This window comes from Camellia sinensis, chromosome 13 (assembly GCF_055761805.1).
Source record: "Camellia sinensis isolate YWXY chromosome 13, ASM5576180v1, whole genome shotgun sequence".
Classification (NCBI taxonomy): domain Eukaryota; kingdom Viridiplantae; phylum Streptophyta; class Magnoliopsida; order Ericales; family Theaceae; genus Camellia; species Camellia sinensis.
The window spans coordinates 7,192,182-7,330,631 of NC_138973.1; the positions used below are offsets into that span (position 1 = coordinate 7,192,182).

The 138,450-nt window shown below is 34.2% G+C and overlaps 6 protein-coding genes, 2 long non-coding RNA genes, 1 other non-coding gene and 2 pseudogenes across 30 annotated transcripts; 7 read left to right on the forward strand and 4 right to left on the reverse strand.

The window, feature by feature from the left end:
- Positions 1–3,160: 3,160 nt before the first annotated feature.
- Positions 3,161–14,640, forward strand: LOC114277916 (eukaryotic translation initiation factor). Of its 3 annotated transcripts, XM_028219880.2 has the most exons (10): positions 3,402–3,508; positions 7,070–7,173; positions 7,636–7,707; positions 7,947–8,042; positions 8,236–8,445; positions 9,493–9,584; positions 12,229–12,316; positions 12,408–12,758; positions 12,847–13,089; positions 13,254–14,640. In XM_028219880.2, exons 2-10 carry the CDS (start codon positions 7,162–7,164, stop codon positions 14,295–14,297), a joined length of 2,208 nt encoding a protein of 735 aa, XP_028075681.2. In that variant the 5' UTR covers positions 3,402–3,508; positions 7,070–7,161; the 3' UTR covers positions 14,298–14,640. The 3 variants fall into 3 exon arrangements, with proteins under 3 accessions (XP_028075678.2, XP_028075679.2, XP_028075681.2); XM_028219877.2 differs by lacking the exon at positions 7,070–7,173 and having other exon boundaries at positions 3,161–3,508; XM_028219878.2 differs by lacking the exon at positions 7,070–7,173 and having other exon boundaries at positions 3,161–3,508; positions 8,242–8,445.
- LOC114277925 (small nucleolar RNA snoR103) lies at positions 4,548–4,651 on the forward strand. Its single transcript, XR_003634780.1, has one exon. It is a non-coding gene; the product is annotated as a small nucleolar RNA snoR103 (small nucleolar RNA).
- A 6,135-nt stretch (positions 14,641–20,775) lies between the features above and the next one.
- Positions 20,776–21,556, reverse strand: LOC114277907 (uncharacterized). Its single transcript, XR_003634774.2, has 2 exons — positions 21,186–21,556; positions 20,776–21,076 (listed from the first exon to the last, which is right to left on the reverse strand). It is a non-coding gene; the product is annotated as an uncharacterized LOC114277907 (long non-coding RNA).
- A 1,936-nt stretch (positions 21,557–23,492) lies between these two features.
- On the forward strand, positions 23,493–31,684 carry LOC145805914 (uncharacterized). 5 transcript variants are annotated; one of them, XR_014348203.1, is made up of 7 exons: positions 23,493–23,709; positions 25,370–25,521; positions 26,246–26,346; positions 26,474–26,513; positions 27,554–30,741; positions 30,941–31,008; positions 31,504–31,684. XR_014348203.1 is itself a non-coding variant. In XM_082901353.1 (5 exons), the coding sequence occupies exons 1-5, from the start codon at positions 23,616–23,618 to the stop codon at positions 30,665–30,667; spliced, it is 3,501 nt and encodes a 1,166-aa protein (XP_082757479.1). In that variant the 5' UTR covers positions 23,493–23,615; the 3' UTR covers positions 30,668–31,212. The 5 variants fall into 5 exon arrangements, 2 of the variants coding, with proteins under 2 accessions (XP_082757479.1, XP_082757480.1); XR_014348204.1 differs by lacking the exon at positions 30,941–31,008; XR_014348202.1 differs by lacking the exon at positions 31,504–31,684 and having other exon boundaries at positions 30,941–31,212.
- LOC145805915 (eukaryotic translation initiation factor-like) lies at positions 31,447–40,281 on the forward strand (annotated as a pseudogene). Its single transcript, XR_014348205.1, has 8 exons — positions 31,447–31,587; positions 31,786–31,882; positions 33,582–33,673; positions 34,635–34,722; positions 34,814–35,153; positions 35,242–35,414; positions 38,683–38,743; positions 38,897–40,281. The product of XR_014348205.1 is annotated as a eukaryotic translation initiation factor-like (transcript).
- A 6,127-nt stretch (positions 40,282–46,408) lies between these two features.
- On the reverse strand, positions 46,409–47,189 carry LOC145805916 (uncharacterized). Its single transcript, XR_014348206.1, has 2 exons — positions 46,819–47,189; positions 46,409–46,709 (listed from the first exon to the last, which is right to left on the reverse strand). It is a non-coding gene; the product is annotated as an uncharacterized LOC145805916 (long non-coding RNA).
- A 1,938-nt stretch (positions 47,190–49,127) lies between these two features.
- Positions 49,128–57,236, forward strand: LOC145805917 (uncharacterized). 9 transcript variants are annotated; one of them, XR_014348210.1, is made up of 7 exons: positions 49,128–49,343; positions 51,004–51,155; positions 51,880–51,980; positions 52,108–52,147; positions 53,188–56,375; positions 56,575–56,664; positions 57,138–57,236. XR_014348210.1 is itself a non-coding variant. In XM_082901355.1 (5 exons), the coding sequence occupies exons 1-5, from the start codon at positions 49,250–49,252 to the stop codon at positions 56,299–56,301; spliced, it is 3,501 nt and encodes a 1,166-aa protein (XP_082757481.1). In that variant the 5' UTR covers positions 49,128–49,249; the 3' UTR covers positions 56,302–56,859. The 9 variants fall into 9 exon arrangements, 2 of the variants coding, with proteins under 2 accessions (XP_082757481.1, XP_082757482.1); XR_014348211.1 differs by having other exon boundaries at positions 56,575–56,642; XR_014348208.1 differs by having other exon boundaries at positions 53,188–56,642.
- Positions 57,081–65,916, forward strand: LOC145805918 (eukaryotic translation initiation factor-like; annotated as a pseudogene). Its single transcript, XR_014348215.1, has 8 exons — positions 57,081–57,221; positions 57,420–57,516; positions 59,216–59,307; positions 60,269–60,356; positions 60,448–60,787; positions 60,876–61,048; positions 64,318–64,378; positions 64,532–65,916. The product of XR_014348215.1 is annotated as a eukaryotic translation initiation factor-like (transcript).
- Positions 65,917–71,861: 5,945 nt separating this feature from the next.
- LOC114304466 (putative protein phosphatase 2C 60) lies at positions 71,862–79,179 on the forward strand. 6 transcript variants are annotated; one of them, XM_082901360.1, is made up of 11 exons: positions 71,862–72,031; positions 73,012–73,134; positions 73,935–73,998; positions 74,903–75,011; positions 75,120–75,273; positions 75,882–76,007; positions 76,311–76,434; positions 76,635–76,711; positions 77,377–77,429; positions 77,980–78,034; positions 78,639–79,179. In XM_082901360.1, the coding sequence occupies exons 2-11, from the start codon at positions 73,018–73,020 to the stop codon at positions 78,900–78,902; spliced, it is 1,143 nt and encodes a 380-aa protein (XP_082757486.1). In that variant the 5' UTR covers positions 71,862–72,031; positions 73,012–73,017; the 3' UTR covers positions 78,903–79,179. The 6 variants fall into 6 exon arrangements, with proteins under 6 accessions (XP_082757486.1, XP_082757485.1, XP_028105420.1 ...); XM_082901359.1 differs by having other exon boundaries at positions 71,934–72,101; XM_028249619.2 differs by having other exon boundaries at positions 71,952–72,225.
- Positions 79,180–118,223: 39,044 nt separating this feature from the next.
- Positions 118,224–122,389, reverse strand: LOC114292570 (paired amphipathic helix protein Sin3-like 2). The gene is made up of 3 exons (XM_082901361.1): positions 122,187–122,389; positions 121,543–121,698; positions 118,224–118,544 (listed from the first exon to the last, which is right to left on the reverse strand). Exons 1-3 carry the CDS (start codon positions 122,258–122,260, stop codon positions 118,502–118,504), a joined length of 273 nt encoding a protein of 90 aa, XP_082757487.1. The 5' UTR covers positions 122,261–122,389; the 3' UTR covers positions 118,224–118,501.
- A 9,534-nt stretch (positions 122,390–131,923) lies between these two features.
- On the reverse strand, positions 131,924–134,109 carry LOC145805193 (plasma membrane ATPase 2-like). The gene is made up of 4 exons (XM_082900251.1): positions 133,540–134,109; positions 132,959–133,040; positions 132,658–132,818; positions 131,924–132,142 (listed from the first exon to the last, which is right to left on the reverse strand). Exons 1-4 carry the CDS (start codon positions 133,840–133,842, stop codon positions 131,924–131,926), a joined length of 765 nt encoding a protein of 254 aa, XP_082756377.1. The 5' UTR covers positions 133,843–134,109.
- Positions 134,110–138,450: the final 4,341 nt, after the last annotated feature.

The following is a 138,450-nucleotide window of genomic DNA, read 5'->3' on the forward strand; positions in this document are numbered from 1 at the left end:
TAAGCATGCGACAGAGTTTGAAATAAACCAAAGACTGAAAAAGGGGAAAATAATGGCTTACCAAAGAAGAATGACGCCGAATGAATATCGCCGAAGTCAGATGACGAGAGTGGTCGCAAACGAACGATGAAAAGTTCGCCGGAGGAGGTGATTGAAGTGGTTGCAGAAAGCTTAAAGAAACAGCAATGGAGGATGGGGATTTGTTAGAAAAAGAAAAACTTAAACGCAAAGGGAAAGGGAAAGGGAAAGCAAGAATGTAAAGTAAAGAGACGGAGAGAGAGTGAGATGTTTTGTTAAAACACGAAAAGACAGCAAAACCACAATGAATGTGCCTTGGACGACGTGTCTATCAGGCGGCGCGCGCAGAAGCGACGCGACCTAATAGCGCGTGTCAGGTACGAATTAATGAGAAAAGGATGTGTGGCGGAAACGGTTGATAAAACCGTGTGTGACAGCTTATGCGCAGATAAAACTCTTGGAGTTCTTGATTTAATGGAGCGAGAACCTTGGCTAGAGGAATGGTTCTGGTTAAGGAACTTGAAGAACTTGGTTCTTGGCCATTGATAAAGTGGACTGCAGAGTCTTGGTTATGTCAAGCCGACGTATGATGATCTTGGTCATGAAGGATGGAGTAGGTCTTAGCCAGCGTGCTATATGGACAAACAGTATAGGTTTCATCACCTCAGGATGTCGAGGTAATAGAACCTAAGGGGCAGTTGTGGGGACATTTTTTGTGAATGACAACACGTGGCCAAGTTGGCACTAGAGTGTCAGCCGAGGTGCCACGTGTCTTGGTCATATGCCTGAGGTGATCTCGGATAAGCCGAGGTTATCTGCAGAGATACCAGAATCTGAGACGAATGGATAAAGGACAAGAGTCCTAAAATAGGGGAGGACCTCAGTCTAGATAAAGATAAAGATCTTAAGGAGTTTATCTCTATCTAGCTGGGAGTCCAAGGTGAGCATTGAGCCGGAGTCCATTGAAGTTAGGCTTCTACAGGGATCAGGTTAGTGCTGGCTATAAAAGTAAGGCACCCTCGTGGGTTTAAGGTACGTTTTTTGTATTCTAACTAGTGAGTTAAGCACTATTTACTATCTTTGAGAGATAACTGAGTACTGACTTGATCGTCGGAGTACCCCGGGTGGACGAACCACCGTCGGAGTCTTTTCTTTCTGTGACAGGTTGTTTGGGCATAATCTGTTCTGCTTGTGCTCTCCAGCTAGGTATCTGTTTGGCAGTGTGGTCGGAAATCAATACCCACAATTTGTCATTATTTTTTAGTTGAACAAATAGGTGTGAGAAAGAGTGATTAATTTATGTATATGATATGAGAGAAGAAGAGATAAGATATAAAAAGTGATTGAAAACAATTTTGAAAAAATTGTAAAACATGGTTACATTTTCCAATCAAATTTTGATTTGAAAAACCTACAAAAAAAACTTGTTTGGTTTACAATTTTTGAAAAAATCATTTTCAAAATTTATCTCATTTTCTCCAACATCTTACGCATCAACCAATTGATTTTTCATTCCTCCATTTTGCTCTCACATCCTACATGTCAATAAATCATTTTTTCTCTCACATCTATTTATTCAATTAATAAATAAATAAATACAAAACATCTCAAAACTATTTTCAAAATATACAACAAAATAAGTTTTTAAAATTTGCAAACTCTTTTAAAAAATTATATTTCAAGATTGGTTCTCAAAACTAAACCAAACGGGATTAAATTTTGAATTTTGACCTCTTAAAACTAATTTAGAAATCCAAACCAAAGGAAGCCCATAACTTTGGCCTCATTTGGGAATTTGACTATTTTAATAGGTTGTTTTAATTTTTGGCTATTTTAGTAGGTTAAAATTTTTGTGTTTTTGAAGATAATTGAATTTTTTTATAATTAGATATGATATTTGTGAGAGAAAAAACGTAATGATTATAAATTTGATGTAACATTTAATCTTGCTGTTTTATATTTTTGTGAATTTTACTAAAAAAATAACCCAAAGCCCACTTGCTAAACAGGGCCTTTGTTTATCTCAAACTATGTTCTTGCACATTCTTGTGGGCAACTCATTGGTAGGGTCCCCCATCTATTGGGCATCTCTAACCACAAGCTGATGGGACCATTCTCATTGGGTCTAGCCCAACCGGGTCAAATTCACTTAAGGCCTAGGCTGAGATAACCATTGTATATGAACCTAGCCCAACTAAGTAGTTATTTTGAATGTGCTATATAAGTGTATTTTTTAATTTTTTGATTAAAAAAATAGAGAAAAAAATATGTGTTTGGGATAATTTTTTAAATTTTTATGAAAAGACGTGTAATAAAATATTATAATAAAATTAAAATGACAATTTTACCCTTTTGACTTTTTGACTTTTTAAATAGTTGAATTCAAAGGGTAAAATAATAATTTTACCCTAGTAGCTTTCCCTACAAGCTACCCTTGAATAATATAGATTTTTAACTTTTTTTAGTAATTTTTTAACTTTTTAACTTTTTTAATTTATCTCAAACAAAGCTGTCAATTGTGACCACATTATTATTTTTGTACATAAAACTTTATTATAAATTGAATAATTAACAAGAAAGTAAATATAATGAAAAATCTTAATCAACATGTTGTATAGGATGTGGTGTTTTGAAAAGTTAATAAAAAATTAATTTTTTGACTTTTTAACTTTTTTAGTAAAAAAATAGATTTTTGAATAAAAAAATTGACTTTTTTAACTAAAAAACATTAAAAAGTCAAAAAAAATTAACTTTTTTAGCAAATTCTCAAAGTGCCCCATGTTGACAAAATTGGAAGAAACCCAAGTGTTTTTTTTATCAAATTTTATTTTAAAAATAGTAGCTAATTTATTTGTTTTTACATAGGTACATTTGATGGAATGGATTCCACACTGACCTATGTTACTGTACCTCAATAAATCAAAAATTCAAAATTTAAATTGATAGACAGGGCAACCTTTTTATGTAACCTTTAAAAAAAAATCATAATAATTAATAAGTTAAAATATTACAATAAATTTATAATTAATTTACTTTTTCTTATTTAATTATAAAATAATCAATTCACCATTTTAAACATAAAATTTTCAATCTATTAAAATAATCAAAAATTAAAATATCCAACTAAAATATTAAATTCTCCGACAGCCAAAGCTCAATAGGCAGGGTTTCCCTCTCCTTTTGCACCTCTCGCTTCTGCGGAGATAGAGATAGAGAGAGAAACACTACTCTCTCTCATCCAAAAACCAGGATCCCAAATCTTATCCCCCTCTCCCTCTCTCTCTCTTCTTCTTCTTCTTCCTCCCAAAAATCTCTCAAAATTTTAATTGCAGTCGATCGGTTCTGAGTTATGCAGGCAGATCAAACGGTGATAAGCTTGAGACCAGGTGGCGGTGCTGGTACCCGAGGCAGCAGGTTCGCGCTCGGACTCAGTTTCACTTCTTCTGCATCCTCTGATTCCCTCCCTCTGCGCTCTCATGGCGGTTTCAAGGTCCCGAACCAAAACCCTATGCTTTCCCCCTTTTTTCTAGATCATTGGGGTTTTCAAAATTCAATTTTTTTGTTTTTGTGGGTTCAATTCCATATGGGTTTTTCACTGTCTTCTGTTTTGAATTATTTCAAAAAAATTTATATTGAAATGTAATTAACACGGATTTTTAATCTTTCATAATTTTTGTTGATTTTTTTGGGAAATGCTAGAGACAGTGGCCTAGGTTAAGGCTGGAAATTCTGTACAATGTATAAAAACATACAAAAGTGTATAAAAAATATGCAAAAAGTATTAAAAATTGTTACTTTAGTTGGCATTTGATTTTCTAGGTTGTAATCCATGTTGAATTTCACATGCTAATGCAAATTATGTATCTGGTTTTTATTTTTATGTACATCTATGTCTTTCTGTATGTATTTGAAACTTTGGTTGCATGTTTTTTATTTTGTTTTTTATGGCTTATTTATTCAATTAGATTGGCTGTGGATAGTTAGGGTAGCTAGATATCTATAAAATTATATGTAAAATTGCAAACTTGAACATTGAATTGATGCACGAAGGCTTCTTTTGATTTTCTCTGTCTAGTAATTTTAATTGGGGACTTTATGGATGCAAAATTGAGCATTATTATTTTTCTGTTTTGCAAAAATTGGACATAAAAAGAGATAACTTTAAGAGAGACTGCATTTGGTGTTTGATTTATTTTTTTGTTGTGTGAAATGTAACAAATTAACCAAAACAAGTAGCTACACAAATCAAACTGGGAAATAAGTTTATATGGATGGGGGGAAAATAACATGAATTGCTGCAAAATAGGCCCTTAGGTGTGTGGCTTTAAAGGGTAATTTCTCTCTCTCTCTCTCTCTCTCTATATATATATATATATATATTTATATATCTTGTTTCCAGGGTTACATTTAGAACACTTCCATGCATGTTTTGACTCCACCACACTTAATTAGATTTTGTCCGCCCTTGCATGCGTGCATGTATACAAATTGTATGAGAATTGAGATTGTCCTAATTCTTGGTGGGTCACTTAAAATATGTGCACTTGCTGTAAATATGGACAGAAACCAATATGTGGGCTTTAGGTGGGTATCTAGTGAGCATGGGATGCCCATAAAGAACCTACATACATTTAAAGTTTTGAATATTATTAGAAGGAGCTTTTAGAATAGGGATTTTTTTCCCTGTAGTGAAATGATAGAGAAACGGTTCATTGAGTCTGAAAATTTGGATGCATTCATGGGGTCACTTTCATGTAGTATGATTTTATTTAGATGTGTTTGTTGCCCCCATTAAGGTGGCTTTTTTGGTTAACAAATTTATTTATCAAAAAAATAGAAAAGTTAAAAGCCATATTTATATATACCAATACAACACAATGAAATCCATTAATGTTACAATGAATTACTTGGTGAATATACTGATCACTTGCTGAATATGCCGATTTATTGAAACTTTATTTTTATCATAAGGACAACAGTCATTTATTGCTAGAAAAAGTTGATAATAACAATGTTACTTTTAGAGGAGTACTCAAAATGTAGATAAATAAATAAAAGGAATAGTGTAGCTGAATATGGAAAGTGAACGACCTACTTTGGCTATGAGATCAGAGTCACCAAGTAAGTTATAAGTACTGTACCTTTTAATTTCTATATACTTACTGAATTGTTGCGTATCTGACGATTGCAACATGATACCGTTTGAGATTCAGAGCAAGGTTGTTAAAATCGGGATCCTAAGTAGGATCGGTGAGAGGGTTTGGTGGATCGGATCATAGGATCGGATCGAGGATCGTAAGATCCTACTTTCTTTAAAAAAAAAGGATAAAAATTAAAATTAAAATGATACATATTAAAAATAAGGTGAAAAAGTATAAAATCTACGATCCTTCTTGCGATCCTACCTACGATCCTACATGATCCCATGCGATCCTACACGATCCTACTTGCGATCCTGTTATAACATCGATCCTACAACGATCTGATCCTACGATCCGGATCGTGATTTTAACAACCATGATTCAGAGATAATAAGATATCAACACACAACATGTATCATGTTTATACAACTATGCCTCTAAGTTGTCATTGTTGATTTGAAGAAATTTTGAAGCGCTACCCTCAATATTTGCTTGTTAAGAATTTGAAAGCATTGGTTGAGGATAATTATAAATTAAGCTACTGCAACTTAACAAAAATTATATATCAATCCACTACTAAACCTAATCTTTTAATTTGATTAAAAGCGATTTATTGCTAATATAATGGAATCATTTGTTGAATACGCAAAACACTTGCAGATCTTGAAAATTGTTATGAAGGGGGGCCCAGCACCTATATGCATGTAATTCTGAATTAGCTATAAAATGACTTTTATCTTTTAGTGAAATTGTGATAATAAATGAAATATTTTAGAAAATCAATTAAATTTTAAAAGGTCTCTTTATTAAAAATTATATACTGTAAAATCTCTAACTGTTTCATTAAAACAAGTTTATAAACATAAAAGAATCATAGAAGCATGTACCAATCATAATAAACATCTACTTTATAGGATTAACCAATATATGGGTATTTATTGGTGCACTTAACCAATATATAATACCCGTATTACCCATATATGAATTAACCAATATATAATACCCGTATTACCATATATGAATTAACCAATATATATGTAATACACATATATTCAACTCAACAAAGCCTTTGTCCCGATTACTTGGCATTAGTTACATGGATTTTCTTCCTTCCATGTCACCTTGTTCCTTTTTTATTGCTATATAACATAAATACATATACTTCAATTGTTTTACTTGATCAATCAAATAAAATAAGTTTTATATATTTTGTGGGTTTAAAAAAGAAAAGAAAAGAAAAATATATCTATTTGAAATTGGATGGATTTCATTTGAATTTGGAGAAATTGTTTTATATTTTAGTCCCTCCGTCCTATTTTGTTAGTCCTTTTCATTTGGGATGTCCCAAAATGTTAGTCCTTTTTGAAAAGTCAAAGGAAAAAGTGTTAGTTTTCCAAAACTATCCCTCATAAAGTGGCCATAACTATTTTAAAAGCTGAAAACAAAAGGGCATTCCTAGAATAAATGCTTTAAAATTTGAATTCAAATGTAATAATTACGTGTCTCCTAAAAAATTAGAATTTCCAAAAGGGACTAACAAAATGGGGCGGAGGGAGTATGAGAAAAAGTGAGTTCCAAAATGTTAGGGTAGGGTGGGGGCATGGTCACCCCCATCTAAGTATGCTTTTTGATGGCAAAGGATCAAAACTTGCTTTCTATCATAAAGACATTTTTTCTTGAATTTGAATCTCTTCCTCTTTCTTCCCATTCTTGTGTTTTAAGAACTGAGCCCTAGGCCCCCAAATGCAACTTTCTTGGTATATAAAAGTTGAAAATATTAATGTAACATTTTAGAGTAGTACAAAAAAGAATCATAGAGGACAGGCGAATATGGCAAGTGAATTACTTACTTGGTTACATGATCAAAATTAATAACTGCATTAATCTCTCCTACCTTTTTTACCATGCAGTTTTTGTTTCAATTTGAAGATATAAGATATTGATTTACAACCTTGATCCTAATCTCGCAAATCTGCTTCTGGGATGTCTTCACAGATTTGGCATGCTAGCTTCAGTCAGTATTTCCTTGTTAAGCAGTTTTTCATTCTTTGTTTGCTTCTTTGACTTTCTAGTATTTTGTTACAAGTTCTACATTGTTCAAAGTTGTTTTTGTTCACGTGTTTTGTGTAGATTATGGATATTTTTGCTGTTTAAATAGTGGAAATTAAGTTATTATCCTTCGGTGTAGGCTTATGGGCTTCTGTAGGCATGCTTTCTGTTCGATTTATTTAATTTTCTGATGTTTTAAAGTATCATACATGATATGCAAACATCGTGATTTTTTCTTCTTCTTGTCCTTTACTTCTTTTGAGTTATGGAATTCATCGTGACAGGGTTTGAGTTATCATTTATGCCATCTTTTCTCCTTGTCTGTATTCCATTAGTTATTTTTTGTGCAATTTTGTAGTGCGTAGTAAAGCTATTCTGACAGAAAATAGTATGTTTGTTGACTATTTCTACTGTCATGCTGAAATAGACTGGGGACCTGCGATTTGGAGGTGGTGAGCGTGTGCAGTACACTCGAGACCAACTGTTGCAACTTAGGGAGGTACTTGTCATAATTGATACTCCTTTTACTCTATTATTACATCCTTAAGTTTGGTATATTGATAGTTTGAGGGAAAATATGGTAGGAGTTCTTTCTTGGTTATTTTTTAAGTTGTTGTAAGTGGGTGCTAGTTGCCAAGTTATTTGCTTAACATTCTTTAATGATGTCTGTTTCATTTGTTCACAATTTGTAGCGATTAACCTCTTTTGCTTTTCCTTGGCCTTCACCTTTTCTGTTAGGTTGGCGATGTTCCTGAGGATATATTACTAATTAAACAAGAAATTGAGGCTGAGTTTGCTGTTGGAGATCAAAGTTGGAGTCATGGAGATAGCATTGTAAGTTGATAACTTACCTCTTGACTTATGTAGTGTCGTACTACAAAAATGATCTGTTAGTGGTTATCAATATATTTTGCTTTCACTGGTTACAGTTGGTTGGGCATATGTCTTTATCATTTAAATACATTATCCTGACATATTTTGTGTTCATAATTCTTATGAAGTTGTAACATTTTCTTTCTAAATTTAGCTGCAGCCTCAATCCCAAAATCGGTATTCTGAGCCAGACAATCGTGACTGGCGCGGCAGAACTGCACAGTCACCTGCCCCTGGAGAGGAGAGATCCTGGGAAACACTTCAAGATGGTAAGGAATTTCCTGGTAGAACTCATGAAGCAAATCTCCGTCAAGATCAACTGAACTCCCAGTTTTCTAGGGATCAAATTTCTTCCAATCAGGGGGTAACGTTTTCTCATTATATTATTATGAGATTATGTGTATATTCATTCGTTTGATATGATATTGTGTGTATCTTTTATTTTTCTTATTTTCTTATTTTTCTCTTTTATTTTTTAGAGCTGCTTCTTAAGTTGTAGAATCTTAAGGAATGATTGACTTTTCATTTTGTTTGCTAGATTTAAAGAGATGATTGTTTAAAACATCAGGTTCTTGCTCTAATCACTAGGGCTGTTCACTGGTCAGATCGGTTCAGTTTTGCTGGCCATATGTCACCCAAACCAACAACTTTGGATTGAAGAAAATCTCAACTGATCTTGACTGAATGATGGTTCAAAACTGATCATTTCCGGTGATAAAAAACCAGTTGGGCTTCAGTTGGTCGAGTAACAAACCTCCATTCTCAACATCAACATAAAAGATCTCGACGTAGAGAAGTTTTTGGAGGAAGAAGATCAGAGGGGTTTTGGGGGAGAGAGGGAGAGGGAGAGGAAAAAGAGCTTTTAGGGAGAGACAAGACAGATCTGTTCTACCACCACCATCTCACAGCTACAGCGATGATCTCAGTGCCATCACCACGATCTTAATGCCACTGTAACGATCTACCATCGCCATGGTCTTGGCACCACAATCTCACAGCCACCATCTCACTGCCTCCAGTGGATTTGAGTGAGAGGATGATATACAGGGTGAGAGGACATTAGGGTGAAAGAGAGATGCAGAGAGGAGAGTTAATGTGAGGTGATAAGTCTTGGTCGATGTGTAAATAGATAGAAAGTGATTGATAAGTAAGAATGTGTGATACAACTGTCTTAAATGATAATGTGTGATCTCTCAAGCCAATGACAGCACGCCACATGGACAACTAACTCATATAACAAAATCCATTGGTCAATCGGGTTTATATGAGGGAAATAATTGGTTACTAGAAACCCAAACCGACACCTGAATCTTCTTTTTTGCACATTTGAAGTATGATCTTTTTATCTTAATGTAATGTGTGCTTGGTTTACATTTGGCATCATTGTAACATAGCATTGTATGTAAATCAGGTGGGGCCGGCTCTGATAAAGGCTGAAGTCCCATGGTCAGCACGGAGAGGGAATCTGTCTGACAAAGATCGTGTCTTAAAGACAGTGAAAGGGTAATTTATCAAGTCTGAATTCTTTGTTACTTGTTTCATGAAATTTGCATCACATGCTTTAGCAAAGAAACATTGTCATCTGCTTGCAAAAGCTATGCATGATCTTGAATGTGAAAAAAGCTTGTGGAACACTTCGCAAAATTGTAAAAAATGTAACTAAGGCTGTTTTTGTGTGGGAGATTTGGGGCCACTAAATATTTGTCAATCCCTAATTTTAAAGTCTTTTATTTGGGTAAGGGGTTCTGAAACGCTACTTGGAATTTTTGAGGAGGGATATGGGCCTCAAATAGATGGTTGAAATTCATTTGAAACAGGTTTTGAGGAATACCAGATGTATTAAATTCAGCTCTCTCCCTTTCTTTCTCTCTCTCATGTGCGGACAACTTGTAAGGAATTCCTTTACCTTTGTTATTTTCTGTAGAAATTTAATGTATAAAGAGAAATGATTGTATTATTGATTGTTGAATGTTGTTATTTTTTACAAATGGTGAGGGGCTCCTTATATAGGAGATGTAGTGGAGTAGGTGGTAGTAGGTGGTAGTGGTAGGTATGTAGTAGGTGGTAGTAGGTGGTGGTAGGTGTAGTAGGTGGAGTAGGTGATGGTAGGTTTTAACAGCCCCCCGCAAACTCAAGGGGGATAGGAACTAACCAACTTGAGTTTGGAGAGAGTAACAAAACAAGAAAATAATCTGAAAAATAAAAAATGGATAGGAGACATTGTATGGTCGTGTCAAACCGTTGTAGAAGACTGTATGGTTATGGCAGACCGATGTAGAAGACAGTTTATGGGGTCATGTCGGACCGTTGTAGCAGACAATGTTGTGACAGTTGTTGTGACAGTTTACGGAGTCTTGCTGGACCCTTGTAGAAACTAACCGGAATCAATGTCGGGACAGTTTACAGAGTCTTGTCGGACCCTTGAAAAATCTAACCGGAATCAAATGTCGGGACAGTTTACAGAGTCTTGTCGGACCCCTAAAAAGTCGCACCCTCAAAAGGTGTTGTGACGTTGTTGTGACAGTTTATGGAGTCTTGCTGGACCCTTGTAGAAACTAACCGGAATCAATGTCGGGACAGTTTACAGAGTCTTGTCGGACCCATGAAGAAGCTAACCGGAATCAATGTCGGGACAGTTTACAGAGTCTTGTCGGACCCCTAAAAAGTCGCATCCTCAAAAGGTGTGCCCAATTTTTCAAAAGGCGTGCCATCAAAAGGCGTGCCCAATCCATAAAAAGACGTGCCATCAAAAGACGTGCCATCAAAAGGCGCGCCCAAGTTGTCGGCGAGCACCGAGAGGCGCATGATGCGCGTGTCTGCCTCTTCATCATGGTCTTTATAAACCGAAGCGGAGGCTGAGACAAAAAACCTGCGAAAATCCTTTGAAAAACCTCTTCCGTTTCTGAGAAAGAGATTCTGGAACACTCTGTTGCCCAGAAAATGGCCTCGTCTTCCCGTTCAGCTACCCAGAATATGGCATTTTCGTCCCGTGGTCTGCTCACTCTCTTTCCCGACCTCAACGAGTCAACAAGAGAGATAACTGGTGCGGTGGCCAGTGAACCTCAACCAAGCGCCTCTGGTTTTGCTCCGTTGAACTTTCCGATGCGGTCGGTGGAGCAAAAAATGGCGGTGCAAACTGATATTGAGGCCAATCAGTATACTTTGAAGTCATGTGTGGAGACCATGACGGTGGTCACAAACCAATCGCACCGGCTGCAGAGTAGGACAAATGAGGTGCAACAGTTAAACGCCCAACTGACTCTGCTCCAACGTATGTATAAGGATGCGCGAGCAGAGATAAGTGTGCTAAAGGCGGAAAATAAGGAGCTGAAGCGGAAGGCCACCGTGATGTTCCGATTTGGAGGTCCGCCATACGCTGCAGTGGAGGAGCAGGGAGGTGTGAACGTGCTCGGCGGCGTGGGAAACACGGAGGCAGCACCGTCAAGGACTGTCCAGGACGGAGGCAAAAAGAAAAGACCGGCGGCAGAGTAGAGAAGAAAAATCTTGCCTGTGGATGTGGTTGTTTTTTGTTTTTGTGTTTTGTGTTTTGTGTGTTTTTTTTTTTTTTTTTTTTTTTTTGGTGTAAAATTGTGATCGGGGTTGATCCCCTGAATAAATGAAAATCACAGTTGCCCAATTGAGGGGTGGGGGTCTTTCCGTTAGGTTATTATTATTTTTTGGCAACCAATTCCTTGATAATTAGCATAGAGTTGACTGGAAAAGATACCACTATGTAACTGATCTCAAGTAAAATTTTTGGAGTCGATAATGTCCTAACAATTACGTTTATGCTTCCATTTTTATTAGTCAAGATGATCGTGAATGGTAAAGTATTGATGCTCCCCCTTTCTCCTTGTTTTGTTTTTGTTTCAATAAGCATGGATGCAGGACTACTTATATTTGAAGTGGATTATAAAATTGTGAAGACTATTATTTTAAATGAACATGGATACAAAAAACCAAGTTGTATGAATTTTGTTTTAAATAACAGCTTTTGCAAACCTGGTGATTTGGAATTATAGAGTTTGATCCCTTCATTATGAAAATCTCTACATTTTAAAATCTCCATCCAAAGTCAAGGTGGTTTATTTGGAGTATTTTTTAAATGGATGCTGGACTTTTAACAATTGTTCTTGTTTTTGTGCAGTATATTGAACAAATTGACCCCAGAGAAGTTTGATGTTCTCAAGGGCCAGTTGATTGATTCTGGGATAACAACGCCTGATATTTTGAAGGTTATCTCACAGATTTTAAAAGATTCTATCTTCAAAGTTTGTGGTGTTAAGTAGTTGTTAATAAAATGGAGGACTCTATTTTCAAGTGCAGGATGTTATCTCATTGATATTCGAGAAGGCTGTGCTGGAACCAACATTTTGTCCTATGTATGCTCTTCTTTGCTTTGATCTCAATGAGAAGCTTCCGCCTTTTCCATCTGATGAACTTGGTGGGAAGGAGATTACATTTAAGCGAATCCTCTTGAATAATTGCCAGGAGGCATTTGAAGGTGCTGACAACCTAAGGGCAGAAATTAGGCAGATGACTGCACCTGAGCAAGAAATGGAACGTAGGGATAAAGAAAGAATGGTTAAATTGAGAACTCTCGGTAACATCCGCCTTATTGGGGAGCTTCTGAAACAAAAGATGGTTCCTGAAAAAATTGTCCACCACATTGTTCAGGTTAGATTTTTTTTGGCCATCATCATTACTTATGGTATCTTATGATTAGATTTCTGAAGAGTTCTAATGCACTGATTGTCTGATATAGGAGCTTTTAGGACTTGATCCCAAAGATTGCCCTGATGAGGAAAATGTGGAGGCAATATGTCGGTTCTTTAATACTATTGGTAAGCAGCTGGATGAGAGCCCAAAATCTCGGCGAGTCAATGATATCTACTTCAACAGGCTGAAGGAGCTGACAAAAAACACCCAACTTGCACCACGGATGAGGTTCATGGTCCGCGATGTTCTTGATCTGCGGGTCAACAACTGGGTTCCTAGACGTGAAGAGGTTTAGTTCACAGATCCCAATTTCTTTGTCATGTTTGTTTGTTTGTTTTTTTTTTTTTTTTTTTTGGGGGGGGGGGGGGGTAGTGGTGGATTTGGGGTACTACATGGAATGCTATATTAGCCATCTTTTTTTCTAACCATCTTATATGATCTCTGTTTTGGCAGGTCAAAGCAAAGACTATCACTGAAATCCATTCAGAGGCAGAGAAGAACCTAGGGCTGCGTCCTGGAGCGACTGCAAACATGAGAAATAGTCGTAACGCCGGGGCAGTTGGGCCTACAGGGCCTGGAGGCTTTCCCATTAACCGACCTGGCTCTGGGGGTATGATGCCTGGCATGCCTGGGGCCCACAAGATGCCGGGGATGCCAGGGATTGATAGTGACAACTGGGAGATTCCTAGAAATCGATCAATGCCAAGGGGTGATGGATTCAGTCGTACTCAGTCTACTGGACGCCTTCAGCCACCTTCGATTGGCAAACCAACACTCTTCAATTCAAGATTGTTACCTCAGGGCAGTGGTGGTTTCATTACTGGTATGACCAGTGCTCTGTTGCAAGGAAATAGTGCACCACCAAGCCAGCCTTCCAGCTTTGCTTCAGTAGTTGAACCTATAACTCAAGCCCCTAAGCCTGTCACTCTGGCACCCTCGGCAAATCTTTCTCCTGAGAAGCCACTGGCTTCAGCTGCAAAATTGAATCATGCAGATCTTCAAAGAAAAACTGTTTCCCTTTTGGAGGAATATTTCAGCATTCAGCTTCTGGACGAAGCATTGCAGTGCGTGGAAGAACTGAAATCTCCATCATATCACCATGAGGTCGTTAAAGAAGCGATTGCTCTTGCATTGGAAAAGAGCCCTCCTTGTGTAGCACCAGTAATAAAGCTTCTGGGGTTCTTATTAAATAAAAAAGTTTTGACCACTAGAGATATTGGAACTGGGTGTCTTCTCTATGGCTCGAGTATGGATGATATTGGCATTGATTTGCCCAAAGCACCAAATGATTTTGGGGAGGTTATGGGAAAATTGGTATTGGCCGGGGGCTCAGACTTTAAGATGGTTGAGGAAGTTCTGAAGAAGGTGGAAGATGACAGGTTCCAAATAGCCATTTTTTATGCTGTTGTTAGGTGCATTAATTCTAGCCCTTCGGGGCAAGAAGTCTTGGCAATGCAAGGAACTGGTGTTGAGGCTTGTAAAAGTTTACTCTCTTGATTCGAACCAACTGTTTCCGAGTCATATTGGGGAGTTGTTTTTCAAGTGTTCTCATACAGTGGAATCCAGACAGTTGCCCTCATCACTTTTTCTCTACACTCGCCATATTTTCCCAAATTTTCATCAAGTTACAATTTGTGATCAGCTGACCTGATATCAACCCATGATCTGTTTTCTTTGAGTTTTTTTTTTTGGTAGTTTATTAAATGAAGTTCTAAAAAAAATGTCTTCAAGAGGTACAGGCTTTTACATGATCCAGTTGTTGCATTAAATTTTGAATTCAAATGTACCGTATAATATTGGATTTTGCTACTAGGCTAATATATGGTCCCAATTTTGATGATGTCTTACATTATTATGTCTTCTTGTTCTATTGATGGTCTACCATATCCTTCAGGGAAATCTAAAGGCAAAGGCACAACATGGTGTTGGGCCGCAGACCTTGGGACTTGCTGCTCTGTTTTGTCATGACTTGACCTTCAGAGTTGGACCAAGATAATGAAGAAGAAAGTGATGATGGGAATGTGAGAGAACCATAAAGATTGGCTTGTCTGCTGGTAACTTGATCATAGAAGTCATTTTATCGGTCGTGCACGAGGTAGGTTTGTCTGCTGTTAACTTTACTTAATCTCATGTTAATCATAGTAGTAGGTTTCCGTTGTTTGGATCACGTTACCTCACTCCACACTTACCTGTTCGGATTGCTTCACTGATTGCTGAAGTGAATTTGATGTGGCTTGTAGAATTGAAAGATGACTTCCATGAAAATTGTATGGTTCAATATTTTGACGAGGATGTATCATATCTTGAAATTCTGTGTTTTGATCCGGCCGAGGGTGCTTTGATTATAGGAGGGTATGAATTTTGAGAATAAAGGATATTTGGCATGTTTGAGCGTGGTTTCTTGCCCAAAGTAGGATTGGTCATGCATTCAGCATCTAGTTTTTTAAATGTATTTTGCCTGATTAGTGAAAATTCACACTATTTGTGCGGAGGTAGTTGTGAATGATGTATTTTATTTTGTCACATGCATGGCCAATAGCTATTATGCCTTGGATGTGTAAATTCTAAAGAGAATATGAAAAGAGGTTTATATAAATGTTCCCTCAAATATACCATTCAAAATATTGATGCAAACATTTTTTTTCTTTCTACTTGCTTTTTATTCAATTCAACTTGTTCAACTTGGTATGTAAGATTCTAAAGGTTTAGGTTTTTATCGGTTCAGGATTTTGTTATTCAACTGGTTCGGGAAGAAAATTAAATGACTGATTTTGAACTCAACCACTGCCAGATATCGACTGATTTTTAAACGGTCATTTAATTATAAAATTCTCTGCATAATATTTATATAGATGTGGAATCTATACCACAATATATAATTTGGTCTATGATAGCACCACGGGGTGCTCCCTCCTCATTTTCATGGGTTAGACTTTATGCTAGTGGGATCGTATTAAGATATTATTGTCCATTCATCGTATTAGGATATTATTGTCCATTCATCAGATCATTCATCAATCAATAAACTGTTAGGGTGTTAGCTGATCCTGATCTTACACCACTCAATAATTTCTATGTTCTCCCACCCCACTTGGTATGGTGTGCCTAATCATTTCATTACATTTAATCCTTTTTTTTTTTTAATTTCATTATATAAATTTAAGGGAAGAAAGAATTAAGAATAAATACAAACAAACCAGACTCTCCTTTTTGTAATTCATTGAAATAAGATAGGATGAAACAATTCTTCTTTAGGTTTTCTTATAGAATTATCATTTTTTTTAATAATTAATGAATAATGATTTTATAAGCAATATAATTTTTATTTTTTTAACTCAATCAAATGTAAAAATAAAATTTTTGATAAAATAATCATTTTATTCCGCTCAATTTTAATAACCAAAATTGTAAAACACACTAAAAGGGTACTAATCAATTGAAACACAATAAGGGAACTAACTATTCATTACGTTCCAAAATAATAATCACTTTGTTTGGTTCTGATTTTTAAAAAATAGTTTTTAGAAAATTTTATTTTTTTTATTTTTTGTATTTTAATGTTTTCAATGATTTTTTAAATATTTTAAGCAATATTTTTTTAATTTTTAGACACACCTAACATAAATATACTTAAAAAGTATAATATTTGTAAAAAAAAATTTAAAAAAACACACTAAATACCATAAAATACAAAAAAAAAAATGAAAATTCAATACATTTTTTTGTATTTTTATGTATTTATTAATTTTTTCACAAATATTTTAGTGAAAATTAGTCTAAGGTTCATTTCCAATTTTTAGTAATGAAAGATATTCATAATATTATTTTATGATGTCTAAAGTCCATCAACCCCACACCTATATATCACAGAGAAATTTGATTATCTCAAATCAAACTTCATTTATCTCTCTCTCTACTATGATACTGTTTAAACCCTAGCTCTCATCGATCTTCTTCTTCTCTCTCTACAAAAATGGCAAACAACGGTCAACCACTCGTTGAGATTGTAATTTTGAAAGGTATGATTTAATGTACTTTGAAAAAAGGGTCTGATCCACTCACTAATATGAATGCTTTTTATGATTTCATCAAGAAATAGTTGCACATTGATGTTAGCAAGACCCAATTATCTAGAAAAGTGGGGAGGTTAAAGAAGAGGTATGAGAACAATGCTAGCAAAAGTAAAATGGGCGAGGATCGGACTTTTCCGAAGGCTCATCAGCAAAAAGGGTATGAATTGTCAAAAAAGATATGGTTTGGTGGAGCTAATGTTGTAGGTGTTGATAGTGCAAAGGTTAACAAGAAAACAAGGAAGAATCAGAGTTAAAGAGCTATTACAGCTTCACCAGAGGTTGATAGTGGGAAGGAAGAAACAAAGATACAGGTTGAGCCAAGTGCAGGGGTGTCTCTCTAATTTAACTTGGTTTTCAATTTTTTCATCTGTGAATTGTATGTTTTTCTACAACCTATGTTTAGCTCATATTCACTATAATTTATGCGATTGAATGGGGATTGGTTCTTGTTCTGTTTTGTTTATGTGAAATTTTCCTCTCAGATTTGGTCATATTGAATCTGAATTATGTTTGTTTATGTCTAAACTTTTGCTAAGTTTGTTTTCTTGTCAAATTGTTCTTCTTTACTCATTTGGGAATTGTTCATTCCAAGGCATATTTTGGGAAGTGATTTTATTTTAGAATTTCTCGGATTCCTAGAATTTCTCTGGAGGAAGAAGATAAAGATAAAGACTTTAGGAATTTCTCTGGGAAGTTTATAATTTCTCTGGAGAGAAATTTCTCTGGGCTTCTCAGAATTTCTCTAGACAAAGAAGATGATGAAGACTTTAGGAATTTCTTCAAGAAGTCCAGAATTTCTCTGGACAAAGAAGATGATGAAGGCTTAAGTTAGAAATTTCTCTGAAAAGTCTAGAATTTCTCTGGAGAGTGAATTTCTTTGGAGAGTGGGAAGTCCAAAGAAATTTTCAGAAATTTTCTGAATCGAATTTTCTTTAGATTGATGCTAAGGGATCTTAGACATTATGAAAATATTAGATATCGTTTATGCTATAAACTCTTAATACCAAAAACCTTTAAAAAAAAAATTCAATATTTTACTATTTAGATACATCTAAATAAGATGCATTTAAAAAAGTAAAAAAAATTACTTAAAATTTTAAAAACATTCACTAGAAACAAAAAAAATAGGAAAAACAAAAAACTGGGGTTGTTTGGGGTGTCCTAAATAAGTGCACTTTTTGTCTTTTTAAACTAAAAAGTTGAGGGAAAAAATATGGATGCTTGAGTTAACATTTTGATTTTTATGAAAAAATGTGTATTAAAAAATTGTATAAATAAGTGTATAAGGAAAGTTATAGATGGAATAGCCCGTACAGTAGTACACGCGTGGGCAGCGCGGCAGAGGATATAGTGTAGGAGATTGATTCTCTCCTTTTCGGGTATAAATTAGACGGTGCTGTTTGGCCCATGGGGGCCCACCACGGGTCCCGTTTTACTAATCGGAACCGTTCAATGTGTAGAACTCGTCGAGTACTATATATTTGTAAAAAATTACGTTGATTGGATATCAATAACTATCTGATCGTGTGAGTTTTTTTGTCAATTGTTAACTATAACACCATCCATTTTTTATACAAAACTGATTTGATCATGTAGTTACCGATTTTCGATCAACGTGATTTTTAATGACATATAGTTCTGGACGAGTTGTACATATTCAGTGGTTCGGATTATCAAAACGGGGCCCGTGGTGGGCCCCTACGGGCCCAATATTTCCATCAAACTTAGTGATTTTATATATGTAATTCTTTTTTTTTTTCCCCTCACTACACGGGGTCAATTCAGCCCCGAAAATTGTGTAAATTTTGTTTGATAAAAATATTATGTATATTAATTTTTTAATATTTTTAATTTGTGAATAGTGATAACTTTTTTACTTTTTTTTGTAACTTTTTGGACTTTTTTGATACACCTCAAACCAGGCCTTAATTTTCAAAAAACTAATTAACTCTTTTGGTAGTACAATTATTGCACTTTAAAAAAAATTGATTTTTCAAAATTATCCTTTTAATAGTACATTCTTTGAGAAATATCAATTGTCAAAATTATATTTTTTGTAAGGTTAATGAATTTAAAAGAAAGGCAAAATAAAAAATTCGTATTATTTTAGTCCTTAATTTTGAAAAGGGACTAATATTTTAGAATAATAAAAAATAAAATATAAGACTATTTTGGGATAAAGTGAGTATAATAATTAGAATGAAGACAATGATAGACCCACTAATCGCATGATTAGAGTTAGGGATGACAATTTCAACCTGGCCTGACGGGGACCCGACCCCCCGTCCCCGATAAGAGTGGTTTTTCTCCGAAAAATACCCCCAACGGGCCGGGGATGGTATTTAAAAACAAATCCCCGGTGATATTCGGGCCGGGGACGGTGATATATATTTCATCCCCGACCCCGGCCCGGCCCCGGCCCCGCCCCGGTTATCCTCGATTTACATATTATATATATATATATATGTTTGGTTTGGTTACAGCTATAAGCTCCTCTCTTTGTCAAAGAGTCTTTGAATATTATATATATTATATATATATATATATATGTTTGAATATATATTATATATATATATGTTACAGCTGTAAAGAGTCTTTGAATATTATATATATGTTTATTGTTTAGGTCACCTAAATTAGGTGGTCTCTTACACTCTCTCTCTTCTCTTCTCTCACTCTCTCTTCTCTCCGCACAATACAAACGTAGTCGGCTGAGCTCCTCCAGGCCACAGACGCAGTCGGCTGAGCTTCTCTTACACTCTCTCACAGATCTCCTCTCTCTCTCACACGGATCTCCTTCTCTTACGCAGTCGGCTTTTGTGCTTTTGTTCTTCAGATCTCCTCTCTCTCATACGGAGCTCCTCCAAGCCACAGATGCTGCTTTTTGATGTTGAGATGTTAATTTTTTTTTTTTTTTTTTTTAATGTTGTTGATGTATTTGAGCCCTGATATTCTGTTGATGTTGTTTTTTTGGCCGGGGATTTTCGGGATCGGGGAAACCCGATCCCCGTTCGGGGGCGGGGGTGGGGGTGGTAGTTGGTTCCCGGTCGGGGATGGGGACGGGGACGGGGGGAAGCTCTGCCATCGGGAATCGGGGACGGGGAGGGTGATCCCCGGCCCCGCCCCGCCCCGTTGCCATTCCTAATTAGAGTGGGGGACAAAACACATTGAATGTCCAACAAACTCATTTAATTCTATAAAATTATAAATCTGAAATATGGGTCACACTCAATTTCATATTTAGAATAAAACAAACCATTACCTGTTTTTTAAGGGTAATGCTAGAGATACCAAATTTTCTACCAAATAAATGACCAAATGTCTCACATGGGTATGGGGTTCGTAATTTTGTGGGCCCCACACCCATGTGAGACATTTGGTCATTTATTTGGTAGAAAATTTGGGGCCTCTAGCATTTTTCTTATGTTATATAAATCAAAAACAAAAATCCACAAATTGCCGTACATGAACACTAACAAAATTTTCTTTTTTACATTTTTTTTTAATCTCCAATATTTACATTCTTACTACCCACAATTTATAGAGATTTGGCTGCAAGTCCCTAGCAATTGGGATAAAAAATAAATGATGCCTCAATTTGATTTTTATTTGTTGAAATGAGACTCATCACTTTAAAATTAATTTTTTGGAAGCTACTGAACTAGATGATAACTGGATGAATAAATCTGAATTCCAAAATTTTGGATAGAAAAAAAAAAAAAAAAATGTCCCCTGGCCATCAGAAATTTAGACAATTCTGCTCCCAAAATAAAATAAAATAAAATAAAATAAAATTTAGACAATGAAGGTTTTATGGCATCCTATACCATGGAAGACTTGTACCATAGTTAGAACTCAACAATGCAATAGTCAGATATTGATTTCTGACAGGAGAGAGAGACTAATGAAAAACAAGTATGAATTGCTGTTGTTTTTGCTTTCTATATAGCCAGAAATTACTACAAGAAACAGAGGGAGCCTTGAAATGTCGCCAGAAATAAATAAAGAAAAAGGAAATGTAATTTGAAAATTTAACCATTAGGTTGACAAAGGTCACCACATAAATAGCCATTACAACAAAAAGCTCATATACAAAAATTGAAGCTCAACTCCGTCAATGGGTCAGCTTCACTTCAATCCCTCACCAAGTCCCTGCGGCATTCCCAGGCTCTGGGCAAGATTACTCATCCTTTCTTTCATGGCCTGTCAACATCAGAAAGTGTAATCTTCAGGGACAGACAGATGGACTCTAATAGAGAGGAAAGGGAAAAAGAGAGAAATTTCACAGTTCACAAGATGAGATGATTTTCACCTGAACACTCTTCTGGTGCGCATCCTTGTATGCTTCAGTGACCAAAAGGGAGAGTTTCTGCATGAGAGAAAAAATTCCTATTACATCTACACATTTCACGTTGAACATGGTAGGAACACATCATAGGCACACACGTCCTGCCTCTAGACGCTCCCGATAAATGAAGTGATTTTTCATGTTAAATTAGTTAGTTCTTTCATTATTATTCACTATGCTTGGTTATCATTTTTCAAAAACACTTTTCAGAAAATTCTACTTTCTTATTTTTCGTATTTTTTTGTTTTTACTGAATTTTTTTAATATTTTGAGCAATTTTTTTAATTTTTAGACATACCTAACATAAATATACCTAAAAAGCAAAAAAAAAAAAACCTTTTAAAAATTCACTAAATACCAAAAATACAAAAAAAAAAAAAACAAGAATTCAATACATTTTTTTATATTTTTATGTATTTATTAATTTTTAAAAATATTTTTTCACAAATTTTTTACTTTTTAGATACATCTAAATAAGGTGCATCTAAAAAAGTAAAAAAAATGTTTAAAATTTTAAAAATATTCACTACAAACAAAAAAACACGAAAATCAAAAAACTCAGTTTTCAAAAAACTTAATTCAAAAAACTCAAAACCAAACACACTGATTATTATTTTTTATTTTTCAGTGTAATATTTATATTCATCAACAAATAAAATATATTTGACATATCTCCTCCCTCCCATGTTCATATCCTTATTTTTTAGAAATTGACATGTCACATGTCCGTGTCCACATTCTTGCTTCTTAAGTTAAAACTATTTCTCTATATGGATTTACTAGTCATACCCAGGAATTGTTGTTAAGTGGAGGGGTGCATCTAATTAGTATAGAGTTGTTGAACTCGGGACTCATAAACAATGAACTTAATATGTAATGAAGGCATTGCACCAATATAGTTGTGAAGAGGTGTGGATGTTCAAGTAATCTCTTTGAAAGTGTCATCATGAGCCATTATATATGAGATATAACTCTAGCCCTGCTAATGCGAAGCACAATAGTGAGGATTCGAGTAAGAATAGTTATCCACAATAAGCTATAATTTTTTTACCACATTTGATTTACTATGTGATTGTCACCATTGCATTAGTTGGTGGGTCCCACCACTCATATATGTTACAACGCAGTAGTGACAAATCACATGGTAACCCAAATATGGTAAGAAAATGTAACCTCTGGGTCTGAAGAAATTGACTTCAAAACCCCAATTGCTTCCTCAGAAGACATACCACCATTTGGCTTCCCACTTACTGCCATTAACCCACGTGAGCTTCTCATCACAAACCCACAAAGACCCACCATTTTTCTCCTATGTTTCTTCCAATTCACCATAGACCCATTGCACTTTGAGTGGTATTGTCTATTATTACCAGTTAGGGCAGTGTAATTGACATTACTACAGCAAATACTTGAGTTGCAAAGTACCAAAACAGCCATTGATGATATTATCAGAAAGAATTCAATTCGGGAAGAGCATAAATTAGAGGTATGTTGTGTTTTGCATGATGGGTATTCTTTGAATTGTCTATGAGAAAGGAAATTGCAGAGATATCAAGATAGGCGTTCACTTACCAAAGAAAATTGGATGATGGATTATCAGTTGAATGAGAACTTCGTTTGGCGTAGACAGAGTTGAGTTTTCGAATCTGTCACAGTGAGGAGTCGTGAGAGCGTTCGAAACTATCTCAACCATCATTCGTTCGGAACCATATCTTGTGTGCAGTCCAAATAATTTTTAAATGGACGATGCAATCTAAATAAAATATTTATATAAAATTATTTTAGAAATATTTCTATTTATAATTTTTTTTTTCTATTAAACTTTTTATTGGTGATAAGTCTATTTTTATAAAAGGACGAAACAAGTCTAAGAATTGATTTTTTTTTTTTTGGTGTGATAAGAACGTCATTAATGATTGTTTATATTTTTATTCCATTGTTGCCATAGTAATTAGAAGTAATAATAGTGGTGGTAATATAAACATATAAATAAATTAGATGGATAAATAAATTTTATAAGTAATGTAAACAAATAAAAAATGACGTGCGAAAATAAATGAGATATAATCAGATAAATAATATATACAAATATGACAAATAACAGAGATAGAGAGCGATAGACAGATAATGATTATTGATAATTTTCAATAAAAAAAAGTATTAATAAATATATACACAGGGGTTATTGAGAATTTCCAATAATAAAAAAATACAAATAAAAAAATTAAACAGAAACAAATAAAATAAAAACAAAAACAAAAACAAAAACAGAAATCTAATTATCGACTACCAAAATTGACGGTGGTATTATCCTCCCCCAACTCTGAAGTTCATCCACCAAGCTCCCCTCTCTCTCTCTCTCTCTCTCTCTCTCTCTAGTTTGTCTTCATATCAATGGCGGCGTCTACCAGTGCCCTAGCTCCACAATTTTCTAACCGCCACGGACTAGTTGAACCCAGAAACCCTAATTCCTCTTCGTTTTCATTCTGTAAGCTTTCTCTCTTTCATCCATGATCTTTGTTTTTGTACATATGTTTATTATACAATCTTTTTTTTTGGTTAAGATTGCTATTTGTAGTCTTCTTTTTCACACGCACACAAATAGTTTTGTTTGGGGTATTTTGATTTTAGGAATTAATTCCCACAGTTCTTATGTTTCTAGATATGTAAATAATATCAATCAATTTCGAAACTTTTTGCATCTGGAAATTGGGATTTGCAGATGAGGTCCTTTAATGGGTACATTACTACATTGTTGTTAAATATTATTGGAACTAAATTTGTTGGGTTTTATTTGGTAGAACCTTTATATGATTTGGGCTCCTTTACTATGTTTCTTTATAATGGATTTATTAGTGTAGTGGAATTGTATGTTGAGGTCTTTGTTTGTCTTGGTCTCTGGATGTAACAATGAGTTTCGTTTTTGAATGAATTTAGATGACACAGTTCTTGTTAGTATATTACTACGACTTAAAAAATAAAATAAAATAAAATTTGCCGTACCTCAGTAATCAGGTGTGTAACAAATTAGGCAGTGTTGGGTGTGAGGGTGGGTGTATAAAACCATTGTTGATCCCAGAGTAGAAATGCTTATTTGGAAGAGTTACGAATGAGGTACAATACATAAAGTCCCTCGAAAGCCCTCACATTGGTAAGGGCCAAAAGCAACCAACCAACCTAAGGTTTATTGCAATAGTAGTTTTATAGAAGGAATTTATACATTGTGGATTCTCTTTTAGCCAAATCATTGACCTTAGTTGCCTTATGTGTGCATGCGTGCAGATGCTGTGTGCCTTTGGGAGAGAGGGAGAGATGGAGATTGCAACTCACTTGTGAGATCCAAGATCTCATTCAAGAGATATGAGTATTTGAAGGGGTCATGTCGTTGTGTTGAGTTGTGATGTAAGATGAGAGCGGACCACACTCTCTTACAACCTTTCTTGCTGGTGTTTATATGCAGAAGATTAAGTTATTTTGACCAAAAGGCTGATTTTGAGAGTTTGTATGGGTGTAATTATGGGGCAAGTGGTTGGGGGTTCCAATGGACAAAGGAAGACAAAATTTTGGGGTACGATTCTAGGATTTTGAGTAGTATCCATGAATAACAGTAAGGTTGCCTTGGATGATTTTTATGTGGTATGGTTTGATGCAAAAGGAATTATAGTTTAGGCTTGTCGAGTAGGGCCTAGTGGTTACAGATTCTTGGTGGTGCCTTGGAGAAAAACAGTCCAGGGATGTCGCAGTATTATAGATTCTTCTATTGTTGTTAGATAGATAACAAATATCCCTCATGGCTGTCAAAATACTAGCATTTCATGTGCTAGTTCTGCCAGTTTTGGGTCTGTAGTTTTCTTAGAGTCATATGTCAACCAATGCAAAGCAGATTTCTTTGTTCAGAAAGGGGTTGAACTCTTGAGGAGCTATAAGTTGTTTTTTTTCATCTTTTTTAGCTTTGACTTCCTTAATATTTTATACCTACAAATTAATTATTCTTTTATTGTCCCATTTTTTCTAAGGTTTGGCAAGACTCAAGAGTGTTAAGCTCTTACACAAGCATTATGCAATTCAAACAGTATAAGATAATACTATTGCATGTTTTTAATATATGACGATATGAAATAACTTATATTCTGCTGTTGCTTTTTTAGGTAAATTGAATCCATATTCCAATCCAGTTGGTCCTCCTATTGCATCATGGCCTGGTAGTACGATTGGCAAGACCCGAAGATCTCTTCGTATACATGGTTTATTTGGAGGCAAAAAGGAAAATAATGACAATGGTGATGACGCGCCCTCAAAGGTTCTATAAATGATCTTTTAATTAAAATTTATGTATAGGTAAATATTTTGTGGGATATATAGGCCCACCTTGTTAATGCTGATGTAGCTGATGTAGCACAACCATCCTTTATTTTTACTCCTTTAAAAGAATCCGCCTTCTAGATGAATGCTTGATCAATGTACATGCAACTTTGCAAGCCAGCTAGGATAATCCCCATGTTAATGTTCACTTGGGGTCTTAAGGTTTTGTGCTTGATATCAGTTACCTAATGTGACATTTGTCTCAAGTATAGCAATTTTACAGCTTAACATATATAATGTGGTCCAAAAATATAATAATTTTAGTTCTGACTTAACTGGCTATGTTCTAAGTGCCTGAAATTGATATACAAAATTTCATTTCTGCAGTATTCTAAATACTGAAAATCTTTATTATTAGTAAGCATCTCAAAAGAACTTATGCTTTTATAAAAAAATATTTTTTTTATAAACTATATACTGCCTGTTCAGGGAGATGATTGGATAAATTTTTACTTAATCTGAGAGACATTGTTTTCAACTTAAGCATTTGTGGATATTGATAGTGATTTGTCACTTTTAACTTATTGTGTATCAAAGCCAATTTTATTCCTGATAAGTTTGGTCTTGGTGTGTACTGTTTGTGCTTCTCTCTTTTTATTTCTGTTTAATTGTCAAATATACTTGGTAAAGCTGATCTTATTTTCTGTTACTTGGGTGTGTAGGCTGGAATATTCGGTAACATGCACAATTTATATGAGACTGTAAAAAAAGCCCAGATGGTAGTCCAAGTTGAGGCAGTACGTGTGCAGAAAGAACTTGCTGCGTATGTGTTACTCAGCAGATCTATTTTTTCTTTATTCTACAATTCCCTTTTCACTATTATGATGTGTGCATGGATTTATTATGGTCATTTTCCATATTTATGCTTGCTATTATATTCTGTTTTGCAGAGCAGAGTTTGATGGCTATTGTGAAGGTGAGCTAATAAAGGTATGATTTGAGACAAAAAGGCTACTTTCTGAAACAACATTTTAGCTTAAAAAAAGGCCAAAAAACTGGATTGGTTAGATGCTTCTGTGACTTAGCTTAGCTTTCGAGCTTTTAGAAGCTGTGTCAAATGTGTAAGACTTCTTATCACAATGTGGAAACCAAGAATCAACGTCCACAGTTCCTGCGCCACCTTGCAATGGATTAGGAGGTGATTCATGGATTGTCCATCATGTTTACACATGCAATACCAATTGATGTGTGCATTTGTCTCCTTTTAATTAAGTTATCAATGATGGGAATCTTCCCATGCGAAGCACACCAAATGAAGAAGGCCTCTTTAGTGCGCCAAACCCCTCTCGACGGGAAAGAAGACTCACTGCTCCCCATAAGCGTAGCATAAAAGGACTTCACATTACCGAATCACCAACATCATCAATAGGGGATGAATAGAGCTACCAAGGAGATCCAACAACTCTTATCATCTCCAAATCATTAAGCTCTCTCCAAAGGCCAACATCACAAAATTTAAGCAGATTTATCAGCTTTATCTTTCTGATTTTTTTTTATTTATTTTCATGGCACAAGAAGCATTGGATACATTTAGCATAGCACGTAAAATTAGTCACGATATTCTGAATGGCATTGGAGTGATCTATTTGTTGTTTTTCTCCCTTAAATTTAATTTTAAAAACAGATGTGTTTCGCTTTTGTATTTGTTTATTTTTGGATTTAAAGAGCATCATTTTTTGCATATTATTCATCATGCATTTTGGACAGTGACTCCTCCCCGTCTTCATTGGTTGCCTTTCTTTTGCTTATTGGCTCGATTCTGGCTTGTGGTTATGTTTGTCCAAATTCTTTTTAAAAACAATATGCAACTAAATTATTATAGTAGGAGTTTGAGCTACCTCCATCGCAATAACGGAAGTCTTGTTCCTGTAGCTAATAATTGTTCTCAGGTTTTTCCTTGGTAGTAGTGCAGGCTTTGTTTTAATGTTCACGAAGGATTCAATTTGACATCTCTTTGGGCTTTTCTGTAGGTAACACTTTCTGGTAACCAGCAGCCTGTGCGCACTGAGATAACTGAGGCTGCAATGGAGTTGGGAGCTGAAGTAAGTGACCCAGAGGAAGCTTTTTCATTCTTTAAGTCTGTTGCTCAGCTTCCTAATGTTGTTCACACTACCGAAACCTGTAATTACATGCTTGAGCTCTTGATGGTTCATAGGAGGGTTGGTGATATGGCTGTTGTGTTTGATTTGATGCAAAAGCAAATTATCTATAGGAATTTGAATACTTATTTGATCATATTTAAGGCTCTTCGTGTAAAAGGAGGGATTCGGCAAGCCCCATTTGCACTCGAGCGGATGAGAAAAGAAGGGTTCGTTTTGAATGGGTATTCGTACAATGGTCTGATCCATTTGCTTCTTCAGTCTGGATGTTGTAAACAGGCTCTGGAGGTTTATAGAAGAGTCGTTTCAGAAGGGATTAAGCCTAGTCTCAAGACCTACTCTGCGCTTATGGTAGCATCTGGGAAGAGAAGGGATATTGAAACTGTCATGGGCTTACTTGAAGAGATGGAGAGTTTGGGGTTGAGGCCGAATGTGTACACTTTCACCATATGCATTAGGGTTCTTGGGAGGGCAGGAAAAATTGACGAGGCTTATGGTCTTCTGAAGAGAATGGATGACGAGGGCTGTGGACCTGATGTAATTACTTATACAGTTCTCATCGATGCTCTTTGTCATGCGGGGAAACTTGACAGGGCAAAAGAAGTGTTTCTAAAGATGAAATCCAGCAGCCATAAACCTGATCGAGTGACTTACATCACCTTGTTGGATAAGTTCAGTGACCGTGGAGATTTGGACACTGTAAGAGAATTTTGGAGCGAGATGGAAGCAAATGGTTATGTTCCAGATGTCGTTACTTTCACAATACTTGTTGATGCTTTATGCAAAGCAGGGAAGCTTGATGAAGCATTTGGTACCCTTGATAACATGAGAAAGATAGGGATCTTGCCAAATCTACATACTTATAATACATTAATAGGTGGACTTTTGAGAGTTGATGGATTGAATGAAGCGTTAGAACTTTTTGATGGTATGGAATCGTTTGGCGTGAAACCTACTGCTTACACGTATATCCTTTTCATTGACTACTACGGCAAGTCAGGTGAACCTGACAAAGCTATTGAAACTTTTGAGAAGATGAAACTCTGTGGAATTGTTCCTAATATTGTTGCTTGTAATGCATCTTTGTATAGTCTAGCGGAAATGGGTAGACTTGGGGAGGCAAAAGGTATATTCTATGGACTTAAAAAGAGTGGACTTGCTCCAGATTCTATAACCTACAACATGATGATGAAATGCTACAGTAAGGCAGGGAAAATAGATGAAGCCATCCAATTATTCTCTGAGATGATAGAAAAGGGATGTGATCCTGACGTGGTTAATATCAATTCTTTGATTGACACTCTTTACAAGGCTGATCGGGTAGATGAGGCATGGGCAATGTTTTGCAGAATGAAGGAGATGAAGCTTCCTCCTACTGTTGTGACCTTCAACACATTATTGGCTGGTTTAGGGAGAGAAGGGAAGGTTCAAGAGGCCATGGAATTATTTGAGAGCATAACTGCACAAGGGTGCTATCCAAACACAATTACCTTCAATACACTTCTCGATTGCCTTTGTAAGAATGATGAGATTGATATGGCCTTGAAGTTTCTCTTTGAGATGACAGCAAGAAATTGCTTTCCCGATGTTTTTACTTACAACACTGTCATTTACGGTTTAGTTAAAGAGAACAGGGTTAATGATGCATTCTTGTTCTTCCATCAGATGAGAAAGATGCTCTATCCTGATGATATAACTTTGTGCACCCTTCTACCAGGTGTTGTGAAGGACGGACGGATTGAGGATGCTTTTAAGATCGCAAAGAGCTTTATTCACCAGGTTAGGAATCAGACAGACATCTCTTTTTGGAGAGATTTAATTGAAGGAATTCTGTGTGATGCTGAAATTGATCAGTCCATTTCATTTGTTGAAATATTGATAGTTGATGAGCTTTGCAGAAATGACTCAGTATTGATTCCTCTAATTAAGGTTATGTGCAAGCGTAAGAAAGCCCTCGACGCTCACGAACTTTTTGTGAAGTTTACCAGCAGTTTTGGAATTCAACCTACACTAGAAGCATATTATGTTCTGATTGAGGGGTTTCTTGATGTTCATCTCACTGAAATGGCTTGGGGTCTTTTTAAGGAGATGAAAACTGTTGGTTGTGCTCCTGATGTTTTCACCTACAACTTGTTGCTTGATGATCTTGGGAAGTCTGGGAGGGTCGATGAAATTTTTGAACTCTATGAAGAGATGCTCAGCAGGGGATGTAAGCCTAACACCATAACTCACAATATAGTTATTGCTGGTCTTGTCAAGTCTAATAGAATAGAGAAAGCCATAGATTTGTACTATGATCTCATCAGCGGAGATTTCAATCCCACTCCTTGTACATATGGTCCTCTCATAGATGGTCTCTTAAAGCTGGGAAATTTGGATGAAGCGAAGAGTTTCTTTAATGAGATGGTGGATTATGGATGTAAACCGAACTGTGCTATCTACAATATTCTTATAAATGGATTTGGCAAAGGAGGGGATGTGGAAACTGCTTGTGAGTTGTTTAATAGAATGGTTAAAGAGGGAATAAGACCAGATCTGAAGTCCTACACCATTCTTGTAGATTTCCTCTGCGTGTTGGGGAAAGTGGATGATGCTGTGCACTACTTTAAGGAATTAAAGTCGACTGGCATTGATCCTGATTTAATTTCTTACAACCTTATGATTAATGGCCTTGGGAGATCAAGAAGAATAGAAGAAGCTCTCTCTCTTTTCAATGAGATGCAGAGTAGAGGGATTATTCCTAACCTTTATACCTACAATTCCTTGATTCTCAATCTTGGGATTGCTGGAATGATCGAGGAAGCTGGGAAAATGTATGAAGAACTCCTACTTAAGGGCCTTGAACCTAATGTTTTCACATATAATGCTCTCATTCGAGGATATAGCATGTCTGGGAATCCTGATCGTGCATATGCGGTCTATGAGAAGATGATAGCTGGGGGCTGCAGCCCCAACACTGGGACATTTGCACAGCTTCCTAATTAATTTTGAATTTTTTGGGGTTACTCCTCGGCTTTTCATTGTCCTAATTTCTGATGCCAGTACTCGAGGCACGCAAGGTATCAACCCTTTGGATTTCTTTCTGGCATATCCCCAATATTCATCACTGGCTTTTCTATTACCTTTTTGAATTTTAGATTTCTGACATTGTTTGTGTATTAATTTTAACTTGGCAACCTTTCACTTAATTTTGCTTACACTTGTTTTCTTTCCAAGAATGTTTGGCTTAATTGTACTTGATCATTTTGGTTGTGATAGTGTGGGCCTAGTCGTGCTTGCAATGTTGGTGGTGAGATTGCTACTACCATGCTTCAAAAGGTTCCAAGGTCTGTGGTCCGAATATTTGAGGTGCTTTTTAAGTTCTCCTGACTGTTGTCCACAAGGATTGTGAATAATCACATATTGTATATGTCCTTCAGGTTCTGTAGTGTAATGGAAAAATAGTATTAGTGTAAATGATATCTTGTCCCTTGTTCAATCCATATGGATAAATTTCAGTCAATGTGCAATAAAATTTCAATTTGGGAGAATTTGCTTATTGAATTTGAACCTTGTTCTCTACTGTCTGATGTCTATATCGCTCCATTATGTTCTTGCATAGACCATTATTTGTGGTCATGTACCATTGGTTTTGATCATATATAGGAATTTGTATAAAAAATTAGAAAATTGCAGACTGCAAAGCAAAAGTGAGATATTCTTTTGGCAGAAGCCTGGTATGAATACTCATAATCTTAGTTTAAATAGGCTGGAATTTTTGTCAGAATTGGCATTGTGGGATTGATAACTGGGGTTTTTGCTCATTTTCAAATGAATTGCAGTTTTTTTGAGGCGGAGGTGTAGATATCTATTGAAAATCCAATCTCCAAAACTTGAAGAAGATCTTGTTCAACCACAGAATTCAGGTATGACAAGAAAAATTCATGAAAAGAAAAGGAACTGTAGTGCTAATGTAGCTCCATTGGGAAGCCCATATTTAGTTTTGGTTTCAAATCCAGATACGGCAAGTATTTTTAATGAGAAAGAGAACTTAGGCTTTGTCAATATATGTTATTTTGCCTTAATGAGAATGTTATTTGTATTGATTACTCGTTATGTTACAGAGAGCTGAAGATGAGGAAGGAGAAGAAAGGTACAAATTGGTCGGGAGCAATTGAGAGTAGAGAAGAAGTCAAGAAGCTAGATTGGATGCCTTCGAAGGTTGAAATTTTATACATTTTATCTGTGAAGAAATATTCTTTTATTTTGGAGTGATTTGGAATGATCTAAATAAGTGCACTTTTTTACTTTTTATGAAATATGAGTTAGATATGGGTTGGGTTTAAAGTGATGTGTTAGAGAGGTGATGCGACTTAAATAAGATGATGTGACTTAAATAGAATAGTGATTTTTTGACTTTTTGACTTTTTTAGATTATGCCAAACAAGGCCTTTCTTGTGAAGGGCTTTTTGTTGGCATTGCAATAGTTCATTTTTTATCTTTTTATATAAACGTTCTTTTGTATGGAGAGAAATGTAATAGTACTTGCTCACTCAAATAAGAGGGATATAGCAGTATTATCAAGACAATTGAGAGAATGATGTAAGAGCTGGAGTTCACTCTTGGAGGCAAGTTGAAAATAATCATATTCATTGACAAATTTTCTTAGCACCCCTGATCTCACAAAATTAAAAATAAAATAAAATAAAGTCTAAAAATCCAGCTTCAATCTAACATGTGTAGTTAATTAACATAACTAAAAAAAAAAACAACTAATTTGAAAAAAGAAAAAAAAAAAAAACAAACTTGCAATAGTATAGGGTTTCCTTTTTGTATAATAAGAGAACAGGTGTTTCCTATTGAATCAGAGATTCTGCAAATGAGTCCATGGCTACATATTGCAACTTTGCAAGGCTCTCTCTGTATTGAATGAATACGACTCATATGTATATAGTATGACTGAATCTTTTTTCAATTTATTTTTTTAGAGCTGCTTCTTAAGTTGTAGAATCTTAAGGAATGATTGACTTTTCATTTTGTTTGCTAGATTTAAAGAGATAATTGTTTAAAACATCAGGTTCTTGCTCTAATCACTAGGGCTGTTCACTGGTCAGATCGGTTCAGTTTTGCTGGCCATATGTCACCCAAACCAACAACTTTGGATTGAAGAAAATCTCAACTGATCTTGACTGAATGATGGTTCAAAACTGATCATTTCCGGTGATAAAAAACCAGTTGGGCTTCAGTTGGTCGAGTAACAAACCTCCATTCTCAACATCAACATAAAAGATCTCGACGAAGAGAAGTTTTTGGAGGAAGAAGATCAGAGGGGTTTTGGGGGAGAGAGGGAGAGGGAAAGGAAAAAGAGCTTTTAGGGAGAGACAAGACAGATCTGTTCTACCACCACCATCTCACAACTACAGCGATGATCTCAGTGCCATCACCACGATCTTAATGCCACTGTAACGATCTACCATCGCCACGGTCTTGGCACCACAATCTCACAGCCACCATCTCACTGCCTCCAGTGGATTTGAGTGAGAGGATGATATACAGGGTGAGAGGACATTAGGGTGAAAGAGAGATGCAGAGAGGAGAGTTAATGTGAGGTGATAAGTCTTGGTCGATGTGTAAATAGATAGAAAGTGATTGATAAGTAAGAATGTGTGATACAACTGTCTTAAATGATAATGTGTGATCTCTTAAGCCAATGACAGCACGCCACATGGACAACTAATTCATATAACAAAATCCATTGGTCAATCGGGTTTATACGAGGGAAATAATTGGTTACTAGAAACCCAAACCGACACCTGAATCTTCTTTTTTGCACATTTGAAGTATGATCTTTTTATCTCAATGTAATGTGTGCTTGGCTTACATTTGGCATCATTGTAACATAACATTGTATGTAAATCAGGTGGGGCCGGCTCTGATAAAGGCTGAAGTCCCACGGTCAGCACAGAGAGGGAATCTGTTTGACAAAGATCGTGTCTTAAAGACAGTGAAAGGGTAATTTATCAAGTCTGAATTCTTTGTTACTTGTTTCATGAAATTTGCATCACATGTTTTAGCAAAGAAACATTGTCATCTGCTTGCAAAAGCTATGCATGATCTTGAATGTGAAAAAAGCTTGTGGAACACTTCACAAAATTGTAAAAAATGTAACTAAGGCTGTTTTTGTGTGGGAGATTTGGGGCCACTAAATATTTGTCAATCCCTAATTTTAAAGTCTTTTATTTGGGTAAGGGGTTCTGAAATGCTACTTGGAATTTTTGATGAGGGATATGGGCCTCAAATAGATGGTTGAAATTCATTTGAAACTGGTTTTGAGGAATACCAGATGTATTAAATCCAGCTCCCTCCCTTTCTTTCTCTCTCTCATGTGCGGACAACTTGTAAGGAATTCCTTTACCTTTGTTATTTTCTCCTACCTGGATAAATGAAAATCACAGTTGCCCAATTGAGGGGTGGGGGTCTTTCCGTTAGGTTATTATTAGTTTTTGGCAACCAATTCCTTGATAATTAGCATAGAGTTGACTGGAAAAGATACCACTATGTAACTGATCTCAAGTAAAATTTTTGGAGTCGATAATATCCTAACAATTACGTTTATGCTTCCATTTTTATTAGTCAAGATGATCGTGAATGGTAAAGTATTGATGCTCTCCCTTTCTCCTTGTTTTGTTTTTGTTTCAATAAGCATGGATGCAGGACTACTTATATTTGAAGTGGATTATAAAATTGTGAAGACTATTGTTTTAAATGAACATGGATACAAAAAACCAAGTTGTATGAATTTTGTTTTAAATAACAGCTTTTGCAAACCTGGTGATTTGGAATTATAGAGTTTGATCCCTTCATTATGAAAATCTCTACATTTTAAAATCTCCATCCAAAGTCAAGGTGGTTTATTTGGAGTATTTTTTAAATGGATGCTGGACGTTTAACAATTGTTCTTATTTTTGTGCAGTATATTGAACAAATTGACCCCAGAGAAGTTTGATGTTCTCAAGGGCCAGTTGATTGATTCTGGGATAACAACGCCTGATATTTTGAAGGTTATCTCACAGATTTTAAAAGATTCTATCTTCAAAGTTTGTGGTGTTAAGTAGTTGTTAATAAAATGGAGGACTCTATTTTCAAGTGCAGGATGTTATCTCATTGATATTCGAGAAGGCTGTGCTGGAACCAACATTTTGTCCTATGTATGCTCTTCTTTGCTTTGATCTCAATGAGAAGCTTGCGCCTTTTCCATCTGATGAACTTGGTGGGAAGGAGATTACATTTAAGCGAATCCTCTTGAATAATTGCCAGGAGGCATTTGAAGGTGCTGACAACCTGAGGGCAGATGACTGCACCTGAGCAAGAAATGGAACGTAGGGATAAAGAAAGAATGGTTAAATTGAGAACTCTCGATAACATCCGCCTTATTGGGGAGCTTCTGAAACAGAAGATGGTTCCTGAAAAAATTGTCCACCACATTGTTCAGGTTAGATTTTTTTTGGCCATCATCATTACTTATGGTATCTTATGATTAGATTTCTGAAGAGTTCTAATGCACTGATTGTCTGATATAGGAGCTTTTAGGACTTGATCCCAAAGATTGCCCTGATGAGGAAAATGTGGAGGCAATATGTCGGTTCTTTAATACTATTGGTAAGCAGCTGGATGAGAGCCCAAAATCTCGGCGAGTCAATGATATCTACTTCAACAGGCTGACAAAAAACACCCAACTTGCACCACGGATGAGGTTTGTTAAAATTCACCTACTACACACCTACCACTACCACCTACTACACACTCACCTACTCTCCACCTACTCCTCACCTACTCCTCACCTACTCACACTCACCCTCTTCTATATATAGGAATCATGAATCATTGTAATAGAAATCAATACATCAATCAATTAATAATACAATTCTCTCTATTTCTCTATACATCAAATTTTACATGGTATCAGAGCAAGTTTAGAACCTAGTATTTTCGCTTCCCCAGCGGGCGGCAACCTCACCTTAGCCGCCCGCCGGACCTCAACCTAATCCGCTAGAATTTTCTACACATACCTTGAAATTTCTTCGAGTCCACCACCTTCACGCCCAACTCCTTCGAGTCGCTGTCCTTGACTCACCCAGTCAACCCATCACCACCATTTTTCCTACCAGCAAACTTGCAGAAGAGAAAGCAAAGGAACTGGTGTGTTCATCCCACAGTCGTCGCATCCGAGAAGAAAGAACAGGCAAGGGCAAAACAGCTCATCCCACAACACGAAGTTCCAAAGGCACTCTGATAACTCCAGCGGTTCTCTCCGCCGGTTTACTCGTCCACCCCGGCTTGTCCTACGCCGAGTTTGCCCGAGCCGAAGTTGAGTTCGGCTTCGCATTCCCTCCTGACCTCAAAGCCGTACTCTCCGCAGGAGTTGAGTTTCCAGGGGATACACCTGGCCATATTAATGAGCTAGGTATGCAACCTGGTGAAATAAAGAGGGAACAAAATCAGCCACCTAGGCCTACAATGGGAGAGAACCAGCAACATCACAGGGTGTCTTCTGTTCCAGTGCCAGACACGAATATTGATGACAGTGGCATGATGGACAATAAAATAATTGATCTTAATATTCAAACAACCAGGAACAAGGAATGGATGTTCTAAGTGGGGCTAATCATGAATCTGCTGGTACAGCTTCCAGAGCCTTGCACATGCATTGTCTCTCTCTCTCTTCCTTTTAATTAAGTGTTTTATATTCCACCGCCTGCACATCCTCCCCCCAAAAAAGAAAAAATATTCTCTGTTTTCTTTCTCTATTTTATTTTATTCTTATTATTATTTAAAAAAAAAAAAAAAAACTCCAACCTATACTTTTCTTTTTTATTCTTTCCCCACAATCTTTTTTTTTAATCAACCCACTATCTCTCTCTCTGGTCCCGTTGTCCACTTTAATCAACCCCACTATCTTTTATTATTATAATATATTTCCCACACTTTTATCCTTCACTCACCCTATATCCACTGTTCATCAATATATATATACTGATTTTTCACAAAACTTTATTTTATTTTCTTTTTATTTTTTCTATCTTTCTTTTTCATCAATACTTCAATATTCTACAACACAGTTGGTGAGTATCATCTTTTTTCCATTCTCTTATTATTTTTTTTTTTATTCCAATACCCAAAAAAAAAAAAAAAAAAAAAAAAAAATCCATTCACCACCAACTCGTTTTCATTTCACAAACTTGTCAGTTCTTCATGTCGGGGCTCACCCCGATCACCATTTTATATTTCAAAAAAAAAAAAAAAAAAAACCAAAACAACAAAACCACATCCACAGGCGGGATTTTTCTTCTCTACTCTGCCGCCGGTCTTTTCTTCTTGCCTCCGTCCTGGGCGGCCCTTGACGGTGTTGCCTCCGTGTTTCCCACTCCATTGGGCACGATCACTCCACCCTGCTCCTCCACTACAGCATATGGCGGACCTCCAAATCGGAACATCACGGTGGCCTTCCGCTTCAGCTCCTTGTTTTCTGCCTTTAGCACACTTATCTCTGCTCGCACATCCTTATACATGCGTTGGAGCAGAGCCAGTTGGGCGTTTAGCTGCTGCACCTCATTTGTTCTACTTTGCAGCCGGTGCGACAAGTTTGTGACCGCAGTCATGGTTTCCACACATGACTTCAATGTATACTGATTGGCCTCAATATCCGTTTGCACTGCAATTTTTTGCTCCACCGACCGCATCGGAAAGTTCAACGGAGCAAAACCAGAGGTGTTTGGTTGAGGTTCACGGGCCACCGCACCTGTTATCTCTCTTGTTGACTCGTTGAGGTCGGGAAAGAGAGTGAGCAGACCACGGGAAGATGAGGCCATGTTCTGGATAGCTGAACGGGAAGAAGAGGCCATGTTTTTTGGGTTGCTGAGTGTTTCCGAGAAGGGTTGGATACAGAGTATTTACAGATTGTTTCAGAATAACCAGTTCAGAGGTTTCAGTCTGGTTTGGTTTCCTCCGCCTCCGCATTGGTTTATATTGACACTAACGACGCGGCCGACACGCCTCTCTGTCGCTCACGTGCCTCGCCGCGTCTCCGGCTCACCTTTTGATGGCTCGACGCTTTCTGTCGGGCACGACTTTTGATGAAGTGGGCGCGCCTTTTGAGGGCGCAACTTTTGATGGCACGCCTTTTTATGGATTGGGCACGCCTTTTGATGGCACGTTTTTTTATGGATTGGGCACGCCTTTTGATGGCACGCCTTTTGAAAGATTGGGCACACCTTTTGAGGGTGCGACTTTTCAAGGGTCCGACAAGACTCTGTAAACTGTCCCGACATTGATTCCGGTTAGCTCCTTCATGGGTCCGACAAAACTCTGTAAACTGTCCCGACATTGATTCCGGTTAGCTCCTTCATGGGTCCGACAAGACTCTGTAAACTGTCCCGACATTGATTCCGGTTAGCTCCTTCATGGGTCCGACAAGACTCTGTAAACTGTCCCGACATTGATTCCGGTTAGTTTCTACAAGGGTCCAGCAAGACTCTGTAAACTGTCACAACATTGTCTGCTACAACGGTCTGACATGACCCCATAAACTGTCTTCTACATCGGTCTGACACCGCCATCCAGTGTCCTCTACACCGTTATGACACCACCATACAGTGTCCTCTACAACGTTATGACACCACCATCCAGTGTCTTCACCAATGGTCTGACACGACCATACAGTGTCTCCTATCCTCTTTTATTTTTATGTATTTTCTTGTTTTGTTACTCTCTCCGAACTCAAGTTGGTTAGTTCCTATCCCCCTTGAGTTTGCGGGGGGCTGTTAAAATTCACCTACTACACACCTACCACTACCACCTACTACACACTCACCTACTCTCCACCTACTCCTCACCTACTCCTCACCTACTCACACTCACCCTCTTCTATATATAGGAATCATGAATCATTGTAATAGAAATCAATACATCAATCAATTAATAATACAATTCTCTCTATTTCTCTATACATCAAATTTTACAAGGTTCATGGTCCGCGATGTTCTTGATCTGCGGGTCAACAACTGGGTTCCTAGACGTGAAGAGGTTTAGTTCACAGATCCCAATTTCTTTGTCATGTTTCTTTTTTTCTTTTTCTTTTTTTTGGGGGGGGGGTAGTGGTGGATTTGGGGTACTACATGGAATGCTATATTAGCCATCTTTTTTTCTAACCATCTTATATGATCTCTGTTTTGGCAGGTCAAAGCAAAGACTATCACTGAAATCCATTCAGAGGCAGAGAAGAACCTAGGGCTGCATCCTGGAGCGACTGCAAACATGAGAAATAGTCGTAACGCCGGGGCAGTTGGGCCTACAGGGCCTGGAGGCTTTCCCATTAACCGACCTGGCTCTGGGGGTATGATGCCTGGCATGCCTGGGGCCCACAAGATGCCGGGGATGCCAGGGATTGATAGTGACAACTGGGAGATTCCTAGAAATCGATCGATGCCAAGGGGTGATGGATTCAGTCGTACTCAGTCTACTGGACGCCTTCACCCACCTTCGATTGGCAAACCAGCACTCTTCAATTCAAGATTGTTACCTCAGGGCAGTGGTGGTTTCATTACTGGTATGACCAGTGCTCTGTTGCAAGGAAATAGTGCACCACCAAGCCAGCCTTCCAGCTTTGCTTCAGTAGTTGAACCTATAACTCAAGCCCCTAAGCCTGTCACTCTGGCACCCTCGGCAAATCTTTCTCCTGAGAAGCCACTGGCTTCAGCTGCAAAATTGAATCATGCAGATCTTCAAAGAAAAACTGTTTCCCTTTTGGAGGAATATTTCAGCATTCAGCTTCTGGACGAAGCATTGCAGTGCGTGGAAGAACTGAAATCTCCATCATATCACCATGAGGTCGTTAAAGAAGCGATTGCTCTTGCATTGGAAAAGAGCCCTCCTTGTGTAGCACCAGTAATAAAGCTTCTAGAGTTCTTATTAAATAAAAAAAGTTTTGACCACTAGAGATATTGGAACTGGGTGTCTTCTCTATGGCTCGAGTATGGATGATATTGGCATTGATTTGCCCAAAGCACCAAATGATTTTGGGGAGGTTATGGGAAAATTGGTATTGGCTGGGGGCTCAGACTTTAAGATGGTTGAGGAAGTTCTGAAGAAGGTGGAAGATGACAGGTTCCAAATAGCCATTTTTGATGCTGTTGTTAGGTGCATTAATTCTAGCCCTTCGGGGCAAGAAGTCTTGGCAATGCAAGGAACTGGTGTTGAGGCTTGTAAAAGTTTACTCTCTTGATTCGAAATAACTGTTTCTGAGTCATATTGGGGAGCTGTTTTTCAAGTGTTCTCATACAGTGGAATCCAGACAGTTGCCCTCATCACTTTTTCTCTACACTCGCCATATTTTCATCAAGTTACAATTTGTGATCAGCTGACCTGATATCAACCCATGATCTGTTTTCTTTGAGTTTTTTTTTTTGGTAGTTTATTAAATGAAGTTCTAAAAAAAATGTCTTCAAGAGGTACAGGCTTTTACATGATCCAGTTGTTGCATTAAATTTTGAATTCAAATGTACCGTATAATATTGGATTTTGCTACTAGGCTAATATATGGTCCCAATTTTGATGATGTCTTACATTATCATGTCTTCTTGTTCTATTGATGGTTTACCATATCCTTCAGGGAAATCTAAAGGCAAAGGCACAACATGGTGTTGGGCCGCAGACTTGGGACTTGCTGCTCTGTTTTGTCATTACTTGACCTTCAGAGTTGGACCAAGATAATGAAGAAGAAAGTGATGATGGGAATGTGAGAGAACCATAAAGATTGGCTTGTCTGCTGGTAACTTAATCATAGAAGTCATCTTATCGGTCGTGCACGAGGTAGGTTTGTCTGCTGTTAACTTTACTTAATCTCATGTTAATCATAGTAGTAGGTTTCCGTTGTTTGGATCACTTTACCTCACTCCACACTTACCTGTTCAGATTGCTTCACTGATTGCTGAAGTGAATTTGATGTGGCTTGTAGAATTGAAAGATGACTTCCATGAAAATTGTATGGTTCAATATTTTGACGAGGATGTATCATATCTTGAAATTCTGTGTTTTGATCCGGCCGAGGGTGCTTTGATTATAGGAGGGTATGAATTTTGAGAATAAAGGATATTTGGCATGTTTGAGCGTGGTTTCTTGCCCAAAGTAGGATTGGTCATGCATTCAGCATCTAGTTTTTTAAATGTATTTTGCCTGATTAGTGAAAATTCACACTATTTGTGCGGAGGTAGTTGTGAATGATGTATTTTATTTTGTCACATGCATGGCCAATAGCTATTATGCCTTGGATGTGTAAATTCTAAAGAGAATATGAAAAGAGGTTTATATAAATGTTCCCTCAAATATACCATTCAAAATATTGATGCAAACATTTTTTTTCTTTCTACTTGCTTTTTATTCAATTCAACTTGTTCAACTTGGTATGTAAGATTCTAAAGGTTTAGGTTTTTATCGGTTCAGGATTTTGTTATTCAACTGGTTCGGGAAGAAAATTAAATGACTGATTTTGAACTCAACCACTGCCAGATATCGACTGATTTTTAAACGGTCATTTAATTATAAAATTCTCTGCATAATATTTATATAGATGTGGAATCTATACCACAATATATAATTTGGTCTATGATAGCACCACGGGGTGCTCCCTCCTCATTTTCATGGGTTAGACTTTATGCTAGTGGGATCGTATTAAGATATTATTGTCCATTCATCGTATTAGGATATTATTGTCCATTCATCAGATCATTCATCAATCAATAAACTGTTAGGGTGTTAGCTGATCCTGATCTTACACCACTCAATAATTTCTATGTTCTCCCACCCCACTTGGTATGGTGTGCCTAATCATTTCATTACATTTAATCCTTTTTTTTTTTTAATTTCATTATATAAATTTAAGGGAAGAAAGAATTAAGAATAAATACAAACAAACCAGACTCTCCTTTTTGTAATTCATTGAAATAAGATAGGATGAAACAATTCTTCTTTAGGTTTTCTTATAGAATTATCATTTTTTTTAATAATTAATGAATAATGATTTTATAAGCAATATAATTTTTATTTTTTTAACTCAATCAAATGTAAAAATAAAATTTTTGATAAAATAATCATTTTATTCCGCTCAATTTTAATAACCAAAATTGTAAAACACACTAAAAGGGTACTAATCAATTGAAACACAATAAGGGAACTAACTATTCATTACGTTCCAAAATAATAATCACTTTGTTTGGTTCTGATTTTTAAAAAATAGTTTTTAGAAAATTTTATTTTTTTTATTTTTTGTATTTTAATGTTTTCAATGATTTTTTAAATATTTTAAGCAATATTTTTTTAATTTTTAGACACACCTAACATAAATATACTTAAAAAGTATAATATTTGTAAAAAAAAATTTAAAAAAACACACTAAATACCATAAAATACAAAAAAAAAAAATGAAAATTCAATACATTTTTTTGTATTTTTATGTATTTATTAATTTTTTCACAAATATTTTAGTGAAAATTAGTCTAAGGTTCATTTCCAATTTTTAGTAATGAAAGATATTCATAATATTATTTTATGATGTCTAAAGTCCATCAACCCCACACCTATATATCACAGAGAAATTTGATTATCTCAAATCAAACTTCATTTATCTCTCTCTCTACTATGATACTGTTTAAACCCTAGCTCTCATCGATCTTCTTCTTCTCTCTCTACAAAAATGGCAAACAACGGTCAACCACTCGTTGAGATTGTAATTTTGAAAGGTATGATTTAATGTACTTTGAAAAAAGGGTCTGATCCACTCACTAATATGAATGCTTTTTATGATTTCATCAAGAAATAGTTGCACATTGATGTTAGCAAGACCCAATTATCTAGAAAAGTGGGGAGGTTAAAGAAGAGGTATGAGAACAATGCTAGCAAAAGTAAAATGGGCGAGGATCGGACTTTTCCGAAGGCTCATCAGCAAAAAGGGTATGAATTGTCAAAAAAGATATGGTTTGGTGGAGCTAATGTTGTAGGTGTTGATAGTGCAAAGGTTAACAAGAAAACAAGGAAGAATCAGAGTTAAAGAGCTATTACAGCTTCACCAGAGGTTGATAGTGGGAAGGAAGAAACAAAGATACAGGTTGAGCCAAGTGCAGGGGTGTCTCTCTAATTTAACTTGGTTTTCAATTTTTTCATCTGTGAATTGTATGTTTTTCTACAACCTATGTTTAGCTCATATTCACTATAATTTATGCGATTGAATGGGGATTGGTTCTTGTTCTGTTTTGTTTATATGAAATTTTCCTCTCAGATTTGGTCATATTGAATCTGAATTATGTTTGTTTATGTCTAAACTTTTGCTAAGTTTGTTTTCTTGTCAAATTGTTCTTCTTTACTCATTTGGGAATTGTTCATTCCAAGGCATATTTTGGGAAGTGATTTTATTTTAGAATTTCTCGGATTCCTAGAATTTCTCTGGAGGAAGAAGATAAAGATAAAGACTTTAGGAATTTCTCTGGGAAGTTTATAATTTCTCTGGAGAGAAATTTCTCTGGGCTTCTCAGAATTTCTCTAGACAAAGAAGATGATGAAGACTTTAGGAATTTCTTCAAGAAGTCCAGAATTTCTCTGGACAAAGAAGATGATGAAGGCTTAAGTTAGAAATTTCTCTGAAAAGTCTAGAATTTCTCTGGAGAGTGAATTTCTTTGGAGAGTGGGAAGTCCAAAGAAATTTTCAGAAATTTTCTGAATCGAATTTTCTTTAGATTGATGCTAAGGGATCTTAGACATTATGAAAATATTAGATATCGTTTATGCTATAAACTCTTAATACCAAAAACCTTTAAAAAAAAAATTCAATATTTTACTATTTAGATACATCTAAATAAGATGCATTTAAAAAAGTAAAAAAAATTACTTAAAATTTTAAAAACATTCACTAGAAACAAAAAAAATAGGAAAAACAAAAAACTGGGGTTGTTTGGGGTGTCCTAAATAAGTGCACTTTTTGTCTTTTTAAACTAAAAAGTTGAGGGAAAAAATATGGATGCTTGAGTTAACATTTTGATTTTTATGAAAAAATGTGTATTAAAAAATTGTATAAATAAGTGTATAAGGAAAGTTATAGATGGAATAGCCCGTACAGTAGTACACGCGTGGGCAGCGCGGCAGAGGATATAGTGTAGGAGATTGATTCTCTCCTTTTCGGGTATAAATTAGACGGTGCTGTTTGGCCCATGGGGGCCCACCACGGGTCCCGTTTTACTAATCGGAACCGTTCAATGTGTAGAACTCGTCGAGTACTATATATTTGTAAAAAATTACGTTGATTGGATATCAATAACTATCTGATCGTGTGAGTTTTTTTGTCAATTGTTAACTATAACACCATCCATTTTTTATACAAAACTGATTTGATCATGTAGTTACCGATTTTCGATCAACGTGATTTTTAATGACATATAGTTCTGGACGAGTTGTACATATTCAGTGGTTCGGATTATCAAAACGGGGCCCGTGGTGGGCCCCTACGGGCCCAATATTTCCATCAAACTTAGTGATTTTATATATGTAATTCTTTTTTTTTTTCCCCTCACTACACGGGGTCAATTCAGCCCCGAAAATTGTGTAAATTTTGTTTGATAAAAATATTATGTATATTAATTTTTTAATATTTTTAATTTGTGAATAGTGATAACTTTTTTACTTTTTTTTGTAACTTTTTGGACTTTTTTGATACACCTCAAACCAGGCCTTAATTTTCAAAAAACTAATTAACTCTTTTGGTAGTACAATTATTGCACTTTAAAAAAAATTGATTTTTCAAAATTATCCTTTTAATAGTACATTCTTTGAGAAATATCAATTGTCAAAATTATATTTTTTGTAAGGTTAATGAATTTAAAAGAAAGGCAAAATAAAAAATTCGTATTATTTTAGTCCTTAATTTTGAAAAGGGACTAATATTTTAGAATAATAAAAAATAAAATATAAGACTATTTTGGGATAAAGTGAGTATAATAATTAGAATGAAGACAATGATAGACCCACTAATCGCATGATTAGAGTTAGGGATGACAATTTCAACCTGGCCTGACGGGGACCCGACCCCCCGTCCCCGATAAGAGTGGTTTTTCTCCGAAAAATACCCCCAACGGGCCGGGGATGGTATTTAAAAACAAATCCCCGGTGATATTCGGGCCGGGGACGGTGATATATATTTCATCCCCGACCCCGGCCCGGCCCCGGCCCCGCCCCGGTTATCCCCGATTTACATATTATATATATATATATATGTTTGGTTTGGTTACAGCTATAAGCTCCTCTCTTTGTCAAAGAGTCTTTGAATATTATATATATTATATATATATATATATATGTTTGAATATATATTATATATATATATGTTACAGCTGTAAAGAGTCTTTGAATATTATATATATGTTTATTGTTTAGGTCACCTAAATTAGGTGGTCTCTTACACTCTCTCTCTTCTCTTCTCTCACTCTCTCTTCTCTCCGCACAATACAAACGTAGTCGGCTGAGCTCCTCCAGGCCACAGACGCAGTCGGCTGAGCTTCTCTTACACTCTCTCACAGATCTCCTCTCTCTCTCACACGGATCTCCTTCTCTTACGCAGTCGGCTTTTGTGCTTTTGTTCTTCAGATCTCCTCTCTCTCATACGGAGCTCCTCCAAGCCACAGATGCTGCTTTTTGATGTTGAGATGTTAATTTTTTTTTTTTTTTTTTTAATGTTGTTGATGTATTTGAGCCCTGATATTCTGTTGATGTTGTTTTTTTGGCCGGGGATTTTCGGGATCGGGGAAACCCGATCCCCGTTCGGGGGCGGGGGTGGGGGTGGTAGTTGGTTCCCGGTCGGGGATGGGGACGGGGACGGGGGGAAGCTCTGCCATCGGGAATCGGGGACGGGGAGGGTGATCCCCGGCCCCGCCCCGCCCCGTTGCCATTCCTAATTAGAGTGGGGGACAAAACACATTGAATGTCCAACAAACTCATTTAATTCTATAAAATTATAAATCTGAAATATGGGTCACACTCAATTTCATATTTAGAATAAAACAAACCATTACCTGTTTTTTAAGGGTAATGCTAGAGATACCAAATTTTCTACCAAATAAATGACCAAATGTCTCACATGGGTATGGGGTTCGTAATTTTGTGGGCCCCACACCCATGTGAGACATTTGGTCATTTATTTGGTAGAAAATTTGGGGCCTCTAGCATTTTTCTTATGTTATATAAATCAAAAACAAAAATCCACAAATTGCCGTACATGAACACTAACAAAATTTTCTTTTTTACATTTTTTTTTAATCTCCAATATTTACATTCTTACTACCCACAATTTATAGAGATTTGGCTGCAAGTCCCTAGCAATTGGGATAAAAAATAAATGATGCCTCAATTTGATTTTTATTTGTTGAAATGAGACTCATCACTTTAAAATTAATTTTTTGGAAGCTACTGAACTAGATGATAACTGGATGAATAAATCTGAATTCCAAAATTTTGGATAGAAAAAAAAAAAAAAAAATGTCCCCTGGCCATCAGAAATTTAGACAATTCTGCTCCCAAAATAAAATAAAATAAAATAAAATAAAATTTAGACAATGAAGGTTTTATGGCATCCTATACCATGGAAGACTTGTACCATAGTTAGAACTCAACAATGCAATAGTCAGATATTGATTTCTGACAGGAGAGAGAGACTAATGAAAAACAAGTATGAATTGCTGTTGTTTTTGCTTTCTATATAGCCAGAAATTACTACAAGAAACAGAGGGAGCCTTGAAATGTCGCCAGAAATAAATAAAGAAAAAGGAAATGTAATTTGAAAATTTAACCATTAGGTTGACAAAGGTCACCACATAAATAGCCATTACAACAAAAAGCTCATATACAAAAATTGAAGCTCAACTCCGTCAATGGGTCAGCTTCACTTCAATCCCTCACCAAGTCCCTGCGGCATTCCCAGGCTCTGGGCAAGATTACTCATCCTTTCTTTCATGGCCTGTCAACATCAGAAAGTGTAATCTTCAGGGACAGACAGATGGACTCTAATAGAGAGGAAAGGGAAAAAGAGAGAAATTTCACAGTTCACAAGATGAGATGATTTTCACCTGAACACTCTTCTGGTGCGCATCCTTGTATGCTTCAGTGACCAAAAGGGAGAGTTTCTGCATGAGAGAAAAAATTCCTATTACATCTACACATTTCACGTTGAACATGGTAGGAACACATCATAGGCACACACGTCCTGCCTCTAGACGCTCCCGATAAATGAAGTGATTTTTCATGTTAAATTAGTTAGTTCTTTCATTATTATTCACTATGCTTGGTTATCATTTTTCAAAAACACTTTTCAGAAAATTCTACTTTCTTATTTTTCGTATTTTTTTGTTTTTACTGAATTTTTTTAATATTTTGAGCAATTTTTTTAATTTTTAGACATACCTAACATAAATATACCTAAAAAGCAAAAAAAAAAAAACCTTTTAAAAATTCACTAAATACCAAAAATACAAAAAAAAAAAAAACAAGAATTCAATACATTTTTTTATATTTTTATGTATTTATTAATTTTTAAAAATATTTTTTCACAAATTTTTTACTTTTTAGATACATCTAAATAAGGTGCATCTAAAAAAGTAAAAAAAATGTTTAAAATTTTAAAAATATTCACTACAAACAAAAAAACACGAAAAATCAAAAAACTCAGTTTTCAAAAAACTTAATTCAAAAAACTCAAAACCAAACACACTGATTATTATTTTTTATTTTTCAGTGTAATATTTATATTCATCAACAAATAAAATATATTTGACATATCTCCTCCCTCCCATGTTCATATCCTTATTTTTTAGAAATTGACATGTCACATGTCCGTGTCCACATTCTTGCTTCTTAAGTTAAAACTATTTCTCTATATGGATTTACTAGTCATACCCAGGAATTGTTGTTAAGTGGAGGGGTGCATCTAATTAGTATAGAGTTGTTGAACTCGGGACTCATAAACAATGAACTTAATATGTAATGAAGGCATTGCACCAATATAGTTGTGAAGAGGTGTGGATGTTCAAGTAATCTCTTTGAAAGTGTCATCATGAGCCATTATATATGAGATATAACTCTAGCCCTGCTAATGCGAAGCACAATAGTGAGGATTCGAGTAAGAATAGTTATCCACAATAAGCTATAATTTTTTTACCACATTTGATTTACTATGTGATTGTCACCATTGCATTAGTTGGTGGGTCCCACCACTCATATATGTTACAACGCAGTAGTGACAAATCACATGGTAACCCAAATATGGTAAGAAAATGTAACCTCTGGGTCTGAAGAAATTGACTTCAAAACCCCAATTGCTTCCTCAGAAGACATACCACCATTTGGCTTCCCACTTACTGCCATTAACCCACGTGAGCTTCTCATCACAAACCCACAAAGACCCACCATTTTTCTCCTATGTTTCTTCCAATTCACCATAGACCCATTGCACTTTGAGTGGTATTGTCTATTATTACCAGTTAGGGCAGTGTAATTGACATTACTACAGCAAATACTTGAGTTGCAAAGTACCAAAACAGCCATTGATGATATTATCAGAAAGAATTCAATTCGGGAAGAGCATAAATTAGAGGTATGTTGTGTTTTGCATGATGGGTATTCTTTGAATTGTCTATGAGAAAGGAAATTGCAGAGATATCAAGATAGGCGTTCACTTACCAAAGAAAATTGGATGATGGATTATCAGTTGAATGAGAACTTCGTTTGGCGTAGACAGAGTTGAGTTTTCGAATCTGTCACAGTGAGGAGTCGTGAGAGCGTTCGAAACTATCTCAACCATCATTCGTTCGGAACCATATCTTGTGTGCAGTCCAAATAATTTTTAAATGGACGATGCAATCTAAATAAAATATTTATATAAAATTATTTTAGAAATATTTCTATTTATAATTTTTTTTTTCTATTAAACTTTTTATTGGTGATAAGTCTATTTTTATAAAAGGACGAAACAAGTCTAAGAATTGATTTTTTTTTTTTTGGTGTGATAAGAACGTCATTAATGATTGTTTATATTTTTATTCCATTGTTGCCATAGTAATTAGAAGTAATAATAGTGGTGGTAATATAAACATATAAATAAATTAGATGGATAAATAAATTTTATAAGTAATGTAAACAAATAAAAAATGACGTGCGAAAATAAATGAGATATAATCAGATAAATAATATATACAAATATGACAAATAACAGAGATAGAGAGCGATAGACAGATAATGATTATTGATAATTTTCAATAAAAAAAAGTATTAATAAATATATACACAGGGGTTATTGAGAATTTCCAATAATAAAAAAATACAAATAAAAAAATTAAACAGAAACAAATAAAATAAAAACAAAAACAAAAACAAAAACAGAAATCTAATTATCGACTACCAAAATTGACGGTGGTATTATCCTCCCCCAACTCTGAAGTTCATCCACCAAGCTCCCCTCTCTCTCTCTCTCTCTCTCTCTCTCTCTAGTTTGTCTTCATATCAATGGCGGCGTCTACCAGTGCCCTAGCTCCACAATTTTCTAACCGCCACGGACTAGTTGAACCCAGAAACCCTAATTCCTCTTCGTTTTCATTCTGTAAGCTTTCTCTCTTTCATCCATGATCTTTGTTTTTGTACATATGTTTATTATACAATCTTTTTTTTTGGTTAAGATTGCTATTTGTAGTCTTCTTTTTCACACGCACACAAATAGTTTTGTTTGGGGTATTTTGATTTTAGGAATTAATTCCCACAGTTCTTATGTTTCTAGATATGTAAATAATATCAATCAATTTCGAAACTTTTTGCATCTGGAAATTGGGATTTGCAGATGAGGTCCTTTAATGGGTACATTACTACATTGTTGTTAAATATTATTGGAACTAAATTTGTTGGGTTTTATTTGGTAGAACCTTTATATGATTTGGGCTCCTTTACTATGTTTCTTTATAATGGATTTATTAGTGTAGTGGAATTGTATGTTGAGGTCTTTGTTTGTCTTGGTCTCTGGATGTAACAATGAGTTTCGTTTTTGAATGAATTTAGATGACACAGTTCTTGTTAGTATATTACTACGACTTAAAAAATAAAATAAAATAAAATTTGCCGTACCTCAGTAATCAGGTGTGTAACAAATTAGGCAGTGTTGGGTGTGAGGGTGGGTGTATAAAACCATTGTTGATCCCAGAGTAGAAATGCTTATTTGGAAGAGTTACGAATGAGGTACAATACATAAAGTCCCTCGAAAGCCCTCACATTGGTAAGGGCCAAAAGCAACCAACCAACCTAAGGTTTATTGCAATAGTAGTTTTATAGAAGGAATTTATACATTGTGGATTCTCTTTTAGCCAAATCATTGACCTTAGTTGCCTTATGTGTGCATGCGTGCAGATGCTGTGTGCCTTTGGGAGAGAGGGAGAGATGGAGATTGCAACTCACTTGTGAGATCCAAGATCTCATTCAAGAGATATGAGTATTTGAAGGGGTCATGTCGTTGTGTTGAGTTGTGATGTAAGATGAGAGCGGACCACACTCTCTTACAACCTTTCTTGCTGGTGTTTATATGCAGAAGATTAAGTTATTTTGACCAAAAGGCTGATTTTGAGAGTTTGTATGGGTGTAATTATGGGGCAAGTGGTTGGGGGTTCCAATGGACAAAGGAAGACAAAATTTTGGGGTACGATTCTAGGATTTTGAGTAGTATCCATGAATAACAGTAAGGTTGCCTTGGATGATTTTTATGTGGTATGGTTTGATGCAAAAGGAATTATAGTTTAGGCTTGTCGAGTAGGGCCTAGTGGTTACAGATTCTTGGTGGTGCCTTGGAGAAAAACAGTCCAGGGATGTCGCAGTATTATAGATTCTTCTATTGTTGTTAGATAGATAACAAATATCCCTCATGGCTGTCAAAATACTAGCATTTCATGTGCTAGTTCTGCCAGTTTTGGGTCTGTAGTTTTCTTAGAGTCATATGTCAACCAATGCAAAGCAGATTTCTTTGTTCAGAAAGGGGTTGAACTCTTGAGGAGCTATAAGTTGTTTTTTTTCATCTTTTTTAGCTTTGACTTCCTTAATATTTTATACCTACAAATTAATTATTCTTTTATTGTCCCATTTTTTCTAAGGTTTGGCAAGACTCAAGAGTGTTAAGCTCTTACACAAGCATTATGCAATTCAAACAGTATAAGATAATACTATTGCATGTTTTTAATATATGACGATATGAAATAACTTATATTCTGCTGTTGCTTTTTTAGGTAAATTGAATCCATATTCCAATCCAGTTGGTCCTCCTATTGCATCATGGCCTGGTAGTACGATTGGCAAGACCCGAAGATCTCTTCGTATACATGGTTTATTTGGAGGCAAAAAGGAAAATAATGACAATGGTGATGACGCGCCCTCAAAGGTTCTATAAATGATCTTTTAATTAAAATTTATGTATAGGTAAATATTTTGTGGGATATATAGGCCCACCTTGTTAATGCTGATGTAGCTGATGTAGCACAACCATCCTTTATTTTTACTCCTTTAAAAGAATCCGCCTTCTAGATGAATGCTTGATCAATGTACATGCAACTTTGCAAGCCAGCTAGGATAATCCCCATGTTAATGTTCACTTGGGGTCTTAAGGTTTTGTGCTTGATATCAGTTACCTAATGTGACATTTGTCTCAAGTATAGCAATTTTACAGCTTAACATATATAATGTGGTCCAAAAATATAATAATTTTAGTTCTGACTTAACTGGCTATGTTCTAAGTGCCTGAAATTGATATACAAAATTTCATTTCTGCAGTATTCTAAATACTGAAAATCTTTATTATTAGTAAGCATCTCAAAAGAACTTATGCTTTTATAAAAAAATATTTTTTTTATAAACTATATACTGCCTGTTCAGGGAGATGATTGGATAAATTTTTACTTAATCTGAGAGACATTGTTTTCAACTTAAGCATTTGTGGATATTGATAGTGATTTGTCACTTTTAACTTATTGTGTATCAAAGCCAATTTTATTCCTGATAAGTTTGGTCTTGGTGTGTACTGTTTGTGCTTCTCTCTTTTTATTTCTGTTTAATTGTCAAATATACTTGGTAAAGCTGATCTTATTTTCTGTTACTTGGGTGTGTAGGCTGGAATATTCGGTAACATGCACAATTTATATGAGACTGTAAAAAAAGCCCAGATGGTAGTCCAAGTTGAGGCAGTACGTGTGCAGAAAGAACTTGCTGCGTATGTGTTACTCAGCAGATCTATTTTTTCTTTATTCTACAATTCCCTTTTCACTATTATGATGTGTGCATGGATTTATTATGGTCATTTTCCATATTTATGCTTGCTATTATATTCTGTTTTGCAGAGCAGAGTTTGATGGCTATTGTGAAGGTGAGCTAATAAAGGTATGATTTGAGACAAAAAGGCTACTTTCTGAAACAACATTTTAGCTTAAAAAAAGGCCAAAAAACTGGATTGGTTAGATGCTTCTGTGACTTAGCTTAGCTTTCGAGCTTTTAGAAGCTGTGTCAAATGTGTAAGACTTCTTATCACAATGTGGAAACCAAGAATCAACGTCCACAGTTCCTGCGCCACCTTGCAATGGATTAGGAGGTGATTCATGGATTGTCCATCATGTTTACACATGCAATACCAATTGATGTGTGCATTTGTCTCCTTTTAATTAAGTTATCAATGATGGGAATCTTCCCATGCGAAGCACACCAAATGAAGAAGGCCTCTTTAGTGCGCCAAACCCCTCTCGACGGGAAAGAAGACTCACTGCTCCCCATAAGCGTAGCATAAAAGGACTTCACATTACCGAATCACCAACATCATCAATAGGGGATGAATAGAGCTACCAAGGAGATCCAACAACTCTTATCATCTCCAAATCATTAAGCTCTCTCCAAAGGCCAACATCACAAAATTTAAGCAGATTTATCAGCTTTATCTTTCTGATTTTTTTTTATTTATTTTCATGGCACAAGAAGCATTGGATACATTTAGCATAGCACGTAAAATTAGTCACGATATTCTGAATGGCATTGGAGTGATCTATTTGTTGTTTTTCTCCCTTAAATTTAATTTTAAAAACAGATGTGTTTCGCTTTTGTATTTGTTTATTTTTGGATTTAAAGAGCATCATTTTTTGCATATTATTCATCATGCATTTTGGACAGTGACTCCTCCCCGTCTTCATTGGTTGCCTTTCTTTTGCTTATTGGCTCGATTCTGGCTTGTGGTTATGTTTGTCCAAATTCTTTTTAAAAACAATATGCAACTAAATTATTATAGTAGGAGTTTGAGCTACCTCCATCGCAATAACGGAAGTCTTGTTCCTGTAGCTAATAATTGTTCTCAGGTTTTTCCTTGGTAGTAGTGCAGGCTTTGTTTTAATGTTCACGAAGGATTCAATTTGACATCTCTTTGGGCTTTTCTGTAGGTAACACTTTCTGGTAACCAGCAGCCTGTGCGCACTGAGATAACTGAGGCTGCAATGGAGTTGGGAGCTGAAGTAAGTGACCCAGAGGAAGCTTTTTCATTCTTTAAGTCTGTTGCTCAGCTTCCTAATGTTGTTCACACTACCGAAACCTGTAATTACATGCTTGAGCTCTTGATGGTTCATAGGAGGGTTGGTGATATGGCTGTTGTGTTTGATTTGATGCAAAAGCAAATTATCTATAGGAATTTGAATACTTATTTGATCATATTTAAGGCTCTTCGTGTAAAAGGAGGGATTCGGCAAGCCCCATTTGCACTCGAGCGGATGAGAAAAGAAGGGTTCGTTTTGAATGGGTATTCGTACAATGGTCTGATCCATTTGCTTCTTCAGTCTGGATGTTGTAAACAGGCTCTGGAGGTTTATAGAAGAGTCGTTTCAGAAGGGATTAAGCCTAGTCTCAAGACCTACTCTGCGCTTATGGTAGCATCTGGGAAGAGAAGGGATATTGAAACTGTCATGGGCTTACTTGAAGAGATGGAGAGTTTGGGGTTGAGGCCGAATGTGTACACTTTCACCATATGCATTAGGGTTCTTGGGAGGGCAGGAAAAATTGACGAGGCTTATGGTCTTCTGAAGAGAATGGATGACGAGGGCTGTGGACCTGATGTAATTACTTATACAGTTCTCATCGATGCTCTTTGTCATGCGGGGAAACTTGACAGGGCAAAAGAAGTGTTTCTAAAGATGAAATCCAGCAGCCATAAACCTGATCGAGTGACTTACATCACCTTGTTGGATAAGTTCAGTGACCGTGGAGATTTGGACACTGTAAGAGAATTTTGGAGCGAGATGGAAGCAAATGGTTATGTTCCAGATGTCGTTACTTTCACAATACTTGTTGATGCTTTATGCAAAGCAGGGAAGCTTGATGAAGCATTTGGTACCCTTGATAACATGAGAAAGATAGGGATCTTGCCAAATCTACATACTTATAATACATTAATAGGTGGACTTTTGAGAGTTGATGGATTGAATGAAGCGTTAGAACTTTTTGATGGTATGGAATCGTTTGGCGTGAAACCTACTGCTTACACGTATATCCTTTTCATTGACTACTACGGCAAGTCAGGTGAACCTGACAAAGCTATTGAAACTTTTGAGAAGATGAAACTCTGTGGAATTGTTCCTAATATTGTTGCTTGTAATGCATCTTTGTATAGTCTAGCGGAAATGGGTAGACTTGGGGAGGCAAAAGGTATATTCTATGGACTTAAAAAGAGTGGACTTGCTCCAGATTCTATAACCTACAACATGATGATGAAATGCTACAGTAAGGCAGGGAAAATAGATGAAGCCATCCAATTATTCTCTGAGATGATAGAAAAGGGATGTGATCCTGACGTGGTTAATATCAATTCTTTGATTGACACTCTTTACAAGGCTGATCGGGTAGATGAGGCATGGGCAATGTTTTGCAGAATGAAGGAGATGAAGCTTCCTCCTACTGTTGTGACCTTCAACACATTATTGGCTGGTTTAGGGAGAGAAGGGAAGGTTCAAGAGGCCATGGAATTATTTGAGAGCATAACTGCACAAGGGTGCTATCCAAACACAATTACCTTCAATACACTTCTCGATTGCCTTTGTAAGAATGATGAGATTGATATGGCCTTGAAGTTTCTCTTTGAGATGACAGCAAGAAATTGCTTTCCCGATGTTTTTACTTACAACACTGTCATTTACGGTTTAGTTAAAGAGAACAGGGTTAATGATGCATTCTTGTTCTTCCATCAGATGAGAAAGATGCTCTATCCTGATGATATAACTTTGTGCACCCTTCTACCAGGTGTTGTGAAGGACGGACGGATTGAGGATGCTTTTAAGATCGCAAAGAGCTTTATTCACCAGGTTAGGAATCAGACAGACATCTCTTTTTGGAGAGATTTAATTGAAGGAATTCTGTGTGATGCTGAAATTGATCAGTCCATTTCATTTGTTGAAATATTGATAGTTGATGAGCTTTGCAGAAATGACTCAGTATTGATTCCTCTAATTAAGGTTATGTGCAAGCGTAAGAAAGCCCTCGACGCTCACGAACTTTTTGTGAAGTTTACCAGCAGTTTTGGAATTCAACCTACACTAGAAGCATATTATGTTCTGATTGAGGGGTTTCTTGATGTTCATCTCACTGAAATGGCTTGGGGTCTTTTTAAGGAGATGAAAACTGTTGGTTGTGCTCCTGATGTTTTCACCTACAACTTGTTGCTTGATGATCTTGGGAAGTCTGGGAGGGTCGATGAAATTTTTGAACTCTATGAAGAGATGCTCAGCAGGGGATGTAAGCCTAACACCATAACTCACAATATAGTTATTGCTGGTCTTGTCAAGTCTAATAGAATAGAGAAAGCCATAGATTTGTACTATGATCTCATCAGCGGAGATTTCAATCCCACTCCTTGTACATATGGTCCTCTCATAGATGGTCTCTTAAAGCTGGGAAATTTGGATGAAGCGAAGAGTTTCTTTAATGAGATGGTGGATTATGGATGTAAACCGAACTGTGCTATCTACAATATTCTTATAAATGGATTTGGCAAAGGAGGGGATGTGGAAACTGCTTGTGAGTTGTTTAATAGAATGGTTAAAGAGGGAATAAGACCAGATCTGAAGTCCTACACCATTCTTGTAGATTGCCTCTGCGTGTTGGGGAAAGTGGATGATGCTGTGCACTACTTTAAGGAATTAAAGTCGACTGGCATTGATCCTGATTTAATTTCTTACAACCTTATGATTAATGGCCTTGGGAGATCAAGAAGAATAGAAGAAGCTCTCTCTCTTTTCAATGAGATGCAGAGTAGAGGGATTATTCCTAACCTTTATACCTACAATTCCTTGATTCTCAATCTTGGGATTGCTGGAATGATCGAGGAAGCTGGGAAAATGTATGAAGAACTCCTACTTAAGGGCCTTGAACCTAATGTTTTCACATATAATGCTCTCATTCGAGGATATAGCATGTCTGGGAATCCTGATCGTGCATATGCGGTCTATGAGAAGATGATAGCTGGGGGCTGCAGCCCCAACACTGGGACATTTGCACAGCTTCCTAATTAATTTTGAATTTTTTGGGGTTACTCCTCGGCTTTTCATTGTCCTAATTTCTGATGCCAGTACTCGAGGCACGCAAGGTATCAACCCTTTGGATTTCTTTCTGGCATATCCCCAATATTCATCACTGGCTTTTCTATTACCTTTTTGAATTTTAGATTTCTGACATTGTTTGTGTATTAATTTTAACTTGGCAACCTTTCACTTAATTTTGCTTACACTTGTTTTCTTTCCAAGAATGTTTGGCTTAATTGTACTTGATCATTTTGGTTGTGATAGTGTGGGCCTAGTCGTGCTTGCAATGTTGGTGGTGAGATTGCTACTACCATGCTTCAAAAGGTTCCAAGGTCTGTGGTCCGAATATTTGAGGTGCTTTTTAAGTTCTCCTGACTGTTGTCCACAAGGATTGTGAATAATCACATATTGTATATGTCCTTCAGGTTCTGTAGTGTAATGGAAAAATAGTATTAGTGTAAATGATATCTTGTCCCTTGTTCAATCCATATGGATAAATTTCAGTCAATGTGCAATAAAATTTCAATTTGGGAGAATTTGCTTATTGAATTTGAACCTTGTTCTCTACTGTCTGATGTCTATATCGCTCCATTATGTTCTTGCATAGACCATTATTTGTGGTCATGTACCATTGGTTTTGATCATATATAGGAATTTGTATAAAAAATTAGAAAATTGCAGACTGCAAAGCAAAAGTGAGATATTCTTTTGGCAGAAGCCTGGTATGAATACTCATAATCTTAGTTTAAATAGGCTGGAATTTTTGTCAGAATTGGCATTGTGGGATTGATAACTGGGGTTTTTGCTCATTTTCAAATGAATTGCAGTTTTTTTGAGGCGGAGGTGTAGATATCTATTGAAAATCCAATCTCCAAAACTTGAAGAAGATCTTGTTCAACCACAGAATTCAGGTATGACAAGAAAAATTCATGAAAAGAAAAGGAACTGTAGTGCTAATGTAGCTCCATTGGGAAGCCCATATTTAGTTTTGGTTTCAAATCCAGATACGGCAAGTATTTTTAATGAGAAAGAGAACTTAGGCTTTGTCAATATATGTTATTTTGCCTTAATGAGAATGTTATTTGTATTGATTACTCGTTATGTTACAGAGAGCTGAAGATGAGGAAGGAGAAGAAAGGTACAAATTGGTCGGGAGCAATTGAGAGTAGAGAAGAAGTCAAGAAGCTAGATTGGATGCCTTCGAAGGTTGAAATTTTATACATTTTATCTGTGAAGAAATATTCTTTTATTTTGGAGTGATTTGGAATGATCTAAATAAGTGCACTTTTTTACTTTTTATGAAATATGAGTTAGATATGGGTTGGGTTTAAAGTGATGTGTTAGAGAGGTGATGCGACTTAAATAAGATGATGTGACTTAAATAGAATAGTGATTTTTTGACTTTTTGACTTTTTTAGATTATGCCAAACAAGGCCTTTCTTGTGAAGGGCTTTTTGTTGGCATTGCAATAGTTCATTTTTTATCTTTTTATATAAACGTTCTTTTGTATGGAGAGAAATGTAATAGTACTTGCTCACTCAAATAAGAGGGATATAGCAGTATTATCAAGACAATTGAGAGAATGATGTAAGAGCTGGAGTTCACTCTTGGAGGCAAGTTGAAAATAATCATATTCATTGACAAATTTTCTTAGCACCCCTGATCTCACAAAATTAAAAATAAAATAAAATAAAGTCTAAAAATCCAGCTTCAATCTAACATGTGTAGTTAATTAACATAACTAAAAAAAAAAACAACTAATTTGAAAAAAGAAAAAAAAAAAAAACAAACTTGCAATAGTATAGGGTTTCCTTTTTGTATAATAAGAGAACAGGTGTTTCCTATTGAATCAGAGATTCTGCAAATGAGTCCATGGCTACATATTGCAACTTTGCAAGGCTCTCTCTGTATTGAATGAATACGACTCATATGTATATAGTATGACTGAATCTTTTTTCAATTTATTTTTTTAGAGCTGCTTCTTAAGTTGTAGAATCTTAAGGAATGATTGACTTTTCATTTTGTTTGCTAGATTTAAAGAGATAATTGTTTAAAACATCAGGTTCTTGCTCTAATCACTAGGGCTGTTCACTGGTCAGATCGGTTCAGTTTTGCTGGCCATATGTCACCCAAACCAACAACTTTGGATTGAAGAAAATCTCAACTGATCTTGACTGAATGATGGTTCAAAACTGATCATTTCCGGTGATAAAAAACCAGTTGGGCTTCAGTTGGTCGAGTAACAAACCTCCATTCTCAACATCAACATAAAAGATCTCGACGAAGAGAAGTTTTTGGAGGAAGAAGATCAGAGGGGTTTTGGGGGAGAGAGGGAGAGGGAAAGGAAAAAGAGCTTTTAGGGAGAGACAAGACAGATCTGTTCTACCACCACCATCTCACAACTACAGCGATGATCTCAGTGCCATCACCACGATCTTAATGCCACTGTAACGATCTACCATCGCCACGGTCTTGGCACCACAATCTCACAGCCACCATCTCACTGCCTCCAGTGGATTTGAGTGAGAGGATGATATACAGGGTGAGAGGACATTAGGGTGAAAGAGAGATGCAGAGAGGAGAGTTAATGTGAGGTGATAAGTCTTGGTCGATGTGTAAATAGATAGAAAGTGATTGATAAGTAAGAATGTGTGATACAACTGTCTTAAATGATAATGTGTGATCTCTTAAGCCAATGACAGCACGCCACATGGACAACTAATTCATATAACAAAATCCATTGGTCAATCGGGTTTATACGAGGGAAATAATTGGTTACTAGAAACCCAAACCGACACCTGAATCTTCTTTTTTGCACATTTGAAGTATGATCTTTTTATCTCAATGTAATGTGTGCTTGGCTTACATTTGGCATCATTGTAACATAACATTGTATGTAAATCAGGTGGGGCCGGCTCTGATAAAGGCTGAAGTCCCACGGTCAGCACAGAGAGGGAATCTGTTTGACAAAGATCGTGTCTTAAAGACAGTGAAAGGGTAATTTATCAAGTCTGAATTCTTTGTTACTTGTTTCATGAAATTTGCATCACATGTTTTAGCAAAGAAACATTGTCATCTGCTTGCAAAAGCTATGCATGATCTTGAATGTGAAAAAAGCTTGTGGAACACTTCACAAAATTGTAAAAAATGTAACTAAGGCTGTTTTTGTGTGGGAGATTTGGGGCCACTAAATATTTGTCAATCCCTAATTTTAAAGTCTTTTATTTGGGTAAGGGGTTCTGAAATGCTACTTGGAATTTTTGATGAGGGATATGGGCCTCAAATAGATGGTTGAAATTCATTTGAAACTGGTTTTGAGGAATACCAGATGTATTAAATCCAGCTCCCTCCCTTTCTTTCTCTCTCTCATGTGCGGACAACTTGTAAGGAATTCCTTTACCTTTGTTATTTTCTCCTACCTGGATAAATGAAAATCACAGTTGCCCAATTGAGGGGTGGGGGTCTTTCCGTTAGGTTATTATTAGTTTTTGGCAACCAATTCCTTGATAATTAGCATAGAGTTGACTGGAAAAGATACCACTATGTAACTGATCTCAAGTAAAATTTTTGGAGTCGATAATATCCTAACAATTACGTTTATGCTTCCATTTTTATTAGTCAAGATGATCGTGAATGGTAAAGTATTGATGCTCTCCCTTTCTCCTTGTTTTGTTTTTGTTTCAATAAGCATGGATGCAGGACTACTTATATTTGAAGTGGATTATAAAATTGTGAAGACTATTGTTTTAAATGAACATGGATACAAAAAACCAAGTTGTATGAATTTTGTTTTAAATAACAGCTTTTGCAAACCTGGTGATTTGGAATTATAGAGTTTGATCCCTTCATTATGAAAATCTCTACATTTTAAAATCTCCATCCAAAGTCAAGGTGGTTTATTTGGAGTATTTTTTAAATGGATGCTGGACGTTTAACAATTGTTCTTATTTTTGTGCAGTATATTGAACAAATTGACCCCAGAGAAGTTTGATGTTCTCAAGGGCCAGTTGATTGATTCTGGGATAACAACGCCTGATATTTTGAAGGTTATCTCACAGATTTTAAAAGATTCTATCTTCAAAGTTTGTGGTGTTAAGTAGTTGTTAATAAAATGGAGGACTCTATTTTCAAGTGCAGGATGTTATCTCATTGATATTCGAGAAGGCTGTGCTGGAACCAACATTTTGTCCTATGTATGCTCTTCTTTGCTTTGATCTCAATGAGAAGCTTGCGCCTTTTCCATCTGATGAACTTGGTGGGAAGGAGATTACATTTAAGCGAATCCTCTTGAATAATTGCCAGGAGGCATTTGAAGGTGCTGACAACCTGAGGGCAGATGACTGCACCTGAGCAAGAAATGGAACGTAGGGATAAAGAAAGAATGGTTAAATTGAGAACTCTCGATAACATCCGCCTTATTGGGGAGCTTCTGAAACAGAAGATGGTTCCTGAAAAAATTGTCCACCACATTGTTCAGGTTAGATTTTTTTTGGCCATCATCATTACTTATGGTATCTTATGATTAGATTTCTGAAGAGTTCTAATGCACTGATTGTCTGATATAGGAGCTTTTAGGACTTGATCCCAAAGATTGCCCTGATGAGGAAAATGTGGAGGCAATATGTCGGTTCTTTAATACTATTGGTAAGCAGCTGGATGAGAGCCCAAAATCTCGGCGAGTCAATGATATCTACTTCAACAGGCTGACAAAAAACACCCAACTTGCACCACGGATGAGGTTTGTTAAAATTCACCTACTACACACCTACCACTACCACCTACTACACACTCACCTACTCTCCACCTACTCCTCACCTACTCCTCACCTACTCACACTCACCCTCTTCTATATATAGGAATCATGAATCATTGTAATAGAAATCAATACATCAATCAATTAATAATACAATTCTCTCTATTTCTCTATACATCAAATTTTACATGGTATCAGAGCAAGTTTAGAACCTAGTATTTTCGCTTCCCCAGCGGGCGGCAACCTCACCTTAGCCGCCCGCCGGACCTCAACCTAATCCGCTAGAATTTTCTACACATACCTTGAAATTTCTTCGAGTCCACCACCTTCACGCCCAACTCCTTCGAGTCGCTGTCCTTGACTCACCCAGTCAACCCATCACCACCATTTTTCCTACCAGCAAACTTGCAGAAGAGAAAGCAAAGGAACTGGTGTGTTCATCCCACAGTCGTCGCATCCGAGAAGAAAGAACAGGCAAGGGCAAAACAGCTCATCCCACAACACGAAGTTCCAAAGGCACTCTGATAACTCCAGCGGTTCTCTCCGCCGGTTTACTCGTCCACCCCGGCTTGTCCTACGCCGAGTTTGCCCGAGCCGAAGTTGAGTTCGGCTTCGCATTCCCTCCTGACCTCAAAGCCGTACTCTCCGCAGGAGTTGAGTTTCCAGGGGATACACCTGGCCATATTAATGAGCTAGGTATGCAACCTGGTGAAATAAAGAGGGAACAAAATCAGCCACCTAGGCCTACAATGGGAGAGAACCAGCAACATCACAGGGTGTCTTCTGTTCCAGTGCCAGACACGAATATTGATGACAGTGGCATGATGGACAATAAAATAATTGATCTTAATATTCAAACAACCAGGAACAAGGAATGGATGTTCTAAGTGGGGCTAATCATGAATCTGCTGGTACAGCTTCCAGAGCCTTGCACATGCATTGTCTCTCTCTCTCTTCCTTTTAATTAAGTGTTTTATATTCCACCGCCTGCACATCCTCCCCCCAAAAAAGAAAAAATATTCTCTGTTTTCTTTCTCTATTTTATTTTATTCTTATTATTATTTAAAAAAAAAAAAAAAAACTCCAACCTATACTTTTCTTTTTTATTCTTTCCCCACAATCTTTTTTTTTAATCAACCCACTATCTCTCTCTCTGGTCCCGTTGTCCACTTTAATCAACCCCACTATCTTTTATTATTATAATATATTTCCCACACTTTTATCCTTCACTCACCCTATATCCACTGTTCATCAATATATATATACTGATTTTTCACAAAACTTTATTTTATTTTCTTTTTATTTTTTCTATCTTTCTTTTTCATCAATACTTCAATATTCTACAACACAGTTGGTGAGTATCATCTTTTTTCCATTCTCTTATTATTTTTTTTTTTATTCCAATACCCAAAAAAAAAAAAAAAAAAAAAAAAAAAATCCATTCACCACCAACTCGTTTTCATTTCACAAACTTGTCAGTTCTTCATGTCGGGGCTCACCCCGATCACCATTTTATATTTCAAAAAAAAAAAAAAAAAAAACCAAAACAACAAAACCACATCCACAGGCGGGATTTTTCTTCTCTACTCTGCCGCCGGTCTTTTCTTCTTGCCTCCGTCCTGGGCGGCCCTTGACGGTGTTGCCTCCGTGTTTCCCACTCCATTGGGCACGATCACTCCACCCTGCTCCTCCACTACAGCATATGGCGGACCTCCAAATCGGAACATCACGGTGGCCTTCCGCTTCAGCTCCTTGTTTTCTGCCTTTAGCACACTTATCTCTGCTCGCACATCCTTATACATGCGTTGGAGCAGAGCCAGTTGGGCGTTTAGCTGCTGCACCTCATTTGTTCTACTTTGCAGCCGGTGCGACAAGTTTGTGACCGCAGTCATGGTTTCCACACATGACTTCAATGTATACTGATTGGCCTCAATATCCGTTTGCACTGCAATTTTTTGCTCCACCGACCGCATCGGAAAGTTCAACGGAGCAAAACCAGAGGTGTTTGGTTGAGGTTCACGGGCCACCGCACCTGTTATCTCTCTTGTTGACTCGTTGAGGTCGGGAAAGAGAGTGAGCAGACCACGGGAAGATGAGGCCATGTTCTGGATAGCTGAACGGGAAGAAGAGGCCATGTTTTTTGGGTTGCTGAGTGTTTCCGAGAAGGGTTGGATACAGAGTATTTACAGATTGTTTCAGAATAACCAGTTCAGAGGTTTCAGTCTGGTTTGGTTTCCTCCGCCTCCGCATTGGTTTATATTGACACTAACGACGCGGCCGACACGCCTCTCTGTCGCTCACGTGCCTCGCCGCGTCTCCGGCTCACCTTTTGATGGCTCGACGCTTTCTGTCGGGCACGACTTTTGATGAAGTGGGCGCGCCTTTTGAGGGCGCAACTTTTGATGGCACGCCTTTTTATGGATTGGGCACGCCTTTTGATGGCACGTTTTTTTATGGATTGGGCACGCCTTTTGATGGCACGCCTTTTGAAAGATTGGGCACACCTTTTGAGGGTGCGACTTTTCAAGGGTCCGACAAGACTCTGTAAACTGTCCCGACATTGATTCCGGTTAGCTCCTTCATGGGTCCGACAAAACTCTGTAAACTGTCCCGACATTGATTCCGGTTAGCTCCTTCATGGGTCCGACAAGACTCTGTAAACTGTCCCGACATTGATTCCGGTTAGCTCCTTCATGGGTCCGACAAGACTCTGTAAACTGTCCCGACATTGATTCCGGTTAGTTTCTACAAGGGTCCAGCAAGACTCTGTAAACTGTCACAACATTGTCTGCTACAACGGTCTGACATGACCCCATAAACTGTCTTCTACATCGGTCTGACACCGCCATCCAGTGTCCTCTACACCGTTATGACACCACCATACAGTGTCCTCTACAACGTTATGACACCACCATCCAGTGTCTTCACCAATGGTCTGACACGACCATACAGTGTCTCCTATCCTCTTTTATTTTTATGTATTTTCTTGTTTTGTTACTCTCTCCGAACTCAAGTTGGTTAGTTCCTATCCCCCTTGAGTTTGCGGGGGGCTGTTAAAATTCACCTACTACACACCTACCACTACCACCTACTACACACTCACCTACTCTCCACCTACTCCTCACCTACTCCTCACCTACTCACACTCACCCTCTTCTATATATAGGAATCATGAATCATTGTAATAGAAATCAATACATCAATCAATTAATAATACAATTCTCTCTATTTCTCTATACATCAAATTTTACAAGGTTCATGGTCCGCGATGTTCTTGATCTGCGGGTCAACAACTGGGTTCCTAGACGTGAAGAGGTTTAGTTCACAGATCCCAATTTCTTTGTCATGTTTCTTTTTTTCTTTTTTTTTTTTTTGGGGGGGGGGTAGTGGTGGATTTGGGGTACTACATGGAATGCTATATTAGCCATCTTTTTTTCTAACCATCTTATATGATCTCTGTTTTGGCAGGTCAAAGCAAAGACTATCACTGAAATCCATTCAGAGGCAGAGAAGAACCTAGGGCTGCATCCTGGAGCGACTGCAAACATGAGAAATAGTCGTAACGCCGGGGCAGTTGGGCCTACAGGGCCTGGAGGCTTTCCCATTAACCGACCTGGCTCTGGGGGTATGATGCCTGGCATGCCTGGGGCCCACAAGATGCCGGGGATGCCAGGGATTGATAGTGACAACTGGGAGATTCCTAGAAATCGATCGATGCCAAGGGGTGATGGATTCAGTCGTACTCAGTCTACTGGACGCCTTCACCCACCTTCGATTGGCAAACCAGCACTCTTCAATTCAAGATTGTTACCTCAGGGCAGTGGTGGTTTCATTACTGGTATGACCAGTGCTCTGTTGCAAGGAAATAGTGCACCACCAAGCCAGCCTTCCAGCTTTGCTTCAGTAGTTGAACCTATAACTCAAGCCCCTAAGCCTGTCACTCTGGCACCCTCGGCAAATCTTTCTCCTGAGAAGCCACTGGCTTCAGCTGCAAAATTGAATCATGCAGATCTTCAAAGAAAAACTGTTTCCCTTTTGGAGGAATATTTCAGCATTCAGCTTCTGGACGAAGCATTGCAGTGCGTGGAAGAACTGAAATCTCCATCATATCACCATGAGGTCGTTAAAGAAGCGATTGCTCTTGCATTGGAAAAGAGCCCTCCTTGTGTAGCACCAGTAATAAAGCTTCTAGAGTTCTTATTAAATAAAAAAAGTTTTGACCACTAGAGATATTGGAACTGGGTGTCTTCTCTATGGCTCGAGTATGGATGATATTGGCATTGATTTGCCCAAAGCACCAAATGATTTTGGGGAGGTTATGGGAAAATTGGTATTGGCTGGGGGCTCAGACTTTAAGATGGTTGAGGAAGTTCTGAAGAAGGTGGAAGATGACAGGTTCCAAATAGCCATTTTTGATGCTGTTGTTAGGTGCATTAATTCTAGCCCTTCGGGGCAAGAAGTCTTGGCAATGCAAGGAACTGGTGTTGAGGCTTGTAAAAGTTTACTCTCTTGATTCGAAATAACTGTTTCTGAGTCATATTGGGGAGCTGTTTTTCAAGTGTTCTCATACAGTGGAATCCAGACAGTTGCCCTCATCACTTTTTCTCTACACTCGCCATATTTTCATCAAGTTACAATTTGTGATCAGCTGACCTGATATCAACCCATGATCTGTTTTCTTTGAGTTTTTTTTTTTGGTAGTTTATTAAATGAAGTTCTAAAAAAAATGTCTTCAAGAGGTACAGGCTTTTACATGATCCAGTTGTTGCATTAAATTTTGAATTCAAATGTACCGTATAATATTGGATTTTGCTACTAGGCTAATATATGGTCCCAATTTTGATGATGTCTTACATTATCATGTCTTCTTGTTCTATTGATGGTTTACCATATCCTTCAGGGAAATCTAAAGGCAAAGGCACAACATGGTGTTGGGCCGCAGACTTGGGACTTGCTGCTCTGTTTTGTCATTACTTGACCTTCAGAGTTGGACCAAGATAATGAAGAAGAAAGTGATGATGGGAATGTGAGAGAACCATAAAGATTGGCTTGTCTGCTGGTAACTTAATCATAGAAGTCATCTTATCGGTCGTGCACGAGGTAGGTTTGTCTGCTGTTAACTTTACTTAATCTCATGTTAATCATAGTAGTAGGTTTCCGTTGTTTGGATCACTTTACCTCACTCCACACTTACCTGTTCAGATTGCTTCACTGATTGCTGAAGTGAATTTGATGTGGCTTGTAGAATTGAAAGATGACTTCCATGAAAATTGTATGGTTCAATATTTTGACGAGGATGTATCATATCTTGAAATTCTGTGTTTTGATCCGGCCGAGGGTGCTTTGATTATAGGAGGGTATGAATTTTGAGAATAAAGGATATTTGGCATGTTTGAGCGTGGTTTCTTGCCCAAAGTAGGATTGGTCATGCATTCAGCATCTAGTTTTTTAAATGTATTTTGCCTGATTAGTGAAAATTCACACTATTTGTGCGGAGGTAGTTGTGAATGATGTATTTTATTTTGTCACATGCATGGCCAATAGCTATTATGCCTTGGATGTGTAAATTCTAAAGAGAATATGAAAAGAGGTTTATATAAATGTTCCCTCAAATATACCATTCAAAATATTGATGCAAACATTTTTTTTCTTTCTACTTGCTTTTTATTCAATTCAACTTGTTCAACTTGGTATGTAAGATTCTAAAGGTTTAGGTTTTTATCGGTTCAGGATTTTGTTATTCAACTGGTTCGGGAAGAAAATTAAATGACTGATTTTGAACTCAACCACTGCCAGATATCGACTGATTTTTAAACGGTCATTTAATTATAAAATTCTCTGCATAATATTTATATAGATGTGGAATCTATACCACAATATATAATTTGGTCTATGATAGCACCACGGGGTGCTCCCTCCTCATTTTCATGGGTTAGACTTTATGCTAGTGGGATCGTATTAAGATATTATTGTCCATTCATCGTATTAGGATATTATTGTCCATTCATCAGATCATTCATCAATCAATAAACTGTTAGGGTGTTAGCTGATCCTGATCTTACACCACTCAATAATTTCTATGTTCTCCCACCCCACTTGGTATGGTGTGCCTAATCATTTCATTACATTTAATCCTTTTTTTTTTAATTTCACCATATAAATTTAAGGGAAGAAAGAATTAAGAATAAATACAAACAAACCAGACTCTCCATTTTGTAATTCATTGAAATAAGATAGGATGAAACAATTCTTCTTTAGACTTTCTTATAGAATTATCATTTTTTTTTAATAATTAATGAATAATGATTTTATAAGCAATATAATTTTTATTTTTTTAACTCAATCAAATGTAAAAATAAAATTTTTGATAAAATAATCATTTTATTCCGCTCAATTCTAATAACCAAAATTGTAAAACACACTAAAAGGATACTAATCAATTGAAACACAATAAGGGAACTAACTATTCATTACGTTCCAAAATAATAATCACTTTGTTTGGTTCTGATTTTTAAAAAATAGTTTTTAGAAAATTTTATTTTTTTATTTTTCGTATTTTAATGTTTTCAATGATTTTTTAAATATTTTAAGCAATATTTTTTTAATTTTTAGACACACCTAACATAAATATACTTAAAAAGTATAATATTTGTAAAAAAAAATTTAAAAAAACACACTAAATACCATAAAATACAAAAAAAAAAATGAAAATTCAATACATTTTTTTGTATTTTTATGTATTTATTAATTTTTTCACAAATATTTTAGTGAAAATTAGTCTAAGGTTCATTTCCAATTTTTAGTAATGAAAGACATTCATAATATTATTTTATGATGTCTAAAGTCCATCAACCCCACACCTATATATCACAGAGAAATTTGATTATCTCAAATCAAACTTCATTTATCTCTCTCTCTACTATGATACTGTTTAAACCCTAGCTCTCATCGATCTTCTTCTTCTCTCTCTACAAAAATGGCAAACAACGGTCGACCACTCGTTGAGATTGTGATTTTGAAAGGTATGATTTAATGTACTTCGAAAAAAGGGTCTGATCCACTCACTAATATGAATGCTTTTTATGATTTCATCAAGAAATAGTTGCACATTGATGTTAGCAAGACCCAATTATCTAGAAAAGTGGGGAGGTTAAAGAAGAGGTATGAGAACAATGCTAGCAAAAGTAAAATGGGCGAGGATCGGACTTTTCCGAAGGCTCATCAGCAAAAAGGGTATGAATTGTCAAAAAAGATATGGTTTGGTGGAGCTAATGCTGTAGGTGTTGATAGTGCAAAGGTTAACGAGAAAACAAGGAAGAATCAGAGTTCAAGAGCTATTACAGCTTCACCAAAGGTTGATAGTGGGAAGGAAGAAACAAAGATACAGGTTGAGCCAAGTGCAGGGGTGTCTCTCTAATTTAACTTGGTTTTCAATTTTTTCGTCTGTGAATTGTATGTTTTTCTACAACCTATGTTTAGCTCATATTCACTATAATTTATGCGATTGAATGGGGATTGGTTCTTGTTCTGTTTTGTTTATGTGAAATTTTCCTCTCAGATTTGGTCATATTGAATCTGAATTATGTTTGTTTATGTCTAAACTTTTGCTAAGTTTGTTTTCTTGTCAAATTGTTCTTCTTTACTCATTTGGGAATTGTTCATTCCAAGGCATTTTTTGGGATGTGATTTTATTTTAGAATTTCTCTGGATTCCTAGAATTTCTCTGGAGGAAGAAGATAAAAATAAAGACTTTAGGAATTTCTCTGGAAAGAAATTTCTCTAGGCTTCTAAGAATTTCTCTAGACAAAGAAGATGATGAAGACTTTAGAAATTTCTTCAAGAAGTCCAGAATTTCTCTGGACAAAGAAGATGATGAAGGCTTAAGTTAGAAATTTCTCTGAAAAGTTTAGAATTTATCTGGAGAGTGAATTTCTTTGGAGAGTGGGAAGTCCAAAGAAATTTTCAGAAATTTTCTGAATCGAATTTTCTTTAGATTGATGCTAAGGGATCTTAGACATTATGAAAATATTAGATATCGTTTATGCTATAAACTCTTAATACCAAAAACCTTTAAAAAAAAAATTTCAATATTTTACTATTTAGATACATCTAAATAAGATGCATTTAAAAAAGTAAAAAAAATTACTTAAAATTTTAAAAATATTCACTTAAAACAAAAAAAAATAGGAAAAACAAAAAACTGGGGTTGTTTGGGGTGTCCTAAATAAGTGCACTTTTTGTCTTTTTAGACTAAAAAGTTGAGGGAAAAAATATGGATGTTTGGGTTAACATTTTGATTTTTTATGAAAAAATATGTATTAAAAAATTGTATAAATAAGTGTATAAGGAAAGTTATAGATGGAATAGCCCGTACAGTAGTACACGCATGGGCAGCGCGGCAGAGGATATAGTGTAGGAGATTGATTCTCTCCTTTTCGGGCATAAATTAGACGGTGCTGTTTGGCCCATGGGGGCCCACCACGGGTCCCGTTTTACTAATTGGAACCGTTCAATGTGTAGAACTCGTTGAGTACTATATATTTGTAAAAAATTACGTTGATTGGATATCAATAACTATCTGATCGTGTGAGTTTTTTTTGTCAATTGTTAACTATAACACCATCCATTTTTTATACAAAACTGATTTGATCATGTAGTTACCGATTTTCGATCAACGTGATTTTTAATGACATATAGTTCTGGACGAGTTGTACATATTAGTGGTTCGGATTATCAAAACGGGGCCCGTGGTGGGCCCCCACGGGCCCAATATTTCCATCAAACTTAGTGATTTTATATATGTAATTCTTTTTTTTTTTCCCTCACTACACGGGGTCAATTCAGCCCCGAAAATTGTGTAAATTTTGTTTGATAAAAATATTATGTATATTAATTTTTTAATATTTTTAATTTGTGAATAGTGATAACTTTTTTACTTTTTTTTTGTAACTTTTTTGACTTTTTTGATACACCCCAAACCAGGCCTTAATTTTCAAAAAACTAATTAACTCTTTTGGTAGTACAATTATTGCACTTTAAAAAAAATTGATTTTTCAAAATTATCCTTTTAATAGTACATTCTTTGAGAAATATCAATTGTCAAAATTATATTTTTTGTAAGGTTAGTGAATTTAAAAGAAAGGCAAAATAAAAAATTCGTATTATTTTAGTCCTTAATTTTTGAAAATAGACTAATATTTTAGAATAATAAAAAATAAAATATAAGACTATTTTGGAATAAAGTGAGTATAATAATTAGAATGAAGACAATGATAGACCTACTAATCGCATGATTAGAGTGGGGGGCAAAACACATTGAATGTCCAACAAACTCATTTAATTCTATAAAATTATAAATCTGAAATATGGGTCACATTCAATTTCATATTTAGAATAAAACAAACCATTACCTGTTTTTTAATTTATAATTTCACTTTCTAAATACATTTAAGTGCAAAATAAATAAAAATTATTTAATTTAAGTTATTATTTTTTTTTCTAATCTAATGATTATCTCAATTATCAAAGTGATTGTTCACTTTACTATTTAATATCACATGTATATATATATAATTTATATTTTTAAAGCAATAAAATTGGGATTATTTTCTTACACTGCATACATCACATCATCTTTTTAAAAAATAATTTTAACCCATTCTTGCTTAATTATATTTATTAAATATATTTTTATGAGTTAATTATCTAAAAGTCTTATTTACAAATGTTATAGTAGTTTAGGTCTTATCTAAGATTTTTTGAATCAATAAGTCATATTGAGTAAAACTGAGAATATTATCAGTTTTTTTCAATTTTAAAAACTAAGAACATTATCATTTTTAAATGGTAATGTTTCATATAATTGTTTCACTAACTGATAAAAAAAAATAGAACATGAGATTAAACGTTTTTGTCATTCTACTTATTGGTTTGATTTAACTATCCAATAAAACTTAAAACATTATCATTTTTTTTATTTTTTATTTTTTTTCAATTTTACATATCAATGTTCCATCATCATGCTCTTTTGTAGACATAAAATTTTAAATTTTCACAAAAAATAATTCAATTTTTTTTAAAAAAAAAACATTATTTTTTTTAATTTTTTCAATTTGAAAATTGATGTTTTAAAGTTTTGAAAATAAAAATAAATGTCAAATCATCATGTTACTTTATAAATAATCATAAATGATGAGCAATTATTATTTGAAGAGCAATTGCGATTATTAAAAATTTAATAAGACTTGTCTAAAAAATCTTAATTAGGACTTAATAGAATATAAATTCATAAATTAGTACTTGTATGTAAATATCCCTACTTTTATAATATATATATATATATATATATATATTTATATATCTTTTATTTTTTTTCTATATAATGAGCTATTTTGGAAAGATGGTTATATTAAACTTTTTGATTAAAAGCTGCTTATAAACTGTTTATAAACAGTTTTTTTGTGGGAGAGGAATTGAGTTATAATCTAGGAAGTGGATTATAACCCACTTTCTAAAAGGGGCCAATAAGATTAATATACTGAAGTGTAACAATTAACATTAATTTTTATTTATTTATTTCTCATTTTATATTTTTTAATCTTTATTAATTATAAATCATTATTCATAAATTAATCATTTTTGACACTAACCTGATTTGTTCTGTCCTGATATATAGGAGGCAGGGACGGAAATTACAAACTCCTCTCATTGCCATTCCTGAATATGAGTGAGATTTTATTTTTCATTCTTCATATTTCAATGGGCAATTTTTACAAAAAAAAACCTAATAAAATCAAATTATTTATCATTAAATCCCACAACTTTAATACGAAATACAAAATAAAAGAGAAAGTTGGTTTATTATCGAATCGAACCCGTCATCAATAATCTTTTCACGGAGTCAAGAAAAGATCATAACAGAATGAATGAATGAATGAATGATAGATATACATACATACATTATACATAGTAGCATAATCTCTCTCTCTCTCTCTCTCTCTCTCTCTCTCCTTTTGTCGCTTACTACTCCTCACTTTCTGTTCGTCTTTCTCTCTCTATATCTGCAATTCTTTTTTACACTTGTTTCTCTCTCTCATCCATTTACGTGTTGCTTTCTTGTTCTTTATCTGAACAAAAAGTGATTTTTGTTTTTGTTAATTCTGGTAAAGATTTGAGATCCTCTACGTGCTTCTTTTTGTTTCTTTTTACTTGGTTCCTAATTAGAACATTGAGTGCTAGTACGCCCAATTGGGCATGTAAGTAACATACCATTTTCACTTTCAGTTTTATTTTCATCAAGTATTATCTTTCTTGATCATTACCGGTCAATCGATCATCTGGGTCTTTGTTAAGTTTTTTGCTTTATTGAATTTTTTTATCTTGGTACTTGGAACATTGAATGTTAGTTGATTTATTTCTTGTTTGATATATTTATGAAAGTTTGGTTTTATAGATCGGTGTTGATTGAGGCTTTTTGTTGTCAATTTAATGTCAAATCTAGGGTTTTGTTGATTTTAACTTGATTTGAAATTACAGATGAAAACTAAAATTCTGATTTTGATCTGATTTGGCTTAGTAGATTTTCCTATTATTATTGATTATCCTTTGTTTTCCTATTATCTTTCGTTTTCCTACATTTTCTCATTAATTAAATGGGGATTAAGGTTTGCGCATTTCATCATGTTTGTTTTGATTTCTCTTGTGGGCATCAATTCTTCTTGACGTTAGGAATTTGGGTTTTTTTAATTTTTCATGGGTACATAGACATTAGCAAATATTTGACATAAGAGTTGGATTACTCTACTTTTTTCTGCAGAGCACTATAGTTTACACTGATGCAGTGATAAAATTCATGAAGTTTTGCTGCAAGAAAATGCTGTTCTTGTGATCAAGAACCAAGAGTTTCTTTAGTATAATTGGTTTCTGATTGAGAGTGTTTTTGGCTCCAGCTAAAGATGGGTATATACCTCAGTACTCCTAAAACTGAAAAGTTCTCTGAAGATGGTGAGAATGGTAGGATCAGATATGGTTTATCCTCCATGCAAGGTTGGCGTGCGACCATGGAAGATGCTGTGAGTTCTAAATGAAATCTCAATCTCTATTAATCAACTATGTTCACTTTGTTGTGTGAAAGCAGCAGATTTAATTATCTGTCTACTTGTTTATCTAAAATATGTAATGGACCAAGTTGAATTTCATTTCTTTTTTTTATTTTTATTTTTTTGTTTTGAAACTGGACGAAGTTGATTTTCAGGAGAAAGTGAGAGGGTTCTGAAAATAGTTAGATTGTATTTTCTGTTGGATGAGCATCATTATTTTGTAGTGCATGATGTTGAATGTCTTAATCTTGTGATTGTTAGTCGCAAATCATTGTGCAAAATATCAAGAGAAGTAATCACTTAAATGTGTTAGGAGTTGACATCTATAATAGGCAACAACAGAACAATCTAGAAATGTCAGAGAAGTTAAATTTATGAAACTTAGGGAAAAAACCCATTGGGTTTGAAAACTAGTTTTAGTACAAAATTATAAGTCGCTATAGGCTATATTTTGTTAAAATTTTGATGCATTGATTTTTTGGAAGAAGGGCTCAAGTCTTGTTGATATAATGAAAAGATGGGTATCTTAAACTAATCAATAATTTTGTCTTGGTCTTTCCTTGAAGTGTCATGATAGTTGTAGAGGCTTCATTCTAGTTGCCATGTTATTGCAAATTAATGTTTTTGTGGTCATTATTGGTAAATTCCTACTTGTGGAAGTTGTGTGATACTATCTCCATCATTTGGGTTTAATACTACAAATTTGTATTTTATTTATTTTCATAATTGGTTTCTTACTGTTTTTTTTTTTTTTTGCCCCTCCATTTTTTTAGCATGCTGCATATCCTGATCTAGATGCTTCCACATCGTTCTTTGGTGTTTACGATGGTCATGGAGGTAAGAATCTAATGTTCAATTCTACAATTGTTGTTATTATGGGGATCATTATTTATTAACACAGAGAAAGGTGATCTTATTTGATTTCATATTTTATGAATAGGTTTTGCTTGCAATTTGGATTTGTTATGCTTTATCACTCATATGTTCTGGTAGTTCAATATTTAAGTAACTGATTAGGCAGTAGGTGATTTAGGTAGTCCTTTGCTGCATTTCATGCTTGTTCTTTATTTATTTATGTTTTTGGTAGGTATGTAGATTGGTTCCTTATGGATGGCACTATTACCATTTCACAAAGCTTAATTTAGAAATTATTTAAAATTTTAATTGATGATGCTTTCTCTGATTGAGAACCTTATTGGAGGAAATGCAATTTTTGGTTCTGCAATATTTCTTCAAATAGATTCAAGTTCTCTAATGGGAAGTTCAGTGTGATTTGAAATGGGAGGCTTGGTAATTTAAATTGATGAATTGTATATTTTAGAATATTCTTTTCTCCCCTCTCCTTTCCCATTTTGAACAGAATGTGCCTTTGATGATCCGCATCTCAGGGTTTGTAGTTGATGAGTTTCTAGTTGAAAAATATTCCTCATACACCAGGGAGCAATGGTAGTTCAAGCCGTCAAGTATAAGGAAATTTATTGTTTGAACAACCCATAATATGTTATTCAGTTGTGTGACCGAACTTCTGTTACAGTCTTAATCTTCTATTATATATTTAGGTTGTTCCTTTATCTCCACATTTTTCTATCCTGCAGATTTATAAGTTGCTTTGTGAACTTTGAAAAATTCTTCCATGAATGAACTATTTTTGCTTATTCAACCCTGCATGTACATACAAATATGGTGATAATAATTTGGCACATTTAATTATTGATACTCTCCTAAACCGTTTAAATTGCAGGTAAGGTTGTTGCTAAGTTTTGTGCCAAGTATCTTCATCAGCAAGTGCTTAAGCATGAAGCATATTCTGCTGGAGATATAGGAACTTCAGTTCATAAAGCTTTCTTCAGGTTATTTGTTGAAATTTGAGTTCTTTGCCGTGGCACTTACATTGATGTTGTTTCTCACTGGCATTTCTGTGTTTCTGTAAGAAGTAAAGTTGTAATTTGGTGATGCAGAATGGATGAAATGATGCGTGGACAAAGAGGGTGGAGGGAGTTAGCTGTTCTGGGAGATAAAATAAACAAGTTTACTGGTATGATTGAGGGTTTGATATGGTCTCCAAGAAGTGGTGAGGGGCATGACCAGGTGGATGATTGGGCTTTTGAGGAGGTACTTGTTTACACCAAATGTCGACACTAGAAGTTATCATTCTTATACAGGATCCATGCTGATTTGTGCAAATACAACGTTTACTTTTTGTATGTTTGGTATGAGTATCCTGTTTATTAAAATTAATACATAGGAACTTAAGTTGGACATAACTCATGTCTGGTGTATGAAAAGTTCAGAGCAACTCACTAACCATAGTATTGTGGTGTTATACATCAATTCCTAGTCATGTTTGGTGAACCTGGAAACAGAATCAGTTCATGTAAAATTATGGAATTTTTTTTTTTTGTAATGTACATATTTCCCTTATGATGACTAACTGGATGTTTTTTTTTTTAATATTTTGAATTAGACTCAAAAAACCTTTATCTAGATAGCTCCAATTGGCAACCATAATGTCTGTTAATAGTGCAGTACAGTTATGTTAACAAATAGAGTTTCTTGCTAGGAAATGCTATATTATATTTGCTTTTAGATGTTTCAAACTTTGTCCTTGTGAAGTTGGATATGTTTTGTGAACATGTGCTTGATGAGTTTTCCTTTCTTTTACCCTCTTTTTCTTCATGCACTTGTACTTGTGATTGATTTACTCCACTCTTTGGTATCAGGGGCCTCACTCTGACTTCTCTGGACCAACATCGGGGTGCACAGCCTGTGTTGCAGTTATTAAAAACAGCCAACTTGTCGTTGCTAATGCTGGTGATTCTCGTTGTGTAATATCTAGGAAGGGCCAGGTAATGAGCAATCAAAGAGGATTTTTGTCAAAAAAAAATTTTTGTTGGTTTTTTGCATGGTTCAAAGGAAATGTTGTATGCTCTTAAACAGATGTTGGCCATAGCTGCACTTTTGACTTGAACATCATGGGCAGTGCAAGATGTTACCTCATTTTGACTAATAGTTGGATAGACAGCTCATTGTATTAAAAAACTTCTTCATATAGGACATGCATGTTTGTTATGGATAATGTCATATATACTTTAGATTCATGATGAAATATATGGATGTTTATCTTTGTCAATGTGGCTCCACTTATGCAGGCATACAATCTTTCCAGAGATCACAAACCCGATCTTGAGGCTGAAAGAGAGAGGATCTTGAAAGCTGGTGGTTTTATCCATGCAGGACGTGTCAATGGCAGTTTAAATCTTGCAAGAGCCATAGGTAATACACTACACTAATTGTGAACTTTTATTTGGTTTCCATTTTTTCAATCAGCAGTCTAATCTGAAACTTAGCCTATAGGATTACTCTCGCTTCATCTAGTAAGGTATGCACGTGTGAACGTGCACACACGCACACACACACACACACGTGATGGTCTGAGTAGTGAGTTGTTAATCTGGTTTTCCTCTTTATTGTAGGTGACATGGAGTTCAAGCAGAACAAGTTTTTGCCTGCTGAAAAGCAAATTGTGACTGCCAACCCAGACATAAATACTGTATGTGTCTTATTCCTTTTCAATAATTATTTGTCGTGTTGTTTTTCTAAAATCAATGGATGTTCATTATCTCTGAGGATCCAAACAAGAAAAAAGAAAAAAGAAAAAAAAAAAAGCAGTAACATATAACAGAACTCCATGAACCCTTTTTTTTTTTGTGTGTAAATAACTTAACTATTTTGCTTGTCCTCACCTGCATGAAACTTGTTTTTCCATTCTACTCTATTCAGGGGCACAAAACAATATGTAATTTTTGGTGAATTGTTTGCTGCTAAGTATGTATTACTCAATATAAATGAATCATCAGTGGGACCAAAATGAATTCCTTTGGTGAATTGTTTGCTGCTAAGTATATATTACTCAACTGATTTCATTATCATTTTGGTCCCACTGATGATTCATTTATGTTGGATGTTTCAGTTACCATTAACTCTTATTTTCGGAGCATGTATCCATGTACAGATTGTTTGTTTTGGTACTTATTGATATTATCTCAAGTTACTCGTGTGTTTTTCTTGTTTCTTCTTCTCCCCCGCCCCCATTCCCACTCACAAAAGAAAGTAAATAGATAAATAAAGTTACCTGTGATGTTTAGTAAGAAACCTTGAAGATTGAACAGAAAATATTGTTCACCTAGTTTTGATATGGTTTATTTTTCCAAACAGGTTGAGCTTTGTGATGATGACGAATTTATCGTGCTGGCTTGCGATGGTATCTGGTAAGCAGCATCTTATCCTCTCCATTCTAATTTTTTTATTTTTTCTTTTTCTCTTCAGATTGTTGTAATACAAGAATAGTCCTACATTAGATCTGTATCCTACAATAGCTAGAATTGCAGGTTTTTACTTGTGCTCTATTTGGATTATAATTGCATCCTAATTATTTGGAGAAAAAATAGTTTTGAGCAAATCCAGCGGTTAAGAATTACACTCTGAGAAACCTGAACTGTGTGATATATATTATTTTTCACTTAATAATGAAAAAAATTATTCATTTTGATGCATTTAAAGATTGGCAACAAAGCTTCTTGCCCCCGCCCCTGCCCAACACTAAAAAATTAAAAACTGTATATGTTATAATGATACATTGGGAGGATTTTTGGGGTTTATATGCTGCTCGACTTTGTTTATGTATAAGTAGTTTGTTGTAAAGCTCTCAAGCTGGCTTAAATTCTTCCTATAAACCAATAGAATTAGTGTTTTTGCCAGTAGAATTGTCGATCATATTTCAAATATCTAATAATCACTTGGATTTTGAATTCTTTTCAGGGATTGCATGTCAAGCCAGCAGCTAGTAGATTTTCTACGGGAGCAGTTGAACACAGTAAGTGTGTGAGATCTCTCTTTGTTATGTGCATTTGTATTGGTGGAATAAGGTGTATATAATAAAGTGTGGTAATTCTTATCAATAGTATACTTTGAAGAGGCTACTTAAGCAAGTACATGCATTTTTTTTGGCACGGACCAAAAGCAAAAATGCATGCTTAGTGATTGATACTGAAATTGGAATAAGATTTTCCTTGCAAGAAAAGATAGAGAAAGCATGTGTTATATTGATTGGGATTGTGGTTGTCTCTCTGGGTACACAAGTATTGTTGGTAATACATAAATTTCTCACCACACATCAACTCTTGGGCAAAGCTTTGGCAACCCCCACTGGCCATGTGTAGCAATGGTGGTACATTTACCATATGCATGGTTTTCATTTTTTCAATCCTGATATTTGAGTTTTCACTGTCGACATCATAAATTGTTTGTTATAATACATTACCCACCTGTTGTTGAAAGAGTTGCTGACCTTGGTGACCAGTTTTTTGAGCTTTTGACAATCTTAGAATTCTTGCAGAAGTAGAATTTGGCAATACAAATTTTTGGGTACCTCAATCAAATATAGAAATTTGTTTGTTTTTTTATTCCTAATTATGCAGGAAAGCAAACTTTCTGTGGTATGTGAAAGAGTACTTGATAGGTGTTTGGCACCATCTACTGCTGGCGGTGAGGGATGTGACAACATGACCATGATCTTGGTGCAGTTCAAGAAACCCCACGAGTCTGCTGCTGCTGCTGATGCAGATGAGAAATCCTCGACTTCTGATCATGGAAATCAGTCTGCTACTGCAGACGAGAAATCCTCAACTTCTAACCAAGCCGATACTGAATTGAAACCAGCAGAAACTGAGTCAAGCCCGTGACAAGTTTATCAATGTGTCGTCAGATTGCGTTGGTGTGAGCTGTAGTTCCAAGGATATTCAAGAATCCTTGGTTGTCTCTGTAACTGAAGATAGTTTGGCCGGTAAAGATGGGCCGGTTACAAATTTACGAATGAGATTCGCCATGTGTCGTGTTTTTTTTTCCTTTTTCTATACGATATTATAATTGCAAGTAGCTTGTACAGAATAGATCTGGATCAAAGTTGTTGAACCGTCATCTAGTTTAGCAGTCTATATTAGCTTGATAATGGTTTTGATATACCCTGCTTGTTTTTTCTTCAAAATCATAATTGGTTCTTTTCTGCTGAAGATGTGGATGTTTTTTAAATTTTCTTTGTTTATGTTTCCAAACTCATGAAAAATTGCAAGTGACAGAAAATGAAAATGGTAAACAAGTTGTATTTGAATTTGGATTTGTGAAGGAAAATTAAAAGGAAAGAAAAAAGACATGTAAAGAAAATTAACTAGAAATTATAATGTTGTGTTTGGATTCAAAATCGGAAATTTAGTCAAAATTTCTCCATTTAACATTTGTCTGGGGAAAAAGATAATTTAATTTATTTTGCTTCGTAAATTTCCTAAGGAGGAAGTGCGCAAAATTGAGCAAGAATAAAAATATTCAATTTTCTTGTTAAACAATATTGCCGGAGTAACATATTATTGTTTACATTAACTTCAATGATAAGAATTATTTTTTAAAGAATTTCATAATCAATATGGATTTTATTTGATAAATCTTGATTAGATGATTCTAAACATATTAATTTTAAAAATTGACATCTAGATAAAATTTATATTATGTTAAAGTTTAATATTTTGGTAATAGTGGTATGTATTGGACTTTTTAAGAAAATTTTTTTGTGTTTATCCTTAATGCATTTAAGTTTTATATGGAGTTTTTACCAAATCTTCCATTCAAAATTGATAAATTTGACCCTAAATCCCTCTTAGCTTCATTTTCTTGTTAAAAGGACAAATAAATAAATAAATTAATAGTACTTTTAAAACTTTTTTATCATTATAAAGTCTTGTATAAAAGACAAAATTTATTATTTAATCATTATTAGGGCTGAGCAAGGAATCCGTGAAATCCGTAATCCGATCCAGTCCAGTCAAATCCGATAGGTTTGGATTATTTTTTGAATTCGTGGTTCGGTCCCGGATTGAAGAATTAAAAATCTGTAGTTCACAGATTGGTTCCGGATTGAACTCCACGGCTCCGGATTGGAACCGATCCGGACCGTATACAAATAATCTATATTTTTATTATACATCATCCCCCATAATATCTTTTCTTATTCTATATAAAACCTAAACCCGTATAATATCTTCTTTTATTTGTTAGTTTTTAGTTTTAATTTGTAATGGTCTAAATACTTATAGTGAAACTAGTTTTCTTATGGTTGTTTAAATTTTAGAACAGTATGCCGCTATTATAGAAAAACATGTTGCTATTGTGAAACTAATATAGCGCTATATTTATATTTTTATGAAATTAAAGTGTTATATATATATATATATATTTGTTATTTAATTATGTGAATCCGTGGTCCTAAACCGATCCAATCCATGTTTAAATTGATTGGTTCCATGATTGAAACGGATTGGATTTGTTCCAATTTTTTAAGGACCGTAGATAACGGATTGGTCCTGGTTTTACCTCAATCCGGTCCAATCCGGACCATGCTCACCCCTAATCATTATATTCTCTATTTCTTTTATGGCATTTTCTCTATCTTCACCAACTTGATGGTTGTTCATCTCCTCTACCATCTTTATCGTCTACCGGCGTCGCTCATTTTCACTGTCGGTCAACAATCACCGTTTTTACCGTCAAACCACTATTATCTCATATTTGATATTTATGAACTCATAGTTGAGATAAATAACTTCAGATCTAAAATAAAAAGAACTTAGATTTGATAGAAAAAAAGAGAAATCGAGATATTGCAATGAAAAATCAATAGTTTTTTGTTTGTTTATAGATCTAAAAGTAAAATTTTACTCTAATTCATTGATTTAGTACGTATTTTATTTTTTGCAATAGTAAAATTTTATTCTAGTTAACAACATGCTGATTTGATTAATGATAGCAAAATTTTATTTTAAAATTTTAGTCTTTTTTTTTAATTATATTTATTACAAAGTAAAATTTTACTCTAAATCTAAGTGAAGTGTACTATGATTCAAAATAAAATTTTATTCTGAAACAAGCTACGATAATGGCTTTATAGGAGAGTGCTGTGTCATGAACCAAAGTAAAAATTTTATTGTTCGAAGAAAAGAACATCATGAGAAGAAGATAGAGAGAGAGAGAGAGAGAGAGCATAAATGATGAGTAACACATACAAACATATAGAGATAGCACGAACCATCAAAACGAGAGAGACAGAGAGAGAGAGAGTAAAGGATCTCAAATCTGAGGTTTTGCAAATTGTCACGGATCGTCATTTTTCGGCAATAATGATTGTAAATGATATCAGATCTAAGGTTGTGGATGCGATGAGCGACAGTGGTGATGAAGATGGTAAAAAAAGAGTTTCATGGTAAGTGGTAGTGGCGCCAATGGAGAGCGGCGGTGGCATCGATGAAAAGCAACAGTGATTAGAACGAGACAGAGAGAAGAGAGATTGAGATTAAAGAGAGTGATTGCAGTCTGATATACGCATATATATATGAGGGTATTATAATAAAAGAAATAAGTTTTAAAATATTAAGAGATTTTGAAAGGATCTATATAATTTATGTCATTTTTAAGGATAAGTTAGATATTGAGGGGTCTATTACCAAATCCTCCAAAATTCATTGATGAAAAAGGAAAGAAAAATGAAATTACTGATATATATTATTTAAAAAAATATTATTATTATTTTTTATAAGAAACTAAACTAACAAAAAATTGACAAATTTATATTTATTTTCTTAAACCTACCGAAAAAAAAAAAGAGAAAAGTCTGTTTGGTATTGTTTTTATTTTTTATTTAATTTTTTTGGTTTTGAGTATCATTTTCCTATCATTGTGATTAATAAAAATTTTAGAATACAATGAAATCAGCTTTTTTGAGAACTCTGAAAATTGGTCAAACTTTTTCTTGAAATGGGACATTTTTTAAAAAATAAATAACTTCTTACAACAGTTTTCAAAAACAATTATAACAAACAAGGAACAACACGTCTTCTAGAGGAAAAAATTTTGACTACAAACCCAACAAACGGACCAAACCAAAACCAACACCAACCGTACCAACGGAATTTCAAAACCTTCCGTAACGGCAGTCTCTACTTTAATTACAAACGAGTCCAATAACTTTTTAATATTCACAAAATCACCCTCAAAACAACCAATCAACTTTCCAAAGCTATAAAAAATTGAAACCCAAACCTATTAGATAGGGTAATTATTCAGTAATTCTAAAATATGGATATGTGGTATTCCATAGAAATTTGAAATCCAAATCCATTATATAAGGTAATTATCCAGTAATTTCTGAATATGAACACGTGATATCTATCTATCTATATATTATATAAGGAAAAAAATGTTTCTAACCCACAAGTTTTGTAGGATCTCCAATATCTCAATCCTAATTTTCTAATTTTTTGATTTAAAAAAATAAATAACCTTAGCATTAATGACTTCTCCCAACCCACAAACTTTTTTGACTTCTCTCATAATTATTGCAATACATTTTTCAACTTTCCCCATACAATATGATTAGTGATGGCATTGTTAAATTATTTTTATAAAAAATCTAAAAATTATTAAAAAAATATTTGAAACAAATATAAATATCTATATCTGTAACGCCCTCAAAATAATACATATAAACCCAACATTCATGATATTCATAGACAAGAGAATAAAACATATTTTCATTCATCGGAGTATTCTTACAAAAGTAATACATGTTGACAACAAAAGTAAATACCCTGTAGGCTTACAACTTTCCAAGTCAACACTTGGTTACAACAAAAGAAGAGTTCTAACTCTCTACACAAATAAACTCTTGGTTTTAATTTACATGTATCACCAAAATAATAAAATAATCAAAAGAGTCTTCAACTCCCGAAACCATCCAAGCTAAGGCCTTGGTGGCAGCATAACACTTGAACCTGAAAATGATGTCCCATATTGGGTGAGCCAACGCCCAGTAGAGATATGCTAAACATAATATGAGCAATGACTAAAACATTGACATTTGATAAATGTTTAACTCATATAAACGAACAAACATCTTTTTCCATTTCATTATCCAAACCAATTCATAGATATGGTTCCCTGTTCAGTCAAACAGTTCATAATGAGCCTACAACTCATATAAACAATACTTCAACGATTCAATTTCAAATGAGACTACAGCTCATATTAACAATACTTCAATTCATCTACGTTATGCAAACGCAATTAGGATTTCGGGACTTTCACCTTGGACACTCCGGCCAACTTAGTTATCACTGGAGTCCATCCCCTATCTCCTCCCAAATCCGATTTAGGAGTCCATCCCCTATCTCTTCTCAAACCGTAGAGTACATCTCCTATCTTTTCCCAAACAACATACATATACAATGGATTTAAACACTTATCATATACAATGATCAAGCCAAGCACATATTCAATGTGTTATTCCATCCGTCATATTCTATGACATATTCAGTTGATTAGTTTTAATTCACCTAATCATCATGCAGTGTCTACAACAACCAAGACTATTCTCCACCGATAGCCCAAAACAATTATTTCTAAACAGATAATAAATTATCAAACAGATAAATTATCCACAATTTCAAAGGTGAGTGATTAACCAATCTAACTCCACCATTAAATCTCATAATTACCCAATTTCATTATTTCTAACTCAATTTCATATTTCCATAACTTTCCCAAATTAATTATACAAATTAATTCATCACAATAAATTAGGGCTTTCTCTCCCTTTTCTCAACATTGACCCAAAGGTCCAAATATCATCAATAAACATTAATAACCTTATTTTAAGACCCAAAATACACATGTATTTGTCAAAAGAACAAAACCCCTCTTTATACATTTTGAAACCCTAACACCCAAAATTTCCCAACTTCAACATTAAATCAAAATGACCACAAGTTTATGTCAAAGATCATAAATATAAGTAGTTATCCCTACCTCAAATTTCAGAACCCAAAGGAGATGATGAACAAACTCGGAAGTACTCCAAACCTCAAGATTTTCGGATCAAAATGGAGGTCTTGCAAAGCTCTACCACTTTAATGAAGGCACAAGGATTGGATCTCACTATACCAAGATCAAAATGTAGAGAGAGAGAGAGAGAGTTCTAGAGAAAGGAGCTCTCAAATTAGGGTTTTGAAAAGCTAGAGAGAGAGAATGGCCCGAAAAAATGATTCAAAATGCTAAAATTCGGACTGATATAATACACAGTCCGCTCGAGCGTGGAACGCCCCGCTCGAGCGTTAGACATAGACTCACGCTCGAGCGTGAAAAGCGCCGCTCGAGCGTCGAATGTATACTTCCAGAAGTTCTGCAGGCGAAGGCCCCCGCTCGAGCGTGAAAATGGACGCTCAAGCGTTCGACGTCTTGCAGGGAAAAATACTGAAGGTTGAAAAATCCCGCTCGAGCGTTGGAATGCCCGCTCGAGCGGAGGAGCAAAAGCAAAAGTCCCGCTCGAGCGTGACTGCCAAAATCTGGGCATCAACTCTTTGTTTTTAAACACAACCAACTTGTTTCAAACCTGCCCAACACAACCCAAAACTTGAATACAAGAGTAACGTATGGGAACAAGAATAAGACAACAATACATCCACGGAACCAAGTCCGGAATACAATAAATAAGGAAGGAAAAACCGGAATCGCTATAAGAGGGTTTCTAATGAGAAGCCTCCTAAGAGTTCCAAACTCTCATTCTAAAATTATTAATTTTTCAATTTATAAAATAGATTAAAAAAACCTATTGGCTGATTTATTTATTTAATTATTTTAGAAATAATAATGGGAAGATAACAAAAATATTTCATAATCTCTCCATCATAATCTCTCTCACTAATTTTCAAAAGAAATAAAATATTAAAACTTGCATTCCTTTCTCTCTTCCAAAAAATTAGATAATATTTTTTATGAAATTTGTGGATATCTATCTATATCTTATATATTATATTATAACACAACAACATAAAAATAAAAATCAGATATACAAAAAGATAAAACTAATAAATTAGATTTTTATTTATTCAATTAAAATATTTCTTTTGCCTCTCAATATCCAATTCTAAAATTTAAAAATCTATAAAGTCTATCTAAACAAATTTGATTTGAAAATATCTCTCACTATCATAATTTAAATCAATAAAACTCATATATCTAACACATATTTAACTCGCATCATAACTTACCTAAATAATAATAATTAAAAAAAATAAAAATACAGATAGATTAAATTTTTAAAAAAATAAAAAACCCACAACTCCATCTAAAATAAATGAAAAAAAAAATAGAAACCACGCAAAAATAAAGAAGATAGGAATTTAGATATGGATCTCAAAAAGATATATCAATATCTAAATTTGAATTATGATTTAATAATATAATTATCTATTTTTTTTAATGTATATCTATCAAAATTTTAAATCACTTAATAGAACAAATTAATCAATTTTCTAAAATTATTGATTTTTCGATTTATAAAATTGATTTCAAAAAAAGACTATTGACTGATTTGTTTATTTAATTATTTTAGAAGTAATAATTATCCTTTAATTTATGAATTTCAAATGGAAAGATAACAAAAATATTTCATAATTTTCCCATCCTAATCTCTTATACCGATTTCCAAAAAAAATATTAAAACTTGTCTGCCTTCTCTCTTTCCCAAAAAATCCGATAATATTTTTCATAAAAGTTATGAATATCAATCCATATCTTATCTATTATATTATATCATAAAAAAAAACTAAAAATCAGATATATAAACAGATTAACTAATAAATTTGATTTTTATTTATTCAGTTTAAATCTTTCGTTTGTATCTCAATATCCAATTTTAAATTTTAAAAATCTTTAAAATTCATCTAAACAGATCTAATTTGAAAATATCTCCCACCATCATACTTTAAATCAATAAAACCCATATGTCTATTATATATCTAACTCACATCATAACTTACCTAAATAATAATAATTAAAAACAAATAGAAACCATAGATAAATCAAATTGGGGGGGGGGAAATAGAAACCCACAACTCCATCTTAAATGAATTGGAAAAGAAAAAAAAAACCAAATAGAAGCCACGCAAAAATAATAAAAAAAAAAGATAAGAATTTAGATACGAATCTCAAAAAAATATGACAATATCTAAATTTGAATTATGATTTAGTAATATAATTATCTATTTTTCTTATATATATCTATCAAAATTTTAAATCACTTAATGGGACAAATTAATCAATTTTTAAGTCTTATTTAAAGAATAATCTGATTAATCATCCCAACTCTTAGACTTCGCGGGCACTGGCGGATGAGCTAACGGATTGGGTTAGGTGAGATCTAAGTTGCTGGAGGCAACATTTTTTCATTCTATAAATTTATTTGTTTTTTAATTTTATTTTTTTTCATGTGTGATTCTCTTTCTCTGCTGTTGGTTTGGTTATGGTTTTGATTTGATTTCTATTTTAGTGAGGTTTATTTGTTTGTTTATAGGTTTGCATGGTGAAGAAGAATTATTGGTAGTTATGGTTACAATCAAAGTATCTATGTTCGTTCTGTGCCAAGGATTTTGATCGGATTTTGTTTTCTTCAATGAAGACCATAAAATTGAAGTAAAAAAAATGGGTATCATAATTTATTTTTTATTGTCATTTTATTTTGGGCAAATTACATATTACAAATACCCCCCTGAGATTTGAGAAATTATAGATATCCCCTGAAGGTACTATTTGCATAACAAATTAGGGGGCAAATTGTTATAAAAATATAAACCTTAAGGGGCAATTTGTTATGAAAATATAAACCTCAGGGGGTATCTGTAATTTCCGAAACCTCATGGGGGTATCTGTAATTTAGCTAAATCTCGAGGGAGGTATAGGTAATTTGCCCTTTTATTTTATAGAAAATGTGAAAATTTAATGAGAAATAAAGATTTTACTATAACATTAAGTAAATTTAAAACTTTTAAATATCATTATATGATTTATTTTTATTCTCTTTCAATCCCATTATACAATTACAACTATTTGTTAGTTTGTTCATTATAATTCAATTAATTGAAAATGAAAACTTAATATAACTTTTCTTAAAGTTATAGTTAATTTTTTATACCAATAATCGTATATAATAGCATAATATATAGGGATAATCTCTAAATATAATTTTTATTTTTTTATGTAATTAAATAGTCCATCTTAAATAGTATATAGAAGAGTTAGATGGCTTCTTTTATCTCTAAAAAACCCAATCTATTTTTATTTTTTACTGCTTAATTTTTAAATTGAAACATCAATTGTTTATGTCCATAAAACAAAACTGATAAATACATATCCAAAAGTTACATATTTTTATTTATTTATTTTTAATATGTAATATATTTACAAATGGAAAATGTTTGACACCTCAAATTTTTTTCCATAATCTGACTTATACTGATATAGTCATAAGTGTTGATTTTTATACAAATATGAGAAGACAATTAATTAAATTATACATTTCAACCAACCACATATTCAAACTAGGACTATTTCAATATGTTATTTTATTATAATTCCAATTAAGAGAATCTTCAACCCTTAATAATTTTTTAATCAAATTATAATTTGATAAAAATTTTAAAAGATAAAATGTTGAAAATTATTATTTTTTTCCATCAAAATTGGTGAAAAGAAAACAAAAAATTGGGATAAGAATGAAATTCTTTTAAAAAGTGATAAAAATTTAATGAAAAAGTTAAAGTGATTCATATAAAATCAAAAAATTTATTCAAATTTAAAATCAAATTAGATAAAAAAAAATGACAAAAGTTTGAAAATATTTTGAAACTTTCTTATTTTTAAAGACTAGAAATCCATGTGTGTATTATATTCATATTGTATTTTTAGTTATGAAATAGAAGTCAAAAGAAATGTAACTTAAATTATTGGATAAATAATAGAAACATCATACTAATTATTGTTAAATATCACTTCACTTTACATTTAATAATAAAATTGTATATTTGTCTTAGTTATGACTCATTTAATCTCATTTAATCAGATTTAACTTTTTTTTTAATACAAATTATCAAAATTGCACTAATTAGACTTATATATATATATAAATTTTTTTAAACTAATAATTTAAAAAGTTATAAATATAAAAGTTAACTTATAAATTTTATGTATACCACAAGATAAAATATTAAATTATTTCAAGATAATTATAATAATATTTTTTTAATTTATAAAATCCGGTGCATAGCACGGATTACCACTAGTCTATACTATATATTAAGCAAAAGGGGATTTTTAACCCCAAGCCTTCTGGGAGGTCCAATCTCTCAATTTAAATTTCTTAATTTTTTGATTTAAAAAAAAATCTTAACATTTATTAACTTCTCCTAACTCCCAAGTCTTACCCTCATAATAACACTTTAATGCATTAAGAACAAGCATAAAAAAAATTCTTTGAAATCCAACACATATGAATTCCTTGAAAAGTCTCAACATATATGATTATTACCCTTCATAATAACACTTTAATGCATTAAGAACAAGTATAAAAAAAATTTCTTGAAAAATCCAACACATATGATTATTATCAAAATATTAAACTTTAATATAATATAATAATAATAAAAAAGATATTTAATTCCTTGTAAAATCCAACACATTTGATTATTATCAAAATATTAAATTTTAATATAATATAAAAAAGGAAAAAAGAAAACATTTAAAAAAAATTTAAAATCACAATTCACATATATAGATAATTGTAAACACAATAAAATAGGACATTCGTGTCTACACGTTTTTTTATAAGATCTCTTCCATTATAATAAGATAGCATTTTATTTCTCTCATCATATATATATATATATATATATATTATCTATCTATACTATATATTAAGCAAAAAAAAGATTTTTAATCTCAAGGCCTGTGGGAGCTTCAATATCACAATCTGAATTTTTTTAATTTTTTATTAAAAAAAAAACTCAACATTTATTGATTTGATCAAAATCCCCTTATCAGCATTTATTAACTTTTTTCTTTCCACATGTCTGCATTTATTGATTTGGTCAAAATCTCTTGATTAGCATTTAAAATCCCCTCATACAAATAATTATAGATACAATCTGTGTATAGTTACTGCAGTACCCTTTTCAACTTCTCTTATACACTATGGTTAGTGATAAGATTGTTAAATTATTTTTATAAAAAATCTTAAAAAACATAATTTATATATTAAAAAAATCTAAAACAAATATAAATATTTATAATTATTCCGTGCGTAGCACGGGTGATAGGCTAGTATTATATAAGGAAAAATGGGTCCCTAACCCACAAGCCTCGTGAGAGCTCTACTATCCCAATCTTAATTTTTTAATTAAAAAAAATAACATCAGCATTTATTGACTTCTCCTAACCCACTAGCCTTTTTGACTTCTCTCATAGTTATTGCAACATCATTTTTAACTTTTTCATACACTATGGTTAATGATTTGTGAGAGCTCTAATATCCCAATCTTAATTTTTTAATTTTTTAAATTAAAAAAATAACATCAGCATTTATTGACTTCTCAACTTCGCTCATAGTTATTGCAGCACCCTTTTCAACTTTTCTCATACACTATGGTTAGTGATTTCCCATACACTATGGTTAGCGATGAGATTGTTAAATTATTTTTATTAAAAATCTTTAAAAAAATAATTTGTATATTAAAAAAATATCTAAAACAAATATAAATATAAATATCTATATCCATATATATAAGGAAAATGAGATTTTTAGTGAGAAACCTCCTAAGAGCTCCAACTCTCATTCTAAAATATTTGATTTTTAATTTATAAAATAGATTATAAAAATCTATTGGTTGATTTATTTATTTAATTATTTTAGAAATAATAATTATTCATTAATTTATGGATTTCCAATAGGAAGATAACAAAAATATTTTGTAATCTCTCTCACCAATTTCCAAAAAAAATATTAAAACTTGCATTCGTTTTCTCTCCAAAAAATCAGATAATATTTTTCATGAAAGTTGTGGGTATCTATCTATATCTTATATATTATATTATAAAATAACTATAAAAAAAATCAAATATACAAATAGATAAAATTAATAAATTAAATTTTTATTTATTCAGTTAAAATATTTCTTTTGTCTCTCAATATCTAATTTTAAATTTTAAAAATCTATAAAGTCTATCTAAACAAATTTGATTTCAAAATATCTCTCATACTATAAATAAATAAAACTCACATATTTATCACATATTTAACTCCCATCGTTACTTACATAAATAATAATAATTAAAAAAAAAGAAAACACAGACAAATTAAATTTAAAAAAAAAATAGAAACCCACAACTCCATCCAAAATAAATTGAAAAAAAAATAGAAACCATACAAAAATAAAGAAGATAATAATTTAGATATGGATCTCAAAAAGATATAACAATATCTAAATTTGAATTATGATTTAGTAATATAATTTTTTTTTATGTATATCTATCAAAATTTTAAATCACTATATGGGGCAAATTACTTAATTTTCTAAAATTATTGATTTTTTAATTTATAAAATAAATTTAAAAACTATTGACTGATTTATTTATTTAATTATTCTAGAAATAATAATTATCTACTAAATTATGGATTTCAAATGGAACGATAACAAAAATATTTCATAACCTCACCATCCTAATCTCTTTCACCGATTTCAAAAAAAAAAAATTAAAATTTGCATTCTTTTTCTGTTCTCCAAAAAATTAGATAATATTAAACTCGCATTCTAAAATTGTTGATTTTTCAATTTATAAAATAGATTATAAAAATCTATTGGCAGATTTATTTATTTAAATATTTTAGAAATAAAAATTATTCATTAATTTATGGATTTCAAATGGGAAGATAGCAAAAATATTTTATAATCTCTCCATCATAATCTCTCTCACCAATTTTTTTAAAAATATATTAAAACTTGCATTATCCAAAAATAGATAATCTTTTTCATGAAAGTTGTGGGTATCTATTTATATCTTATATATTATATTATAACATAACAAAATAAAAATAAAAATAAAAATCAAATATACAAACAGATAAAATTAATAAATTTGATTTTTATTTATTTAGTTAAAATTTTCCTTCCTTTTCTCTTCCCCAAAAAATTAGATAATATTAAACTCTTATTCTAAAACTGTTGATTTTTCAATTTATAAAATAGATTAAAAAAAACTATTGACTGATTTATTTATTTAATTATTTTAGAAATAATAATTATCCCTTAATTATGCATTTCGAATGGAAAGATAACAAAAATATTTCATAACCTCTCCATCCTAATTTCTCTCACCTTTTTCTAAAAAAAAAATATTAAAATTTTCCTTCCTTTTCTCTTCCCCCAAAAAATAGATAATATTAAATTCTCATTCTAAAAGTGTTGATTTTTCAATTGGTGATTATGGTTGCAATCAAAGTATCTATATCTGTTCTGTGCCAAGGATTTTGATTGGATTTTGTTTTCTTCAATAAAGACCATAAAATTGAAGAAAAAAATGGGTATCAAATTTTTTATTTTTTACTGTCATTTTATTTTATAGAAAATGCGAAAATTTATTGAGAATTTAAGATTTCATTATAACCTTAGATTTTTGTATAATTAGGTAGGTTTAAAACTTTTAAATATCATTGTGTTCTTTATTTTTATCATCTTTCTATCCCATTATACCATTGCTGATATTTGTTAGTTTGTTAATTATAATTCAATTAATTGAAAACAAAAGCTTAATGTATGTGTGCAGGACACACTCCGGGAGGGACTATTACTCCGCCACAACACTGTGAGTAGTAGTACTGTAATCGTACGTTTAGTACCGTTAATGATTCTTATTATTAATGCTCTGCTCTTTACAAGTAATTGCGTTAATGTTTATGTTGTTTGGAAATCGGTGAGAACGTTAAAAGACTTTGTGTACATCGGCATGACTCTGGAACTACTTTGCATTCTGGTTACGGTTAATAGATAGCATTAATGTGCTACAACCTGTAAGTTACTTATGACTCTGTATAAGAATTACATACGAATTATTACTACTGTGCAATTGATTGACGAGAAGGAATTGTGAATGTAAACCCCGTTTACGAAAACATGATATTTTGAATGTCCTATTATGGACTCCTATAATCTGGTTGATTCGACGCATGTTTTATGACATAGATATCTGCCTAGAAGGGATTATCGAAATGAATAATCGGATAGAACCATGGGTTGCCTTATACGTCAAAGAATTGAATATCAACGACATTGTTATATGACCCATGTTATGGTGTGAATTGGTTTGTTCTCATGAATAGTACTGTAATGACACATGTACTTCAGTAAACAATTATTATTAATGCTCTGTTATACGTAAGACAACTATGTTAATCTGTAACATACGCTTTACTTACAGCTAATGATTGCCATTGGCATTCTGTTATCGCATGTTAATTATGTAACTAAGTGAATGATTCAAAGAATGTAAGTAAATGATGGAAAGGATGTGGATACTTTTATATGACTCTGGAACTCTGTAAGATTTTGGCACTAACCTGCTCTGATGATATCTGGGCCTATGGCCAATCTGTATTTTCTAGTATGAAACAAAGTGCTGTACGGAACTAAGTGCTACAATGTGAGTCACCTCTAGAATCCGTGCGAGACACCTCTTGAGTTCATACATTCTGATAAGGGCTGTATGCCATTCTGATAAAGGTTGTATGTCATTCTGATAAGGGCTTAATGACGTTCTGTTTAAGGGCTCAATGCTAATCCGTTCAAGAGCTTAAAGCCATCATGCTTAAAGGTTGGGCCTAAGGCCGTTCAGAAACTAGTACAAAATCAAATTAACCATATGATCTCTGCATTTATACGCGCCTTGATATGTATCATGTTTTAAGTTGAGCATCGAATTGTTTAAGTATTATTATTCATTGAGCCTGGCTCACACTGTGTTTTTTCTGATTCTGTAGGTGATCTATCTGGAGGTCAGTTTTAACCTGGATGCTTGTCTCTCTTTTGTCAGCCTCAGGGGGACCAGGCACTTAAACGAAGCCGTGCATTTTTATGAAGCTTTGCTAAGCTTTCAACTTTGTGTTTTAATTGTCTGTCTAAAGTTGTAATGCGTATAACTCCTTCCTTCCCCCAATGTTTTGTTATATGCCCAATTATGAGGCTGGGTCTATAATTATACATATATGCATAACTAATTTCTTAGATGCATGTTACTATGCGTCTATCTATCTGATGCAAAGTTTGTGATCCTGGCATGATAGTAATCGCTCGATGGATGTAGTTTTATGTTATTGTACATTGTTAAATACTTTTGTTCAGGCCCCGTATGTAATGTATTTCAGGTTAAGTGTCCGTTTATAAGTAGGTCATGCCCAAACTTTTAGGGGCGAGTTTGGGGTGTGACAGGACGGGTACGACTGAGTCTAACTAGGCTTTGAAACACTAGCAGAATTTACACGCAATGGGCAAAAACGTCTACCATGGCCCGGCAGCCCACAAACAAAACAACCAACAGACTCCCTACTCTGGGACTGGTCTGAAATCTGAACCTCCCTAGACCTCCCAACAGAAGAGTCCGAAACCCCTGGCGAAGAAAAAGATTCAGCCTGGGATTGAGCATGTTTTCGCCTCCATCCCTTACTAAGCCTAAAGTGCTTATGAACCGTAGGAGTTACCGAGATGGCCTCCTCCCTAACCTGACCAGCACTCACAGCCATGGCCTCCACATGGGCCGCTGCCTCGACTGGACTATAATAATCCTTCCCAAAGGATCCAGCTATCCTCTCCCGAATATCGAAACACAACCGACTTTCAAACTCATAACAACGACGCTCCTCTGTTGCCACAAACTCTAGAGCAAATCTCGACAAACTGGTAAATCGCATCTCAAACTGTGCCATAGGAGTAGCATCCTGACGCAACTCAATAAACTGTTCCCTCAACCTTTCCCGAGCAGAAGGAAGGAAATACTTAGCCCAAAAGGCCTCGGTAAAAGCAACCCACGTGCTACCTACAGTATTCTTAGCATACTTCCACCAATAACTCGCATCTTCTTTCAATTGAAAAGTCGCCAAAGAAACCCTCAACTCCTTATCTTCGACTTTGAGCATATTAAGAGTCTTGGTAATCTGTTCTAACCAACTCTGCCTCCAACAGTTTAGCCTCTCCCACAAACACTAGTGGATTGGAGCGAAAAAATTCTTTAGTAAGCTTGAGGGTACGCCCGTTGTCACCCTCAGTGCGAGCTAAAGCGTCCTGCACTGCTCTCACAATCTCGCGTGCAACGTCCTCGCCGACAACCGATGCTGCAACAGCGGGTGCTAAAGGAACTGTTGTGCCTCTATTGACACTCCTACTACTCAACCGTCCTCTACTCCGTCGTGTAGACATTCTATAAAACCCAAAACAAAACTACACTTAGTGCTCAACACAATAGTCTTTCCGAGGCACACACTTACCACTCTTAAGTCACAAGACACACTTAGTCTCAAAACATATGTTACGATTGCATATAAACATCTAAACATTTAAACACATAACCGAATTAAGTCCACAAGGATAGCCACTCATCCCGGAACTCTCAAGGAATTCTTATCAGAAACTACGTTGATCAGGCGTGTTTCCAAGAGGACCTCAAAGCAAGTTCACCGGCTATGAATACTATCCAGGAAACTCGATCCCATGTTCACATAAATGCAACACATAAGTCCTAACATTCATGTTAACTATATACAACGTCCTCATCATTCGTAGTACACCCACTGTGGTAAAAACCACTTCCCACGAGCCCAAAGTATTCAAACCCGGCTCGCTCTGACACCAAGTTGTAACGCCTCACTTTTTATTACTCGAAGTCATTACCAAATTCATTAGCTTAATTCAAGTTCAGAGATAACATGCGGAAATAAACTCTTCAGTTCGATGAATAGAAGTAAATAACAATTCTCTCATCCGAATGCAAATTAAATACAACATGAGCATACTGAATAAAATACCCGAAGGCTTACATCATTAAAGAATTCAAAGAAGGGTGTAACCCTTTTACATATATGGCATTCCGCCAACACAAAAGAGGCCCCGTGGTCAACAAGTAAGAAGATCCACATCTTGTAACACATCCTACTTAACACCTGAAAAAGATTCAACAACGTGGGATGAACATATAATCCAGTAGGGATCTCTACATGATCCTCAACAATAACAGCTTACAGACAGCTATGATCATGAATGCCCAATCTCGTACTAGAATAATAATGTGGCAATTTATACAAAAGTATATATAAGTATAAACTTTTCTCAAAACAATCAATCCATTCAGCGCTATAAGTGATTCATTTTTCATTTCATTTCATTAACCCTTGTTCCCAAACTTTCACAACAATAATAACTTCTTAGGAAATCAATTTCTCTAAGCCCATTATCTTTCTTACATTTTCCATACTTATAACAGATATTCCCTTTTTCAAAATATACTTTCAAATACCCAATTTTTCCTTCACACTTTTCAAAATCTCACAATGGCATTTTGGTTTGTTTTCAACGCATCGATAACTATACATGCATGCCTTCAATAAAAGGGAGATAACAAATCATCAACATGTATAAAATTAACAATTGAGGCAACTAGGCCCTCCAAAACTATAACCATCACAATCCATGATATACTCAGATACATTGAGACAAAACAATAAAAACTCTGCTCTACCGGCTATATGCACAGTAAGCCAAGGATACAACTCTCATAACAATATGCCATTTTACCAGGCGCTAGCTGGAAGGTAACGGTACCTCTGATTATAAACGCAGGGTATAACACCAAGAATCATCATACAACAGAGTACAACCAACAGGTGTAATACGTACACATAAACTATCAAAATACATAAGCAATGTGTTAAAGTATATGAACACATAAGTATGTGTGGAGTACATCCCCTATCTCCTTCCACACACTGGAGTACATCCCCTTTCTTCTCCCTAACAATTTATACATATATAATGTACAATAGCACTTCATTACATACAATGTTCAATTAACACAGGTGTAATGCATACACGACAATTCAACACAACCATGTCATCCTCTATCGATGACCAAGGACAAAACCTCTAGATGCATGATTTTAGTGCATCTATTATAAAGACTCAACTCTCATGAGATCTTAAATCCAACAACAATTTTCCCAAATGTGCGTATTCAACACTCAAGATACAACAACTCAATTCTCATATTCAGTTTCTAAAACTCACATAGAGTTAACACTTCATTTCCCATTTCCAAGATCGACTTTCAGGATTTTCCAATTCCCAAACCCCATTTTCATTTCATAAAACCAATACCGTTCTTCTCATAATTTTCCAAATCAATTATGCAAATTAATTCATAATAGTAAATTAGGGCTTTCTCCCTCTTTCTTAACATTGACCCAAAAGGGACTCAAATACCAACAACAATTAACAATAATCTCATTTGAGACCCAAAATACAAATGTATTGGCCCAAATAACAAAACCCCTCTTTTAATTTATCAAATCAAATATAAATTAGGTCTTTTTCTTCTATCAATATTAATATACTAATTTACACCCTAATTAGTCCAAATCACCATCAATGATAACAAACCCATTTTCAAACAACCAACCCTAGATTCACCCCCATGATTTTCAAACAAACTCAACATGGATATAATTTTCATGCAATACAAAACTACCACATGTCTATCTATAGACGAAGCATTATAAAAGAATAAGGAAATCCCTACCTCAAATGGAGAACCCAAGGGGAAGAAGAGCCAAACTCGGAAGTGCTCCAAACCCAAAGTTTTTCGGATCAAAACGAAGCCCACGCAAACCCTTTACCATTCTTACAAAGAGATTAGGGTAGGAACACCCAAGAACTAGATCAATCCCTAGAGAGAAGGTGAGTGTAGAGCGAGAGGGAGTCGAATATAAGGTTTTAGACAAAAGGGGAAATCAAAAAGTGAAGAAGAAGCTGCTGCTGCGAACTGATATATGTATGACCCGCTCGAGCGGAGAATAGGATGCTCGAGCGTCAAACACAAAAATTGAACCCGCTCGAGCACCAAGACACAAAAACAAAACACACCCGCTCGAGTGTAGATTTCACTCATCCAGTACTTTTACAGAGTTCGAACACCCGCTCGAGCGCCAAGAGGCCCGCTCGAGCGCGACCCGCTCGAGCGTAAGAAAATCCGCTGGAGCGTGAAAAACACATCTGCAGAAGTTTTGCAGACGCACAAGATACTGCAAGGATGCGGACTCCGCTCGAGCGCAAAGGGACCCGCTCGAGCGGATCACCTAAAACCTGGGCAACAACACTTGAGACCAAATCTCAACCAACCTATTCCAAACACGCCCAAAACATTTCTAAACTCACTTACTAAGATTTAAAGGATGGAAATGCAACACAGACAACAACCATCAACCACAGAACCGAGTCCGGAATAAAAAAAAAAAAAGAAAGGGGAAAACCGGGATCGCTATATTAAATTACTTCAAAATAATCTTTTTTTAAATTTATAAAGTTCCGTGCATAGCACGGGTTACTACTAGTACATTATATAAGGAAAAGAGAGTTTCTAACACACAAGTTTTGTGGGAACTCCAATATCCCAATATTAATTTTCTAAATTTTTGATTTTTTTTTTAAAAAGCCTCAATATTTATTAATTTTTTTCAATCCACATGCCTTTTGAGAGATTTGGTCAAAATTTCCTCGTCAGCATTTATTAAATTTTGCCAATCGACATGCCTTTTGAGAGATTTGGTCAAAATTCTCTCATTATTATCAATATATATATACAAATAATTATAAATACAACTATGCACGGGCGAAACACTAGTCTATACTATATATTAAGCAAAAGGGGGTTTTTAAACCCCAAGGCCAGTAGGAGCTTCAATATCCCAATATGAATTTTCTAAATTTTTTATTTAAAAAAAAAAAACTCAATATTTATTGATTTGGTCAAAATCCCCTGATCAGCATTTAAAATCCCCTCATACAAATAATTATAGATACAATCCGTGTATAGTTACTGCAGTATCCTTCTCAACTTCTCCCATACACTATGATTAGTAATAAGATTGTTAAATTATTTTTATAAAAAATCTTAAAAAACATAATTTATATATTTAAAAAAATCTAAAACAAATATAAATATCTAAAATTATCCCGTGCATAGCACGGGTGATAGGTTAGTATTATATAAGTAAAATAAAGTTTTTAATGAAAAGACACCGGTGAAGTTCAAAACCCTCATATTATTTTTCTAGAATTCTTATTTTTTAAATAATTAAAAAAAATCTATTGGTTAACTTTTATTGAATCATTTTTAAAAATAGTAATGAATCCATTTAAAAGGAAAGTTAGTTAATCTATTTAAAAATTTAAATAACTTTTATGCCTTGATTTACATATTTCAAAAAGAAAGTTAATTAATTCATTTATAAATTTAAATTTGAAAAGAAAGTTAATTAATTCATTTAAAAATTTAAATTTGAAAGGAAAGTTAATTAATTCATTTAAAAATTTAAATTTTAAAAGAAAGTTAGTTAATCTATTTAAAAATTTAAATAACTTTTATGCCTTGATTTACACATTTCAAAAAAAAGGTCAATTAATTTATTTAAAAATTTAAATTTAGAAATTGAAAAGGAAAGTTAACTAAGATATAAATTTAAATTTGAATTTTTATACTACTGAAATATAGAAACTAATCTACATCTTTCATAGATTTTTTTTCTTGATGTTTAATAATTTTATATGCATCGATATTCCAATCTATATATCTTTATTATAGCAAACAAGCATTGCATTAAAATATATATATATATATATATATATGAAACCTCCAAAGATTAGTGACGTAGATAAAATCAAACAAAATGTGTAGGTCTTAGAGTTTTAAAGTAAAAAATTTATGTTAGAATTTGTTCATATGTAATTCTCTTAATATTTATAAAGCTTCGTTTGGGAAGCCAAACCTTGGGTTTTTTTGGCTAAAATAGCCACAAAAAATAAAATATCACATCCAATTCATAATCATTACATTCTTTCTCTCACAAAAAAGTCAAAAAAGCCAAAACTCCTTCCCAATTGAGATTTTTTAGCCCTAGACTAAAATAGTCAAAAAAGTCAAAAAGCCAATCCACTTTCCAAACGAACCTTAAATATTTTTATTGATTAACAAAAAGCACCTAAACATTAAGATTATTGTTTTTATTTTTTATTTTTTATTATTATCATATTGAGTTATTAAAATAAGACGTCTTATAGGCTTAAACCAAGAAATGTTGAAAAAAAAATCGACTCGAACTAAATTTTCTAGACTCATTTTTAATATTTAATCTCATATTAGAACTCTCAAACTAACTCATACCGGTTACAAACCGATAAAGATAATTTTAAATAATCAAGACAATTTTTAATGACTAGGTAAATGTCACATTGGCATAAATATTTAGTCAACTAGTTTTCAGGTCACTTCTAATTTTTAGTCCAACACTACAAGTTAATTTTAATCCGTTTTCACATAAGAGTTATGACAATAATTTTAAGTAAACAAATTTTTAGGTTTTACAAAATAAGAAAAAGTTAGTATATTAAAAAATATAATTTATTACTATCACATGGTAAATTAAAATTATGAAACTTATAAAATGAAATGTATTTATATTTTATTGTAAATAAATTTTTTTAATTTATTATTTAAATTTTACCAATTAAATTATGACATGCATGTTTTTATTAAGAACTTAGAAAATACAATTAATGACATTAAAATAAAAATCTTCTATTAATGTAACTCTAATAAAAATTAATAAAATTTAATTGACCATAAATCACTTTTGCAACATATTTTAAATAAATTTTATATTATTATTTTAATTTAAAAACTAATTTTTGATCATTTATTTATAATATGCTAGTTCCATACTATTATAATTGGTGGATATGATGGAGAGATGAAGTATTATATTAAGCTCCCGTTTATTTTCAGAGATAGAATGGAGGGGATTGATAGTGCAGAGATTAATAGTGAGGGAATTGTTAGTGAGGGGATTAAATAAAATTGTGTTTGTTTTGATGATAGTTGTTAGTGTAGGGATTGTTAAATTATTTTTATACAAAATAAATATAAAATAATAAAACTAATAAAAAAAACACAAAAACATTAAACATTAATGTTTTAAAAAAATGCCCAACATATAAAAAAAAATTCCAAAAAAAAATAAAACAAGTAAAATAAAGATTTTTACTTAACAAAAAATATAAAAAATTAAACATTAATGTTCCAAACAAAATACCTGACATGTAAAAAATAAAATAAAAAATTTTAGTCCGCCAGACTATTTTTCTAATACGAAGTCCTAGAGGTCCATCGAAATCCGGAACTCACTATCAATCCCCTCCTCATCTCTCAAAACAAACTAAAATATTAGTGAGTTCCACTTCATTACCAATCTCAATCCCCCTCTGACTCTCCAAACAAACGAAACCTAGGCCTGTGTTTGGCAAGTGGGTTTGCAGATTTTTTTGGCTATTTTAGCCATAACAAACAAAACATCACATCCAACCCATAATCATTACATTCTTCTCTCACAAAAAAACTCAAAAAAGCCAAAAAGCCAAAAAGCCCTTCCCAAACCAAGTTTTTAAGCCCAGGCTAAAATAGTCAAAAAAGCCAAAAAGTCAAAAAGCCAACCCACTTCCCAAACGGAGGCCTAAGCCTCTGTTTGGCTAGATGGTTTTCAGGCTTTTTTGGCTATTTTAGCCACAAAAAACAAAATAGGCTATTTTAGCCATAACAAACAAAACATCACATCCAACCTATAATCATTACATTCTTCTCTCACAAAAAAAAGTCAAAAAAACCAAAAAGCCAAAAAGCCATTCCCAAACCAAGCTTTTTAGCCCAGGCTAAAATAGCCAAAATAGCCAAAAAGCCAAAAAGCCAACCTACTTCCCAAACCATGCCTAAGTGGTTCAGGATTATGAGTGGATGATAATTTGGCTTTGTTTGTCATAATTTAAAAAAATCAAAAAGTCACTACCTTATTTAAGCCACGTCGTTACATCACCTCTGTACCACATCACTTCAAACTCAACCCATATTTTATAAAAAGTCAAAAAATACACTTATTTAAATAATTCCAAACTATCTCTTAATTAAAAAATACAGACACGGATACTATTTAATAATTTTCCAATTATATGTACGTATGTACCCAGCTCAGAGTACACTGCGGTATCAAATGCTTTTAACATGTCAGGATCTCCTACCTTTTCTTTTCTATAACTATAAATGTATATGTATAGATGATATAACCATTTGAACACACAATCAAACCGATCATCAAAGCACTCTCTGTTTCATATAATAGAAGATGGAGATTAAGGTTCGAACCGATGGAGATGGAAATTCAACTTACATTCCGGCGGCCTCTTCAGTCAACCCCCTCTTCATCGATCAAGAAATGCATGGTTCGCCCAAAAAACAAAAAAAAAAAACCTTTAAAACCCTCACTCTGTTTCTTTCGATTGATCACTTTATTTTGCTTCTTTCTTTGTTTTTAGATTGTACACATATATGCAATGAAAAACCCTTTAAACCCCCTCTCTGTTTCTTTCTATTGATCTCTGTATTTTGCTTCTTCTTGTGTTTTTAAATTATGTATATATATATACCAAAACCCTTTTAACCCTCTTTCTGTTTCTTTCTATTGATCACTGTATTTTGCTTGTTCTTGTGTTTTTACACTATGCATATATATAAATGTATGTGGGTATTTGATGTATGTGTTTGTGTGTTTTGATTTTGTGGTTTTATTAGCTGCTCTGTTGGGTAATCGTCCAAACATTCATCGGAGGAGTGACATTATGGGGAACCCATTAGATATGACTGAGATGATGATTGCCAGAGAAATGGAGAAGAGGAGGATAAGGGAGGAGATTCTCACGGCGGAGCAGCTGTTGCGGCGGCGAGAGCTGGAAGCGGAAGTTGTTAGGGAAATCATGATGGAAAGAGAGATTTTTATGCAGCAGGGCAGCCTAGGGTTGCCTTTGGCGGCGGGTTCTTTGTTGAGGAGGCCGGAGGGGCAGGGGGTTCTGTCGTTGGGAGGACGACATGGGTTTGGGATTGGGGAAAGGTCGGTGACGGGGTTGAGTTGGCAAGAGGGCCGGAGTGATGGGACATTGTCAATGGTGAGGCAGGAAGGGGGCGGTGCTCTTGATGGTTCTCTGTTTCAGTGTCAGCCGGAAGCGGCCATGGCCACACATGGGATTGCAATTAAGCCCATCTACGATCTTAGTAAGGGACAAGTGCTCCCAATGGTGAGTGACCAAACATTTCTCATGGGTTTAGGCTTATCGTTTATTCTTGATTTTTATTGCATTTGTTACATATTTAAGTTGCTTTGTTGTCAAAGGCTGTGTTTAAATCGAGGATTTGAGGGGGGATTTTGATCCAAACATCGCCTAAACAATTTAGTGCCTTTTAGGACAATGTAACAATTTTTGGCCTAGGTTCTGATGATTGATTATTAGAGGCCATCTAAATAACTCTGATATAGAGACTTGAAAATTTTGGTAACTGCAGCACGAAATGGGAAGGCCAATGGCTGTGTAGTAGCATAGTTCCATCAAAGGATGTAATTTTCGAGCTACATAAAATTACTTTTCTAGTTAGCCCCTGAAATGCCCTTTTCAGATATTTCTTTCCCATATTAAATTTTTTTTCTTCACCAAAAAAAAAAAAAATCTTATAGTAATGTTGTATTATGTAATCAATTGTGATATCTTTGTCTCCGTCAAATTTATTTATGCTTGCTTACATCAATTGGGTTCTTTTAAAAGTCGCCCTTGTTAAAGTAAGGGAGGCATATTAGGTAACAGTATATGTTCCAATCACAGAGTACTCGGTTAATGATTCGTGAGGAGCATTGATGCAGTAAGGAAGGTGAAGATTTGAAAGTTGAAAAAGGGGCAATAGGCTGACATCTTGTATTTTTCAGCTCATTGAGCTCATGTTGAATTTGAGAAGGTGGAACATGGAGTCAGGTTGAAGGGTATCAGAGGTGTTAAAAAGAATTTGTTTGAGCTAGCTGAGTTTGTTTGAATGTTTTTATTTTTATATGTATTTGCTTTATATTTCAGGGGTTTGGGAGTTGATTTTTTTACCGACAACCTGATAATCACTCTGCTAGCTGGGGTTTTATTTGTTTTGTGCTGATAGCATCAGAGTCTACCATGTTTCTATGTTGTACTTACATTTACTCTCAATAAATTTGTTTTCTAAAAAAGATTTATTTTCTTTTAACTTAACTGTTTTTGAGACCTTCTATCTGAATATTTGACTAAAATAGGAAAATTCATCATTTAGGAGAATTTTGCAGTTCTTCTCCATTTTTGAATCAATCAAATACAATTATCAATTTTTAAGTCAAGTTGATTTTTTATTCAACTAAAAAACATATGCCTGGATTTGGTTGATTGTACATTTCACAATTATGTGAGAAGGAACTCTGTTTCTCCTTTTGCATTAAACTCTCTTGATTATCTAGTAAGGAAAACCGTTGTATCATTTTTCTTTTAATTTTTTGGAATGAAAAATGTCCGTCACTTCTTCATTTCTAGAATTTCTTCATTTCTAGAATCTTAAATGAGTTTCAATTATTATGGTTGCACTTAATAATACTTTCATATTGAAATCATTTTATTTTTTTATATTTTTGCTTACTAGATTTACCAGATTGGAAAAACCAGTGTGTGCAAGCTCATCTATGTTTGATGCTTATGTAGTTGGATTTATGTTGATTTGTAGCTGACTTGGTTAGTTAAAAATCTGTGCTTGGACTTTTGGCCTTTTTTAGTTGTGGCAAGTAACAACTGTGGTAGGATTTATTTTTCTCATGTCTTGCCCTCAGTTATCTTCCATTCCTCCATGCCCCTGACATCATTATTCTTATCATTATAGTTTCTTCATCGTCATCGTTGTTGTTTCGTCTCATTATTGTTTTTGTTATTGTTATTATTTTGATGCAGGTTAAGCCTAAAAACTCAAGCCTTGTTGGGATAAAGCGCAAATTTGAAGCATCAGTAGCTGAATGTGGCGATGGTACTCCCTCTGTGAATGTGGGCAAAGAAATACAAAAAGAGTGGAGCTGTGTTCTCTGTCATGTCACTGCCACAAGTGAACGGAATTTGCAGGAACATCTGAACGGAAGGAAGCACAAGGCAAAGGAGAGGGCTTTAAGGGAAAGCAATAGAAAAGTGAACACTAATGCCAACAATTCCGAGGCATTGGCCGAGGAACCAACACTAAGACCCTAAGACCTTAAGACCCATTCAGAGTCTACAATCTGAAACAACCCTAAGACCATTGCTAGCTCAGAGGAACCACATATGACAGAAAGTAATCAGGAGCTGACAAGTTAATTTATTAAAAAATTAGAAGATTACAAGCTAGTTATACTGATATGGTCTCTGTTCTTTTTAAGTAAATGGTTGCTGATTTAGTTTTGATAAAAAGATATCAAGCTAGCATAAATTGACGGCCGATAGTACTAAATTATAATGCATTTGTTTGTCTGAATTTGGGATTTCCTGAGGAAATTATCACGCTTTTGATTCAATTTGGGATTTCTATGCTGCTACATGCTTCTAAAGGGAAAGCTAAAGAAAAATTGAAGAATTCGAACAATGGTCCTCCTTATGCATTGCAGTTTTGGGGATCATGCTTGCTGTTAATCATGTTTGTAATTTAGCAATTATCAAACAACATGAAGTTTAAGCTGATGGCTTTGGACAATAATTGAAGTAATTGACTTGTACATTTAAAAGAATAACAAATAATCTCAATTGATTAATAGCAACATCAGATGAGAATCAACAATTTTGGCAGTTAACATGTTGACAAATTACCTATATAACAACATTCAGCAACTACATATAAAATGAGAAGAATATACTTAGTTGACTAACTATATTAGAATATCTTTTATATATAAAAATTACAAAAAATAACAAATAATCTCGATTGATTAATAACTTCCATATTCACTTGAGGAAATACACCTTTGATGTGTTTTGGCTTAAATCCTTTTCACTTTAACAAGAGCGAACCACAATTTTGAACCCACTCGAAATGACCAAAGTTGTACAATCATTTCTTCGCGCAGCCTATTGTTCTTCACAACACGATTCTAACTTGTAAGATTGTAAGTTGTACTCACTTTGCTTGATTTTTTAGGCATGCCCCACTTCTTAAGACATATATCATATTCCTGTCCCGACAGTTCAATTAATTGAGCTTCAATAGGTGTCTTATGATTTCTAATTCTAGTGTTGAGCAAGTCTTTCCCTTCTTGCGTGAGGAATTCATCATCGATTTGACTTAACGGCAAAGATAGACGCTCATATGTATGGCTAAAGTCTGTCTTGTATAGTTGCTTTTCAATCACAAAATTCAATTCAATACCATTCAGTCTTTCGATGATATTCTTGAATTCAACAGGCAATTCTGGTGGAACTACGTACACCTTTTCAATCATCCTCCTCTTCTTTATTGTGCCCTTTTCTTCATCATCACTGTAATCTCCTTCATGGCGTGGCTGTTTTGAACAAACTTTTTCAGATTTCTGAACCATCTTCTTGATTTCATCACCATAATCTCTATCAACTGAGAATCTTGTTGGCTTCGATACAAAGGACTGGTCAGGCGGCTTCAATTTGCTTCGAATTTTCGTAGGCTTCTTTGTCATTGTTGCCTCAACCTCAGATATCTGATCAACTGGGACTACAATAGAACTTATATTCTTGCAGCGCTTGATGTGCTCTCTCATTGATCTTTTCCCCTTTGGGATTATAACAGATTTTCCAAATGGTGATCTTTCTCTATCATCATCAGCATCAATAACAACAGAACATGAAGAAATAACACCATTATTCTTCGAGCCCTCTCTGTCGACAGAGACAGAGTGACTATGATCATCGTCATCATCATCAGAAAGTGGCTTACAGGTTGAGTTGTGTAACTCAGATATAGTGAGCCCATATAAATCAACATGACTGTTCTGGATGAATTGCTTTAACAGCTTCAATTTCATGTCGTCGTCGAGTTTGAGAAGACTTTTTCTTGAAAGCTCTAACTTCTGATGGTATTTAGCCTAATCAGAGGGGCTACCAACATCCAACATCAACATGTGAATAAATTTAGACAACTCGATGGATTATGATTGATAGAACAACTTGTGACTTGGAGAATGAGAGATGAAATTTGTGGGATACCTCTGCTTATGAATGTATATATATATATATAGAATTCCTAAATTGAATGGACAAGACTACATGGGACTGAAGTCTCCCAACTGGCTTGAACTGAAGCTTCCAAAATCGGATTTTGGAGATTTTAATAATGCTCTGTTTTTAGTTCGCCAAATTGCTGTTTTAGTATACTTTGGACACTGAATTTGTGTGGTCTATTTGGGGGTGGATCGAGTGAAAAGATGAGGGGAAGTAGAATTATAATTGTAATTCAACACATGACATTGAATGATTGGCAAATTGTACTCACTGTATGTATAGAACTGTAATTGTAGGTTTTCTTGTTTTTTTACCCTAGTTTTGAGGGGGGTCCAAACTCTAACACCCTCCCGCGAAAACTTGTCCCAAGTCCTAACAAACTTCTTCGCTTGCTCTTCAAGTAATATCAAGAAAGCCTTTTAATTTTAATCCTAATGTAGTGTTTAATCCTGCTGAATAAAGCCCTACATTCACCGATTTAGGATTCCATTAGGACTAAGGGCGGATCCAAGAATCCTCCATCGAGGAATCGAAGGAAAGGCATGGGTAGATTTTGCATAGTCATATTGTGGATTGGGCGAGTTTAAAATAATTAAATAATTATTAAGACATAAATCAATATGATACAACTAGCTAATAAAAAAATTATAGGGTATTAGTCTAAATTTACACACCTAATCCACTTTTTATAAACCTATAGTCATGTTTGGTACAATTTATTGAGATTGCGTAATTTTTTTTTTTTTAAATATTGAGAATATATACTGAAATACAGGGCTGAGTAAGGAATCTGTGAAATCCGTAATCCGATCCAGTCCAGTCCAATCCAGTAGGTTTGGATTGGTTTTTTGAATCCGTGGTTTGGTTCCGGATTGAAAAATTAAAAATTTGTAGTTCATGGATTGGTTCCGGATTGAACCCCACGGTTTCGGATTGGAACCGATCCGGACCGTATACAAATAGTTTATATTTTTATTATACACCCTCCTGCATAGTATCTTCTCTTATTTCATATAAAACTTAAATCCAAGCCTAAACTTGCATAGTATTTTCTTTTATTATTTTTGTTTGCTAGTTTTTAGTGTTAATTTGTAATGGTCTAAATACTTATGGTGAAACTAATTTTCTTATGATTGTTTAAATTCTAAAACAGTTTGTCGCTATTATGAAAAGACATGTTGCTATTGTAAAACTAATATGGTACTATATTTATATTTTTATGAAATTAAAGTCATATATTTTTTTGTAATTTAATTATGCAAATCCGTGGTCCTAAACCGATCCAATCCGTGTTTAAATGAATTGGTTCGGATTGGTTCCATGATTTAAATGGATTGGATTGGTTCTAATTTTTCAGGATCCGTAGATAACGGATTAATCCTGGTTTTACTCCAATCCGATCCAATCCGGACCATGCTCACCCCTACTGAAATATTTGGTATAACTTTTGCTTACTTGTTTTTAGACCAAAAAAAAAAAAAAGATTACAAGTCATTGGGTAATTCAAAAATTGATTATAAATTAATGATAAAATTTATAAAATATTAATCATAATTAAAATCATTAGTTTTTTCATGAATTTGTAACAATTTTACGAAACCACCACTGGGTAGTCATTTCCCCCCCCCCCTTTTTTTTAAAAAAAATTTATTGAAAAGTTGGGAAATAAATGTTTTAAGCTTTTGAATATTAAGAAGTTATAATAAAAAGTTAAACCCAATAAGCTCTATATAATTATTTGAATATTATTCAATGAACTGATATAAAGCTTTAAAAGTGGTTTAATTAAAAAAAAGCAATAAAAAACCAGACAAGAAACCAATTTACTTTGTCTAGCAAAAATTAAGCAAAATATTCTTTCTTTTTTTTTTTAATATGATTTCCTATCAATTAAATAGACTATATTTTTGTATTAATTTTTTTGAGCGTCATTATGTGAGACATTTTTAAGGATAACCCCTTATATAAAATGAGATATCTAAAATTTTGAAAACATGGAATTGAGTTTGGGGGCCATTTCAAATGATTCATTATTATTATTATTATTTTTGGTAAATACATGCATATAAAAATAAAATTGTGCAAACAAATTGAAGAGGCTAAGACCGCCCCTCCCTCCCTCGATTAAGAGATCAATAAATAGTCATTCTATTCTTGCCTAAAATCATTTCAGCAAACCAAACATTACTTAATAACCTTTCCTAAAAGGAATTAATTGAAAAAAGATTCAGTCATACTATATACATATGAGTCGTATTCATTCAATACAGAGAGAGCCTTGCAAAGTTGCAATATGTAGCCATGGACTCATTTGCAGAATCTCTGATTCAATAGGAAACACCTGTTCTCTTATTATACAAAAAGGAAACCCTATACTATTGCAAGTTTTTTTTTTTTTTCTTTTTTCAAATTAGTTGTTTTTTTTTTAGTTATGTTAATTAACTACACATGTTAGATTGAAGCTGGATTTTTAGACTTTATTTTATTTTATTTTTAATTTTGTGAGATCAGGGGTGTTAAGAAAATTTGCCAATGACCAAGAGTGAACTCTAGCTCTTACATCATTCTCTCAATTGTCTTGATACTACCCCTATGGACTTTTCTTAAGTGTGCCTTGCATATGGTATGCAAGGTATTTACACCTTTCTATTTTACATTTATACATTTATATGTATTGGGTTATATCAAAATATTTGAAAACTTACATATTGGTGACCTGCTAAGCAGGTCACTTTCCAGGTAAATTAATAAAATAATATATTATATGACTAAAGGTGTAAATGGTCACAAAAAATGTATAAGTTTTCACAAAAGGCATATATTTTCACGAAAGGCGTAAGCAATTTCAGAAAAAGGCGTAACTGATTTGTGAAAACTTACGCTTTTTGTGAAAACTTACGCCTTTTGTAAAAACTTATACCTTTTCTGAAAACTTACACCTTTTTCTAAAAATTTACGCCTTCTGTGAAATTATTTACACCTTTTATGAACACTTACTCCTTTTGTGAGTTGACTTACCAAAGGTGTAAACAAACGAAAACTTACACATTTTGCTTAAGCTTACACTTTTTCGTGAAAATACTTACACCATTTTTGAAAAGTTACTCCTTTTGTGTAAGAATTTTTGGCATAACATTTATACTTTTTCTTCGAACTTACACCTTTTGTGAAAGCCCAGCTTAAAGCTTTTTCGGAAGTCACTTATACCTTTTGTGAAAAAATAAATTCATCAAATTTACACCTTTTGCTTAAGCTTATACCTTTTCGTAGAAGTGCTTATATTTTTTTTGAAACGTTACTTCTTTTGTGTAAGAATTTTTGGCATAACATTTATACTTTTTCTTCGAACTTACACCTTTTGTGGAAGCCCAACTTAAAACTTTTTCAGAAGTCACTTATACCTTTTGTGAAAAAATAAATTCATCAAATTTACACCTTTTGCTTAAGCTTATACATTTTCGTGGAAGTGCTTATATTTTTTTTGAAAAGTTACTCCTTTTGTGTAAGAATTTTTGGCATAACATTTATACTTTTTCTTTGAACTTACACCTTTTGTGGAAGCTCAACTTAAAGTTTTTTCGGAAGTCACTTATACCTTTTGTGAAAAAATAAATTCATCAAATTTACACCTTTTGCTTAAGCTTATACTTTTTCGTGGAAGTGCTTATATTTTTTTTGAAAAGTTACTCATTTTGTGTAAGAATTTTTTGCATAACATTTATACTTTTTCTTCAAACTTATACCTTTTGTGGAAGCCCAACTTAAAGCTTTTTTGGAAGTCACTTATACCTTTTGTGAATTTATTTTTTCACAAAAGGTATAAGTGACGTCGGAAAAAGCTTTAAGTTGGGCTTCCACAAAAGGTGTAAATTCGAAGAAAAAGTATAAATGCTATGCCAAAAATTCTTACACAAAAGGAGTAACTTTTCAAAAAAAATATAAGCACTTCCACAAAAAGGTATAAGCTTAAGCAAAAGGTGTAAATTTGATGAATTTATTTTTTCACAAAAGGTATAAGTGACTTCCGAAAAAGTTTTAAGTTGGGCTTCCACAAAAGGTATAAGTTCGAAGAAAAAGTATAAATGTTATGCAAAAAATTCTTACACAAAAGGAGTAACTTTTCAAAAAAAATATAAGCACTTCCACGAAAAGGTATAAGCTTAAGCAAAAAGTGTAAATTTGATGAATTTATTTTTTCACAAAAAGTATAAGTAACTTCCGAAAAAACTTTAAGTTGGGCTTCCACAAAAGGTGTAAGTTCGAAAAAAAAGTATAAATGCTATGCCAAAAATTCTTACACAAAATGAATAACTTTTCAAAAAAAATATAAGCACTTTCACGAAAAGGTATAAGTTTAAGCAAAAGGTGTAAATTTGATGAATTTATTTTTTCACAAAAGGTATAAGTGACTTCCGAAAAAGTTTTAAGTTGGGCTTCCACAAAAGGTGTAAGTTCGAAGAAAAAGTATAAATGTTATGCCAAAAATTCTTACACAAAAGGAGTAACTTTTCAAAAAAAATATAAGCACTTCCACGAAAAGGTATAAGCTTAAGCAAAAGGTGTAAATTTGATGAATTTATTTTTTCACAAAAGGTATAAGTGACTTCCGAAAAAGCTTTAAGTTGGGTTTCCACAAAAGGTGTAAGTTCGAAGAAAAAGGATAAATGTTATGCCAAAAATTCTTACACAAAAAGAATAACTTTTCAAAAATAGTGCAAGTTATTTCAAAAAAAATATAAGTAGTTTCACAAAATGTGTAAGTTTCGTTTTCACAAAACGTATAAGTTTCACTAACCATAAAAGGAGTAAGTCTTCATTTCAAGGTTCATGAACACAAAAAGAGTAAACATTTTGGCACATCCACTTAACAGTTACCACCAACGGTTTCTCTGTTCTGTCTCTCACCCACACACACAGAACAGTTACCACCAAACCTCACCCCCGCTCACCACCCAACCATCGCTGGCCACCGTCGCACGCCACCGTCGCACATCCCCACCGCCGCAAATCACCACTGCCGCTGTTGCAGGTTTTTTTCTCTGTTTCTGTCGATCTTGGTCTCTCTCTGTCGATCTGTGTCTCTTCTCTGTCGATCTCCATCAATCTCGGTCTATCTCTGTCGATCTGTCTCTTCTCTGTCGATCTCCGTCGATCTCGGTCTCTCTCTGTCGATCTCCGTCGATTTCGGTCTCTCTCTCTGCCGATCTCTCTGTCGATCCGTCTATCTCGGTCTCTCCGTCTCTGTCGATCTCGGTCTCTCTCTCTCTCCCTTCCTCTATATTAAAAACAGGTTCTCTTTTACCTTGAGATACTTGGTTGGATTTTGACTTGGATTGGTTAATCCAAGGCTGTCTTACTGCCATTACAAACCCCTAAAATCTTATAGCAATTTACCACTAACATTTCGCCAATCCAAATGCTAAAATTCCTGGAAAATCATTTTCCTTTCTCATAATTAATCAGAAAAGAACCACTTTCACAAACCGACGATCGAAACCCTCACTCACTCTTAACAGTTTCTATCTTCTTCTTCTAATTCAGAAAGAGTGAGATCGTGGAGTGGTGGAGATGGGATCTGGAGCTGGAAGCTTCCTCAAGGTCGTTGCTAACAACTTCGATGTTCTCGCTGGGTATCTCTCTCTATCTCTCTATCTACTTTACCCAAATTCTATTGATACAGAGACAGTCGGACATAAATCAATTTCATTCTCTCTTGTTCTTTGCTTCACAGCTATGCTCTTGTTCTCTTTTTGTTTTCTCAAATATGAATTTTCTGCACTTTACTCAAACCAACCCTAAATACGTTATTTTATTTTAAATTTTTTCCAATTTTGAGTAAAAATAGTTTGCTTTCTAGGTCTACATCCTGAAAATTTAAAAAGAAAAACTGGAACAAGTTTGAAAAGAAAAAAAAAAAAATTGTAAGTACAATTTACCACTAACATTTTTTCTTTTTTACTTTCCTTGTTTCCTTCTCTATAATTTGTTGATGTTTCTAAGAGACAAAAGCATAACTGGTAGCCATTTGCAGTATTTTTCTTTGCATATGATTGGAAACATGCCTTTTTTCCACCTCGTTGTTGCTTGCTCTATCATTTGAATTAGCAAGTCAATGGAGAAATTATGCTTGGCATTATACTTTGCTGCCATTAAGTTAAGGCATTACATGTTCCCCTCAGAAGTATTTGTGGTGGCACAAACTAATGTGATCAAGTACATGTTGTCTAAACCCATAATGAGGGGAAGACAAGACAAATGGTTGTTGGCTCTAATAGAGTATTGTTTCAAGTATGTCCCTCAAAAAGTCGTAAAAGGCCAAACTTTGGTTGATTTCTTAGCTAAACACCCTTGTTCATCTATTAATGAGGACTTATTTGAAATTAATTGTATAGAAAACACCCCTTGTAGACTAATGTTTGACTACTCTAGAACTAAGGAAGGGGTTGGAGCTGGTGTTGTGTTTGTTGCCCCTAATGAGCAAGTACATCAATTTTCTTACTAGTTAGATGAACGATATGTCTTATCAAATAATCAAGCTAGGTATGAGGCCTTGATTATAGGTTTAGAATTGGCTATAGAATTCATAATCACTAGTTTGCAAGTTTTTGGTGATTCACATTTGGTTATCAAGCAAGTTAAAGGTGAATACAAGTGCACTAACAAGGCCTTAGAAGAGTATTTAGTTGAGGTTAAATGGTTGGTGAGTTTCTTCAGCCATGTGACATTTTAGCACATGTTTCGATTGGAGAATAATGAGGCTAATGAAATGGCTCAAGTGGCTTCTTGTTTAAAGATTCCTAAAGGATTCCAATAGGATCCAAAAGAGAAATTTCGTGACAGTAATGAATTTGGAAGTGGCAAAAGAGGATTGGAGACATCCTTTGATCAAATATTTTATAAATGCCAATGAGAAGGTTAGTAGGCAGATTAAGTATCAAACCTTGAATTATGTCATCATGGGATATGACTTATTCAATAGAGCCCATGATGGTATGACCTTATTATACATTAGCCAAAATGAACAGATGAAAGTAATGGATGAAGTGTATGAAAGCATATGTGGTGCCTATCAAGCTAGAGAAAAAATGAGGTGAATGATCAACAGGTACGGTTTATTTTGGCCTACAGTAAGGAAGGGTTGTATGGCCTATGCTAAGAGATGTCAGGCATGCCAAAAGCATGATAGCCTTCAAAGAGTCCTTGCAATTGGTTTGCATTCAGTGATAAAGCCATAGCCTTTCAAAGGATGGACAATGGACTTGATTGGGCAAATTTTTTCTCCTTCTTCAAAACAGCATTCTTACCTTTTGGTGGTAGCTAATTACTTCACCAAGTAGGTGGAAGCAGTGCCATTGATGGTAGCAACCCAAGGGCATGTAATTGACTTGGTGAATCTGCCAAGGAATAGTGAATCTGCCAAGGAATATGACATTTCAATCCTCAATTCATCACCTTATTATGCTCAGCCTAATGGGCAAGCTGAGTAATAGAATAATAAAGAATAATTTGGAAAGGGTGATTGAGGAGAACCCTAGATATTGGCACAATTTATTGTCTAATGTATTGTGGGCCTATTGAAATTCCAAGAGAAACAGTACTGGTACTACACCTTATGAATTGGTATATGGCCATGATGCAATGTTGCCTTGAGAGGTGATTGTCCAATCTAGTTGAGTGGCCTTACACTATGATATTCCAATTGATGAATATACTGAGGCCATGATGGTTGAGTTACAAGATTTAGAGGAAAAAGAGTTATGGCTTATAGCTATCTTGTTGCCCAAAAAAGAAGAGTGGAGAGAGTCTACAATATGAGGATAAAAGTTAAGATACTTTCAGAGGGGGATTTGGTTTGGAAGACTATCTTACCTATAGGCAGTAAGGATCCAAAATTTGGAAAGTGGTCCCCAAATTGGGAAAGACCATTTGAGGTTTTTAAGGTCCTTAGAGGAGGAGCCTATCACCTTGCCTCTCTCTCTCTCTTAGTGTGACATTGCAGTATAATCGATTTCTGTTATTGAACGAACACATTTTTTCACTCAATTTATTTTTTTTACATGAAATTGCTGGTTCTGCAAAATGTTCCTTTTAGGCCGCTACTTTATGCATTGCCATATTTTAAAAACATTTAATGATCCAATATCATCATTCTTCAGTTGAATTGGTGTTACCATCTATTAGTTTGATTGCTAATTAGTCAAACATTATATCTAGATGGGTTGTAAAAGCCAAACTTTGATTTTTATGTTTTTGTCTGTTTTTTTTATTCTACAAATCTCTTATCTGAAATTTTTAGTTAAGTTGTTGCTTGGGCGAGTAATTTATCTAAATTTTGGTCAACTATGTGGGGTGCATATACAGTTTTATATTACCGATTCACCCATCTTCCTTTTCTATTTTCCAGCTCAAATAAGTTCAATTCCAATTGTCGATGGTAAAGGCTCCCTTATAAATGTATATTCCAGAAGGTAATTTCTTGGTTTTAGGCCATTTTAAAATTTTCATGTTTGTCTCCAATACATATTCAGTTTTACATCGTTTTAAAGTTGGTTTCAACTTAATTTTTTATATTTAGTGATATCACCTCTTTGGCAAAAGATAGTCTGTATACTCGTATTCAGCTTTGGATAACGAAATTATTCCTTCATGGGTTTGTCCACCTTGTTTTTTATTTCTAAGTTGGGATCATCGTAATAAATTTGAGATTCTTCAATTATTCAATTATAAGATAATTCTATATCGCAAGTAGTTGCGAAAAGTTTGAGAAATCTTTTTAATAACAATGCAAGGTATGCTTAGAAATTTTAAAAACATGAGTTCTCCTTCCATAAATATTCTGAATATTTCAAGAAACTCGGAAAAATACAGGAATTATTTGTATTATTCAGGTTATTTGGGAAAAAATACCAGTTAATGGAATATACAGGAGTGTTCCAGGATTCACTTGTTTGAGAGATTCTAAAAAGACTAGAGAATTTTGTTATCATGGTTGGAATTAGGGTTACGAGATAGGATTCTCAGCTATTGGTTTAACACAATTCATTGTTTTAGCAGTTTAGTTGGGATGCTGATGTAGGACAGCTTGTTGGATTTTCGTAATAGAGGTTATTTGATGGCCTAAACAGTGAGTAATTTATGATTTTAATGGTTAAATTAGAGGCTTATAAGTAGGAGAAGGGATTAGGGTTGATTTGGGGGTGATTGAATAGGGCTTTGGGGCTGTAGCATGTTTATAAATGGTTTGACTAACCAAACACTAAATCAGATTTGTAATTACCAGATGGTCATTCCTGTCACGTGGTCAGAGCTTTTATGTTCCTTCCAACATTTCTTGCTTCTGTTAGAAGTTACAAAAAATAGAGTATTTCTTTTAGTTTTTGGCATGTATTCTACATTGATTTTTGGTTTATGGAAATAGGAGGGCAGGTGAAGTTTACGCCAACAATTATCTAATTTTCTTTATTTAACTGCTGCAACACTTCACAATAAATACATTTACCCTGATATTTCATGTCTGCCCTATTTGTATTTGAAATATGTGTTTTTTTCTTCTTCTTCTTTCTCTTTTGTTTTTGTTTTATTTTCTTGGACAGAGAACTCTGTCCTCTTTGGAGTTGCCTAGGGCTGTTGTTGGTAACGGGCTATCCTCATCAGTCTCACCTGATGAGTGCACCTCAATTGATAATTCAGAGAGGACTGATGGAGGTGCCTTTGATGGAAGTGGCAGTCATATACAAAACAATGGGAGGCGGATGCAAAAGGTTTAGGATCCTGCTCGAGATCTTTCAATGCAAGTATTGGAGAAATTCTCTCGTGTGACTAGATTTGCTCGAGAAACTACTTCCCAGATTTTTCGGGAAAGTCATAGTGATAGTTTTGGCACTAATGAGAGGACAGAATAAATTTTTGGTGTGGTATAGATTTCCTTTTGATATTAAATTTGGTTAATCCCCTATTATGTATGGAATTAAATTATTGGGGTTGAATTATACTTGGTTCGTATGGAATTTGTATTACATTTAGAATTGGACGTTGAATATAAATTTTTTGGATGGTTGGAAGTGAAATGTGTGCACGTTGTTGAATGGTTGATAATATATTCAGTATTGATGGATTATATTGTTTATACAGGGTATAGATTGCATTAATAATTGCACTAATAATGGATACAAGTGGTTCAGTATTGATGGATTATATTGTTTATACAGGGTATAAAACATACATAAATTGTTATAGTCTGTTAATTTTTGAAAGGGTAATATGTTATAATCTATTGTTAATTTTTGAATAATCTATTGTAATGAAACATACAAGAGCTTGCATCATTGAAAGGGTGACTGGTATAATTTGTTATTGAAAGGGTAAGTGGTAATGAAATAGGTTATTCTTTTATTCTATTATTCTATTAAACAGGTTATTCTATTGTAATGAAACAGGTTATTCTATTAATCTATTAAATCATTGATTTCATATGGTATTTTTGAATAAGCAGAAATGGAGATTGGTTCGAACAGTGGTGACTTCTTTTTGAATGAGCAGAAATGGAGATTGGTTTGAATCAAATTTATGGAGTGCAACCGTGTGAAAAAATCTGTCTTCAAAGCTCTGTTCAAAAACCTGTGTGAAAAAATCTGTCTTCAAATCTGTCTGCAAAAACCTCTGATAAAATCTGTCTTCAAAACTGTGTTCAAAACCTGTGCAAAAAAATCAGTCTTCAAAAACCTGTGTCAAAACACCTGTTGCAAAAAACTGTGTTAAAAAACCCGTCAAAAAATCTAACTTCAAAACTGTGTTGAAAAAATCTGTCTGCAAAAACCTGTGTCATAAAATCTGTCTTCAAAATTGTGCTAAAAAACCTGTGTAAAAAAATCTGTCCTCAATTTTATGGAGTGCAACCGTGTGAAAAAATATGTCTTCAAAGCTCTGTTCAAAAACCTGTGTGAAAAAATCTGTTTTCAAATCTGTCTGCAAAAACCTCTGATAAAATCTGTCTTCAAAACTGTGTTCAAAACCTGTGCAAAAAAATCAGTCTTCAAAAACCTGTGTCAAAACACCTGTTGCAAAAAACTGTGTTAAAAAACCTGTCAAAAAATCTAACTTCAAAACTGTGTTGAAAAAATCTGTCTTCAAATCTGTCTGCAAAAACCTGTGTCATAAAATCTGTCTTCAAAATTGTGCTAAAAAACCTGTGAAAAAAAATGTCTTCAAAAACCTGTGTGAAAAAATCTGTCTTCAAAATTGTGTTAAAAAAATCAGTCTGCAAATCTGTCTCTAAAAACCTGTGTAAAAAAATCTGTCCTCAAAACTGTGCTAAAAAACCTGAGTGAAAAAATCTGTCTTCAAAAACCTGTGTGAAAAAATCTGTCTTGAACAAGCTATGTTCAAAATATCTCTTCAAAATCTGTGTTAAAAAACTAGTGTTCAAATTCTGTGTTTAAAATATCTGTGCAGAAAACTGTGTCAGAAAACCAGTGCAATCATTCTTCAAACAAAAAACCTATGCAATCATTCTTCAAACAAACACATATAACAACCTGTGTCAAAATATTCTTCAAACAAACAAGCATTCGTTAAACATGTAACAACCTGTGTTGAAACATTCCTCAAACAAACAAACATATAACAACCCGTGTTCAAGCATTCCTCCAACAAACAAACATAATTTTAACAACCTGTGTTCAAACATTCTTCAAACAAACAAACAAACAGATAACAGATTACATGTTTATACTCCTCCAAAATAACTGTCATATATCATAAATTTTCATACATATCATCTATTTCAACTTCTAACTGTTATTTAAATTATTACATATTCGTAACTAATACAACAATAATTACAAGGAAGCAAAAGATCTCATAAATGCAACACCAACTTCGATTTAAGTCTGTTTGCAATTTTTGCATCTGCGTGCTTTGAATTTGAAGTTGTTCGCTTTGAAATTGCAAGTGTTCACCCATACTTCGAAGTTGTTTGGTGACGGTTGGTATGTTGTCCATTTACACTTTGTTCTTCAAATGATCTGAGGTACTACCGCTAGCATTTGAAGTTGACATCTACAAAAATATGAAGCCAAATCTCAATCAGTTAATGTATTAGTCTGAGAACTGTTTAAAAAGTAGGAAAGGTTTGAATTAAATGGAAGCAAACAAGAGCTATACTTTGGTATTATACCATCCCAACATGAACAACAAATGGTTTATGATATTATACCAACATCAACAAAAGCAAAATAACTCAGTTGAAATAGCAGAATATTGAACATCTGATATTATACCATCATGATAACTAGCAGCCTGACTAATGAAGTTTGAACAAGCATACCCAGTCTGAAAAGCAGGGCCATCTAATTCTATCAAAAAAAAAAAAAAACAGTATACAACTCTAGTCCAGGAAAAGGCACCTACAGCATGGGGACACTCAATTGTCTAAGGTTTCACCATGGTGAAGTTCTTTCTGTATCTAATATACATACAGACACGTAGACTTTTGTTTACAAATATCTAAGCAATTACTGAGCTCTAATAAATAAATTAGTAGAACTACCAGCTTGGAATTGGAACAATACTAAGAGAAGGAAATATATGAAATGGACTCTAAGTTCAATTCTCATGGGAGGCCAAAGATTGTCTACGGAAAGAGTTAATGCAGCTGATATTGTGATATTAATCAGTAATTTTAGTGTTCCAACAGGGTTAAGAGTGGCAGAAGCTGCCATTTCAAATCAACAAGCATGATATTTTTCTGACTCTGTGCCTATATAAGTTGAACCTCCATTCTTTGTTGTTCCTGATCACTCTTCATTAATTTAAATTTAGGGACGATGTTGATTTGAATTGTAGGCAGAATTTATTCCCGAGTGCAGAGCCGTGGTTTTTCCTATGGTGAAACATCCATTTGTGGTGGTTTTTTGGTTGCTGAACTTCCTAAGATGGAATTTGAAAGGGAAGAGCATGATATAAAACACTGCCCTTTGCCTGAGGAATCTTATGCTTTGCCTCCATATATGGATATGAAATCATGGGAAGTTCAAGCATTCAAGGATAACCAATTGGAAATGTACAGGTTCACTGCTGAGCAGAGATTAAATGCTATAAACATTTCTCGGTCTCTTGCAATGGCATATATTATGGATCAGGTGGATTACAGTTCTTTTTCAGCACATCTATGTTATGGATCAGGTGGGCTCAGGAGTTCAAAAAAGTAACATTTTGTTTCCATCTTTAATGAAGTAGCTTATATAACCTAACTACAGTTTGATCCGAAACTGATTTTCATTTGTACTATTAATAATGCTTAGACTGGACCTCAACCTCAACAACAAGAAGAAGGTTTTCTGAATGCTCATACCCTTTTCAGTATATATCAACAACAACAACAACAACAACAACAACATATTATTATTATTATTTTATTTTATTTTATTTTTTGCTTCAAAAGAAAATTAAATAGAATCCCTAAATCAATCTCTAAGTCATATATACACACAAACCCTAAATCAATTTCTAAATTACATATAAGTTATACTGTTATATATACAAACCCTAATTAATTTCTATATTACAAATCCTAAATCAGACCACTAAGTTATACTGTTACTAGCGTATGCCCGTGCCTAAAGGCACGGTGTAAATAATATTAGGATTATAATATAATTGTAATCGCAACACTATTTAAATTTAAGATTAAAATGCAATTATAAAAATATATTTGATAGTTTAACCAAATATATTTTATAGTTTAACCAAAAATATATTCGAATAATTAAAAGTTGCTCCTCATAACTTGATTGGACTCTATTGCCTAAAGGGAATCATAGTTTAACCAATTTCATAGGCCAATGTAATTAATTGCATGCTTCCGACATATTAAGGAAATAAGAGTGCATACTTCTCTGCTGAAGAGCATTCAGTGAACTCACAGTCATATTATTTTGACCCTCCATCTCCAATTAGGATATTTTCACAACTCCTGCGGACAGGCAATGCTTGCTTTTTCTGACGCAAAGCAAGGTACAACAGCCTAATGCACCTGGCAAAATCCACCATTTGATTTGGCACCATTCCCCCCCTCCCCAAAAAAAAAAAAAATTAACATTGATTAAAAAAAAAGTATAGAATTTTAGACTAAAAGTCAAGAGTAAAGCAGATAAACATGAGCAATAATTATCTTCGCTTAGACAAATTAATCATCTACCCAGAAACCTAATCAAACCAAACTAAGCCTTATGTTACAATCAATTGGGATTGGCTACGTGAATCGATTTCGTTTTTTCCATCCTGCTCTGTCAAGTTATAATTTAATTTACAACCCCAAGTGACCAGTTCATCTTCTTCAAATGATACATTGACACTGCATCATCAGAGCGACGATACTACAGCTAAGGACTCTAAAACCCATAAAATTAATCTCAACCCATTAGCGACTAAACAAAGAAGAATCCATATCATGTCACGCACCCAAGAAATCTTGATAAATAAATGAGTAATATTGTCAACACAACGCAGGTATTCAACCCAAAGGCACAACAAATCACTAAAAATAAAGGGGGATGTGCAGAAAGGCTAAATAAAATTACCTCTCTCTAAAACAATTAAGCCTTTAAATGAATTGGTCCCAAATAACTTCACATGGTATCATAGCAGACAACATTTAGTTTTAATTGATTAAATGTTATGATATACTACATTGATTAAATGTTTAATAATATCTCAATACCTAACATTTAATTTATAACACATGGGTGAAACTATAACGGATAATATTGCCACTTTTGCTGCAGCAACTGCACTTCAAAAATTTTTGGAACTCCAAAAGATCAACTTGGATTGTTCTTCTCGGGTCTCCTATCAAAGCCTAATATAGTGACATGTTATATAAAGAGCATAATAAAATGGCGCTTAAGAATTTATAACATGTCATTGGAGTTTGGACTACAGCATTGTTTAAATGAACTTTTGTTTTGAGAAAGAGGATATATGAACTTTATTAACATTGTTTAAATGAGAACTTTATTTAGATTCTGGAAGTAAAAGAAGGAATAAATGACCAAACCTTTGAGCCTTGAACCCTTTCATAACTTCAAGAAACTCATCATATTTATCCCTTTTATCTTGAAATATGTCCTTAACTGCCTTGAGATATGCCAATGCATCATTGGTAGTTAGTTTCTGTGTGCTCGCTCCACCCATCATCTGGGATTGCCCAGAGCTTCATTACCCACACCAAATAAAAAAATTAAAAAAAAATCAATATACTAATTTAATCAGGTGAGAGATTTCATTAAACATTAAACTTAGGTCAAAATATATTCTTTCAACAAAGATGGGTCTTAATTCCTATTTTTATCTTCAACCCTAGATATATAATCAAACTTCAGACAGATTTTATAAAGAAAAATTCAACAAAAATCAGATCTTTGTTCTCCTTGAAGGAACAACATACTGAGTAAAAGAATGAAAAACAAAAATACTGAAGTTTAAAATCCGAAGCCAAACAAAATACCTAATCAGTAAATAACTAACAGACTCGCACTCAACAATTTCAAACATGATTCACCAAATTTTCAGAAATTTTACTTGCTTACAATTTCTTATTAAATAAAGAAGCACTCATAATTACAGCTTACAATATCACAATATTAGAAAAATGAGAGTTAAAAAAAAACAAACTAAGAGAGAGATAGAGAAAGGACTCACGGTTCGGCGCGAGAGGAGACGATGGGGCGTTTGAGTTGAGAAGCCATGTACATGTCATCTCTAGCCCTCTTCATCTTCGTAATCAAAACTCTCAATCTTCAAAAAAAACTCTGATGGAATGCCACATATTGAATAATCGAAGTGCTTAAGTATAACATTATTGTTGGTTAAAATATTACAGGGTACCACAAATCATATTATTGGCATCATATCTATAATTTTTCATAGTCAAATTACAGCAATTGATAATGACCTGGTACGACCATTGGTTGCAATGAGGATATTTTGCTGCTCGGAAAATAAATTATACCCTTCTTGGCATGTAGTAAGTTGGAAGGAAAAAGAGAAAAATAAAACTAAGAAATAGTTTCAAAATATGATAAAACTCATCCCAAACCTAGATGAAAACGACAGGGGAAAATGGAAATTTACAACCAGTAAAAAGGTCCAACTAAATGTTCAGGCCCAATTTAATATAGGACCTGAATAAAGAAAAATAATTGAAATGTTAGCATGCAATTCAACATCATCTTAGTCCTATATATATATAAATTCATAAAATACATCCATAAAATACACACAAATCTATATATATATATATATATATCAGTTCATCAAAGCCCACACAAATGCATATATAGTCAAGATTTTGAAGAACCTCACCAATTTGCTATGTATGAGTGATGTGAAATTTTATAAAAGTGTTCCTAACTATTTTCTAATTATATTTTTGGTAATAACAGCCACATGCATCCACAAACATTCACTTCAACTTGCCTCATTCAAAAATTTAAAATTACACATCACAAACAAGAAGAAACGAAATTTAGCATATATTCTAAAAGAAACTATTTAACATTGATTTTTTTTTTTATAATTTTCTTAAAGAATATATTGTATAAATTGATAAAATGTTTAACTATTTTTTTTTTTAAATTGTATTAAAGACTCCTATATATAAATCCACAACAATTGACAAATTAATGTTTATAAATTATAAATCCAGAATGGGACACCAAAAGTTAGTGGTATGCTCATGATAACTAACTGATACACAGCTACTTCACCTAAAATTCCGATCGAATATGAGAAACTTAACCTTCTAGGTTGGAGAAAATTCGGAAGAGACATACAAAAAAAAAAATGTAGCTCAGATTTTGACCTACATAACTCTAGGAAAAATTGATAAAATGTTTAACTATTTTTTTTTTTTTAAATTGTATTAAAGACTCCTATATATAAATCCACAACAATTGACAAATTAATGTTTATAAATTATAAATCCAGAATGGTACACCAAAAGTTAGTGGTATGCTCATGATAACTAACTGATACACAGCTACTTCACCTAAAATTCCGATCGAATATGAGAAACTTAACCTTCTAGGTTGGAGAAAATTCGGAAGAGACATACAAAAAAAAAATGTAGCTCAGATTTTGACCTACATAACTCTAGGAAAAATCTAAAGGAGTAAGGATTAATATGTGTAAATCTCTCTTGTTTTTCTCTATCATTAAATCCCAAGTTACTTTCATCAAACTTGTAAGGTGTTTCATAGTGATGGATGAGTGTGTTCCCCAAGTGTCCAAAGCGTGTCCAACTATCTGTATCTAAAAAAATTTAAATAATAATAATAATATAACATGTTTGGACACGTGTCCAACATGTATTCAACACAGGCACAACACTTTTTTAGATGTATTTGTGCTTCTTAGATCACCCAAAACAGTAAAGTAAATAGAAGGGAAAGGTGGAGATTTTGTTTGCTTCATCATTAAGCCACCTGTCAAGCTATCAAAGAAAAAGATATAAATTTTGCACCCAAAAAAAAACACTTTTCAGATCATTTACTAATTACAGGAAACATATTGCAAATGCAAGTAAAGCACTATGTTTCATAACGGGCTTTGTGAAGTTTGAAAAAGGGTCAGGAATCACCCTTCAAAAGCATACCCAGCGGTTAACAGCAAATTTATGTATTGCAAAAGAAAATTGTTTAGTTTGATATTGAATTCTATTTTGAGAATAACAATATCTTCCACTTTAGTTGTGTTTCTCATGGCATAATCCTTTCTTTTCTTTTACTTCTTAACTTCCAAGTCCCTAGCTAGTAGCTAGTAGCTACTATACGTCGATTATAAAGTTTAATCAAAAGAATTCTAAAGAGTGTTTTTTATGCTTCCTTACTTCCTGCATGATTCTTCTTATTATGCTCACCTTGTGAAGACAAATGCTGGCCCAAGTTTAACTCCCTTTGATGCAGTAAATTTGAATCGGTTGAAGATCAGCCACCTGGATAGAATGGGAATTCCTTGTTCTATTTGAAGACTAAACTGCATATAAAACAAATTTGAAGTAAAAAATATAGCACTTTTAAGTTTTTGAACCACATTGGCAATAACAATATTTAGTTTTAGTTTGGTAATTAAAGATATATTACTCGACTGAAACTACAATCATTTGCCTTTGCAAATTGAGACTCCTGCTTCAGTACTACCATATTGTCCTCATAACTGCCACTGTACAACAGGTAATTCACAGAGAAGTTTCAATCAGTTTGTCAGTTAACTATGAATTTGTGGGTGAATGTAAAGCATATAACTTTCAATTGTTTGAGGTTTATGTGTCATGCATATATATTGACAACTACAAGTACTTGAAGAAATTGTTCATACACGAATGAAGAAATTGAAATTAATATCTGAATGGCTAGCAGATGGGAACGATTACGACCAAATGATGTTAACAAACTGTTCCATTTTGAACTCAAAATTATATAGATAATGAAAATTACAAAAGGAATAGAGGAGGAGCGAAAAAGGGGCCTCGTAATTACTGGGGTGGAAATGTTAGGGATATCATTATCTAATATCAGCCATGTGCATCCAATTCAATTCAAGTTAAATTCGATAATATGTTCCAAAAGCCTCTCTTGCCTTTAACCAAAACCCAAGTTTTTTTTTTCTCTGTTTGTGTTTTCTATGATTATTATTATTTATTACTTTTCTATAGTTTTTAAATTCCATGCAAAGGACTTTTTTTTTTCTTTTTGTATTCATATTGCAAAAGCTTGGAGCATTCTTTGTATCACATAATTAGTATGAAATCCTGTAGGCCTCAAAAACTAGAGAAAAAAGGCAAGTTGGGTTCCATGTGAGCAGACCTCATAGGCATGTTGTTTCCAACAAAACAATCACCTTACCAAATAAAATTATAATAATTTTAACAACAATTAAAATGAACAATTTTTTTTTTAGGAAGGTAGGTCGGCAGATAATGTGGCCTGTAGTATATGCTTCTCAAATTCATTGTACTATGCTGAAAATTATTATGCTGCTGCATATGGAGAGGTTATAGTATCTTCGACTATGCTCAAATATTATTGTGCTGCTGCACATGGTGGTCCACTAAGAAATGCAAAACAAACGTGTAAAGATGTTCTTTTTCCCCTAATTTGATCACAAATCTATGGAACACGCCAAAATATTTTATCAACAAAACAATTTGCAGAGCCTTAAAAACTAGTGTTGGACTCATGCAATGCATTGGATAATTAATTTTAAGCAGGCATTTCTTGCTAAATATATATTATAATACATTTAAGACAAACACATAAAGTGCACAGTTAAGACTAGTACCAGTAACCCAAGAAACCCACATTGAGGACGACTATATCATACTCACATTTGAGCAGAAATGAAGAGAAAATTTAGGGCAAAGATGAACTGTCCATCTTCTGATTTCGTTTCTGACGCGTTAATGCGCCTCGCCACCTGGTCTTTCTCATCACAATCAGCCCGTTTGAGATCGCCGTTCTGACGAGTCCAACGATAGTCCTTTGTAGACAAAGGTTCCAAAACAGTTGAGGGGAGTGTAGGGTCTGGATTTGAACATATGGCTTGTGGAGGGATTGGAGAAGATCGAAGGTAGGGTTAGGGTTTTGGATCCGACGACGAGAGTGGAGAAGACGATGTAGACGACCGGCGAAGAGAATAGGAGAAGAGAGAGAGGGCGGTGAGGGAGGAGGTGTGGCGGCGGCGGCGGTGGTCGCCGGTGGCGGTACCAGAGGCGACGACGTAAGAGGCGGAAGAGATAAAAGAGAGAGGAGAGTGAGAGGGAGTGTTAGGTTAGGTATTGGGGATTTGAGATGGTGACAAACAAGAGGGGGGGGAGAATTCATGCGCGGGAAAAAAGAATAAATAATTTTTTTTTTTTTTTGTAGTTAATGATTTTTATTTTTATTTTTTTTAGGTTACTAAAGTTAAAAATTTATTTGTTTCATTTTTATTTTATTGAAAAAAAATTATTCTTTTTTTATTTGGTAAAATAGGGGTAAAAGTATAAATCTAGATATATTTAAAATTATAAAATTTAGATACATTTAAAAGTATAAATCTCATTAAAAAAATAAAATTACACCAAATATAAAAAAAAACATTTATTTTTTTATTTTTTGTATTCATAGATATTTTTCCCTCTCTAACTTTTAGTAATGGGAGAGGTCCACAATAATTTTTTTTTTTTTGTAGTCTAAGGTCCCTCACTCACACCCATATATATAACACATTCTCTCATTCTCTCTCCTTTTTTTTCTTGCACCAAACAACTCCTCTCTCTTTGCTCTTCATTCGCAACATTGTTCAGAGCTTCATTAGCATTGACTACGATGGAGGAATTTGCATAAACAACATTTATAAAGCTTTGCAAATGAAGATCATCGATTTATATGAAGATTCCTGATAGTGCTTTATACAGCAAGATTTACATGAAGTAGAGCACTAGTCCTCATTGTTATTCCTCCGATCACTAGTCCTCCAATGAAGATTCCTCCGTCGACAAATATGAATTCGTTTAGTAACTTGCTACTGTGGATCTTCGACGAGGCTGCATCTGAAGGGTTCAACTAATTTCTTTCGATGTTTAGAGACGTGCGAGATCAAGATGCCCAATAAAATTTCTCTATGATGTGTCCAGAGAAATTTGTGATGTGTAAACAGAAGTTGTGGTAGTGGTAGAGGAGATGGAGGAGAGGTAATGGTAGTAGTAGTGGCAGTAGTGGTGGTGGTGGTAGTGGAGTGGTGCTAATGGTGGTAGTGATGATAGTCGTAGAGGTGGAGTGGCAACAGTGGTAGTAGTGGTGGTAGTGGAATGACATTTGCAGTAGTGGTGAAGGTGGTAGACGAGATGTGTGGTGAGAGAGAGATGAGTGAGAGACAGATAGAGAAGATAAACAGAGACAGAGTGATAAGCGAGAGAGACAAAGTGGTCGCTAAAAGTGCATTTTCTTGTATTGGATCGATAAGTCTAGAGGGAGCTTGGTAAAAACCTTAAAGAAGGGAGGAAGAAAGTGAGCAAGGCGAACAAACGAATATATATTTGCAATTGATCAAACAAACATAAATATGAAGTACCAACACAAAATACTCTTCGAAATGTATGAGGGCTTAGGGGCAAAACTTGGAGAGTCCTAAATTTTGAGAGGAAATTTCAAATTAAAGTAAAATTTTGGTAATTACACACATTATAGGATTAATTAGACAATAAATTAATTAAGAAAATTAAATTATCATTAGCTAACTTAAATGATAGTGACAATCACTTGTTTTCCAACGAATCCATTGATGACATCTCTCTTTAACTCATAAGTTTTCCATTTACTCGCTACTTCATCTTTACCTTTAAGTTTGTAATTTTTATTTCTTTAGTAGAAATTTCACTTTTTCAATAATTTCACCTAAACAATAAGGTTAAATTTCACTATTTAAAGATAATGAAATTTCACTACTTAAAATGATGGTATGTTTTATGATAACGATGACGAGGATTACAAATTCAATTAGCATTAAATAATTATGTAATTTTATGTGAGAAATTCATCATAATTTAAATGACTTTTATCCTACAAACTCAATTATAATTGGATTCAAATGGATTGGACAAAGGGTACCGCCTCTTACACCAACACCACAAAATTATGATAATAAATTTTAAATAATATATACTTTGCAAAAAAATATAAAAATTATCATTTAGAATTTTATTGACACTATGAATTATCTTCAATCTAGTTACGCACTATAAGAAATTGCACATTTGAAAACTAAATTTTTAATTGTTAAAAATCATTTTTAGTCGACGAATGTAATTCCCAATTAAATTATCACCCAATTGGTCATTGACTAATTGTCGGGAAAAGTATTGGGGACTAAAATTATTTTAGTAGCCAAAGAATACCATTCGTCGACTAATAATTTAGTCGCCATAATTTTGTTTATAAATTTAATTTGAACTTTAATCAACTAAATTTTTAGTCGTAGATAAATTTTATGACTACTATGTTTTATTTAGTGATTAAAATATAGTCGCCAATTCTTTTTTCCATTATCAGCGACAAATTAATTTTGTAGCCAAACATCTAATTGACTCCTTTAGCTAGCAACTAAGCTTTTTTGTAGGCAACAAAATTGTAGCTTTTTTGGTGACTTAGAATGTTTAGTCATAAAAAATATCGACAATTTTTTTGGCGATTAAATTTTTAGTAGGCAAAAACTTCAAATTTTTTGGGCTACTAAATATTTAGTCACCCAAAAAAATTTATTTTTCATCTTATTTTTATTTTTTACTACAAATTATTTAGACACCAAAAATATTTTCTTTATTTTGGCTACCAAATATTTAATCGCGCAAAAGCCTTTATTTCTTTTTGGCTACGAATTGGTTAGTTGCCAACAACTTCACTTCTTTTTAGCTACTAAATGTTTATTCATCAAAAACTTTCTTTACTTTTTTTATTTTTAATTTTATCTTTATACACACACACACATATATATATATATATATATTTATTTCGCCACAACCTGTATTTATTCTGTGCAACCTGTACCTTGTATATAAAGAAAATAATAACAATCCAAGAAAATTTAACTTTTAGCATCAAATTCGAAATATAATAGAAATTCCATACGAATCAAGCATAATCCAACCTAAAATAATAATTTTATACAAAACTGAGGATTATACAAAAATCATGTCTACCGTACACAAAACAAAAATAATATCCACAATACCATGTCAAATGATAATCTATACCATGCCAAAAGTAATATGTTCTATGCCAAAAGCAATTTGTACCATGCCAATAGTTATCTGTATGAATAATAGTAATCCAAAAAAAAAAACGAAGGGCAACATAATAACGGATTATAAAAAAAACAATGTCCTCCGTACAAAAATAAAGAATATCCACTTTTTCACGCCAAAAACCATTTGTAAAAATAAAATTAACCATTAGTATTGATTGAATAACATCATCATTTCAAATTATAAAAGAAAATTATATAAAACTCGAATGTATATTATATTTTCAAAATTGTATAATTATAGCCGTAATCATATGTTGCATGTCCAAACAAGTTTCTGCCAAGTTTTTCCCTCCCGAAATGCAATTTTTCAGTTAAGTTTAAGGCAATTTTTGGCCACGGTTTAGTATTTGTTACAACTGATGAATCCTTTTGCGACAGATAATTTGTTTCTGTTGCTAATGATAACGCCTTTTTGCTCATTTATCAGCAACAGTCATTTTCTGTCCCAACAAATGCTATTAGCGATGAATTATTTTATCCATCTAAAATGTGTAGCTTTTGCGACGAAAATCAAGGCGTCGCAAAAAGTTATACTTGGTTTTTACGACAATTTTTAAGCCGTTGCAAAAAATTCCGTGTCTAAAGCTCCTTTTTCTAGTTGTGGTAATATTAAGATATTTTCTTCACTTAAAATATTATTCATGTGACAAATACTATTATAAAAATAATAATTAAAAAAAAAAGGCTTACATGGCCATAAACAACCAGTGGAATGACTCACCTGGAGATAATGTACACCATTAATTTTTGTTGGTGTAGTAACTAACTCAAAGATGGAATTTCCATTGGATTTCCTGAAATCTGGAAACCTAGAGGAGCTATTTGTGAAATCTATGAACCTCCAAGACCCTGCATCTCACATGGCCAAACAAGTATATAATAAGATCCAGAATAAGTACCAAGTAAATAGGGTTTATAAAGTACCAAGCAAAGAGCATGTATTATAAGAGCAGTACCATACTGGTATCATACTACCCAGACAGTTGTGCGGGTTTAAAATCTTGGTGTGTGGTTTGGATGAAGGGCTGCTGCTGTTCAAGGCAAGGTGTGGCAATGTAGCTCAAGGCAAATTCTGCTCTATCTGTTCTGTTTAGGTGCTTCAAGGGCTGCTGTTCTGCTTTGGTGTTTCGAAGGGTTGGTGCAGGGTCTGATCTGATTGATGCCTAAAGGAGTGCTGTGTTGTTTGTTCTGGTTTTGGTGCTATAGTGCCTAACATATCTGGAAAGTGATTGTCTAGAATCTGCTGTAGCTAAGCTCTTTGCATCTGCCAAGAGAAGAGGAATGCTAGTGAATATGGTGCTTTTAGTTGTTGCTTGCAGAACTTGCCACCTGAAGGAGAGATTCAGGCTACTACTACTTCCTTTCAGGTCCAGAAGCTTCTGGTTTCTGGTAGAATAAGAGAGGCTTTACAATGTGCACAAGAAGGTCAATTGTGGAGGCCAGCCCTTGTTCTTGCAGCTCAACTTGGTGATCAGGTTGCTCTGTTTGGTGCCTAAAGGAGTGTGATCTGATTGGTGCTGAAGGGCTGCTGCTGTTCAAGGCAAGGTGTGGCAATGTAGCTCAAGGCAAATTCTGCTCTATCTGTTCTGTTTTGGTGCTTCAAGGGCTGCTGTTCTGCTTTGGTGTTTCGAAGGGTTGGTGCAGGGTCTGATCTGATGGGTGCCTAAAGGTGTGCTGTGTTGTTTGTTCTGGTTTTCGTGCTCTCTTGCCTAACATATCTGCTTTTCCTGGTTTTCTTTTCTCTCTGTTTTGTTTGCTCGTTGGTTTTTGACCAACTAGGAGGTTGGAGCTTGATTTAGCTCCAAGCTCCTCTTTATTGATGTAATTTTCCATATTCCATCAATAAAGTCTTCTTTTTGCCGATCAAAAAAAATACTACCCAGACAGTTCCCCACAAGCATACTACAACTCCGACAACGGTTTCCTACCAATCCTGCAGTATCTCATGCACATCATAGACAGATGGCACTTCTCTCCCCAGCCACCAACGCCATTGATTTATTACCAGCACTTGGCAAGTACTCCTATCACCCTCAGCATGACAAGCTCAATTTACCTTGGAGAATAGTTTTGTTCAATCGTTCTATGTGTCAAGTCTGCATGAAACTATGAGGCATGGAGACTTGCCTTCTATGGCTAGGGAAATTGGAGGCCAAATAGTACCAAGCAAGCATCATAGAGGACAAAAGACCTCTCACCTTGGTGGTGGGCAGAGATAGACCGACAAAGGGGCTGGTAGGGGCAGTGCAACCCAAACCAAAAAACTCATTAAATATTATAATATGGCCCATGTCCATGTTCATGCTCATGCTTCTTAGCTAACAGTGATGGTAACTCAAAAAAAAAAGCATGCAGTACTGAGCATTGTTGCCCTAGCTCCTTATGGTACCCTCCATACATTGTTTACCCATTTTTAAAGCTCTACCTTCTTCAGCAACGACAAACCCATTCTGCCAAACCTACCCACTTGACCATTCCATATGAAAGACATTGTACACCTACAAGATCCCTCATCCACCTTCACTCATATTCTGTCCTCTGCTGCCCTTTCTTCACCCTCCCAAAAAGATTTTTGGCAGCCCATCCTTCAGCTTCTAACCTCTCCACTGAACTCCTTGAGCATTTCCCCCACCACAAGCCAACCACCTCCACCTACATCTCTGGATTCTTAAGCAAACTCTACCTCCCTTTCTCAATAAATGGCCACTTCGAAATATTTCCCTAACATTACTGACAAGGCTTCGGCAAATGATGCATCTACTGTCCATTACAGGCCACCAGAATGTCCGGAACACTGACCCATCTACAGCTCCCTGTGAGACATCACACATCATCTAGTACAACCATCACAACTCAACCTGTGTTATCTTTATAAAGCAGCTTGCTTGACTATTGTTGTCTTCGAGAACATAGATGGTATTCCCCTGGTCTTTGAAGATACTGTCTTACCGCGCAAATTAAAGAGTTCAACCAACTTCTTTATCAATCAACCAAAAAGGTAAAATCACCTTAAATCAACTAAACTAGATAAATTCCTAGGGAGTTTTTTCTCCAACCAGGAAAGGATTATATCAATCAACATCATCTGCCTAGGTAAACATGATATGGGCTTCTAACATAAAGAAACAGCAAACTTAATAGTGAATTGTGGAGAAAACACCTCAGGGCAAACCAATGCAGATGATCCCACAATGGCAGATCACAAAACCAATTGTATGATGATGACAAAAAACAAAGGAACTAGAAATGGGCTTACTTATTATGAATTAGAAGGAAGAAAAAATGTGAAATTCATTTGATATCTAATCTAGTTATAAGTTTATCTTACAGGAAAAATGTCTGTATCGTATGCTGCCCAAAAGAAAATGGCAGTCATCATGGCCAAGTAACTACCAAGAATGATTCCAGTAGCAAAAATCTCTGACAGCTTCCAGCTGTCTGGCTGAGGAGACGGCTTCACCCTATCTTTTGATATTGCCATAATGGTACCTGGCATGCCATAAAGGGAGTTAAGTATTGAGAACCACACACAAAAGCAGTATTTCAAGATAATGAAGAAAATGAGAAGAAATATGCATGCATGTGGTAACTGGAAAAGGGAATGAGTATTTAGTGTAACAAAATACAACCATCATTAAGGATGGCAATGATCAGCACCATAAAGGGTGGGAAATCGAACTTCCATATGAGGGCGAGTAACATAAAACCAAGCTGTCAAAGCAGAGATAAAAGGGAAGTAAGTAAAAGGAAAACTACAAGCCATGAACAAGAGGATCCATCAAATACTTCATAATAATAATATTAAAAGTGAAAATTAAAATTTAAAAGAGGTTTTTCAATGGTCATCCCAAATTAAAATACTTACCACAATACGGATTGTAATAGAAACAGCATATATTTGTACCAATAGCACCCAAGATATAAATAAAATTAGTAACTTGAATAGTCCTAGCAACAGTTGGCTAACAAAGATATGTTTGATACCTATGGCTCAATGCACACTAAAAGACAAATTTTAGAGTGTGTTTATAAAGAAGTGGAGTAGGAATAACATTTCCCTTCTTTTCCTTTTTTTTCAAAAGAAAATAAAGTTAACAAATAAGACACACATCTCCTAGATAATAAAAGCTGTACCATTTCACCATTTGAAAATGTACAGGACTCTCAAATGGCTGCCTACTTGTCTAGGCCTAGAGCCAGCTCTACTTACCGTGTAATTTTTCATCCTCTGGAAGATAGCTCGACTAGTTAGTACGGCGCTGATGATAACACTAAGTCCAGGTTCAGTCAAGACTATGTCAGAAGCACTGCGAGCAGCATCAGTTGCATCAGCAACAACTATGCCAATGTCAGCCTTTTTAAGGGCAGGAGCATCATTAACTCCATCACTGGTCATTCCGCATATATGTTTTCTAGCTTGCAGACGTTTTACAATCTCATATTTGTGCTCTGTACCAACAAATAAAACATGGCCAATCAAACAAGAATCACAGAAGAAGATCTCGGTGAACATTCAGTGCTGGTAATTCAGTATTCTGTTGTGTATGCAACAATTGAAACGTATTACATAAAAAAAAAAATACCAACAGATTGGTCTTTAGGCCAAGTGGTCTAGCTTCCTCCTTAAAGGAGTGTAAGGTATCAAACCTTTCTCACTTGGAAGCTATGCCTAGGGTCTAGGTTTAGATATAGTTAACCAAAAAGTAGAAAAAATATCTTCGACTTACAGGAGGAATGAAAGATAAAAAAATTAAATAAACATTACTAGGGAAAACTCCAGCAAAACCATCAGCTTTTTCAATCAGCTCGTCAACTGGCAAAGCTGCAATTGACTCATCTTTGTGTTGTCCTAACAAGGCAGATGAAGGATACATATTGGTTCCCATTCCCAATCGCCGTCCTGTTTCCTTTGCTATTGCCAGTTGATCACCTAGTGGAGATTGAAAAGGTCAATGCCAATGGGGAAAAACAAAATAAATGAAAAAGGCCAATTTCCCATAATTGGAGATAGTGAGAAAGAGATGAAATTTTTAAGAAACAGAATTCTGGAAAAAAAAGAAAAAAGATGCAACAAGACTTTTTTCATGGCATAATGCCATGAACTAAAATAGTAAGCGCCCACACTGACAATAACTTGAACTCTGCAGCCACAAATATCAGGTAGAAGTAAATATCTATCTTTTCATCTCATAATTTTTTTTTTTGGTAATGATTAAACAGATCCGATTAAAAGCACTGACCGGGAGTATTCAACAGCAAAACAGAAAGAAATATTTATTAAAAAGGATGAAAAAGAAAAAGAATATACACACTAGTGATCATTTTAACATTTACCCCCAGATTCAAAGCCCTTGTAAGAGGCATAACCATGTCATAACCATGTCACATACACACCAGTCAATGTTCATGTCAGAAATTTTCTTCACTTTCTTCTCTTGCACCTGTTGAGCTCAAGAAATAACCATCAAAGACACACAAAACTGTCTCATTCAGATATCTACTACATATTTGAGATATTAATCAGAGTGAAATATGTCAATTAAGTGTAAAAACCATTAGTTGAGTGTTGTACACATTCTCTAATATAGACTGTTACATAAAACTAGGGGGTGGTGGAGCTGGCTTTAAAGTTTTTGCCCAAAACATAAATAAAGGCATCATCTTCTATTCAACAGATCAACTTTGGTCAACAGAAAATTGGCATTCCTCATCTTTTACTTTTCTGAAATTTTGTAATAAGCTTAAAAAAATATTCACAACTCAATTAAAGCTATATGATAAATTTAAGAAGGAAATCTACGATGAAAAGTGATTTTCATCAATTGTATGAATCTAAAGCAATAAAAGGGAAAAAATAGACATCAAAAAGAAGTATTTTGAGTCATACATATCAAAAAAAACTCAAAACTTCGTACTAAATGAAAAAATAATTGACAGCAATGGAGCCATCACAATTGATCTGATTATCTGCTACTATTTATTGCAGTGAGTGGTTTAAATTCAGCCTCAAAATGAGGCTTGGGGTTGATACCTTGGGTTGCCTCAGACAAGGCTTTTTAGATTCTGGAACATAGTTAATCTACAATTGTATACTCCCTCGTGATTACTTTCAGATATGATTGTCAATTTTTCAAGATTCACAGTGATTATATTTTCTTACACGTAAATCAACAAGTATCACTAGTTCACTACTAGCATGAATCCCTTCTTATCTGAAGCTTCTGGTACAATAAAAACAAAACACAAATACGATACATGCATACTTGTCTTAGGAAATTTCAACAAAAAGTAGTAATGAACCTAACTGTTTGAAGGTACATGACAAGAGAGTAATAAAGGAATGCAACCATGATAAGTTCATTAAAAAACAAAAGAAATGAATGGAAATAAATAAAACTTTGGTCAGCTTCCATAAAAATAAAAAGAAAAAGTCATGCCGGGTTGGGACAGGCAGGACAAGTATATCCAGCTGGAGTAGTGTGTGGAGGAAAAACTTTAATATGTGAACCCAAGCAGCTTGTATTTATAATATCTAATATGAACCCAAAAAAATGTAAGTAATTTGGTATAATTCATTCAGCTCTCATTCAAGATAAAAATTGCATGCATGAGGTTTAACAATGTGCAGGATCACATACGCAAGGAACCCAATCAAATAGTTTGAGGATTGGTCCCCTCTTCAATCGCAGGATCACATAGGCAGCATTTAGGAGGCCAATCATACTCTCCATCTATTACCCATTCTGAGTAAGTTTGGACCTATACAGTGACAACAAATACAACATAAGCCCTAGCGTAGCTGTAAATCCTACCATGCAAACAAGAACTCTTGATTAAGCAAACAGCTCCAAGAAAATAAATCATACAACTGAAAAAGAAACTTGTAGTGCATAGGACAGAATAAGTAAAGCAGGTATGGAGCTACCGATTTTCTTTATATGTTCAGTAGCTTTACAATGTTGCTAATTTACCAGTTTCTTAATTTTCTTCGTAACTTTTTTTTTTTTTGTAGGTATGAAGCTACTGATTTTCTCTCTATTGGATTTTCTTTGACTAATTTGCTTCATTTTCTTTTTGATTTAGGGCACAAGGTCTACACGTACATACTTTTATGGAGGCTGGACTATAAGGATAAGGAAGCAACTGAAATATTTCATGATGGGGTTCAATTATGTGGACATGATTTTGATGTCACTAAAATTGCTACTCATCCCAGGCACAAAAAGCAGATGAAACCCCATCAAGTTGAGGGCTTCAATTTTCTACTGAGTAACTTGGTTGCAGAGAATCCAGGTGGCTACATCATGGCCCACGCTCCAGGCTCTGGAAAAGCTTTCATGACAATTAGTTTTATGTAGAGTTTTTTGGCCAAGTATCCCCATGCTAGACCACTGGTGGTGTTGCCAAGAGGCATTCTGGCTACATGGAAGAAAGAGTTTTTGAGATAGCAAGTTGAGGACATTGCGCTATGTGACTTCTACTTTGTAAAAGTGGATAATCGAGCACAGCGGCTTGAGGTGAGGTTTGGTGGTGACTGTTCTATGTGTGTAAGAGAGAACAGAGAAGAAAGTGTTTGTGTGAAACAGAGAAGAGGGGCATGCGGTAATAAAATTTCTCACCCTTTAGCAACTAAATTATTATTTGTCAACAAATATTAATCAATAATGACTAATCTTTTGTAGTCAAAAACATAATTTCGCTACTAATTTTTTTTGCCGTCGGCAAAAATTGAACATAAAACGACTAAATTTTTTTAGTCACCAAAAGTTTACACCTTCTGTGAAATACTTTCTTTGGACAAATTCTCCACTCGAGTTTTGATGTATTTATCTTCCATATGCCCCAAGACTTTACATTTTGAGCACTTGGATGGAGTCCACAGGTATTCAACCCCAATCTCAACACTCTGATCTTCACATTTGATTAGAAAACCAGTAGGAAGAGAATCCAATCCTATTTCCACACATATTTTAGCAAATGAAATTCTAGCACTAGAAATCCTACTAAGCCCATCATCATCCCAAAATTCTAAAGGAATGTTAAACAACTTAATCCAAATCAAAATTCTATCAAGCCTCTCCTTAGATAATTTCAACATATTGTGCCACTTTTTCAGTACAAGAAAGTGCCCCCCAAAAAACCAGGGTCCATCCTTAACAACATTAGTACTACTTTCCACACAATCAAATAAGAAAAATATAAAACTGGTGGTAGTAGACAGTACCTCCCTCAATCCCTTGTTCTTCCAAAGATTAAAAGCATAGTTCCTCACATGGTTAAAAATAACTAACTACATCCATGTAACTGAGGCATAGAGATAAATTGCAAATGGTTAGAAATAGATTATACCACATGTAACTAATCCATCAGGCTTCAATCAGAATTCCTTGTGAAGAAAGACAAGAAGAATAAACTTCTAGTATCTTTGATTAGGGAAAAAACAAACAAAAATCTTAAAAGTTATAGTACATTCATCAGTTGACATATATACTTAATGTGGGAATTGAAAATGTCCTACACCATCTAGGTTGTACAATACATTCATCAATTGCACCACATGCACATATAAATGGATTTGTTAAATAATAATCTAGTTAACAAACACTTGGACTAAGTTGCCAACGCAAAAAAGAAAAACACTAAAAAAAATCTAATAATGAGTGAAAAATGATACCGCAGCTACGCAGGTTGCATTATCTTAATAAACAGACTAAAAGTTTGAGTCTCTCTTCCTTACCTAACAAAAACATGACAAAGGAAAAGAAAATACAATCAAAACATTTTATAAAAAGAAAAAATAAAAATAAAAAAGAAAAAAATGAAGCAAGAAGAGAATAGAGACATAGGACAGTATATCATGCAACACTAAACTCAGGCTGCTATCCAGCTCAATTCCCCAAGGTTTAGTTTGGAAAACAAGGAGCATGCAGGTCGGGCCTCCACCAAGGAAACATAGCCACTATAGCACTTGTTTATCTATCCTAATAGATGTCCTTATCAAAAAATAAAAAATAAAAAATTGAATTTCATTAAGGCAGTGTCATCTTACGAAGTGAACAACCTCAACCTCATCATAGGGCACAATCAATGTCAGAAACTATCAAGTTGTCCTAGATACAGT

What these genes read in the sequence shown, in the direction of transcription:
- LOC114277916 (XM_028219877.2), top strand. Translation starts at nt 3,368, where the DNA reads ATGCAGGCAGATCAAACGGTGATAAGCTTGAGACCAGGTGGCGGTGCT. An exon ending in AAATTTCTTCCAATCAGGGG is followed by an intron (nt 8,446 to 9,492) that starts GTAACGTTTTCT and finishes TATGTAAATCAG; the next exon opens with GTGGGGCCGGCTCTGATAAA. An exon ending in TTGTCCACCACATTGTTCAG is followed by an intron (nt 12,759 to 12,846) that starts GTTAGATTTTTT and finishes TGTCTGATATAG; the next exon opens with GAGCTTTTAGGACTTGATCC.
- LOC145805914 (XM_082901353.1), top strand. Translation starts at nt 23,616, where the DNA reads ATGGCGGCGTCTACCAGTGCCCTAGCTCCACAATTTTCTAACCGCCAC. An exon ending in TTCCTCTTCGTTTTCATTCT is followed by an intron (nt 23,710 to 25,369) that starts GTAAGCTTTCTC and finishes TTGCTTTTTTAG; the next exon opens with GTAAATTGAATCCATATTCC. An exon ending in GTGATGACGCGCCCTCAAAG is followed by an intron (nt 25,522 to 26,245) that starts GTTCTATAAATG and finishes TTGGGTGTGTAG; the next exon opens with GCTGGAATATTCGGTAACAT.
- LOC145805917 (XM_082901355.1), top strand. Translation starts at nt 49,250, where the DNA reads ATGGCGGCGTCTACCAGTGCCCTAGCTCCACAATTTTCTAACCGCCAC. An exon ending in GTGCAGAAAGAACTTGCTGC is followed by an intron (nt 51,981 to 52,107) that starts GTATGTGTTACT and finishes TCTGTTTTGCAG; the next exon opens with AGCAGAGTTTGATGGCTATT. An exon ending in GTGAAGGTGAGCTAATAAAG is followed by an intron (nt 52,148 to 53,187) that starts GTATGATTTGAG and finishes GCTTTTCTGTAG; the next exon opens with GTAACACTTTCTGGTAACCA.
- LOC114304466 (XM_082901360.1), top strand. Translation starts at nt 73,018, where the DNA reads ATGGGTATATACCTCAGTACTCCTAAAACTGAAAAGTTCTCTGAAGAT. An exon ending in GTGCGACCATGGAAGATGCT is followed by an intron (nt 73,135 to 73,934) that starts GTGAGTTCTAAA and finishes CCATTTTTTTAG; the next exon opens with CATGCTGCATATCCTGATCT. An exon ending in ATGATTGGGCTTTTGAGGAG is followed by an intron (nt 75,274 to 75,881) that starts GTACTTGTTTAC and finishes CTTTGGTATCAG; the next exon opens with GGGCCTCACTCTGACTTCTC.
- LOC114292570 (XM_082901361.1), bottom strand. Translation starts at nt 122,260, where the DNA reads ATGAAGAGGGCTAGAGATGACATGTACATGGCTTCTCAACTCAAACGC. An exon ending in GTCTCCTCTCGCGCCGAACC is followed by an intron (nt 121,699 to 122,186) that starts GTGAGTCCTTTC and finishes TGGGTAATGAAG; the next exon opens with CTCTGGGCAATCCCAGATGA. An exon ending in AAAGGGTTCAAGGCTCAAAG is followed by an intron (nt 118,545 to 121,542) that starts GTTTGGTCATTT and finishes ATATTTTTGTAG; the next exon opens with ATGTCAACTTCAAATGCTAG.
- LOC145805193 (XM_082900251.1), bottom strand. Translation starts at nt 133,842, where the DNA reads ATGTTCACCGAGATCTTCTTCTGTGATTCTTGTTTGATTGGCCATGTT. An exon ending in AGAGGATGAAAAATTACACG is followed by an intron (nt 133,041 to 133,539) that starts GTAAGTAGAGCT and finishes CTGCTTTGACAG; the next exon opens with CTTGGTTTTATGTTACTCGC. An exon ending in CATTGCCATCCTTAATGATG is followed by an intron (nt 132,819 to 132,958) that starts GTTGTATTTTGT and finishes ATGGCATGCCAG; the next exon opens with GTACCATTATGGCAATATCA.